This window comes from Urocampus carinirostris, chromosome 10, assembly GCF_059441175.1.
Source record: "Urocampus carinirostris isolate Australia breed hairy pipefish chromosome 10, RoL_Ucar_1.0, whole genome shotgun sequence".
Classification (NCBI taxonomy): Eukaryota; Metazoa; Chordata; class Actinopteri; order Syngnathiformes; family Syngnathidae; genus Urocampus; species Urocampus carinirostris.
This window is the reverse complement of record NC_142358.1, coordinates 1,757,650-1,862,298: the sequence shown is the minus strand read 5'-3', so window position 1 is coordinate 1,862,298 and position 104,649 is coordinate 1,757,650. Positions and strand designations below refer to the sequence as shown.

Below are 104,649 nucleotides of genomic sequence, written 5' to 3'. Positions count from 1 at the left end.
TGTGGAGGTTGTCAGCAGTATCAAGTTCCTAGGGGTGCACATTACAAACAAACTCACCTGGTCCGTGAACACTGCATCACTGGTTAAGAGGGCACAGCAGCGCCTGTACTTCCTGCGGAGGATGAGGAGAGCCCACCTGCCCCCACCCTCCCTCATCACTTTCTACAGGGGCACCATAGAGAGTATCCTGACCAGCTGTATCTCTGTGTGGTGTGGAGGCTGCAGCGCTACCGACTGGGGTAGTGTGAGGAGGGTAACGAGGACAGCAGAGAAAATAATCGGGACTACACTTCCCTCCATTCAGGACATTGGCCAGAAGCGCTGCCTATCCCATGCTAAGAACATTATCGGGGACCCCTCTCACCCCCATCATGGACTGTTCACTCTGCTAGCCTCTGGGAAGAGGTACTGCAGTGTGCGGTGCAGGACCACCAGGTTCCGCAGTAGTCTAGTCCCCCTGGCCATTAGACTGTTAAATGGTCAATCTAACATATAGTTAACCTAAATCTTAACGGCTGCTAATCTGACTTTTTGCACTACTGGCAGTTCTTTATAGCTTGCCACTCCTTGCACATTTGCTCTCTGCACTATTGTACTTACAGCGTTACTGTTACAGTGTTAATGTTACTGTTTACCTGACTTGTTAACCTGAATGCCCATTTTGCACATCTGGTTAGCTACTCCTCTTGCACTATCGGCACTATGGTATGGTAAAATACTATACGTAGCCATAATACAATACAACTTTTACTTATATCTGTACATTCGAGGAAACTGTGCGGGTCAGATGTATCGACATTTCGTTCTGTATACACGTGTACTAGAATGACAATAAAGTAGATCTGAATCTGAATCTGAATTTGATGTGGATGAATTAGAATAATCCTCTCCCTATCTCAACTCTATCGCGCGATGCCGAAAAAGCTTTTGATAAGGTGGAATGGGCATTTCTGTTTGTTACAATGACAACATTTGGATTCGGCAATACATTTTTTAAATGGATGAAAATCTTGTACTCATGCCCCAAGTCTGCAATTTTAACCAATAGCATAATGTCCAATTTTTAAATATAACCAGGTTAACGAGACATGCATACAGTCTGCGTCCCCTACTTTTAACTGTTTCTTTTAGAATTTCTTGTCACACTGATTATAAATAAACCCACAATCAAGGGGTCATGGGAGGAGACAGAGAAAATAAACTGTTTCTGTATACAGATGAAATCCTGGTACTGAGCCAGGAACTAGCAAGTTCTGTACCAGCTCTGCTTGAAGTTATTACCACCTTCTCTAAACACTCTGGTTACTGCATCTTTTGGCACAAACCTGAAGTTTTGCGGATGTCACCAATATGTTTACAGGACAAACTAGCACGATTTATTTTCTAATGGCTATCAAAAGGTATGGTGTATTTAGGCATATCATCAATGATCGCAGCAAAGCTTTAGGGCTAGGACCTTAGCTTGGCCTTTTGGCTGAGAGTAAGTGTCCCGGCTCCTAGGCTTTGTAGCGTATTATGAACTGACCGATAACGGATAATGGATAATGAATAACGAAGATAGATCAATAACCCTTAAAAAACCCAAAACCCCCCCCATCAGAACGACTTTGCCAGGGACTGGCTCACTCTCGCCGCCATCAAGGACGCCATCTGGACCTCCAGAAACCTGCTGGTATGGAGGTGCAGGCAGATCCCCCCCGTGGCTGTGCTCCAAATGGCTGCAGATACCATACAATCTGCGAGCGGCGGGCCTAGGACGCAGCCATAAAGAAGACTCGTCTGCACCCACCCGGAGGGGGGAGCCGGAGCTACACTGTGGGAGTCCCGGCAGCAACGGCCTGGGTTGTGGAACCCAGAAGGGAGAGGACCCACGCAGAAGGGAAAGGACCCACACAGAGGACTGGAAGAATGCTGCTTGGGAGGGTGGGATGGCAGAGCTATGCCCTTGCACAATAGTATTGCCTTTTACACGCTGGTTAACTACTGTTAAAAGAAAATAACTCTGAAATTGTTTAATTGATGTTGAAAATGTCAGGAAAAAATGTTAAAACGTCATATCGTCACGTCATATTGTCAAATATAAAAAAATTGTGATTATGCTTGATGGCTGTGTTTTGCTGCTGTTGGTGTCGGTGGATTTGTTCAGACCGAGGACAATCGACTTTGGCCTGGACGGATCTATTGACACTGTGAATATGTTTGATTTTCGAGAAGGTTTGTTCAAACCTCACTTTGTGTTTGCTGTTAAAAACGTAATATTGGAATATAATATTGTGAATGTGCTTAATTGCTGTTGAGATTGTCATGATTGTTTTCTGTTTTTAGTGTCAATAAATTTGTTCAAACCAAAAATATCATCCTGCCCTCCCAAACAGACTACGAGACCTGTCATGGATGGTGGCTCATGAGGTTCTCCCAGTCAGAGCCGTAATCCACCACCGAGGAATGTCAGCGACTTCGACATGCCCTCGACCTGGCTGTGGCGCCCAGGAGTCGGTGAGGCACCTTTTTTGTGAGTGCAGCGCTGCCGAGGACTTGTGGACAATGGCTGACCAACTAGGAAAATTCCCGGACTTGCCAGCAGGGGAGGTCCCTGATGCACAGTACGTGCTTTACGGGTTGAGTCACTCGAGCGGGTCTCGGATTGACTTTGCCAGGGATTGGCTCACTCTCGCCGCCATCAAGGACGCCATCTGGACCTCTAGAAACCTGCTGGTATGGAGGTGAAGGCAGATCCCCCCAGTGGCTGTGCTCCAAATGGCTGTAGATACCATAGAATCTGTGAGCGGCGGGCCTAGGACGCAACCATAAAGAAGAATCGTCTGCACCCACCCGGAGTGGGGAACCGGGGCTACACTGTGGGGGTCCCGGCAGCAACGACCTGGGTTGTGGAAAGTAGAAGTAAGAAGGGAGAGGACCCGCAAAGAGGACTGGAGGATGCTGCTTGGGAGGGTGGGATGACAGAGCTATGCCCTTGCACAATAGTTTTGCCCTTTACACTTTGGTTAACTACTATTAAAAGATAATAACTCTGAAATTGTTTAATTGATGTTGAAAATGTCAGAAAAAAAGTGTTAAAATGTCATATCGTCATGTCATATTGTCAGATATAACGAAATTGTGAATATGCTTAATTGTGTCAGGATTACCAGAACAGAACAGGAGACCCCAGAGCGTTCGTACAATTCTTTATTTGGGGAAGCGTAAGGGTTAGCGGGAAACACGATGACCGTCGAACGTCAGCAGCAACGTCGTGAAGACAACTTCGGAAGACGTAGCCAATCGTAGCGTGGGACGGAAGCAGGTCGAGTTTACCAGGATTGGAGAGAAGATCGTAGCGTGGACGGAAGCAGGTCGAGTTTACCGGGACTGAAGAGAAGATCGTAGCGTGGGACGGAAGCAGGTCGGATCGGAGGCAGGCAGGCAGAATCAGGTAAACAAGAATGCACAGGTAATCGGGAGAGTCTTACGGGGTACAGAATAAATCCTCAGACAACCTGGTCTCGGCGTAGCATGCTTAAAAAGGGAACATAAACCAATGAGGAAGCACACTCTGCGCGTCAGATGATTAACCCAGGTGACTCCACTTGGGTAATCATGACATAATTGCTGCTAAAATTATCGAGAAAAATTGTTCAAACCTCACATTGTTTATTTGCTGTTAATAGTGTCAATAAAATTGTTCAAACCAAATAATTATTTTCAGATATTAAGGAAACTGTTGCTTATTATGTGAAATGATTTGGACATATTAAAAAAAATCTCTAAAACAGGAGTAAACAGAATTGGGGAAAAGTTAACTTAATCCAAAATGTTGGTGGCACCATGAATGAATGACATAACGTGAATGATACCTATAGCCTCCCCCCAAAATACTTATTTATTATGATAATATGATAAAACATTATTTGTATCAGTATAAGAAGAAACCAATAATTATTCTAGATAGGGTGTATCTATTGCAGAGGAGTTGTGGATTGTAGCTGCCTAACCTCAATTATTAAAGTATTTCATTCGAAATGTGTAAACCTGCAGAACATTGGATTTGAAATTATGCTGAACCCGATTGGATTCCTATCAAGCAGCAAATTATTTCCCCTTTCAAGCCAATGGAATATGTTTCACAAACTTCTGAAAATAAGGGAAAAGGAACAATCAATCCTATATTCCATCATCTACACCGCTTATCCTCAATAGGGTCGCGGCGGAGTTAGATCCCAGCTATCTTCGGGCATTGGGCAGGGGACACCTTGAATTAGTTGCCCGCAAGTCGCAGGGCACAGAGACAGACAATTCACTCGCTCATTTACACCAAGGGACAATTTCGACTGGCCTATTAACCTGACATGCATGTTTTTGGATTGTGGGAGAAAAACGGAGTGCCCGAAGGAAACCCACACAAGCGCAGGGAGAACATGCAAACTCCTCACAGGAAAGTTAGATTTCATGACCTCAGAACTGTGCCGCACACACTCTAACCACTGCGCTGCCGTGCTGCCGCAATCCTATCTTAAAACACAAAATGGTCTGGCAGGAATTACATAAAACATGCAAAACTTGCCAGTTCTTTGAAAAATATGCACCAATTTGGTGTAACCCCAAAGTAAAAAATTGGAGGAAACTATTTACTGGCATGATTGGTTAACAACATGTATCAGGACGTCAAGTGACTTATTTTAAGATAGAGACATAAATTGTTATAATAGAATTAAAGAAAAAAAATAACCTAGAAGGTCAAAGTAATTTTGGGAAATATTTGCAAATAAGACACCCCCTGAAGAAAAAACAATTGATTTTTATTTCAATTTACCTAAAAGCATTCCAGATGGTATTAGATGTGCCCCTGAGAAATCAAGAATGCATGTGATAACCTCAAGCAGGCTTGGAAAAAAGGACCTATCTTGCCACTTTGATCACATAAATACATGGGGAGGGTTCTCTTCAGGTCAGAGGACTATGTAAGAGAAGCTAGAATTAAATGTATCCAATAAAAAATAATCAATATATATCGGTTTACACCATCAAAACGTTTCAAAATTGGACTTCTCAAAAATGATTTTTTTGTTGGAAATGTAGCAATGTGAAAGGCACACTGATTTATGCTCTGTAGGAGTGTTTTAAAATAGCACCCGTATGAGAAATTATTATTTGAATACATGGAAAAGTGGTTGAAATGCATTCTCCCACGATCACCTAGATTGTGTCTACTTTGAGAAAGAACCTGTCGTGCTCCACTTGGACTCCTCTTCTTTAAAAATTCTGAAGACTGGATTTATGATCGGTGGCATGGCAGCTGAGTGGTTAGCGCACAGTTCTGAGGTCATGGGTTCAAATCCAGCTACCAGCTTTCCTGTGTGGAGTTCGATTGTTCTCCCCGTGCATGTGTGAGTTTCCTCCGTGCACTCCGGTTTCCTCGCAAACTCCAAAAACATGCATGTCAGGTTAATTGGCTGGTCCAGATTGTCCCTCGGTGTGAATGAGCAAGTCAGTTGGCAACCAGTTCAGGGTGCCCCTTTCACACTGCCGTACGTTGGCTGGGATGGGCTCCAGCACCCCCGCGACCCTACTGAGGATAAGCCGTGCAGATAATGGATGGTGAGATTCATGACCTGCACCCGGATAACTTGGAGACACTGGAAGTGCCCCAATAGCCCAGCCATAAACATTTGGAAAACGTTGATGATGGACGCAGTTGCTTGTTAAAAACATGCTAGGGAGAGTAAACGGTTGCATGGGAATAATGAGCGACGTGATGACTTTGGAAACTTTATATACAAAACCATGATCTGTAACGCCACATGTGAACTGTTCTTTTGCCTGTCGGTCTTTTTGTCATGGTTGCCATTGTGCCCACTTGGCCGCGCCCGTGAGTGTCATGGTTGCCATGGTGCACACGTGGCCGCGCCCGTGTATGTCACAGTTGCTGTGATGCCCAATTGGTCCTGCCCGTGTGTGTCACGGTTGCCATGGTGCCCAATTGGTCCCGCCCGTGTTGCGCCAGCTGCGGCTCGTTTAGAGATTGACTTTCTGTGTATATAATGCTCAGCACTCTCTTGCTTCAGTGTCAGCCCGCCAACGAACTTGTGCCCCACAATAAATGGGTTCTGTCCTGTTTTCCTGTGATATCTGCAGCCCGGTATTGTTCCCGTTTATTTTTGTATTGTTTAATTTCAGGTCCCAGTATTCTCGTCGGCCTCTGGCGTCCTGTCTTTCCACGCCAGACCGGCTTCCTAACGTGCATGACTCCCCATTTCCCATAAAATAAAAAACTTGTTTGAAACGTCACACGATTGTGTCATGTATCTGTTCTGGTTTGACACTTTTGGTATGTTTTGGGTAGGATTTCTATTTTATTTTCGTATGGAAAGCTTTTAAAAACTCAATAAGAAATGTGAATTGTCAAAAAATAGAGAGAAAAATAAAGAGAGAAAAATAAAAGGGAGATAGAGAAAAACAAAAAGAGTAAGAGAGTGAGAGAGACAAAGAGAGAGACACGGAGGGGAACAGAGTATTGAGAAATTAAGTAATAGAATACGGGAGAAAGAGACAAAAAGGATAAAAAAGTAGAAGTGAAAGACAAAGAGAGAAGGAGACAAAGAAAAGAAGAAAGAGAAAGACAGACAAAGAAAAATGGAGAAAGAATGAAAAAAAAAAATAAAGAATGAGAGAAAAAGAGAGACGGGTTAATACAAGCGAGAGATCGAAAAATAGTGAGAGATGAAACCCAGAAAGAAAGAAAAAGAGGGAGTGAGAAAAAACAAAAAAGGAGAACAGAGAGAGAAAAAGACAAAAAGAAAGAGAGAAAAGAGAACAAGTAAAAAAGAGAGAAAATGGAAAAAGACTGAAAGAAAGAGAGAGAGAAAGAGCAAGAAAGAGAAAGAGAGAGAAAAAACAAAGAAAAGGAGATACAAACTGAAGACAGCAAAAGACAGAGAAAGAGAAAGAATGAGAAAGAGTGAAAAAGAGAGACAGAAAGAAATCCAGCTTCAGTGTCTTTGTGAGTGGCGCCTGGCTGACATTGGTGGCATCAAGAGACATCACATTTAAAACTGCATTTCGTTTTTCTTGTGCGCTCATCTCCGCTCTGTCTTGATGTCACATGTTTGACACCCCCATTCTACGGCATATATTTTGTTATGAAAGACATTTTTTTGTTGTAAGGGCCGAAATAATTTCCATAACTTGCGCGTGTAATGTGGGCTCGTCTCCGCAGAGGAACGTGGCTGGGTTTGGAACATCTGGCGTGGGGGAAGAAGACAATCGTGTCTGGATTTGTTTTACGCTCATTGGCGCTGACATCACAACGCTGAGGAATTTCACACATTTTGGGTGGCTCATTTAATCGGCCAACGTCGATCACAGATGTCGGTAGTATATGTAGCATGTGTTGCATTCTTTATAAGGCTTATCTTAAGGTTTTTACTGTGTTGCACCTCATGACAAATTTGGTGGGGTAATTTTGGTCCAATATGGCTTTTTCAACATTTTATTAGCTTAGTTCTGCTTGCTGCACCTCTTATCCTCAGTAGGGTCGCGGGGGTGCTAGAGCCCATCCCAGCAATCATCGGGCAATGGGCAGGGGACACCCTGAACTGGTTGCCAGCCAATCGCAGGGCACACAGGGACAGACAACTCGCTCACTCATTCACACCTAGGGACAATTTGGACCGGCCAATCCACCTGAAATGCATGTCTTTGGAATGTGGGAGGAAACCGGAGTGCCCGGAGGAAACCCACGCAAGCAGGGGGAGAACATACAAACTCCGCACAGTAAGTCCGGTAGCTGGATTTGAACCCACACAGGAGGTTCCCAAGACCTTAGAACTGTGCCGCACACGTGCTAACCACTGCGCTGCTGTAACCAGCTCGGTAGCCTAGATGGTAGGGCGCCCGCTCCAAGACTGGGAGGTCGCTGCTTCAAGCCTCGGCCGAGTCATACCTAAGACTTACAACATTGGTACTCATTGCCTCCCTGCTTTAAGGATTGGAATTGGGGGGTTTGGTCACCTAATGACTCCCAACTGCGTTGGGTTGAGCGAGGGGGCTGGGAATCCCCACCTCTAAATCAATCTCCCAAAAAGAGTCAGAAATGACTCTAGCCACCTCCCACTAGGGGGATATGGCTGTGGTATATATATATATATATATATATATATATATATATATATATATATATATATATATATATATATATATATATATATATATATATATATATATATAGTTCTGCTTGCAGACCCTTTTAAAAAATACTGGGGGCTTTTAATGTGCTTCTAGTGCTCAATGTTTTTCTTTGAATTATTCTCTTGGTTCTATTGTTCATTAAAGTACATGAATTTATTTTGATAATTTCAATCTATCTTTAAATTAAATGGAATTAATTGTTGATTGGATTAAGTTTAATTATTTGATGATCCGATTGAATAGTTGTTTAAACTACCGTAAATTACGGACTATAAGCCGCTACTTTTTTCCCAAACGTTCAACCCTGCGGCTTATTCAGTGATGCGGCCAATTTATGTAATTTTTCTAACGGCCGCCAGTGGCGCTCGAGTACAAAAGGTAAGATTTAGACCGGTGGAATATATGCGCCGAGGAAGACTGCAACTTCTTGGCTTGTGCATAAATTAAATTAGCATAAACATACCCTCATCATGCAAGTGGATGAGAGTTCCAGCGACAGTGACAGCGCGAGTGAGGCTGCGGGAGTGTGGGATGACGTCTATATGACAAAGTTTCTTTCCGACACTGAGGAAGACGACTTTGATGGCTTCAGTTCTAAGGAGGAAGATGAGGACGGTTTACCGTGATTTTTACAAGTACGGTTTGTTGTTTTTAACAGACCTGTTTACTGTGTTGCGAGCGTGTTGCTAGCGTGTTGCTACCATTAACTGCCCTGTCACAGGCACCGTTTGGGATGAAAGTTATATTATTATTATTAAAGCTTTGAAAACTCTCTCGGTGTACCGTCTTTCTTTGTAAAAATGTGTAACCATGTATAATATGTATTTGCAACTGTATACTTTTGTAATGTATTTATTTTAGACACTTATTCTGATATGTTTTGCACAGGCGAAAAAAAAAGAAGGGGCGGAACAAACGGGGGGTGACGGGAAGTGGGGTAAAGGTGAGACCTGTTTGTGGACACGGCGGACAGTAGTGGATATATATTTTTCCCACCCTTACCTTTGGAAATATACACTTTTTTTCCTTGGATTACTTTCAACGGTACCCGGACTCTGCAGGTCTGCATCAAACTTTAATTACCGGTATAATTTTCCGTTCATTTTGCCGGCTGTGATTTTTGGACTGTGTACTTTAATGAAGGACATTAAAATTCAATGTGAATAGAGGAGGCAAGACCAACTGGGACGATGTGACATGGAAAGTTAAGCAAAGGCTTGGTTTTTGGAGACTAAGAAAACTGACAATCGTTGGGAAGGTCCTAATCATCAAAGCGATCATCCTCCCATTGCTTTTATCAATCAGTTTAGTTTTTATCCCCAGAAAAAACATGCATTAGCAACTGGACCGAGCCAACCAATAACGCGCTACAGTGGGCATTTGCACGTCACATTGGGTATTTGTATATTGTATTCTTTTTGCTTTATTATTGTATTGTTCTCAGCTCAGGCATGCTGCTCGAAATGTGAATTTCCCTGCGGGGATGAATAAAGTATCTATCTATCTATCTATCTATCTATCTATCTATCTATCTATCTATCTATCTATCTATCTATCTATCTATCTATCTATCTATCTATCTATCTATCTATCTATCTATCTATCTATCTATCTATCTATCTATCTATCTATCTATCTATCTATCTATCTATCTATCTATCTATCTATCTATCTATCTATCTATCTATCTATCTATCTATCTTTCACTTTATCTGGGGCTCAAAGTGGTAAAGGATAAAAAGAGATACAATGAAAAAGAAAAAGGAAAAAGGAGAGAAAGGGGTGCCTGATCTCCAGCTCTTCCTGGGGAGCAAATATGTCTCCCTCCACTTCCAAAACACTATGGGCCCACCCAACAACCCGAAAGTCAAGCGATGACCCGGTTCTGGATGGGCTCGTACTTGCGGAAGCTAAAGCTTGTACCAAACAATCATTTGATACCAGTGTCCTTCAACTTGCCACCAACACATCTCTTTATTCGGGACTTTTTAAAGAAATTTGATTTAGAAACACAAGAATGTCACACTTTACAAAACCACAGGGCCCTTATTGCTATTGTGCAGGAGCGAGCAACAGTGAGTCCTGTGCGGGGGCTTACGTTTGGCGAGCCTACAACGGTTTGGAGCAACGTGAATCATCCTGCCCTCTCAAACAGACTACGGGACCTGTCATAGATGGTGGCTCATGAGGTTCTCTCAGTCAGAGCCGTAATGCACCACCAAGGAATGTCAGCGATATCGACATGCCTTTGACCTGGCTGTGGTGCCCAGGAGTCAGTGAGGCACCTTTTTTGTGAGTGCAGCGCTGCCGAGGACCTGTGGGCAATGGTCGGCCACCTGGGAAAATTCCCGGATTTGCCAGCAGGGGAAGTCCCTGATGCAAGGTACGTGCTTTACGGCGTGAGCCGGTCAAAAAGGTCACAGAACGACTTTGTCAAGGACTGGCTCACTCTCGCCGCCATCAAAGACGCCATCTGGACCTCCAAAAACCTGCTGGTAGGAAGGTGCAGGCAGATCCCCCCCGGGGCTGTGCTCCGAATGGCTGCAGATACCATACAATCTGCGAACGGCAAGCCTAGGACGCAGCCATAAAGAAGAATTGTCTGCACCCACCCGGAGGAGGGAACCGGAGCTCCACTGTAGGGTTCCCGGCAGCAACGGCCTGGTTATTCGGGTGGTTGTGGAAGGTAGAAGTAAGAAGGGAGAGGACCCATCTTAGCATCCCGGGCAGAGGACGGGAGGATGCTGCTTGGGAGGGTGGGATGGAATCCCACTTGAGAAGACAGAGCTATGCCCTTGCACAATAGTATTGCCCTTTACACATTTGTTAACTGCTGTTAAAAGTGTCGATAAAAATTGTTCAAACCTCATATTATTAGAATATGATATAATGAAATTGTGAATGTAGTTAATTGCTGTTAAAATTGTCGATAAGAACTCATTTGTTGGGATATGATAGAATGAAATTGTGTGTTTAATTTCTGTTAAAATACGATATATATATCTCATCTCATCTCATCAGCTGCACCGCTTATCCTCAGTAGGGATGCGGGGGTGCTGGAGCCCATCCCAGCAATCACTGGGCAGTGGGCAGGGGACACCTTGAACTGGTTGCCAGCCAATCGCAGGGCACACAGGGACAGACAACTCACTCGCTCATTCACACCTAGGGACAATTTGGACCGGCCAATTCACCTGAAATGCATGTCTTTGGAATGTGGGAGGAAACCGGAGTGCCCGGAAGAAACCCACGCAAGCACGGGGAGAACATACAAACTCCGCACAGTTAGGTCGGGAGCTGGATTTGAACCCACGCAGGAGGTTCCCACAACCTCAGAACTGTGCCGCACACGCGCTAACCACTGCGCTGCCGTGCTGCCACGATATATATATATATACTACAAAAATATGCACAGCGCACTTCTTCTACGCGAAAAATGGAGTCGGTGGCTGCTTCTCTTAGTTGCGAGACCTTGCAATTCAATATTGATCCATATATAAGGCGCACCGGAATATAAAGCGCATAGTCAGCTTTTTTTTTTAGAAAATCAGATTTTATGTGCGCCTTATAGTGCGGAAAATACGGTACTTAACGCTACATGCTAAACGTAGCTTAGTCAATATGGTATTGATCTCCCTACTTCTAATGCGCTTGAAAAAAAAAGTGAAGGAAACCTGTGGCAGGTTTGTGCAAGTGCCAACAATTACTTGAGGATTTTCCTCTGGCAAAGTATGGGCACCTATACTTGGGATCATTGAGAGTTTTTGATGTATACCAGAGAATATGTCCTCATTAAAGTTATTTTTTGTTATTGTTTCTTCCACAATGGAGGTCAGCTAAACAGAGCCTACCACAATAAAGCCAGACACAATGGAAGTCATCTAAACAAAGAAATCCATGTATGAAGGCTTGAGTGAATATTTATATATTGCTTCTTCTTTTTTGAAACCCACGAGCAGGCAGTGGTTAGCGCGTGTGCGGCACAGTTCTAAGGTCTTGGGAACCTCCTGTGTGGGTTCAAATCCAGCTACCGGACTTCCTGTGCGGAGTTTGTATGTTCTCCCCGTGCTTGCATGGGTTTCCTCTGGGCACTCCGGTTTTCTCCCACATTCCAAAGACATGCATTTCAGGTGGATTGGCCGGTCCAAATTGTCCCTAAGTGTGAATGAGTGAGCGAGTTGTCTGTCCCTGTGTGCCCTGCGATTGACTGGCAACCAGTTCAGGGTGTCCCCTGTCCACTACCCGATGATTGCTGGGATGGGCTCCAGCACCCCCGCGACCCTACTGAGGAAAAGCGGTGCAGCTAATGAGATGAGATGAGATATTCATCCTCATCCTCAGTAGGGTCGCGGGGTGCTGGAGCCCTTCCCAGCTATCTTCGGGCATTGAACACCCTGAACTGGTTTCCAGCTAGTCGCAGGGCACACAGAGACAGACAACTCACTTGCTCATTCACAACTAGGGACAATTTGGACCTGACATGGGAGAAAACCGGTGTGCCCGGAGGAAACCCACGCAAGCACGGGGAGAAGTTACAAACTCCACACAGGAGATTCAATCTCATGACCTCAGAACTTTTCAGCAGACGTGCTAACCACTCAGCCGCTGTGCTGCCCATACATTTTATATATAGAGAGAGAGAAAGAGAGAGAGATATCCTTAAGTGCTGAAATGTAAAATTAAAAATAGACTACTAGAACCTACTAGAACCTATGAAAAAAGTAGTCAAAAGTATATAAAAATATATAATAAGTATTCAAAAGTACCAGAAAAATAACATGGGGGGAAATAAAAGTATGAAAAATGATTAAAAAGTAGAAAAACTACTTCAAAGGATGAAAAATCCGGAAACACTACTGTCAAGGTTTTATAACGTAACTACCAGTCTGTTCTTCTCTATTCAACCGAATCAAATACTGCTCAGAAAATTACAAATGTTTAACGTACAAAAACAACTCCTTTTTAAAGTAAGAGAAATACTTATTTTCCCTGGTAACTGTACTATAGAGTAAATCGTTAATAACTGCCCAATAATGTTCTTAAATGCTTAGCAATGACACCAAAGAATCGAATTGACATTTAAACTATTTGATTTTTGTGCGTGCAGCCCCATGGCGCAGAGTTTCAGGGTTCAAGTCCAGCTAAAGGCCCGGTCACACAGCCTTTTGCGTCTGTATCGCGGGTAAAATTTTGCGATTTTTTTTTTTTTGCCTGTGTTTGCCCGCGGTTGAAAATGTGCAAAATTGGCCGGCGACTGTTCCGCGTCCTTATCGCTGGTAACCGCGGCTGCATCGCTGTGCCGCCCGCGGTTACCCGTGGTTTTAAGTTTTTAAGTTTTTAGCAGCGCAAAACTTTTTCACCCGGCCAACCGCATGTGAATTTCTTACCGCTTGTAAAGCACGGCTGTATCTTGTCTGTATCGCAATCTCAAAAGCGTCCAACAGCGTCTGTTTCACGGGCAGAAATTTCTGCCCGTGATTCAGCCTTGATACGCCCGTGAAAGGCTGTGTGACCCGACCTTAACCAGGGATGTGATTTGACCAAAGTGAAATTATCTGAAAATTAGCCGGGGGTCTGGGGGCCGCGGGCACCCAGCTAGGTCCAGGGCAGTGCCCTGGTGGGGGAACAAGTGGGGCGAAGCCCCCCGGAGCTCATGGGTTTTCCGTGTTTTTAAGTACTTTCAATGCACTCAGATGACAAAGAAATAGACAAAACAACAGCATAATTTTTCAATGTATATTGAACTATCCCATATAAAATTACAGTTTAAGTCAAATCAGTCACAATAAAAAACATTGGACTGCCTTTGCTTTTAAAAACTATCACTGAGAATATCATCATATCTAACTAATGTAATTACTAAGTTAACACATAAATCATGTTGAAGAGTTCAAATTTCATGAACAAATAATTGTATCATGACCAAATGAAAAGTAACTCATATTAGAACATACCACAAATGTCTTTGCTATAGCAGAAGATGTTATCTGTCGGAGTCATGTGCATACACAATGAACTACTAAATCACTGGCCATGCAGAAACATGAAATTCATTCAAAGTTCTGAAATTTATATTTTCTGTCACATTCTAGATTAATTATGACATCACTTAATATCACAAATATTGTTTTCTATTTTCTACTCATTAAAACATTCAACATATTTACAGGAATATACAAGTGTTCAATAATTATAGGCCCTACAGTAAAGTGTTGGTGTAATGTACACATAAAAATCTATTATTGTAATTGTTAAATATTTATGGCAATTTTTATGACGTTATGATATTTTCAAAAAAAGGGGGAAAACTGTCAAATAAATTTGAAAAGTTCACCACCTACCTCAAAATTCATGACTCTATCAGCAACTGGTACAGGTTGTTGGGGTGGATCACTTCTCTATTACCGCTTCCGATTGTGATGTCAATAAGGGATGGAGGCCGTAAAGTTTTGGAGTTTTCGTTTGGGCACCGAAACTTCCAGCGATGGAATAATTTGTTGTTCTTGACTGGAGTTCTTTCACGTGTTTTTTGCTCTTTGCGTGACTTTCAAGAGCTTTGAAACCTCTCCCACCATAGTCAATGGTATCATGGCACCAAATGCAAAGCGCTTTCCCGACACGATCGATCTTCCGAATAAAGTCACTGAACAAATTCGTCAGTCTTCTTTCCAACATTTGTAGATAATTCCTTGTCTAACCAGTCCCGTCGAAACTTGTGTTTTACGATCACGGACATCTTTCTTTAAACACCCGGCAAAAACGTGTGAGAAATGAACAATGGCATACTCCTACGCCTTTATAACAAGCGCGTTTATTGGTAAACACGGAGACTTCAACCAATCGCATTTCAGTTACGGAAAACACTAAAATGGAATGCTGTAGAGACGAAATCGGATTTTTTACCACTTTAAAAATCGGAAATTTTAAAATTTTATTTTTGGAGATAAAAAAAGCGGAATTCCGCGAATTAGCGGAAAAATCACATCCCTGCTTAACGCACCATCCCTGTGCAGTCCAAATTGTTCCTAGATGTGAATGAGTGAGTGAATGGTTGTCTGTCTCTGTGTGACCTGCGAATGGCTGGCAACCAATTCGGGTGTCCCCTGCCCTCTACCCGAAGATAACTAGGATGGGCTCCAGTGCCCCCACGACCCGACTGAGGATAAGAGGGGCGGATAATGGATGGATGGATGGAAGGATGATTTGTGCGCCAATAGCTGTCGAGAACGTTTTGGTCCCTCATAAAAATGATTCAAGTACCAAATTGCAGAATGAATTCCTACCTTGTGCAATTTATTTACAGCCAACCGTTTTGAACTTAAAGTTTAAATTTCATATTTGAATAGTAGAGTCAGAAATTAAAAATACAATTGCGTAGAGGAATCATGTACTACCTTCGAATATTATTTCAACATGTACGTGAGTGGGTGTGGTTATTAACGTGACGTCATACATCCTTGAGGTAACGTCAAATTAAAAACCAAACGTCAAAAGTTGTTTAGTAAAATTATCCTTTTATTATGATAGCAAATCTGAATCAACTGGAATGTTTTCCTCTTGTTTTTTTACACAATGTAAGAATTAACAGACCCCCTGCATATGTTCATGTTTCATAAACATTTAATTACTTAGTTTTATTTTTCATTTTTATAATTCACCACACTTACTATCTATCACTTAAGCTTATGTCAAACTTAATTTTTAAAATTAATAACAAAAAATGAACTAAAAGAAGCATGAGACACTACATTCAAAGATGTCGTGACAAAGTGACAGGGGATTTCGATGACGTCACAGGCGTATTATTCGGCAATTATACTATTTTTTTTGTCATAGCTCGTTTGATTGGTCATTATTTTACATTGAAACACCAAGTGATGCTGGCGTGTAGTTCCATAAAAAAATAAACTAGGAGAAAGTTCAAGTCTCAAATGAAGTCATGATAGTAACAATTTAAATGACATTACATGTCATTCATTTGTTTATTGTTTTATATTAGAATTTTATCTGGATTTGGAAAAATAAATTGTGTGGGGGGTGGAAATAGATTTAAAAGGTGTAGATACAAATGACAAATAAGTTGGAGACCATTCAAGTACCAACAGAAAAAACATTTATTCAATTAAAAACAATGGGAAATTGACAAAATACATTTTCTTGGCACAAGGTTTCAAGTATTCATTGAAATCACAATGACAGTGCGACATATATTCACAGTATGATGAGGCAGAGCGCTGTTTTTCGCTTCTCATTTCTTAGTTGTAATGGCGTCACCCCATAGTGACATCATTGGTGCAGAATATGTCAGACAGAAGCACGCTTTTTTAAACTACAAAAGCTTAAAATAAATACAACATTAATTGAGGCCAACATTTACAACAAGTTTTACACAGTTTTTTTTTCTAGTTGCATATGATTAAAAACAGTCGTGTGTTTCAGCCACAGAGAAGTTGGGCTATTCAAAAGTCCTACCCAGACCTAAAACAATGCTGTTAATTTCTGAAACGATCAACTCAAATGTGTGTATTTTTCTTTCTCAAGAAAAAGTTTAAAATTGTTTTGTATCTTGTATGTATCTTTCATCATTATTGCTATACTATGCGTCTTATAATTATTTTTGTGCCATTGGAGATTAAGAACTTTTTTCAATGTATTTTTAGCTGTTAATGGTTGGTATGCTTTTAAATATGAATAAAAAATTATTATTAAACAAATTGACTGACTACTGAGTTGTTTCATGTTTGAGCACTAGGTGGCACTATTGCCTAGCCCACTGCAATTTAAAAGCTGCAAACTTAAAAAATGATTAATAACAGTCATGTATTACAAGTGCTGAGAGTTTTTTGTAGTTGCTTGTGCGAATAACACTAAAAAAAAAATTGGGAATGAGTTGCAAAACTCACAAATAATAAATATTCATACAATTTATTTCCTAGTTTAATACTGTAGTTTCAAGTTTGATGATTTTTAGCATCAGTGCTTCAATAAAGCTTGTTGAAGTTAATCATGATAATGGAATGTATTCTATATTAGAAAAAATAAAATCAATAAAAGTGAAGTGGTTTGATTGGACAAAAAATAATTGACACTATTTTTTTCTGTAAATAATTTTAACTTAGTGAGCAACTGAAAAAAGGGAAACTATTAAAGTGACAGTGTGTAAAAGTTCACCTCTAGAGAGAGTTGTAGCTTGGAATGGAGCTGAATTGTGTGCATTGAAAAAAGCGCACTATGGATGCCCCTAGGAAGATTAACGATTCTACTTTCAAAAACAAGACCGAAGAAAGCTGGATACACCTGGACTGGTTGAAGAGAGCCAATAACTGGAGTTGGCTCTAGTAGCTATTAAGAAACTACTAAAAATGCCAGTAAAAGATTGCAAGAGCAAGCTTGATTTACACACAGCACCAACGATGGCAACTAGCAGCAAGCCAAAGCTTGCACCCAAGTGACTAACATGAGTCGCCAGAGAAAAACAGTGGAAAATGCGCCTGATGTCTGAATTGCAGAATTTAGCATCATTCTCCTGCTTGACCAGCTATGACACATGAAACAGGAGCAGCTAACAAGAACAGCGATTAGTGGTGAAACATAGCCTGCGGTCAAGTGGCTAGAAAAGGAAAAAGTGGCAAATGATTGAACGACGGAACTCAGCGACATTTGCTCGCACAACAGCTGTAGAAAGCAAGTGACACTGAAGGCCAAAGCAGAAGCAGCTAACCATAATAATAGTGGCTAGCTACGAGCCACTGTCTGCATCCAAGTTGTTAACATGATTGGTTAAAGGAGGAAACAGTGAGACCAGGAAAAGTGAAAAGTGAAAAATGCCTGAATGACAGAACTCTGTGACTATTGCTTGCATGTAAAAGACAAAGCAGGAGCAGCTCAACAGTGGCTAGTGATGAGCCATAGCCTGAGCCTAATGGCTAACATGCTAGGCTAGAAGAGGAAAGAAATAAAAAGTGAAAGATGCCTGAATGATAAGATTCGGGTTCAAATGTGCGGTAGTTGACGGTTAAGTGCTAAATGCACCAGCGGGACAAGCTATTTTGGCAAAATTGTCATTCGGGCTTCCGTAGTTTCAAGATGACTGCCAAACAAGTCAGCTTCCCCAAGTTGTGTAATATATTTACGCACTTCTAAACTTAACATCATGTGATAACGCACATTTTCTTGATTATTTTTTTAATCAATAGTGTGTATTTGAAAGTATATATATATATATATATATATATATATATACATACATAAATCATATAAATATTTGTACACAAGGGATTACTATATACCACACAATGAGGCTTTAATGCATTTTCCTCGCTCCAAAATGTTTCTTTTCTCCATATTTGTTAGTTTATCTGAAAATATTGCAAAGTTTTTTGAAAAAATTGGTTTTGATAAGTATTATTGCTAGAATGCCTAGTGTTTTGGTTTGTGCCACAAAAATGAGAATTTCCAATGAATTGCTTAAAATGGCGACTGATTTTTTTTTGTCACCAAAAATCATGTAAAAAGTGTGTAAAATTTCATCCCTAGAAAAATCAAACAAAACAGTGAGACTAAAAACTGAGATTCAGTGCTGAAACTGAATTCAACTGGGGGAAATATTATTTCAGTGTAAAAACTATTCTTGTTCCGTTGGCAGACAATTATGATTTTTTTTTTCAAACCATTTTGTGCTTCTTATTTTACTTTCCAAATTAAAAATTCATGGTAGCCCCGCTCAATTTACCATGTGCTCTGCTGGTGCCTGACCACAGCAATATGCAAGCGGGATACTGAATGGCAGCCGCTCAAGAGCAGCTCATGTTAGGTAAAAACCAAAGCAATATGCAATTAGGGATAATGGATTGTGGCTGCACAAGTGCACTTCATTTTAGGTGCAAATAATGGCAAAACAGAGCGCCCAAAAGTCCCTGATTGCAGCAATATTTGACCAGGGATAATGGATCATGGACTGTTTTTTAACCTACATTGCGCTGAGGCTGCAAAGTTCAGCGCGTGAAACAGCTAGAGATTACAGTATGTTTTTATTGTAAAAATGTAGACAAAAAATATTTTAAAAACCTGCCAAAATTATTTGCCAACAGAACAAGAGCATTTGACCTAAAATTTGAAGTATTTCCTCCATTTTTGATTGGTGAATAAAAAAAAAATCATAAGTGTGTCACTTATCGCCGGGCAAAACTCTCTCAGCCACAAGGCACCAATTAGCGTGGTCAAAAAAGATGTGTCGAACCCGAAGTTGCGCAACGTGATTTTCAATGAGTTGAACCAGCTCGCCCTCTCTGAACACATGATAATACCTCATGCAGGCCCCGCCCATCGCCGGCCCAGTTGACACCTCCCTCTGGAATGGGACAAGGTCGGGCAGCGCCACAGCGGCACACTCGGCCACCACGGCGGCGCCGGTTTGCTCCACCGCCGACACCTTGGAAGGAATCAAAATAGGCCAGAGGGTGAGAAGGGTGTGGAAGAAATATGTGCTGCTACACCAGGGGCGTCAACTTTAGAAAAAACATTCTCACGGGGGCTGGACTCATAGATATGAGAGTGAGGAATAAAAAAAAGAGAGAGAAAAACACAGAGAAAAACAGAAAAACACAGAGAAAAACAGAGAGAGAGAGAGAGAGAGAGAGAGAGAGTAAGTTAGAAAGAGTAGTAAGAGAGAAAGAGAGGGGGAAAGTAAAGTAAGGGAGAGAGGGGAGAAGGGATAAAGATTGGAGAAAGAAAGAAAAGAAAAAAGAAAGACAGAGAGACAGAAAGAGAGAAAAGAAAGGTGAGAGACACACTGAGAGAAAGAAAGAGAGAGAAAGTTGGAAGAGGAAAGAGAAAGAAAGAGGGAAATAACAGAGGAGTGGAGAAAGAGAAAGTAAGAGAGAAAGAAAAAGAGAAGGGGGAAAGGGAGAAAGACATTTTAGAGAGATAGAAAGAAAAACATAGAAAGACAGAGAGAAAGAGAAAGGGAAACAGAAAGTGAGAAAGAAAGACACACTGAAAGTTAGAAAGTGAGAAAAGAGAGAAATAAAGAAATAGGTTGCTTGTGAGTGGCGCCTGATTTTGGTGACATTGAGTGGACATTTTCAAAACTGCAGCTCATTCTTCTCTTGTGCTTCTCTCAGCATCGTCTTGCAGGCCACATCAAATGATGTGGCAGGGCGCATTTGGCCAGCGGGCCAAGAGTTGGACACGTGTGCACTACACAGTAAAACTAGAGCTGCAATGATTAGTCGACTTTAATAGAAATTGTCAACTACGAATTCAATGGTCGCACGTTTTTCCAAAAGAGTTGGGCATCTCTAAATGAATATAATCTCTCCTGAGAGTGACTCATGCGCAATAGCATCTCTGTCTCAAGCAGTAACATCAACATACAAAGATGGCAGCGGCAAGTTTGTGTACCAAATCCAGTTTCTGAGTTTTGACCTTGGATACGGCCAATAAAAAGACTATTTGCTATGTAGGCAAAGCAGACCTTGCATATCTCGGCGCTAGTTCGGTGACACACTAATATTCAAAGATGACGCCGGACAGTTGAACAAAACACTCTTCCAAAAATAGTACAACAGAAATGTTATGAAAGAAATACTACAACAGATATTGTACGAAATAAACAACAAAAATACCAACACAAAAATATTTCTAAGGTAATACTACAGGAATACTACTAATATACTGCAAAAACATTTAAGAAATTGTACATAAATAATACAAAAATAATACTATGGAATTACTACAAAAACACTACAAATATTCGGCAAAACAACAACAAAAATATTGCTGCGAAAATACTACAAAAATACGACTGCAGATATACCGCTACTATCTATCTATCTATCTACCCTGGTCATATCCCTCAAAGAGGGGTGACCGATAGCAAGACAAACACGTACACAAAAACAAGCAAAATACACAAAAAATTTGACCATGGCCAACCCAAATACGGAAACACCAAAACAAGTTAAGCACCACGGCACCCAAGTTGGTCATGCTTTCGTCCCTCCAGATGAAACGGGACACAAGAAATACCGCTACAGTAATAATATAATACAAAAATACTAAAACAGATGTATTATAAAATATTACTATGGAAATATATCAAAAGCCCTTCTGCGGAAAGAATACAAATATACTGTAAAATAAAACTACCTTAATACTACAGGAATACTGCATCAATACTACAAATATATGATACAACTAGAGAAATACTACAAATATACTCCAAAAATACTACAGAAATAATACAAAATATGACTATGTAAATAAAACAAAAATACTATAGCAGAAATACTACAAAAATAAAACTAAAGTTACACTACAGAAATATTATAAAAATCCAAAGATTGTAACACTACATATATACGACAAAAATACAAGCTTGGGAGTACTGCAAAAATTCACATCAGATCTACACAATACAAGTAGGTCACCCGACATGACTTCTAAACGCAGAATTTGAAAAGAAAGTGAGAGATTTTCATACCTCCTTAAAGACATCCTCTTCGGATCCAATTGTGGTCGGCGCTGAGAAAAAACTGGAGAACTGTCGAATGAGGGCCCGCCCTCGCCCCAGCGGGCGCGAATTAGAAAAAGACAGAGAAACTGCCAGGCTTCTGAAATCCAAGACAGAGTCCAGGGAACGGGAGAAGAACCAGAGTTTCTCATGGGCGGGCCGAGACGGGGCTGTGGAGGACGTGCTCCGGGCCTTCCTGTGCTCGTGGCCTTGTTCGGCACCTGGCGGTTCGGCGTCGGGCGAGGAGAGTTTCGGGTTCCACGGCACAAAGACGTCTTGCTTTTGGAATTTTCTGCGTTTTTGCTCCATGGCCCAGACGGAAATCATCACACAGCCGCCGACCCGAAGTGTTCGTGCCATCTCGCGTATTGCTCGGATACGACGTTCTTTGGTTGACAGGTGATGGATGACTGCAAGAAAAAACACATTTCTTATACCACAATGGACAGCTTAAAAAATGCACACCAGTTGTCCACTAGAATGCATCCAGACAACAAAGGTTCAGCAAAATTACTCATCTAAGTAGATTTAATAAGATTCACATCCCCTAAGCAAAATATTGGTGATTTGTCTTTGTGTGATGATTCCATGGTTTATGTCTTCATCGCCACAAGTTAAATTTTAAGACTCTTCTATTCTGAGTATTTTATTATGGCCTGTTTGATTAAATCTGGCTGATTTTGGCATCTAAATGAGAACTTAGTTTTTAAAAAAGAGAGTTTTAAGTGCCTTGCCTTGAGAGAAAGTCATGATGCAGATTTGAATGACACGCTTCTGGCGGTCACTGACATCACTGAGAACCATGATCCAGGCTTTTTTCACTTTTTCACACTGTTTCCTTTTCTAGCCACTCATGTTAGGGCCCGGTCACACAGCTGTATGCGGCTGAATCACGGCCACAAATTTGTGCCTGTGAGGCGGACGCTATTGGACGCTTTGAGACTGCCATACAGACGAGATACAGCAGTGCTTAACACGCGGTCGGAAATTCACGCGCGGGTGGCAGCGCGAAAGGGCATATCGAGGCTGAATCACGGCCAGAAATTTCTGGCCGTGAAGCAGACGCTGTAGGGCGCTGTTGGACGCTTTGAGACCGCCATATAGACGAGATACAGCAGTGCTTTACTCGCGGTCGGAAATTCACACGCGGTTGGCCGCGCGAAACAGTTTTGAGCTGCTCAAAACTTTGAGCACGTGTTAATCGCGGGCGGCACACGAGGTAATGACGCGGAAATGACGCGGAACGACTTGCTCTGGCAGCGGCCAGGGCGTGGTTATACATGGGTAGGACGGGAAATTTCAGCGGGTAATCGTGGGTGGAGCATGGTAATAGCATGTTCTGCGTCTGTATCGCGGTGTTATTACGTGAAATTAGCGTGTGACGGTCAAACGCCTTTCTCCGCGTATATACAGCGCGATTTGCCGAGCACACGTCAGTTGTGCTCGAGACGTCAAGGGGTGAACATGGATCCCCGTCACCGTAGTGACCTCGTCTAAATCCATTTTTATTTCTTAACATTTATTTTCATTTCATAACAAGATAATAAAATCAAAATGAAAAACTATAACAATAATAACATATTGGCTTCTTCGGTGCCATAGCTTGAAATTTTGATCTTCACGGGACTGTGTCTTGAGCGGTTATGATTTCTACAGCCCGGTGTTATGCCGAGAAATGCATCCCTGCCGAGATTTGCATCCCCTCGCTACTACAACAACTCTTACCTCGTTTTATCTCACTTTTATATCATTTTTAGGGAATGTAATGGCGAACATATAACCAAAACCACTTCGTCTTGCATTTGTTGGGAATGTAAAACAACTTAAACCATTCCGTCTTTGTGTTTGTTTTGAACGTAATCGAACGGTAATGCACACCGTATATAAAATCCTCCCCCCCTCGCGTGAACGCGCATTCTGCTGCGCTTCCAACAAAAGCGATCGTATTCTATATAAAACGCTTATTAAAACAATAAAGCGAGCTAATTATAACAATTGGGAGATCCTAGTCTATATAACGCGTTTATTTAAACAATTAAGTGCGATCGTATTCTACAAAATGCGTTTGTTAACGCGGATGAAAAAGTCACCAACGTCAATGCACGCTTCCAACAAAAGCGATCGCAGCAGAATGCGCGTTCACGCGAGGGGGGGTGGGGGGTTGCGGGTGGGCGATTTTGCGTAGGAGTCGGATTTGGGCACAACACCGGCTCGGGAGCTTTTATACCCGTGGTCCACACGAAAAAATGACGCGGAAATGACGCGATGAGGAAGCGGAACAGTCGCCGGCGTCTGTTTTGCGGGCATACCACCGATGAAAATCGGGTTGGCCAATTTTGCGCATTTTCCATCGCGGGCAACCACGGGCAAAAAAAACCGCAAAATTTTACCCGCGATACAGACGCAAACGGCTGTGTGACCGGGCCCTTAGCCACACGTCTGGAGGATATGGCTCGCTGCTAGCTGCTATTGTAAGCTGCTCCTACTTTTTTTCTTCTGTGTCACTTTGCTTCCACAGCTGCTCAAGCAAGTGAACATGGCTGAGTCCCATGATCCTGGCATATTCCAACGTTTCTCTGGCCACTCATGTTATTCACTTGTCTGAAGGAAATGGCTCTTCGTTAGCCACTATCATTAGCTGCTCTTGCTATAGCTTGTCATGCATGCGAACGTCGCTGAGGACCATGATCATGGCATATTACACTTTTTCCCCCACTTTTTCTTTCTTTAGCCACTCATTTTAACCACATGTCTAGAGGATATCGCTCAATGTGGCTGCTATTTTAAGCTACTTCTGCTTTTTTTCTGTGTCACTCTGCTTCCACAGCTGCTCGAGCAGGTAAACTTTGCAGAGTCCCATGATTCTGGCATCTTCCACTGTTTCCTTCTCTGGCTACTTATGCTAGCCACTTGTCTGGAGGGAATGGCTCTTTGTTCGCCACTATTGTTAGCTGCTCATGTTTCATCTTTCAGTGTAGGGCTGCATGATTAATCAAAATCCAATCGCTATTGCAATGTGACTTTTTTAAGGATTCCAAGTTACAGTTAGTTTTTGGTCAACAAGAATTGTGACAGTTCTGGTTTTGACAGCGCTGGCCAATCAGAGGCAAGTTTTATTGGCACTAGCCAATAATCAAGTCAGATCAAGTCATGTTATTTGTATAGCCCATGTAAAGGTTGGTAAAAGCGGTAGTGGAAGCAGCGAAAAGGAAAGAAAATGATGAATGGTGTCGAAAAATAGGAGAGAACTTTGAGGAAAGGAGAAAAGTGTTCTGGAGAGAAGTTAAAAGAGTAAGAAAGAGGGAGTATGGAAAGGAAGAGAAAGTGAAAGATAGGGACGGTAGATTGCTGGTGCAGTCAAGACGAGATGGGCAGAGTATTTTGAGTAGTTGCTGAATGTGGGAGATGTGAGAGAAGTGCGAGTCGAGGTGATCGGTTGTATGGGGAGAATGCCCGTGTTGGGTGATTGAAATGTGAAGCCTGTGGAAACATGGGAGGTGGAAGAGTCAGTGAAAGAAATTAAAGGGGGAAGGCGCCTGGGTTGGATGGTTGTACTGCTGAATGCTTGAAAAAAGGTGGCACGGCTTTGATTAACTGGTTGGTATGCTTGTAGAATGTATGCCTTTTAAGCGGTGTGGTTCCTGTTAATTGGTGTAATGCACGTGTGGTGCGATTGTATAAGGGTAAAGGTGATAAGTATGAATGTAGCAATTCGAGAGGTATCAGTTATTTGTCTGTGCCAGGTAAGCTGTATGGAAGAGTGATTAAGAGAGTGAGAGGAAGAACAAATGAGGTGGTGATGGAGGAGCAGAGTGGTTTCAAGAAAGAAAGAGGATGCGTGGATCAGGTGTTTGCAGTATGACAGATGTGTGAAAATGTTTTTGCAAAAGGTAAGGATGTTTATTTGGCTTTCATGGATTTGGAAAAGGCGTATGACAGAGTTGATAGAGAGTTGTTGTGGCAGGTGATGGTAATGTATGGAGTGGGTGGAAAGTTGTTGGGAGCATTGAAGAGTTTTTATGTGAACAGCAGAGCATGTGTAAGAGTGGGGAGTGAGACAAGTGAGTCGTTCCCTGTGTTTACTGGTGTGAGACAGGGGTGTGTGATGTCGCCATAGCGGTTTAATGTGTACATGGATGGTGTGGTGAGAGAGGTGAATGCAATAGTTTTGGCAGAGGTGTGGAGATGACGGACAACAGTGGAACAGTGTGGCAGTGAAGTCAGTTATTGTGTGCAGATGACACAACGCTTGTGGCTGATTCTAAGGAAACATTGAGACGGTTGGTAATGGAGTTTGAAAGAGTGTGTGATAGGTGTAAGTTATGTGTAAATGTTGGGAAGAGTAAGGTGATGAAGTGTTCACGTGATGGAATGGGCATGGCGTTAGAAATAAGGTTGAATGGACAGGTGCTGGAAGAAGTTGAAAGCTTTAGGTACTTGTTTTGTGATGTGGCTGCCGGTGGTGGAATGGAGTGCGAGGTGAATCATGGAAGTAAGGATTTGGGTGCTTTGAGGAGAGTGATGAGTAACAATAGTTGTATGGTGCAGAGACTTGGAGCCTCAGAAATGAAACTGTGAGAGACAGAACTGGAGTAGTAGTGGAACTGAGCAAGCGTGTGGATAAGAGAGTACCGTATTTTCCGCACTATAAGGCGCACATACAATCTGATTTTTTTTTTTTAAAAAGCTGACTATGCGCCTTCTAATCCGGTCCGCCTTATATATGGATCAATGTTGAATTACAAGGTCTCGCAACTTACGGTAAGCAGCCACCGACTCCATTTTTCACGTAGAAGAAGAAGTGCGCTGTGCATACTGGGAAATATTAAACACCGATTCTCTTTTATTTGTGCGTTTGTATAAAGACCCTGAAATGGCTCCTATTAAGATACACGCTTACAACGCACAGTTTAAACTCAAGGCGATCAGTCACGCAGTAGAACACGGGAATAGAGCAGCAGCGAGAGAGTTCAACATTAATGAATCGATGGCCAAGTAAGGAAGACTAAACAAAGTTTCCGTGGCAATAAAGCGACATGTCCACAGTTAGAGGACACACTTCAACAGTGGGTTGTTGAACAAAGAGCAGCAAGTAGAAGTGTCAGTACAATAACTATTCGAATGAAGGCAACAGCGCTGGCACGGGAACTTAACATTAAATAATTCAGAGGTGGTCCTACTTGGTGTGTGTTTACGTTTTACATTTTAGTTATTATGTTATTGCTTTATCGCTATTGTTTTGCACTTGTTGTTTTTGCACATTACGAGTGTCACTACATCGCGATTGCACTAACGTTTAATTTACCATAACAGTATCAAACGTTTTAAATGGAGGAAAAATAAAATGTTATGCCTTGCGGTTGTTCAACGATGTTAAAGATGTGTCACAAAAATGCTTTACCTCAGAGAAAATAATAAAACGGCTGTTTATTCATTTTGGGAGTGAATGGAGTTGTGGAAAGCTTGTTTGTTATCTATTAATAAAGTTTGACTGACCTATCTGACTGTTTTAGTGACATTCCCTTTAGCGCGGCACCATCTAATGGTTGCATAACGTAACTACATCCTCGACTGTAGCCAAGTCAAGTTAAGTCATATTTATTTATGACGCCCTTAATCACAAAAATGTCTCGAAGGACTGCACAGGATTACAATTACAAAATTGCACAATTACCTGATCTTAAACCAGCATGCACTTATAGCATGTCACCAAAACAAACGCGGCACCTCGTACCTTAAGCGGCTCATTACATTGACAAGAAATTAATCAATTATATTGACTCAGAGAAGAGGCAAAAGAAAAAAATGCTTATCATCAGTGAGTGCTCTTTGGCTTGTTATCGAGTCTGCGAATCGACTGAGGTGGCATTGAAGGAGAAAACTAAAAGGCCAACCACACTTAGTCGACCACTGCCGTACATGACTAGTGACCAAATCCAGAACCATTACCCATGAAATCGGTACCCAGAGCTTCAATTCCTATAAAACGGCTACATTCTTGACTTTTGTATTTTACCATTGCAAAGAGGACCTTGCTGAAATCACAGTTACCCGACACTAGCCTGCCGTTCTCTGTATCGCTTTCTTGCTAAAAGGTGAATCCCTCCTTGACTTGGATTTTCATATAATGACAAGACCATATATTGTATATATACACTTTGGTGGATTTGAATTTGTTATTTTGTTACAGCTGTATACTCTCAGGCAGTAATAACGTCACCTTAAGGTACGTTTGCACGTCAGTAGGTTCAAGTTCTCCCAGAAAAACAAAGCTTGCACAGAAAATCTTTCGTTAAAATCAAAAATTACATTGAGATTACAATACAGGTCTGAATAAATTGCAATCATTTTTCTTCCTGATTCTGCAGCCCAGCAGCTGCTTGTTAGCTGCTTCCACCAGCTCTGACCAATTCCAGCTGTCGCTTTGGGTGTATCAAGCTGGCTCGACCTTTTTGTTGTCGCCTACTTAGTAAATTATTACACAATGACATTTTAAGAAAAATATGTTATGCTAGTATTCAATGATACTACTTTAAACATATTATTTATTGCAGGAGGGAAGGGCATTTTATTTACTAAATTTATCAGTTAGTATCAATAGTGATGATTACTTGATATTTAAAAATCGCAATACAGACGCTCCTATACTTACGAACATTCGAGTTCCGAAAAACGGTATATACAAACATTTTTTTCGGGATGTTGAAAAATATCCGGACATTGCTATAAGTTAGATTTTGTATTGTGCACCTTTTGCGAGTACAGGACAGAACTGTAGTGCTTCATTCCGCTGCTCCGGGTGCGACACTGTGAGAGCTCACCCAAGATTCACTCCAAAGGAGAAATCCAGCTTCCTCTTCCTACCTCGTATGTAAACATACTCTACTGTATCTCGACCGCGCTAAGAACTTTGACATTTTATTGTTAAATATCACATGCATCCATTCGATATGGTTGGTGTAAAGAGTAAAGGAGAGGCGAGCCATTTCATTTTAAATTAAAGTGGAATAAGAAAGGGGCAACACGGCGGCACAGTGGTTAGCGCGTGTGCGACACAGTTCTGAGGTCATGAGATCGAACCTCCTGTGTGGAGTTTGCATGTTCTCCCCGTGCTTACGTGGGTTTCCTCCGGGCACTCCGGTTTCCTCCCATATTCCAAAAACATGCATTTCAGGTTAATAAGATGGTCAAAATTGTCCAGTGGTGTGAATGAGGGCAAATTGTCCCTGTGTGCCCTGCGATTGGCTGGCAACCATTTCAGGGTGTCCTCTTCCCACTGCCCAGATAGCAGAGATGGGCTCCAGCACCCCCGCGACCCTACTGAGGATAAGCGGTGCAAATAATGGATAGAATAAGAAAGCTTGATGCGGTTGAGAAAAAGGTTTTATCGTTTTTTTTTTTGGCATCTTTTTACCATGGAGGAGGAAGTCGCCTAACTCTTTAATCCCATCTTCCAAAAGTAAGTTAAACTTAAATTTATTTTTATCGAACATATTACTTGATTAAATGTTTATTTTTTTTGTATAAAACAAAGCAGGTTACTTATACAAGCCTTAAAGATACTTATACAAACCTTAAGCATACATTGCATGCGAAATATAGCACTGAACCAACTTACAAACAATTACAACGATCGTCCAGAACGTATCTCTTCCGTAAGTAGGGGAGTGGCTGTACCCAACATCTGTCCTCACCTGCGATGGAGAGCACGGCATCAAAGCATCCGTCTCGGTAAGGCAAGTAAAGGACGTCGCAAAGCTGTGCTTCATGACCACAATTTTTGGCAAAATCCACCAGGGGGCGACACACATCGCAGCCCAGCTTGAATGCGCCATCGTTGATGTCAAGGTATTTGCCATTGCCGCAGCCTGCAGGAAAAAAAATAATATTGTCAAAATATTGATGCATAATAAGGTTTGTTTTTTTCGCAGATTGTGATTAAAAAAAGACACTTGTGCTGATAATAACCATGCACAAAATGTATGTCTGCAACAGTCCAGTAAAAAACTAATATTAATTAAAGCTAAATATCAAATATACATTTTAAAAAGAAACTATTAAAATAAAAGAATATTATGAATGTACTAAACATATATCAAAAAAATATACGTTTCAATGAATGTAATTTAAAAAAAAAACGTTAAAAATTCAAATAAATTGAAAGAAAATACGATACATGAACAGGATCAAAATAGATAACATAAAAAATACAGTATTATACATTTTAAAATACTTTTTAAAAATCAAAAATATAATAAAATAACAAATACATTATAAAAATATCAAATATAATATTGAGTGAATACAAAACATCAACAGGGGAAAAAAAAGATAAATACAAAATAATGATTAAAAAAATAATATATACAAATAACGGTTACTTTTTTACACTGAATTGCGAAATAAATACTAAATATCAGATAGATCATAAAAATAAAAGAAAATAAAAGATTAAGAGAATAAAATACAAAAACAAAATACAAGAAACAAAAAAAAAAAACCAAAGAATTCTGATAAAATTCTCTAAGATGAATTAAGAATAAAAATAATGTGAGTCGTCCCTACCCACCTATGTCGGCAATAATGCTCCCGGGCGGCTGTTCCAACAAGAACTGCCTGACCTTGGGCCAAGCCTTGTAGCGACTGTCATTGAAATAAGGCGCGATGCGTTCGTAGATTCCGTGCACGTGATCGCGCTCTAGCTGGCTGGCCGCCTTCTCCATCCTCTACACCAGTCACGTCTATGGACAAAACAGGAAGATCAAATTAACCCTTTTCGGTTCCTATAAAATTCGTCTTAAATCCCAATCCCATATGTACCCTAATTAAATCAGATGCTGTTCTTCAACTGTCTGGGAAATATAAACGGTCTCTTTTGAAAGGTAACTGATGGATTTAAACTGTAAATATTTTATTTTACTGTTGCAGACTGTGTGCCATTCTTGCTCAAGGCATGGTCACACAGCCTTTCACGGGCGTATCGAGGCTGAATCACGGCCAGAAATTTCTGCCCGTGAAGCAGACGCCGTTGGATGCTTTGAGATCGCGAGACAGACGAGATACAGCAGTGATTTACACGCGGTAAGAAATTCACATGCGGATGGCCGCACAAAAAAGTTTTGCGCTGCTCTAAACTTTAGACCACGGGTAACTGCGGGCAGCACACGTGGTACACACGAGGTAAAGACGCGGTACGAACGTGCTAGAACGTGCTACAGCCGCGGCCAAGACGTGGTTACACGCGGGTAGGACGCGAAATTTTAGCGGGTAATCGCGGGTGGAGCACGGTCATAGCACGTTTGTTCTCCGCCTGTATCGCGGTGTTATCACGTGCGTTAGCGTGTGTACGGCGTGTAAGCATGGTCAAACGCGATGCAGCCGCGGTTACCCGCGATAAGGACACAGAACAGTCGCCGGCGCCTGTTTCGCGGACATACCACAGGTAAACAGCGGGTTTAGCCAATTTTGCAAATTTTCCACCAATTCGCAAAGTCTTGCAACTAACTTGCCGCCGCCGACTAGATATCCCCCCGAACGCCAAGTAGTCCGCGGTGTATACTGGGATTTATTTACCGGCGTTTCATTGGCTATCCAATGTGTCAATCATCATTTGAATCGATCACTATTGGCTGAAATTATTCGGAGCCTCGGATTGGCTAGAGCGCCAAAAAAAAAACCCTACAATTGGCCGAAAAAGATGTATCAATCATCCGTTGAATCGATCGCTATTGGCTGAAGTTATTCAGAGCCTCGGATTGGCTAGAGGGCCAAAACAAACCCTGCAATTGGCCGAATTTAGAAATGGCGTAGCAAGCTTGTTTTTGCAATCAAATGCCATATAGCACGCACGTTGAAAAAGGGTGGCGGTGTCGCCCTCATTTCTGAAAAAATGCTCAAATTTACTCCTCGTACCTCTAATAATCACAAGTCGTTCGAGGCTCTTGTTATGAGGTCCTCTCCATTGTCAATCGATGTGATAACTATCTATCGCGCACCAGGACCATACACAACTTTCTTAGACGAATTTGCTGAACTTTTGTCTGAACTAGTAACCTATGCAGACAAAATTATAATCATGGGGGACTTTAACATTCATATGAACTCCCCACTCAGTTCACTCACTGTTGCGTTTCAGTCTATAATTGATGCTTTTGGTTTTAATCAACTAGGTGATTTGCCAACCCATAAAGATGGAAACACGCTCGACTTGGTTCTGACTCGAGGAGTTTCAACCTCAAACATGACGGTGCTATCGTGTACTACAGTTATCTGGGATCATTATTTAGTTACATTTGAGGTGCTAGCTAAATGTAGTACCAAAAAAACTGAAGGATTCACTGCACGCAATATAAGCACAGGCACAGTTTCTGAGCTCTCCAATATTCTTCCAGGAGCAGTTGCGTCCATTCCTTCCTACATAGGCTCCATCGAACCACTCCTAAATGAATTCAACGATACCCACGCCAATGCCCTGGATTCAGTAGCGCCCATCCGGCATAAATCACGACCTAAAAGACGCACACCTTGGTTTAATGATGAAACAAAATCCCTTAAACGAGAATGCAGGAAATCTGAAAGAAAATGGCGCGCTATCAAGCTTGAAGTTTTCCATCAAATCTAGTGTGATAGTTTGTTGAAGTATAAAGCGGCCCTGGCCTCTTCAAAATCAGCTTACCTTTTGAAGGTGATTGCGTCACAAAAGAACAATCCCAAGGTCCTTTTCGACACTGTAGCATCGCTCACAAGGCAACAGACTATCCCAGATAGCTCCACTCATTCTGCCCATGACATAATGGTCTTCTTTCCTAAGAAAGATCCAAAGCATACAGGAAGAAATTGCCAAAGACAGTATTAATTCAACACATACTAAAGCACTCAAATCTATAGATGCACAACATGGTGGCTGTCCAGGGATTTTGTCCCGTTTTAGTGAACTGTCACTCGATAATCCTAAATAGATGGTGAATACGGCCAAACCGACGACTTGCCAGTTCGACCCGCTTCCAGGTTCACTTATTAAAGGTCTCTTTGGCGTTCTTGCACCTTCAGTTCTAAATATTTTAAACATATCACTCTCCTCAGGTGTAGTTCCAGCTACTTTTAAGTCCGCCGTCATTAAACCCACACTGAAACGACCAAACCTTGATCCAGAAAACTTATGTAATTATAGACCTGTGTCAAACCTACCGTTTCTTTCTAAAATACTTGAAAAAGTAGTGGCACAGCAGCTGAATGATTTCATGTCCGAGAACAATCTCTTTGAATCAATGCAATCAGGATTCAGGGCTAACCACTCTACTGAGACAGCTCGGATCCTTTTTATCATTTACAGGCAAAACAAAGCCTGCAATTGGCCGAAAAAGATGTGTCAATCATTAGTTGAATCAATCACTATTGGCTAAAGTTATTCGGAGGTAAAGGGGGCGGATCCTTTTTATCATTTACAGGCTCGCATAGGCTAAAGGGGCAAAACAAAGCCTGCAATTGGCCGAAAAAGATGTGTCAATCATCAGTTGAATCAATCACTATTGGCTAAAGTTATTCGGAAGTAAAGGGGGCGGATCCTTTTTATCACTTACAGGCTCGCATAGGCTAAAGGGGCAAAACAAAGCCTGCAATTGGCCAAAAAAGATGAATGTGAATCGCATGTTAAGTTGAACTACGGCATAGAGGAAACAGTATTTTACTATTCTGTACTGCATTTGTAAATATTTTACTCTCCTGGATTTACTACACTCACGAATATAAGAGGATCATGGTTGCACATTATTATTGAACACAACGACTTTGGTGAGCTACTCCGGCTATATATTTTCCCAGTATCTTGTATCAGACTGAACTCGATGTTTCTGTGATGAGCGGTGCAGATAATTGATGGACTGGAGTGTCTATTTTTAAATTAAACTCAATTCCAAGTGTTTGTCGTCATATGCACAGTAATGTTGCGAGCGAAAAAGAAAATAGAAACTAAGGAATGGTTGGCATTTCTTGAATCCAAGACTTTAACCTTCTGAATGATATTAGGAACTTTGAGTGACATCTTACGGACACCGCATCCGCACGTGTCTACGACAAGTATTTGCTTCTTTGCAAGCTTTCGGAATGTTAAAGGGGTAATAAGTTTGACTGAACCATCTGACTGTTTTGTCGACGTTCTCATTGTAGCGCCTTATAATCCAGTGCGCCTTATGTATGTCAAATATAAGACCAAAAACTATTTTTTCGGGGTGCGCCCTATAACACGGTGCGCCTTATAGTGCGGAAAATACGGTACTTCACGAATGCAGCAGCCTGGCCCGGCCCGGCCATCTTGGTTGGCCACCCAGGCCGAACTGCCAACATCCTGTCAGTAGGCGTGGTTTATTGATGTCACACATAAGCAGGAAACAGAGTCACACATGAGTGTCATATTACATTACAATGAAAATTAGACTGAAAACGTATTACAAATAATAGAAATAGACTGATCTTTGTAACGTGACTGTGTGTGTGTGTGTGAGATGATTACTTGTATATTAGGAATATAAAAACAGGTTAATTCCATAGCATGGAAGTCTGAGAAATAAACAACTAAAATTAGCTAACTTTACATGCTGTAACTAGATTGTTAAACGGTCAGCATATGTTGAATCCTATCCTATAAATCCCTGAGTCTTTCCAATGACATGTGGCATGAAATATTTCAGAGACGTGACTTTGCTTTATTTGTTTAATGTGACAGTGTGAAAATGTACTATTTTGTCACTGCAGCAAAATCTGATTTTTTTTTTTTTTTGCGCAACAGCTACCTGTTTCCGATCTGTTAAAGTCCGTCTAAACAGCATATATCGGATTTGTTCACACCAGTCCAGGGTTCGGACACGTTTATTGTGGCCAAATTCAAGCACTTTTCAAGCACTTTCAAGGACTATTTTTCAAACAGTTTTAGGGATTTTAAGAACCCTGTAAATCTGATACAAATCTGATCTTTTGGAATGAGACTGCTGTGTGAACATTCAAGATACATTCATGCGTACTGCATGTCATCCATAGCCCACAGACATCCCTTCTCTGCGTTCCACCATGCGGGACAAATCAACAACAATGGTGGACGAAATCACAGAGATCATTCAATAGAGGGAAAGCCAAGTTTGGGATTTGATTATGCTGCTCCAGTAGCACAATACATATAGAATTGCTCTGCTGTGAAGATCCATGTCTCTCGTGTCCTCATCTGCACATGCGGGACAATCGAGGGGTTCACACATGAGGTTACATACAATTCACATTTAGTTGGAATTGCTAACCCAAACCATTTCACAAAAACACTGAATTTAACTCCAAAAAATCTGAATTGAGTATTAAGCCCAGCAGCGTAAACCTATCCTTTGAATGGAGCTGAAATATATGCATTAGAAGACACACTATGAAACCTGGAGGTAGGGCTGTAGCAAGTATGACATATACTGTATGTCTAATACTGAATATCTTGCATATTCGCAAATACCGTATTTTTCAAATTCGAGATTACCGTCTTTTTTTTTCTCCACCCCCCTTTGCGACCACCAGTGTTGGAAATGACGGTGATATAAACAACACCGTTACACAAGAGTTTTTTTTTTAAAGTAACGAGATAATCCAGCAAATTATTTTTTTTTGCCGTTATCGCTATTGATGGTCAAAAGCAGGGCTTTACTTTGTCTGGTAGTAATCAGCATGTTGTCTCACGATAAGAGTGTGCAGTCTCCTTGTACGTAAGAAGATAAGCAGGGACATCCTCGGGCAGCCTTTTGGATATTTATTCACCAACAACTTTTTTTAGGAAAAAAAATTATATCAAAATCATTAATTATATAGAATTCCAATACTCTTTGAATTGAAATTATCGGGTCGTGATATAAATCGAATCAGCACCAGAGTGGTCTGATACAATCGAATCGTGACCAAAGCAAATCTTCCCACCCCTATCGTTAACTGTTGATTTTTGTTGCACTTCAAATGCAGGATGAATCTGTTGATGGTGAGGTGCAATAAATATTATATGGTTCCAACACAACTACTTGTCCGTTCTTGTCTATTTGACTGACTCTAATACTGCTTATAAATTTTCTATTTGTTTGACATTTAACAACTTCTTTTAAAGTAACAAAAATAGTTACTTTCTCTGTAAAAATTCAAACTGTAGAGGGCGCCGGGATTATAAGCCACATCCAGTAAATTTTTAAAGGAAAAAACATTTTACAGATACATAAGCCGCACATGACTATAAACCAAACGTGTCAACATCGAAAAATGAATTATATTCAGAGAAAGAGAGTTTTAACAAGATACTGTACCTTAACCCCTTAACGTTCCGCCAGCCCGCGAGTGGGCCGCCGGACTTTTGATAAACAAATATGTGTTTGTACAATCTGAAAAGTCACTGAAATACGTCATGCCACAGATCATTGGAAAGCTTAAACTCTTGGAAATCAAGGTATGATGACCATTTAAAGTATACTCATCACAGTAACATCCTTCTGTAAAAAGCGCTGCTGTGACTTTATAACAGTTTCCAATTTGCTTTACCTTTTCACAGTGTGCGTTTCCAGTTAGCTTTCTGTGGTCAGCTTATTTCATCTGGCAGTTTCTTTTGATATTATATTAATTTAAAGCAGCCACAGGCAATTAGGTAGACGTAGTTGTTTCAGATTTCTGTGAAAAAAATACTCTAATTTACACTTGTAATGGAAGGGCCGCCCTTCACAGTCAACTCTCCTTTTTTTATTTACAATCACCATGTCTGAAATGGGGTCGGCTAATATCTTTACAGAAAGCCAAGGGCAAGGTGGCAATCATTGATTTTTATACTGAGGTCTATAATACTGGCAAGCAATGTTCCCTCTAATTTTCCACGGGTCTGAGCGTTCACACAAAGTCGGTGAGCAACGCTTGAAACAACAGTGAGCAACCATAATCCCTAGTTTGGCAAGATAATTAATTATCAAACATGTCCAAAACTTGACATCAAGTTACATTTTGCTGAGTTTCCGGCTATGCAAAATTATTTTTCTCTTTTGAATGAATTGACTCATGTACTATTGCAAAGGTTGTACGGCCTACAAACGTCGTTTGTTCTTACAATTCTTTCACAATATATCCTGTTTTTTTTTTCCTGATATATTTTGTTGCATCATATTAACATTTCTGGTTCCTTTTCGTGAGCCGAGCCGAAGAAGGCGGTTCTCGACAAACTCTACTGACTTTACTTTTTTTGCCATGAATACTGGCCAGCAAGCACCCAAAAACTAGCATGCTGGTCTGCTGGCTACACCCGGACTAAATGAGGGGAGCAAATAGCTGAAGTTGGTCAGAACTGGTGAAAGTGACTTTGTCAGCTAGTGGGAAAATCTACTAAACACAAAGCAGAAACACCCAACTATAGTAATCGTGACAAGCCATAGTCAGTGGCCAAGTGGCGGACATTAGTGACTAGAGAAGGAAAAAGTGGAAGAAGTGGAAGATGCCTAAATTAGGTTCTCAGCAATGTTCACTAGCTGTGGGAGGAGAGTTGTAGGACATTTGCTAGCATGAGCAGCTGTGGAAGGCAAGTGACCCCGGAAGAGAAAGCAAGCTTTGCTTAAACGCAGCATCTAACAAAAAGAACAGCTGCTTGTGGAGAGCCATAGCCCGCAGAGGAGTTTCTAACAGAATTGACTAGAAAAGGAAACAAAGGGATAAAAGCAACAGGTGCCTGAATTGCAGCAATTTTCGCTCTAGCAGCTGTTGAAAGACAATGGCATGGAAGGATGAAGAAGGGTCAGCCAAGAACAACAATAGCGGCTAGTGGCAAAGAATATCTCGCAGCCTAGTGACTAAAATGAGAGGCTAGAGAAGGAAACAGTGGACAGCGAGGAGGGGATGCAGGTGGAAGATGCCTAAATAGGGGTTTTTACTCTCAGCAATGTTCCCTAGGTTTGGGAGGCGGGTGGCACTGGTGGAAAAAGCAGGAGCAGCTAATAACAACAAGTTAACCAGCTAACAAGAGTGGCTGAAAATGTAACGGTGGAAAAGGATTCCTAAATTACATAACTCATCGATGTTTTCTTGCACAAGCAGCTGTGGAAGGAGAGTGACACTGGAGGACAAAGCAGCGAACAATAACAACATTAGCTTGCAAAAAAGCATACCCGCCAGACAAGTGGTAAAAGTAAGTGGCTAGAGAAGGAAAACTGCGGCAAAAAAGTTAAAAATGTCTGATTGATAGAACTTTGCTTGCATGACTAGTTGTGGAAGGTGTGTGACACAGAAGGAGCAGGTAAAGCGGGAGCAGGTAACCAAAACAAACCAAACAGCTAACTCTCTTTCTTTCTTGTTTATCTCTCCTTCTTTGTCTCTCTTCCCCCTTTAAAACTCTTGTCTCTCATTTTCTCTATCCCTCTCTTTCCTACTCTCTCCCCACCTCTTTCACTCTCTTTTCCCCCTTTTTGCGTTTTACTCAGTCTGTTTTTCTATCTGTCCTTCTCTTTCTCTCTCTTCTACTCTCCTCTCTCTGTTCTTCTTAGGGCCGGCGACCTTGAGAGCAACCCTGGCCCCCAGTCCAAATGCCAGTGGTGCTTTCGAACCATTCGCTGCGACCACACCCCAATCACCTGTACTACCTGCCCACGGGGCTTCCATAAATCATGCACCGGCCTGTCCGAACGTACTGAGGACTTTAGAGGCTTCGTCTGCATGGTTTGCTTGGGTCACACCCAGTCAGGCCTGGCGGCACAGGACAGTCGCCGCCCCCTCTCCTTCGGAGAACTACGGAGCCTCCCACGAGCGAGTTTGGCGCTACTATGGATTACCTTAGGCGCCTTGAGTGACTCAACAACAACAACAACAACAGCTCGTGGCAACCCACAGCCTACAGCTAAGTGACTAACGTGAGTGGCTAGATAGAGAAACACTGAGAATTAAAGTATGAGATGCCTGAATCACAGAACTTGACGAGCATTGCATTTGGTGCTCAACTGTGTGCATTGAGAGGCCATTAAGTGCTAAAAACACCAACAAGCTACCTTCATAACACATATCCTTGCTTATCATTTAAATCAATTACTTTTACACCACTAAGTGTTGCTATATTATACACACTGGGCCTTTAACTCTAAAGCAGTTTGTTTGCAGAGCAGCTGGCGTCATTTGCATCATCTCATCCAGGCAGAAGGAAAACATTTTATGTAAGAGTCCCCCCTACCCCCACCCCTTCTAAGTGAGGTGCTCCTTATGTAATCGGAATCAGGGATGGTGGATGAGAGGGGAAATAAAAGTGTCATTATTTGCCACATTTAAATAAGAGTAATTTGGCCCTCACTTTGGCCAAATGATCTCTCTGACCGCAGACAAACCGGTTTACCCGTCAAAATAAACCCTGCAGCAATGTCTTGACAGTTATTCTCATTACAGAGTCTCATGATATGGGTAAACAAACATTGTAGCAAATTTCATGTCTTGGTTTTCAAAGTGAAGAAGTGCTTGAAGTCTCCCTTTACCAAAACGGCTGATGATCATGGCTTTAGGGTCACAGATGAGCTGACGGTTAAAGCCAATGAATCTCTGTGATCACTACTAGGTCTTGAGAATTTTAGCCAAAATGCATTGTACCAAATTTTGCGGCTCGGTTTTCAAAAGGAGGGGTCCTATAGGTCTCCATCCTCTAACACAGCTAAGAATTATGGCTATAAGGACACAGATGAGCTGACCCCAATGGGCCTTTTGTGCTCACTACTAATTCTCTATTGTGTGCTAAAATAAACTGACAAATTCTGTACCTCTGTTTTCAAAGCAAAGGGGTCATAGAAGTCTCCCTCGTCCGACACGGCAGAGAAGTATAGCAGTGAGGATGTAGATGAGCTGAGATTCTAACCCCAAAGAGCCACTGCCCCCATTTCTCTCACTACTGACTATCTGAGTCAACTGAGCCAAAATACATTGCACGGAAATTTGTGGCTCGGTTTACAAAATGAAACTCTGCACTCACTATTTAGTCTTGTGATCTGAGCCAAAATAAACTGTACAGAATTCTGTGCCTGTATTCAGAGTGAGCTGGTCCTGCAGGTCTCCTTCCTCTGACAGAGCTGAAGAGCATCGCTGTGAGGTTGCACCTGATGAACTCCTTTGCTCAATGCTGAGTCTTGTGACGTGAACTAACTGGATTCTGTGCATGTACTCAAAGCGAGGGTGTCCTCCAGGTCTCCCTCCTCAGACCCAGCTGAAGAGCATGGCTGTCATCTTACAGATGAGCTGATGGTTAAACCGCTGAGTATATGTGCTCACAAGTGAGTCTCGTGATTTAAGTAAACATACATTGTACCAAATGTCAGTGCTTAGTTTTAAAAGTAAGGATGTGTTTGAAGTTTTCCTCCTCTGACACAGCAGAAAAGAATAGCTGTGAGGTCGCACCTGATGAAACTTATTGCTTATTACGGAATCTTGTGATGAGAGCCAAAATACAATGTACCAAATTTTGTGACTGTTTTCAAAGTGAAGGGGCTTCGAGGCTCCCAAACCTGACACGACTGATTCCGATGAGCAGACATTTGAACCCAATGAGCCTTTCCACTCACTGCTGAGTCTCATGATTGTATTCAAAATTCACTGTAGCAGGTTTCATGGCTGTTATTAAAGTGATGGATCCTCTGACACAATTAATGAACAAGGCTGTGATGTTGAGGATGACAAGACGATCGGACGGTTGAACCAAACTAACCACTTTGTTTACTACTAAGTCTAATGATACAAGCAATAATAAATTGTATCAAGTTTAATGGCTGTGTTGTGTGTCATAAAATCAAGAGGGTCCTTTGAGGTCTCTTTCCTTTACCCCGGCTGAAGAGCATGGCTGAGAGATTGCAGATGAGCTGAAAGTCGAAGTCACCTCTAAACTCACCACTGGGTCTCATTGATGTGGGCAAAATAAACATTGCACTAAATGTTATGGTTCTGTTTTCAAAGCGAGGAGTCATCGAAGAATCCGTCCTCCGACATGACTAAGGAGCATGGTGGTGAGGTTGCAGATGAGATGACGAACATACTCAGCTGTGCCGGAGGAGGGAGACACAGGGAAGAAATGCAACTCTCGGGGAATTCTATTCCCCGAAACCGAGGTTTTAACTGATAAGGAAGTTTGAATTTGTCATGAAGTAAGGTTTTTAAATCTCACCATGAATGCGCCAGTTGAGAAGGGTCGCCGCCGAATCGAACTCCGGCTTGCAGAGCGGCCACGCACCTGCCCACGGCAATTAGTTTTCGTTTGTTTTCGGATGGGGATGGACGGAAAACTGCCAGCAGAGAGCAGGCCGCCGTCAACGAGCCGCCGTCAACGAGCCGCCGTCAACGAGCCGCCGTCAACGAGCCGCCGTCAACGAGCCGCCGTCAACGAGCCGCCGTCAACGAGCCGCCGTCAACGAGCCGCCGTCAACGAGCCGCCGTCAACGAGCCGCCGTCAACGAGCCGCCGTCAACGAGCCGCCGTCAACGAGCCGCCGTCAACGAGCCGCCGGACGGCCGCGGACCCATCCGCAGCTACGACTCCGCTTGACCCGGCCACCGCTCAGGGGAAGGAGAACAAAGACACTTCCGGTTTAGTGGAAACAGTAAGACTAACAAAAACTAAACCAAAAATACATTTTTTTCAAACAAGTAACGTCTCTTCGTCGGTGGCAATTCATCAGATTATACTGAAATTTTATGTGTACTATTAAAGCTAAGCGAATATTCTTCCTAAATTAACACCATGCATACAATTTGTGTTTTTTTTTATCAAGTAAAGTAATGTTTATTTGTGTAGCCGTTGATCACAAGAAGTCTCAAAGGGCTGTACAGACTAATGACTACTATAGCAGCATCTCCTAATCTTAATCTTACACGAGGGCAAGGACAAACTAAAAAAAAAACAGCATGAGAATGAAGAAAAATTTTGAAGGGGCCGCACATACAGTGTAAGGTTTTAATAGATAGCTTTGTGGAAAATCTGATTTGGCCCAACCACACTCAGATAATAGCTCTCCCGGCCCCCAAATAAATTGAGTTTGAGACCTCATGTCTTTAGGGCCACCTATTGTTCACTTTGTTGTAATAAATTATTCACATTGTATTTTTATTTAAGTGTCTCATTGCTGATGTATAAACCTAACAAAATTCTGTTTGTTTATATAATCCCAATACTGCGCTTTTATTTTTGAAAATTTTCAATAAGGATCTGCTTCACTCGCAAACATGGTAGATCTAACCGTTTGGACTGCTCGTACAAACGCTTCCGGGTTGGCTGCAACAAAAAAAGGATACACACAAAAAAAACCGAAATAAATTTTTAAGGAGTCGATTTCCCCTTAGTGATTGGTTATTAACATATCATTTTACATTCAGTATACATGGAGGTGAAGGGACATTTTTTTCTGAATTAGTACGACGCGTCATGTCCCTCATGTGCACCAATTACTTTAAAACAAAACATTCTCTTTGCCCCTTTTTGACCTAAATAGTTGTCACCTTGCCAAAAATGCACATAACAAAATTTTACTTATTCATATATTTCCAAAGCTACCCTTTTTGGGAAAGGCTGAGGCTCAAAATGGAAACTTGTAAATCACGATCTGGAATGAAGAATTTTTCTTAGCACGCATGCGCAACCGATCAGCCATCTGAGACTATTTAATTACCGTGACCAAATACTTTTCTGTCATTTACTTCTTTAAACATTTCATATTAGTATTCGAATGTATCAGTTTTACTATTCTCCAAAGGGTTCATGTATTCTGTGCAAAAAAAATAATCATCTGAGTTTAATGAAATCTACCATATTTTCCAGACCATAAGGCGCACCTTTTTTAAGGTGCATACAATTTAAACAACAGGGTTGCATCAAAAACAAACATCAGAAAATTAAAAAAACATTTTAATAGGACATAAATATTAGGGAATATAATTTCACAACTAAATGTACCTGTTTGGTTCATAAATGGTTATCATATGTAGAAGTCAAGTCAAATCATGTTTATTTGTATAGCCCTTAATCAAAAAGAGTCTCAAAGGGCTGCACAGACCAAAGATTATTGCAAACCACAGACTATTATGACACCATCACCTGTTCTTAAACTTACATGAGGGCAAATAATACATAGATACAAAGATATTGTCAACATATAGGTTATTCATATGCTATAGAATAGAATTGTGTTTTAGGCATAGATTTAAACATTTCCACTGAAGTTGCAGATCGAATCTCAGGGGGAAGAGCATTCCACAGCACTGGGGCCCGAATGGAGAACGCTCTTGAACCTGCGGATCTCTTCTTGGCTTTTGGGATCACTAGTAAACCGGCATTTTCAGAGCGAAGGCTCCTGACCAGAACATTGGGGGAAATTAAATCTGAAATATATAAGGGAGCAAGTACATGCATGATTTTGTATACTACCAACAGAACTTTAAAATCACATCTTAAGGTAACAGGGTGCCAATGCAGGTTAGCTAAAATCGGGGTAATGTGATCAAACTTTCTTGTCTTAGTTAAAAGCCTCGCTGCAGCATTTTGTACCAGCTGAAGGCTCTCTATTTTGGACTTAGGGAGACCGGAGAGTAGTGTATTACAGTAGTCGTGACGGGAGGTAACAAACGCATGAATTATAATCTCTGAATCCGACTGAGACAGCATAGGGCTAATTTTTAGCAATGTTGCGAAGATGGAAAAAAGCTGTTCTAGTAATATTCTTAACATGTGTTTGAAAGGACAGATCGGGGTAAAATATGACACCTACATTTTTGACTGAGTCACTCTGGGCGATATTACATTTGTCAATGTTCAGAGCTGTTTTTGAGAACAAGTCACGGCATTTAGATGGACCAATAACTAGCATTTCGGTCTTTTCAGAGTTAAGGGGCAAGAAGTTGAGTGACATCCATTCTTTTATCTCAATGAGGCAGGCCTCCAAATTTCCAAATTTAGTGTGGCAGATTCCTCCATCGGAAGATATAGTTGAGTGTCATCTGCGCAAACTGATATTCTACTTAGGAATAATATCACCTAATGGAAGCATGTGAATGCTGAAAAGGGGGCCAAGTACTGAAACCTCCGGAACACCACAGGTAACACTAATGGGCTCAGCTGTCATTTCACCATATTTAACACAGCGCGTCCTATCTGAGAGGTAGGATCTGAACCATAAGAGGACAGTTGCTGAGAGACCAATCCATTTTTCCAACCGTTCTAGTTGGATATTATGGTCCACAGTGTCAAAGGCAGCACTTAAGGTCCAGTAGCAGCAAAAGTGATGAGGCGTCGCAGTCCATTGCCAGTAGATCGTTGATTACCTTAATCAGCGCTGTCTCAGTAGAGTGGTTAGCCCTGAATCCTGATTGCATACATTAAAAAAGAATGTTCTCAGATATTCATTGTGTTGTTATGCATATATCTACGGTATTTGCAGTCTATAGGGCACACCCTATTATATTGAGCACTTTCTAATAACCGGCAAATCCTTGTTTTTCTAAAGGTGCGCCATATAGCATGTAAAATACAGTAAATCTTCTCATTTCACTGTTGCATAGGGGTAAGTATGCAGAAATAAATAAAATATAATGCATTTTTGACTGAGTCACTCTGGGAGATATTAAATTTGTCAATGTTCAGAGCGTTTTTTGAGAACAAGTCACGGCATTTAGATGGACCAATAAGTAGCATTTCGGTCTTTTCAGAGTTAAGGCGCAAGAAGTTGAGTGACATCCATTCTTTTATCTCAGTGGGGGAGGCATCCAAATTTCCAGTTTCGTGTGGCAGATTCCTCTATCGGAAGATATAGTTGAGTGTCATCTGCATAGCAATAAAAACTGATATTATACTTGTGAATAATATCACTTAATTGAAGCATGTAAATGCTGAAAAGAAGGGGGCCAAGTACTGAACCCTGCGGAACACCACAGGTAACACTAAAGGGTTCAGATGTCCTTTCACCATATTTAACACAGTGCGTCCTGTCTGAGAGGTAGGATTTGAACCATAAGAGGACGGTTCCTGAGAGACCAATGCATTTTTCCAACCGTTCTAGTCAGATATTATGGTCCACTGTGTCAAAGGCAGCACTAAGGTCCAGCAGCACCAAGAGTGATGAAGCGCCGGATGCAGGATGCTGTTCATCTGTTTCAGCTCAGCATTTAATACAGTAATCCCCCAGCAGCTCATCCACAAACTTGATCGGCTATGACTTAACACCCCAAGACTGCACCCCAACATCCAGCTCAAACGTCTTCATTAAGTTTACGGATGATACGACTGTGGTGGGTACAGTAAATCTTCTCATTTCACTGTTGCATAGGGGTGAGTAACTCTGAAAAAGTATGCAGAAATAAATAAAATATAATGCAGTGTGAACACAAAAACAAAGTGCGTGAAAGCCCGTGAAAAAGTGACTTTTTTACATTAACAAATTTACAAAATCTATACAAAATTAGGATAACAAATTGAAGTCTGCGCCATCATTTCTCGGTTCGTTTTGTCGCCTCTGATGAACGTGTTGAGGCCCCTCAGAACTCAACACCAAGTCCACAGAGATCGGGTAAGAAAAGCGATCCAGCATTTGTGCTATCTTTTCCTGCGGAACGCCGTGCTTGTTTCTCCTGTTACAAGAAAAACGCATTATTAGTATGTATTTGTCACAGCCTGCACCCAAGTGTCTAACATGCAGGATTCTTACAAGTACTTGATATCTTTGAAAATGCTTTTTAATTTCTTGTTTTCAATGTCAGGAAAATGCTTGAATTTTGTGTGAGCAGCTTGGAAAAGCTAGAAATACTTGCCATTACCATGTTTCTTGGCAGTCTGACGATCTCGGCCACTCTAGGCCACACAATACAGTATATGAAAAAAAAAGGGTGTGTAAATGACGCAGACACGCCTGCTGTGGTGGCTTGTCATTATAACGTTGTCATGTGAAGCGTCACCATCCCCTACTGGTCTCACCCAAGAGGAAAGCTCTATTTAGAAAAAAACGGCTCTTTTGGCCAGGCTCCCGAATGGCTCCTCAGATTTTTTTTCTTTTTAAAAAAAATTAGATACTACCAATAATAAAAACACATTGTGCACCAAATTATTTAGTAATTTGTAATTTCATGTGTTTTGCAGGGAATTCCTGTGACAAACACATGAATATATAAATTAAAATATTCAGAGAGCTACAAAAAAATTGTAAAATACAAAACAATCTTATCTTTTTCCACACTGATCAGATTTAAAGTCGAACAAAAATCCCAAATCCCTGAAAATGCAAAACAATAAAATATAAATCAAAAATATTAACTCATTGCTATTTATAGAAAACATGCAAAAAACATGGAACCTCTAAAAAACACGCAAATAATATAAATTGAAATAATTAAAACAAGAAGCAAAAGATCAGCAGTCTCTAAGATTGAACAATTGAATCAATATAATTAAAATGACTCTATATTTGGCTCATTTTTATTTTTTTATACATATAGTACTGTCTTGTTGTGTCTTCCAAATTTAATAAATTATTACCCAACAACTATAGAGCCCTTTCCATGTTTGCAAACAAGTGTGACGTGGCGAAGCTGCACGTGCATTTTTGAAGCAAAATGGCAGAATTTGTTAATGGCAGCCCATTGACACAAAAAAAAATCATAGAGCATAGATTGGAACTGCTCTAAATGCACAAAGTATCTGCTAGCAACAAAATAGACTTTATTTTGGTCATCAAAGTCACAAAATAAAACTCTTTTAATCGGCGCTTGATTTCTTTCTTTGAAGGTACAGGAAAACTAGGCCTTGAAAGTGCTGGAAATTGGCCATGAAAAAGCAGTACAAACCCTGAACATGAGTGGCTTAAGTACGAAACGGTTGAAAGAGAAGGATGCCTAATTCACGGAACTCAGTGACGTTCAGCTATGAAAGGAGAGCGACACTGAAGGACAAAGCGAGAGCAGCTAAACATGACAATAGCAGGTAGTGGCAAGCCACAGCCTGCATCAGTGTATCTAACATGAGTGGCTAGAGAAGGAAACAGAGTACAAAATAAAGTACAAGATATCCTGAATTACCAAACTCTGTGACGTTCAGCGTTGGAGGGATAGTGACACTGAAGGACATGGCCAGAGGAGCTAAAAATAACCATGGCAGCGAGCCACGTGCAATAGTCTGCAGCCAAGTGGGTAACAAGAATGGCTAGATATGGAAATTGTGGGGAAAAAGTGCAAAATGCCTGAATCACTGAACTCAGATGGTTAGCTGTAGAAGGTGAGTAACAGAGAAGGATGAAGCCGGAGCAGCTAACAATAACAATAGCGGCTAGCAAAGAGCCCTAGCCTGCCGTAAAGTGTCAAACATGAGTAGCTCGAGAAGGAACCAGACGAAAAAAAGTCGAAGATGCCAGATTTGTGGAAGTTGGTAAACATTACATTACAAAGATGTGTGTGATAAGTGGCTGTTGCAGACTAAAAGCACCACTTGGACAATCTAGCTTGACATAAGCCAAACAAGCTTCTGCAGTAGTAAGATGGCTCCCAAACATGTCAACTTTGTCGAGTTGTGTAATATCATTACAAATTTCTAAACCTAAAATAATGTTCATGAGATAGTACATCTGTTTTGCTTGTTATTTGTTATTTAAAGTGTTCCATTTCAATTAATACAAATTTTTACACCAATAAAATTTGCTATATGACACACATGGGGACACTTAAGCATATTAAAAATAAAAAGTTACTTTTCCAGCTCGCAGGGATCATATTTCCAGCTGGTGTTTGGTTCACAGAAGTCTACACGGTATCCTTTCTCTAAGGCCTAATTTCCAAAAAAAAAACAACAACAACAACAAAAACAACAACACGGGTGTTACGGTCAGTATCCAAAATTCGAACTGCATTTAAACTCACCATTTGAACATACGGCTTCATTTCCCAGGCCTGCAGGTTGGTATTGTCAATGATGACAGGAGAACAACCATCATGCAGCGCATGGTGAGCTGAAATAAACAACATCAGTGTGGTTTGGACTTAAAAAAACTTTAGTGTTGATTCCCGATGACCAACAACACCATCTCCATTGCTCTCCACTCAGCCCTCACCCACCAAAGACCCCCATGTCATTTATTTCTTTAAACATTTAATATTAGTATTAGAATGTAAAAGTTTTACTATTCTCCAAAGGGTTCAGGTATTCTGTGCAGAAAACAAATAATCATCTGAGTTTAATGAAATATGAAATCTACCATATGGCTCTTGGATCAATAGTAGACCAGCATTTTCAGAGCGAAGGCTCCTGACCGGAACATAGGGGGAATTAAATCTGAAATATATGAGGGAGCAAGTCCATGCACGATTTTGTATACTACCAACAGAACCTTCAAATCACATCTTAAGCTAACAGGGAGCCAATGCAGGGTTGCTAAAATCGGAGAAATGTGATCAAACTTTCTTGTCTTAGTTAAAAGCCTCACTGCAGCACTTTGTACCAGCTGTGGGCTCTTGATTTTGGACTTCGGGAGACCGGAGAGTAGTGCAGTACAGTAATCGAGACGGGAGGTAACAAACGCATGAATTATAATCTCTGAATCCGACTGAGACAGCATAGGGCAAATTTTAGCAATGTTGCGAAGATGGAAAAAAGCTGTTCTCGTAATATTCTTAACGTGTGTTTGAAAGGACGGATCGGGGTCAAATATGACACCTACATTTTTGACTGAGTCACTCTGGAAGATATTACATTTTCCAATGTTCAGAGCAGTTTTTGAGAACAAGTCACAGCATTTAGATGGACCAATAACTAGCATTTCGGTCTTTTCAGAGTTAAGGGGCAAGAAGTTGAGTGACATCCATACTTTTATCTCAGTGAGGCAGGCATCCAAATTTCCAAATTTAGTGTGGGAGATTCCTCCATCGGAAGATATATTTGAGTGTCATCTGCGTAGCAATGAAAACTGATATTCTACTTGCGAATAATATCACCTAATGGAAACATGTAAATGCTGAAAAGAAGGGGGCCAAGTACTGAACCCTGCGGTACACCACAGGTAACACTAATGGGCTAAGATGTCATTTCACCATATTTAACATAGTGCGTCCTATCTGAGAGGTAGGATCTGAACCATAAGAGGACAGTTCCTGAGAGACCAATCCGTTTTCCAACTGTTCTAGTCAGATATTATGGTCCACAGTGTCAAAGGCAGCATTAAGGTCCAGCAGCAGCAAAAGTGATGAAGCGCCGCAATCCATTGCCAGTAGAGATCATTAGTTACTTTAATCAGTACTGTCTCAGTAGAGTGGTTAGCCATGAATCCTGATTGCATAGATTCAAAAAGATTGTACTCGGATATTCATTGTGTTGTTATGCATATATTTACGGTATTTGCGGTCTATAAGGCACACCCTATTATAGGGAGCACATTCTAATAACCGGCAAATCCTTGTTTTCCCGAGGTGCACCTTATAGCCTGTAAAATACAGTAAATCTTCTCATTTCACTGTGGAATAGCGGTGAGTAACTCTGAAAAAGTATGCATAAATAAATAAAATATAATGCAGTGTGAACACACACACAAAAAAATTATCAGCCCGTGAAAGAGTGACTTTTTTACATGAACAAATTTACAAACTCAAATTTTAGCAATGTTGCGAAGATGGAAAAAAGCTGTTCTAGTAATATTCTTAACGTGTGTTTGAAAGGACAGATCGGGGTCAAATATGACACCTACATTTTTGACTGAGTCATTCTGGGAGATATTACATTTGTCAATGTTCAGAGCTGTTTTTGAGAACAAGTCACGGCATTTAGATGGACCAATAAGTACCATTTCGATCATTTCAGAGTTAAGGCGCAAGAAGTTGAGTGACATCCATTCTTTTATCTCAGTGGGGGAGGCCTCCAAATTTCCAGTTTCGTGTGGCAGATTCCTCTATCGGAAGATATAGTTGAGTGTCATCTGCATAGCAATAAAAACTGATATTATACTTGCGAATAATATCACTTAATTGAAGCATGTAAATGCTGAAAAGAAGGGGGCCAAGTACTGAACCCTGCGGAACACCACAGGTAACACTAAAGGGTTCAGATGTCATTTCACCATATTTAACACAGTGCGTCCTGTCTGAGAGGTAGGATCTGAACCATAAGAGGACGGTTCCTGAGAGACCAATCCATTTTTCCAACCGTTCTAGTCAGATATTATGGTCCACTGTGTCAAAGGCAGCACTAAGGTCCAGCAGCAGCAAGAGTGATGAAGCGCCGGATGCAGGATGCTGTTCATTGACTTCAGCTCAGCATTTAATACAATAATCCCCCAGCAGCTCATCCACAAACTTGATCGGCTATGACTTAACACCCCAAGACTGCACCCCAACATCCAGCTCAAACGTCTTCATTAAGTTTACGGATGATACGACTGTGGTGGGTACAGTAAATCTTTTCATTTCACTGTTGCATAGGGGTGAGTAACTCTGAAAAAGTATGCAGAAATAAATAAAATATAATGTTTACGGACGATACGACTGTGGTGGGTCTCATCAACAATGGCGAAGAGACACTCTATAGGAGTGAAGTAAGCAGGCTGGCTCAGTGGTGTAGAGACAACAATCGCTACATAAATGTGGAGAAGACCAAGAAGATTGTTGTTGACTTCAGCACACCGAGCATGCCCCACTCATGATCAATGGTTCTGCGCAGAGGAGGGTGAGTAGTATTAAGTTCTTTGGTAAGCATATCAGCGATGACCTGTCCTGGAGCCATAACATCACATCCCTGGCCAAAAAAAAGTCTATCAACGCCTGAAGATTTCTAAACTGAGGAGAGCAAGTACCTCAACCCCCATTATGCTTTCATTCTACAGAAGCACCATCAAGAGCATCCTGACCAACTGCATCCCCGTGTGGAATAATGCCTCCACCTTGTCATGCTGAATGACCCGGGATTGTGGAGAACAGCGGAAAAGGTCATTGGTGGCCTCCTGTCACCCCTCCTGGACATTTACAATGCCCACCTCACCCGCAAAGCAGCCAAGATTGCAGGTGATCCCACCCACCTATCTCACAGCTTATTCTGCTTCCATCAGGAAAACCACTGCAAAGTCTCAGCATCAGAACCAACATGCTTAAGGACAGCTTTTCCCATCAGGCTATCAGGACTATGAACTCTCTCTTTGCCCTTCCCCCTACCACCTCTATGCCTTCTGACAAATGAATGGAAAACGGTTCTAGTTAGATTATATTTTTAGCTGTACTTTGCACATTTTCTTTATTCAAAACCAAAATATTTTTATATTTCTTGATTTTTATTTTAAAAAGACAAAAAAGTTGCTGCTAGTTGTTCTTAAAACTTGGTGGTATTTGTTCTTGCTGCTATTGATTACTTGTTCTTTGTATTGTGTCTTATCTATTTCATGTATGCACGCGAAGAAGAGGAAGCAATTTCTTCTGTCCTGTATGTTGTACATAGAACATATTTAACAATAAATTTGAGTTGAAGTTGAATCCCAGTATCTCACCTCTTCTATGGTTCCACTTGTGGGCATCAGCGAGCAGACTGGGCTCGTATTGGTATCCGTCTTCTTGGGCGAAGTAGTCGTCCGTGCTTAGGATCAGGCCATTGTGGCCTGACAGCAGCTCTCTGGTAAAAAAGCAGCGGACACATTTGCAACTGACTTAAAGGTATCCATCCTCCTAGACAGCTGATGCTGATGATTAGATCATCAGCAAGGTCTGTGGATCTGATAAGTTTAAAGTAGAGATTGACGATTATCAGGCAGGCTAATTATCAGCACCAATATTTGGGAATTTGACGGATAGCGTTATCGGCATTTTTATTTATTAGACGGGCTGATTATTTAGGCTCAGATGCAGCCAAGCCTTTCCCTCTACCGCTCCTACTCCTCCACATCTTCAATTTGTGACCTGTCAAAATAGCCATTGCTTTTTTTGCACTTTTTGTTTTAAGTTAATGTTGGTTGTATTAACATTTTTATTTATTCATTGTAAAAAAAGTTTTTAAAGTTTTTATGTCCATTGATACGAGTTTCTGCTAAGCTTAATTTCATTTTTTGCACTGTTAGTTTTTGTTTTAAGTGAAAGATTAATCAAGTTGGCGATAGTCAAATTCTAATTTATCGATATCGTATTAGCCCTGGGAAACTCAAATTGGCCAATAACTAGCTTATAGTTAAAATAAGACCCTTAAAATAAGGAGAAAAGACATCCATATATTTTGAACTAGCAAGAAGAGGAGAGGACCCTGACCTCAGATAAGAAATTCAAACCTGTTCTGAAAGCCCTCCCCTGACCCTTACTTTTTATTAAATCTCCTAGGTTATTAAAGCAGATCCGCCCTAAAGGGTGTTAGAATCAAAGAACTGCAACACTATTGGCTGATTTTGACAAATATGTAAACACTGCATAATAGTGAAAGTAACAAATACAGTGAGGTATAACAACCAAAATAACAAAGTGGTATAGTATGCAAAATCATTTGTGCAATATTAAAAACAGAATAATTTATCATGATTATTTTTATCGTGTACTTTTCAGTATGTTTAATACAATAGTCTCTGCGTTATGGTGTTCTGCCTTATGATATTTTCACATTACGGTGAATTTTTATTTTACCCCCTCTTTCCAGCATGTTTCCCGCTATACAACATCACTTACAACATATTTGGCGTGGCCATGAAATTTGTTAATGACGAGATATGCCTCTAAGGTGGCTATCTGCTCTTGGTGGATGTCTTTATAAATTTCTAGTCTGCTACTTGTTTACATCAGAGCATCACAAAAATGCAGATATGCTATTGGCTGAACTTCTCAAACAACGGTCCACCGTTCTCACTCTCTTCATTCAGTTCAGAATCCCGTGTAACAAACTTTAATTTGTCAAGCTATGGATCCGAAGACTTGCGTTGATGCTAAAAGGAGGAGCGAAATTATGCTAACCATAGAAACTAAGCTTTATGTGATCAAGAAATATGAAAGAAATCGCTTCCTTTGCTAAATTGTTAGGCCGTAACCAATCAACGCTTGAGATCATGTTTTGAAAAATGGAAGCAATTAAGGCAAGGAAATCACCAATTTGTGATTGAACAATGAGCTGCAGATAAAATAAATCCACTTGATGTTGACAAACAGCTGGCGCTATTTTACTTTGTCTCTCTTTTCTCTTTCTCGCTTTCTTTTTTACCTCTCCCGTTTTTTCTTACTGTCACTCTTTTTCTCTCTGTTTCTCTCTTCTCCATCCCTCTTTTTACTCTCATTCTTGATTTACATCACTGTCTCTCTTTTTATGTCTCTCTCTATCTCTTCCTCTCTCTCTTTCTCTGAATGCTCTCTATTTATTATCTCTTTCTCTATTTTTTTTTACTCTTTCTTTCTGTCTTTCTTTATAGCACTGTCTCTTCTCTGTATCTCTTTTTTCTCCTTGTACTTCTCTCTTTTCTCTCTTTGTCCCTTTTTTTTCTCCAATTCCCTTTCTTTTTCTTTATATCGCTGTCTCTCTTCCTATGTCTCCCCCTCTATTTCTCTCCGGTCTCTCCTTATTCTCTCGCAGTGTCTGAAATAACGTCTGCCCGGAGGCCAGGGCGTGCATCTTTTACGTCGGGCGTACAACTTACAAAACGTCTCCGCACGGGTGGCCGACAACTTTTTCAAGAAAATAAAAAACTTTAGTTTTTTTGTTGTTGTTTTTTAAATAAATTAAACGTTTAACTTTATTCCGATTTCAAAATCTTCGTTCGGTTTGGAAATTTCGGTTCGTTTGGCAATTTGCATACTCTGCAGCCAATGAGAAGCCTGCATCGAATAATTTCGTGCTTCCGGACTTGAATTTCCCTTCGGGGATGAACAAAGTATCTATCTATCTATCTATCTTTTCCAAGCGTTATAAGGTCATGCATTTGCATATCATTTTCCAAAGAAGATGCACAGAAAAGATCGAAAAAAAAACAAGTGGTTAGGAATCAAGTCAAAACCTTAGCCCCAGAAGAAAGATTCGAAAGAAGCTAACAAAATTCATGATGCTACAAAACATAAATGTACATTGAAAACATCGTGGAAAGAGGAGTTCACGTGGCTTGTAGCAGACGACATAACGCAAACATTGGATAAATGAAAAGAAGTAAATACAGCTACTGATAGCAGATGGAAAACAGTGATGTCATATGCATGCAATGAATGTTATAAGTACATTTTTAATTTATGATAACTTAATTTTGTTGTTCTGTTATGATTATCAATCCTTCATACTTTGCAACAATGTTTTTTTTTTTTTGCGATGAGTCATCTTATGTGTTTCAAGTTGTGAAAAATGGGGCAGTCAACTTCATGGCGGGGCTGACATCTCAAAGTTGTCTGCCCTGGTGTCCGGTAAATTTTTGTCATGAGTTTCAGATACTGTCTCTCACTTTCTCTTTCTGTCTCCCTTTACTTCATCTCTCGCTCTTTCTATATCTTTCTCTATCTCTTTAATCTACGAGTCTGGCCCCAGTAAGAGTTTTTTTTCTACTATGTGGCCCCCAAGCCCAAATTAGTTCAACACCCCTGATCTAAAGGCACAACAATCCTTGCAAGTTGAAGTTTTTTAATAGATTGATTTTTAATGCGCTGTCTCTTCCCCCTTACCTGCATCCACTTGCTACTCCACTCCACCAGCTCAATTCACAACACACCGAGGTAACTAAAATGTCATTTTCCATTTACATGTTAATGTAATTAAATTTATTTTTTATTCACTTAATGACAAGCTCCTCCTTGATCAGCTACCTTATCGTGGTGGAGGAGGTTGTGTGTCCCAATGATCCTAGGAGCTATGTTGTCGGGGGCTTTAAGCCCCTGGTAGGGTCACCCATGGCAAACAGGTCCTAGGTGAGTGGCCAGACATAACACAGATCAGAAGACCCCTTATGATGAGACAAAACTTTGGTCCTCGATTTCCCTCGCCCGGACGCGGGTTACCGGGGCCCCTTTCTGTAGCCAGGCCTGGAGGTGGGGTCCGCTGGCGAGCGCCTGGTGGCTGGACCCTTACTCACGGGGGCCGGCCGGGCACAGCCCGAAGGGACGACGTGGGACCCTCTTCCCATGGGCTCACCACCTGTAGGAGGGGCCAAAGGGGTCGGGTGCGCAGAGAGATGGGTAGCAGCCAAGGGAGGGGTCCTTGGCGCGACGATCCCCGGCTACAGAAACTGGCTTTTGGGACATGGAACGTTACCTCTCTGGCAGGGAAGGAGCCCGAGTTGATGCGTGAGGTTGAGAAATTCCGACTAGATATAGTCGGACTCACCTCTACGCACGGCTTGGGCTCTGGTACCAGTCCTCTCGAGAGGGGTTGGACTCTATTCCACTCTGGAGTGGCCCGTGGTGAGAGGCGCAGAGCCGGTGTGGGCAAATTAATTGCTCCACGGCTCGGCGCCTGTACGTTGGGGTTCACCCCGGGAGACGAGAGGGTAGCCTCCCTCCGCCTTCGGGTCGGGGGACGGGTCCTGACTGTTGTTTGTGCTTATGCACCAAATAGCAGTTCGGAGTACCCACCCTTCTTGGAGTCCTTAAAGGGTGTGCTTGAGAGCGCGCCCCTTGGGGACTCCCTCGTACAGCTGGGAGACTTCAACGCTCACGTAGTCAATGACAGTGAGACCAGGAGGGGCGTGATTGGGAAGACCGGCCCCCCTGACCTGAACCCAAGTGGTGTTTCGTTATTGGACTTCTGTGCTCGTCATGGTTTGTCCATAGTGAACACCATGTTCAGACATAAGGGTGTCCATATGTGCACTTGGCACCAGGACACCCTAGGCCGTAGTCCGATGATCGACTTTGTCATCGTTTCGTCGGACCTGCAGCCGCATGTTCTGGACACTCGGATGAAGAGAGGGGCGGAGCTGTCAACTGATCACCACCTGGTGGTGAGTTGGCTTCGATGGTGGGGGAAGATGCCGGCCCGACCCGGCAGACCCAAGCGTGTTGTGAGGGTCTGTTGGGAACGGCTGGCAGAATCTCCTGTCAGAAGAAGTTTCAATTCACACCTCCGGCAGAACTTCTCCCATGTCCCGAGGGAGGCGGGGGACATTGAGTCCGAGTGGACTATGTTCCGCGCCTCCCCATTGTCGAGGCGGCTGATCGGAGCTGTGGCTGTAAGGTAGTCGGTGCCTGCCGCGGCGGCAACCCTCAGACTCGAAGAAGGAGTCTTATCGGGCCTTCCTGGCCTGTGGGACTCTGGAAGCAGCTGGCAGGTATCGGCTGGCCAAGCGGAATGCGGCTTCGGCGGTTGCCGAGGCAAAAACTCGGGCATGGGAGGAGTTTGGCGAGGCCATGGAAGCCGACTTCCAAACGGCTTCGAGGAAATTCTGGTCCACCATCCGGCGTCTTGGGGGGGAAGCGGTGTGCCATCAACACTGTGTATAGTGCCGATGGGGCGCTGCTGACCTCGACCCGGGACGTTGTGAATCAGTGGGCGGAGTACTTCGAAGACCTCCTCAATCCAACCGGCACATCTTCCTCTGGGGAAGCAGAGCCTGAGGACTCTGGGTTGGGCTCTCGTATCACTGGGGTTGAAGTCACCGAGGTTGTCAAAAAACTCCTCGGTGGCAGGGCCCCGGGGGTCGATGAGATCCGCCCGGACTTCATTAAGGCTCTGGATGTAGTGGGCGTGTCATGGTTGACGGGCCTCTGCAACATCGCGTGGACATCGGGGACAGTGCCTCTGGACTACTGTAGCAGACTGGGGTGGTGGTTCCCGTCTTTAAGAAGGGGGACCGGAGACTGTGTTCCAACTACAGGGGAAATCACACTTCTCAGCCTCCCTGGTAAGGTCTATTCAGGGGTACTGGAGAGGAGGGTCCGCCAGGAAGTCGAATCTCGGATTCAGGAGGAACAGTGTGGTTTTCGTCCTGGCCGTGGAACACTGGACCAGCTCTATACACTCTTCAGGGTCTTTGAGGGTGCATGGGAGTTTGCCTGTCCGGTCTACATGTGTTTTGTGGACTTGGAGAAGGCATTCGACCGTGTTCCTCGGGAGGCCCTGTGGGGGGTGCTTCGGGAGTATGGGGTACCGCACAGTCTTATCCGGGCTGTGCGGTCCCTGAATGCCCGGTGCCAGAGTCTGGTCCGCATCGCCGGCAGTAAATCGGATTCGTTCCCGGTAAGGGTTGGGCTCCGCCAGGGCTGCCCTTTGTCACCGATTCTGTTCATAACTTTTATGGACAGAATTTCTAGGCGCAGCCTTGGCGGGGATGGAGTCCGGTTTGGGGGCCTCAGCATTGCGTCACTGCTTTTTGCAGATGGCGTAGTGCTGTTGGCTTCCTCAGGCCGTGATCTTCAGCTCTCGCTGGAGCGATTCACAGCCGAGTGTGAAGCGGCCGGGATGTGGATCAGCACCTCCAAGTCCGAGGCCATGGTTCTCAGTCGGAAAAGGGTGGTATGCTCCCTCCGGGTCGGGGAGGAGGTCTTGCCCCAAGTGGAGGAGTTCAAGTATCTTGGGGTCTTGTTCACGAGTGAGGGTAGGATGGAACGGGAGATCGAATGACGGGTCGGTGCAGCGTCTGCCGTCATTCGGACCCTGTACCGGTCCGTCGTGGTGAAGAGGGAGCTGAGCCGAAAGGCAAAGCTCTCGATCTACCGGTCGATCTACGTTCCTACCCTCACCTATGGTCATGAACTTTGGGTCATGACCGAAAGAACTCGATCCTGGATACAAGTGGCCGAAATGAGTTTCCTCCGCAGGGTGGTTGGGTTCTCCCTTAGAGATAAGGTGAGAAGCTCAGTCATCCAGGAGGGACTCGGTGTAGAGCCACTGCTCCTCCGCGTTGAGAGGAGCCAGTTGAGGTGGCTCGGGCATCTAATAAGGATGCCTCCTGGACGCCTCCCTCGGGAGGTGTTCCGGGCATGTCCCACCGGCAGGAGGCCCCGGGGGCGGCCCAGGACACGTTGGAGAGACTATGTCTCTCGGCTGGCTTGGGAACACCTCGGGGTCCCGTCGGATGAGCTGGAGGAGGTGGCTGGGGATAGGGACGTCTGGGCTTCCCTTTTAACGCTGCTGCCCCCGCGACCCGACTTCGGATAAGCGGAAGACAATGGATGGATGGATGGATAGTTACAAGCTGAACATGCCAGCCTGCTATTGGTTTGTATCACGGGATCATGAAAATGCTGATATTCATTGCCTGAATTCCCTCCGACAATTTCTTCGTTAGTTTAGTTGGGGTGGTATTAGCTCAGGAGGTGGAGCGCTCGACTTGGGATAAAAAGGTCGCAGGTTCGATTCCCGGCTCCTTTGTGTTGAATGTTGAAGTGTCCTTGGACAAGACACTGAATCCCTAATGCCCCTGATAGCAGGTAAATGCCTTGCATGGCTGACGCTGCTATCGGTTAGTTAGTGAGTAAAAGGGAAAAGTGTGAAGCACATTGTAAAGCGCTTTGGGAGGTTTTCATTGACTTGAAAAACGCTATATAAATGCAGACCATTTACATTTTACAATCTTGTGTGCTGCTTAAGGTCTATGCAAGTTGCCGATATAATACTGTATTTTTTTACACTGTATTCAAATCCAACACGCTGAAGGTATGCTAAAGGAAGAAGTACATGATAACAAAAACAACCATATACCTCGCCTTTGTTGTTTTCCCTGATCCTGGCAATCCTCTCATAAGAATGAGCACCAAAGATTGGTCAAATGGTGCATAGTGAGTCTGTTTTTTAGCTTCTGTATCACAGAACCAGCCTGTGTCTGTGTCATAAGCGTCGCCGTTGTGATGATTAACACCAGGAGCGTCCAAGAAGCGACCAAACTTTTCAGAATCTGACTGAAATCCATCTGAATACTGGCCACGACAAGGTGAAGGTAAATGGAATGACTGAGGGAAAAAAGTCTGATAAAATCCTTGGTCCCATCCGTTATTTTGTGGCGGGCAGTGTGCAGGTGAAGGAAAATATTTCGGCTGATTCCGGAAAAATTTGTCTGGCCTGTGGATGGGATGCGGTTTATTTGTGTACCAGTGAGGCCACGATGGATGTTTTTTCAAAGTTCTGTTTATAAGCTTCTCTTTGTGTGGTTCTGCTGAAGCTTTTTGAAGATTTCTTTCAGGAAATACGCTTCTTGAGGATGATTCAGGTTGGACGACGGTGTCTATTTTTTTCTCGGCTTCATCATCAATATCCTTGATTTCTTTGTAAAAGTCCACAAGTGATTTTTCGATGTCCTTCTGTGAAGGTAAAGCGGGGCCGATGAAAGCTGAACTGGTATGTCCAACTTCCTTTATGATGCGCTGGACATTGTTAAGGACAGTTTCACTCTCTGAATTTGTTTGATCTTTGTCCCCTAGAGCATCAGTAGAATTTTCAACATAAGAGGGAGCTCCTTGAGACATCTACGAGATATAGAAAAGGGTAAAAGTCAATTAGTAATCAATTTTCACATTACCCCAGGTTAAAATTGATTTATTTTCGCTTTAAAGCAAGGGTGGGCACATAGGTCACACTGGGTAAAAAAAAATTGGCAATAAAGCCGAAAGAAAAAAAAATATTGATTTTATTATTGGTAATTATTGATAAAAATTCAAATGTGAAACCTCGCCAATACATGAGGGAAAATCATAATGAAAAAGATTATGTAGGATCATCATCTATCTATTGGCATTATATTTTCATTTTTGGCATTTTTTGCACATTCAATTTAGGCATAATTAAAGTCAAAGAATTTTTGAAATAGTATAAACAATATGCACTTGTGAATAAATAAACATGCAGATTTTTACAAGTACATGTTGTAGAATTATCTTTGGGGTTTTTAATTTACCAGTAGTTAAGAGTCAATTAACCAGCAGGTGGCGGTAAAGGTCTAACATAAGAATCCGTTTATATCAGCCTCTTTTATGTCAATATCAAATCTTAAATCAATCTTAAGGCGCAAATCCTCAATACATTACCTTTTATTCTTACTTATCAATTTTGTAGTTCATTGATTTTGTTAAGAATGATGGGTCCGAAGAAAATATAGTCACAAACAGAAAGCAGACGTGGTTTGAATCTAATAACTATGATTTCTATACATTGCAAGAAAAATACTGAAATAAGGAAAATACTGTGACAAGACAAACTCACGTCTATCTTATTAAAGCAACAATGGTGACATGTGGACACGAGAAGGAATTCTGCAGCGATTCTGGTTGATGATGGATAAACCGAGCGTTAACATAATCGTGTAGTGGGTTTTACATAATTCACCCATGGAACCATTGTTCAGTTAGCGAGTTCCTAGGGGGACTCTTAATTCGGCCGGCTCGAGCCAATCTCGTGTTAGTTTTGTTATTGCAAGTTTAAATGTCATTAAAGCAGCTTTCGTTGGCATCTTTGTTTGACACTCCGCCTACGACTCCAGTCTCTGCTCGCTACAATCGAGTCAATTTCATGGCGTGACTGAATAAATATGTGGCCCGGCACTAAAACGTCTGTTTGTGAAATACTTTCTTGCTGTTATATTGGGGGAGGAAACACAACGCAGACCCGGGCGCGTCTTAAACTTTTTTCTCTCTTCAGTCTTCTCTGAAGACTCGTCAGCGAGACGAGAGAGCGATAGACGCGTGGCTCCCTCGCTAGATTCGTGGCAATGTCCTGGAAACGAGCGAGGGGCGCAGGGAGAGAGCCTCATGGCCTGCACGCTTGCCTAAGAGTCCGAGTACAAAAAAAGAGCACTAGCGGGCGTTATTGCATGAAATTTAAATGCCCGGTGACATCATAGACCACTGGAAGCGTGTCACTGCTGGTATTCCTCATGAGGTTTACAAAACAAAGCTTTGTAAACGCCAAATTAGACACACAATGAAGAACCTCTAGCATGAATTAGCAAACAAAGGAATATCAATTATCTTTTGAGTACGAACCAACACTTTGGGGATTTGAATTTCATTATTGCTAATAGGATTTTCGAGAAGGGTTGTTCAAATCCTCACTATGTGTTTGCTGGTAATAACATCATATTCGAACATAATATTATGAATGTGCTTGATTGCTGTTGTGATTGTCATGATTGTTTTTTTTATTATTATTAGTGTCAATAAATTTGTTCAAAGCAAAAAAAATACATTTGTAGTGTGTATCGGTGTAAATTTTTATTTGGAAGCTGTCCATCACGGCAGCTCAGTTTATCAGGCCTCTTAGGTCCAATGCTCCAAAAGGAAACACAATTAAGTAAAAAGAAAATAACAGGTCTTGTGGGACAATTTGTGAGTTTTTGGAGGTTTGTTCTTTTTGACAGAGTCTGTGGCTAGAAAAGGGAATAAGGAGTGAGTATTTGGAGCAAGGGATTCCCCTACAATGTTATGTTTCTCTTTTTTGTCTACCGTAAATTCCGGACTATAGAGCGCACCTGATTATAAGCCGCACCCACCACATTCTAAGAGGAAAACCGATTTTGTACATACACAAGCCGCACGTATATAAGCCGCATCAAATCAAAGCCGGCAAAATGAACGGAAAATGATACCGGTACTTAAGGTTTGATGCAGACCTGCAGAGTCCAGGTCCCTTTGAAAGTAATCCAAGGAAAAAAGTGTACATTTCCAAAGGCAAGGGGGGGGGGAAAATATATCAGATGAACACATTTACTCACGCAACTAGTTTTTCTCTAACTTTTTATCCCCTCTTCTTTCCTTGTCTGTCCCTCACCTTTAGCAGTCCCCACTTAAACTCGGAACCCCGCGTTTGTTCCGCCCCTCATTTTTCATTCACCCGTGAAAAACATATCAGAATAGGTGTCTAAAATAAATACATTACAAAAATATACAGTTGCAAATACATATTATACATGGGTTACACATATTTACAAAGAAAGACGGTACACCGAGGGAGTTTTCAAAGCTTTAATAATAATAATATAGCTTTGACAGGGCAGTTAAAGGTAGCAACACTCGAGCGCCGCTAGCGGCCGTTAGAAAAATTACACAAATTGGCCGCATCACTGAATAAACCGCAGGGTTGAAAGTTAGGGAAAAAAGTAGCGGCTTATAGCCCTGATTTTACGGTATATAAAAACCATTTAATCAATGTTTTTGAAAGACTCAAAAGGCAATATGGCTAGCTTGGATTTTTTTTCATGAATTTTGATATATATCTTGCAAAATAAAATCATTGTATGATTGAAAATAGCAAGTAAAGACAAATGGAGCCAGCTATTTGACTGTTGGGGAAACCCGGGACACAAGTGGCACCAAATAAACACATTTTCATAAATAGTATTTTTTTTACATGTTATACATATAATAAATTAAAAAATAAATTATCTCATCATTTTTTTCACTAGGTTGAAAAACTTAATGGGCAGCATGAGGCCTACAGGATGTAGTTTTCCCCACTCCTATTATGATGATGATTATTATTATTATTATTATTTCAAGGGTCATGTGACTTTTAAAGTGTCCGCCATATTGGATTACAAACATACCCCTTTTGTTTGAATTATTTTAATTCCCTGCTTTCCAGCCTCCCGCATAAGAATATTTATTGCAAGCTTTTTGTGAACAGGTTTTGTCGGTATAGCCAATACTTGACAATGTCTAGTTATAAAATTGCTGGTAAAGCACCAGTATCCAAAGTAAATTTTTCTTTTTTCCCAAAATACGGGTGTATGTTTAATTCACACCAACTTTTTCGCGTACCTAGTCTTGGAAACTACATCTAATTTTATAAACCTTTCATTTTCGATCGGAAGCCTTTATTATGGTAAATATTGATGACTTTTTTTTCCTTCATATTTTGACTATTAGTTCAAAAATGTCACGCTTAAACACTTTTAGAATTTGCACATTGTAAAGATTTACGAGAGAATATTGGCGTACATCGGTTTTCAAATTAGGGAAATTGTTTTTGTGTATGATTGAATTCCACATGAGTAATTAAATGTAATAAATAATTACACAAAAAATGCGCTTTACAAAATTATTTTTCATTTTAAACTTTTTGAGGTTTTACGGTAGAAAATAAGCATGACTATATCACGTAAAACAAATGAAACAATTAAAAAAAAATAAAAAAAAATTGTACATTGTTTATTTTATATCTTCTTATTTCATGTCATCAATTACCACATAGAAAATCTATGTAATGTAGCGGGCAGAGACGGGAGTCGTAGGCGGAGTGTCAAACAAAGGTGCCACGAAAGCTACTTTAATGACATTTAAACGTGCAATAACAAAACAAACACGAGAGTAGCTCTAGCCGGTAAAATTAAGAGTCCCCCTAGGAACTCGCTAACTGAACAATGGTTCCATGGGTGAAATATGTAAAACCCACTACACAAGCCCCCCAGAATTCACCCATTGTCTAAGTCTCTGTGCCTGGTTGGGATGCTGACCCGGCCACTGCGGGTACAAGGAGCTGGAACAGCAGGGGGGTTAGAGCTTGTGGACTCAGTTGGAGAGCCCACAGGTGCTGGGGGCGGAGGGTCAGAGTGGGTAGCCGCGGGGCCAGAGGGTCGTGACGCAGGAGGACGGCCACGCCGTGGGGCTTGGGCCAGTTCCAATGGCTTGGACATATCCATGTGGGCAGGCTTAACCCAGTCAACGGAGACAGTCTCTGGCCTACCACCAATGTCCACGACCATGGTCTTGTCACCATGCTGCAGAACCTTAAACGGTCCATCATGAGGAGGGCGCAGGGGTCCGCGGTGGGCATCGTGGCAAATGAAAACAAAACTAGCTGTGCGCAGGTTGGAGGGAACCCGTGAAACTGGCCTGCCGTGTCGCGATGTGGGGATAGGCACAAACGCTCCTGCAGTGCCCTGCGAGATGGACTACTCCCTGGATGCGGCCCAGGGTGTCCTTGGGTCTGGGATGAAATCACCTGGCACCCGCAGCACTTGACCGTAAACCAACTCAGCTGAAGAGCACTGAAGGTCCTCTTTGGGAGCGGTCCTCAGTCCCAGCATCACCCAGGGTAGCTTATTGACCCAGTCCCCATCGGTCAGGCCGGCGCGCAGGGCCGCTTTCATTGAGCGGTGGAACCGCTCCCACAACCAGTTAGCCTGGGGGTGGTAGGCAGTGGTGCGGTGAAGTTTGACTCCCAGGACCTCAGCAACCGTGTTCCACACCTCGGAGGTGAACTGTGCGCCCCTGTCAGATGAGAGGTCTGCAAGGGGTCCAAAACGGGCGACCCATGTGCTGATGAACGCCTGGGCTACATCGACAGCTGAGGTGGAAGTCAGCGGAACCGCTTCAGGCCAATGGGTCGTCCCGTCCAGCATCGTCAGGAGGTAAGTGAAACCGTGTGAAGGGGGCAGTGGGCCCACCAGGTCATTGATTACGTGGTCAAACTTCGGGGATGGCAAATGGTTCCAATGGGGCCTTGATGTGACAGTGCAATTTGGCGCATTGACATGCCACGCATGAGTCGACCCAGTCCCGGACGTCCTTTTTCATCCCTTTCCACACAAACTTCTGGGCCACCAGCTTAATGGATGCTTTCTTGCCAGGATGAAACAGGCCGTGTATTGCCCCAAAAACAGCCCGACGCCAGCCAGCAGGGACAAGCGACCAAGGCCAACCCATGGAGAGGTCACAACACAGCTTGGCCCCTGAGTCTCCAACCACAACCTCCTCCAGCCGCAAACCAGTGTTTGAGCTCTTGAGCGTTTGGACGCAGTTATCAGAAGCCTGGTCCACACTCGTACTGGAATAATCAAGCCTCAATTGCACAGCACTGATGGTTGCTCTGGACAGGCAATCAGCAACCATGTTGGATTTCCCAGCAATGTGCCTGATGTCAGTCGTGTATTCCGATATGAATGACAACTGGCGCTGCTGGCGGGCGGACCACGGTTCGGACGTCTTGGACATGGAGAACGTAAGAGGCTTATGATCAACAAAGACGATGAACTCACGGCCCTCCAAGATGAAACGGAAGTGGCGAATTGCCAACCAGATGGCAAGTAGTTCTCTGTCGAATGCACTGTATTTACGTTCTCTGGGGACCAGCTGGCGACTAAAAAAGGCGAGTGGCTGCCAAGCATTGTCAACCCACTGCTCGAACACGGCACCCACTGCAAGGTCTGATGCGTCTGTAGTGAGTGCGACTGGGGCTTTGGGGGCTGGGTGAGCCATCATGGCTGCCTGGCACAGTGCGTTTTTTGTGTCCTCGAATGCCTTGGTCCTCTCAGCTGTCCATTCAACAGCTTGATTGGGTGACCTACCCTTGAGGGCCTCGTAGAGTGGGCGCATGACATCAGCGGCTCGGCGAATAAACCTATAGTAGAATGTCACCATGCCAAGAAACTCCCTGAGGCCCCGTGGTGTTGGGGGCTGAGGAAAGGTGGAGACGGCCTCTACCTTAGACGGTAGGGGGGAAGCCCCATCCTTGGTGATGAGATGCCCAAGGAAGTGGATGGAGGGTACGCCAAAATCACATTTCGCGGGATTTATAATCAGGCCATGCTGACTGAGCTTGGTGAAGAGGTCCCTGAGGTGATCCAAGTGTTCCTCTTCTGAGGAGCTGGCAACAAGGACGAACATAAAAGGCATGTCCTTGAGCACTGAATCCATCAGCCTTTGGAAGGACTGAGCGGCATTTTTCAGTCTGAACGGCATCCTGAGAAATTCAAACAACCCAAATGGAGTTATCACAGCCGTCTTCGGTATATCTGAGGAATGCACTGGCAGTTGATGTTATCCCTGCACTAGGTCCACCTTGGAAAAGAGAAATTTTCCTGCCAGGTGTGCAGAAAAATCTTGAATGTGCGAGACTGGGTAACGGTCGGGCGTGGTAGCCTCATTAAGGAGGCGATGGTCCATGGTTCGTGGTGAGGCCCAGGGGCTGTCTGATTGGCGAATGATGCAGAGACGTTCCATGTTGGCAAATTCGGCCAGTCTGTTTGGATTGAGTCGTCGGGCCCTGGCATAAACCGGAGGCCCCTTGGTTTCAATGTGGTGCTCAACCCCATGTCTGGTCGTGGAGGGAGAGAAAGTGGGCTTCGCCAGACTGGGGAACTCGGCGAGGAGCCGGTGGTAAATATCACCATCCAAGAGAGAGCTGGACAGATCCTCAAAAATCCCTTCGTCGCGGACACACGCGAGAGAGGAGAAATTCAATGCGTCAACGAGGCGGTCATTTTTCACATCAACGAGTAGTCCATTGGCACACAGAAAATCTGCACCAAGAAGAGGAAAAGCAATAACCGCAGTGACAAAGTCCCATGTAAACTGCTGACCCCCAAAACACACGTCCACAGTCCGTGTCCCGTATGTGCGGATGGGGGTGTCATTGGCAGAGGTTAATGGAGGTCCATGCTACAGAGTGCAGGCCTTGAAGTTTGCAGTCGCGTTGGAGGTGCAAGGGGGACAGCACTTCTTGGCTTTGGGCCCAAAACGTGCATGGTAGTAACACAGACCTGACACATTCTGATCGTCAGTGGCCGCGTGTGCCTTGCTGGCTGGGGGCATCGCACTTGATGGTGTGTAGGTGCGTGTAGGGACCAGCACCTCGTGTGTGTATCTATTTGTGGCCAGGAAAAACCGGTACGCTTCCTCTGCCAGTGCACGCGGATCTGTAATGGTTGTATTCGCAAGCGCCGTCCGGACATGCGGCGGCATGTGACGCAGAAAAAGTACAGTGAAAAGAAAATTTGGCTCTTCAGTGCCAAGAAAGTTTAACATCATTTCCATGTGATCCGATGGCTTACTGTCTCCTAAGCCCTGAATAGCAAAGAGGCGTCGAGCACGCGCAGAACGCGACAGTTCCAAGATTCTGAGGAGATATGCCTTCAGTCCCTTATATTTATCCAGTTCAGGAGGGGATGTGATGAAGCTCACCGCTCTGGCTGCAGTTGAGCTCCCCAGAGCAGACACCACGTGGTAATAGCGAGAGTCATCATCAGTGATTCCGCGCAGGGCGAATTGAGCCTCTGCTTGTGCGAACCATGTTGCCGCCGATGACTCCCAGAACCCGGGGAGCTTGAGAACGGGCGCGTATGCCATGTCGGTATGCTCAGTATTATGCACGGCCTCGGAAACTTCCACGAGACTAATGTCAAGGTCACCAATGTAGCGGGCAGAGACGGGAGTCGTAGGCGGAGTGTCAAACAAAGGTGCCAACGAAAGCTGCTTTAATGTCATTTAAACTTGCAATAACAAAACAAACACGAGAGTAGCTCGAGCCGGCCGAATTAAGAGTCCCCCCTAGGAACTCGCTAACTGAACAATGGTTCCATGGGTGAATTATGTAAAACCCACTACAGTAATAATCACTTAACAGCTATAAAATACGGGCAAGCGATTACTCTGTCTTTGACATATGAAATCAAAGAGGTGCAAAAAGTAGACGATATAAGATAAATGTTTGCGTGGCATCTATTTATTTTCAAATTGATAAAAACAATCTTGTATTAATTCTCGAGGCTAAGCGTACAAGCTAACTGCATAGAAAGCACCATAATTGGATATTAAACCCGTAGTCACGTCAATCAACTTTCCTCGACATCATTGTTTGAATGTTACAATTTAATATTCAACCATAAAACACACTTACCTTCAAATATGTGAGTACATTTAATAAAAAATAAAGGTGATATACGGCTAGTTGCTACATTGCTAAGGCAACGTTGTTTACGAAAGTGACGTAACTGAGGATATTCTAAACGCTACGTTCAAAGATATGGGAATTTTTCATCACAATATTAATTACCGCATTACACCTCACGCTAGTACAAAATTTATGTTTCAACAAACTATTTCAAAACCCTACTTTGCTCATTAAGTGTACTGTAGTTTAAATCCCTAACCAATTTGACTTCCTTTCTTCCCCAACGTGTGTCGTTTTTGATGCCGCGTTCAAGTACTATATACAGGATTTTTTTCCCCGTTTTAACGTCCTTGACAACACTGTACTACAATAAGATTACTACAATTTAAATACAGTTGAAAATGTTACTATGAATTGAATTATGTTAATTGTCAATGATAGCAACATAGTGAAACATTGTATGGAACGAGATAAGACATGGCATTCCTGAGTAAACATAGAATAAAAACTTGCGGGGGGGGGGGGGGGTAATACGGGCAAAATCCAATCATCCATTTTCTGTGCAGTTTACCCTCACTAAGGTCGGGCAGGTGCCATCTTTGAGCAGTGGGCAGGAGGCACCCTGAAATGCTTGCCAGTCAGTCGCAGGGCACGCAGACACAGAACCATTCAGATGCTCATTCACATCTGGGTACAATTTGAACCTAACCTAACCGTGCTTTTAAGATGTGGGAGGAAGCAAGAATGCAGGCATGGGAAAACATGGAAAGTCCGCACGTGGAGGCTGCGGTAGCTGGAATCAGACCCTGGACGTCTGCAATGAAAAATAGTGCAACATAACATCATAACAATAGTGCAATAATGATCATTAAGTGTAGTTTTAAACCCCAACAATGGTTTGAAACCATTGTAAGCCAAATAGAACACCTTTTTTGATAAGGTACGTTCTAGTTTTAGACACACTACTTTAAAACACTTACTCCAGTTTGAAACCATTTTTATCCCTAGACCAAGTTAAAAGCTTAACTTGGTTGTGTCTCCTCTTTACTTATTGCTAATGTGCAATTTCTGTGATATCTGATGCTCATTACGCTTATTAGTTATTCCGGACAAAATACAATTTCTCGGTTAACCAAGTAAAGCTCAAATTCTGCCTAACACTACTTAAGACATGTTTAACAAAGTTAATTGTTAATTGTTTTTCAAGCAAGAATGAAAAAAAAAACATTCCTGCATTTTTTCCTTTTACATATCGGATGCAGTTAAAAATATATAGTCATCATTATCAACTTCCAGGAGCAGGATTTTATTGGTTATCAGTTATTATTTATCATTTTCTAAATAGAGCATGCAGTTAGAATCGGTATGGGTCTCCAAGAGCAGGATTCATCAGTTAAAGGTAATCGTAAGAAAGAAAAACAGTTATAGTGCATTTTAATATTTATTGTTGCATCTTTCAAACTCCAGCCCCAAGAGTTGTCACACTGATATAGTGTTACTACATCAACTCTGCTGTTCTCTTTCTTTCCGTCTAACGGCAAGTCTCTCTCTGCACAATAAAAACAACAACGTTATGCACGTCACATTCAAGTCAAAATTTGTCCTCTAACTTCAGTGTATCTCTTTCTTGAATGTACTCTTATCATATGTCGAAAAAAAGGCAACATTGGCAATCTTTGCCTTCAAACCCATGGTGGGGGGTCTTCAGTCAGAATTGCCTGCCTTCTGAGCAGGAAATGACCACCACTTCCCAGCTTTTAAAGTCCCAAACCGCCGTCAGGTGGAAGGCCATGTTGGAGAAGACGATCATGTACTCGAACAGGGCGAAAAGCGTGTAACCTGCAAAAGGTGAATAAAAATCATTAGTCCTTAAAATGAACAGTTTATACCAAGGTTTGGAATCCTGTAGCTTGTGAGCCAGATATGACTCTTCATGAGTACATGCAACATATAAATTTGCTCTATAGTGTTACTATTCTGATAAACACCAAATTATGTTTAGTGCATGCATAGCTGAAGCAACACTTACTGTAATACAATTTGTTCCGTCCAGTAAATAAAGGGCACTCTCTCAACTACAGCGAACAGTCCAGGTGTCATGCCGACAGACACTTTTTTGGCTATAATATATATATATATATATATATATATATATATCCACTGTTGCTTCACTTTGTGATAATAACCCACAAAACAAACTGTAAACACCCCAAAACACCAACCAAGCATTCAGAATAATTTGATCAGGTAAGCGGTAGGGGTTGCCAGATCTCTAAACACATAGCACACTCCCCTCTCTTTTACATGCGTCGAATGTAAGTATATCAGGGAACTTATCGTTTGCAGTTTTGTTGTTACATTGTACAAAAAAACTCACACCCCATTTGAGCTTGATTTATCCCCAAATAATCTGTGGGAGAGAGAAAAATATAAAGTGGTTTATTTGTTGATATGGGACACAGGCTCTGGCATTATCATTATTATTTCGAAAATGTTATCAACTCATCGAATGTCATACAGAGAAAAAAAATTGCACTGAAAAATAAGCCTTTTTGTGGAGACCGGGTTTGGCCATTCTGTTCAATATATATGTTATGAGTCTCTCAGAAAAGAAAAAAAAAGATTTTGCTATTATGAATTTTGGGGTCAAAAAAGGTTTCCCGACCCCCTGTGTATACAGAAATAATTCATCACTATTCTGCAAAATTACATTTTTAAAGTAGCACCATTAAATAGCAGCATAACACTTTTTCCTGAAAGTGACAGTGAGTAATGATTAACCACCGGAGGTCCTTGTAGCTTATGTGTGAGCATTGGAAGAAGACACATAGCAGAAGCCCAAAAGATACCACTTAGAGAAATTCTCAAGCCTATTTGCAGATTTTCTGAATTTCAGCGAGCATCAGGTAAAAATAAACAATTGTTGTTAATTCCTGCCAGAGACTACAAAAGACTAGGTGACCTGAAAACAACCAAAATGGCAGAAAAGAGCCAATAGTTGGAGTTGGTCGAAGCAGCTAGCTTTAGCGGCAAGCAGTAGAAGCTACTAAAAGGTCAGTAGCAGATTGCAAGAGCGAGCTTAATCTACAACAGAGTGGCTCACAATAACAATAGTGACTTGTGGCAAGCCATAGCCTAACATGAGTGCCTAGAGAAAGAGGGAGTAGAGAAAAAAAAAAGGTGGAAAATGCCTGATCGTTGAACTCTGCAACATTCTCTTGCATGACAGCTCTGGAAGTCAAGTAAAACTGCAAGACAGACCAAAATGGGATGCAACAAAATGAAAATTTGGAGCCGAATCAGATCATGTGTAATCTTTAGCCAAAACAGCACTGTTGAAATATATTTAACATAAAAAAAGAATACACATTTATTAGGACAAAATTGCTAGAAAGGCATAATATAATATCACTGTTAATTATTCGGGTGGCATGGAGGATGAGTGGTTAGCGCATCCGCGGCACAGTTCTGAGGTCATGGAATCCAATCCTCCTGTGCAGAGTTTGCATGTTCTCCCCGTGCTTGCGAGGGTTTCCCCCGAGCTCTCCGGTTTCCTCCCACATTCCAAAAACATGCATGTCAGGTTGATTGGCCAAATTGTCCCTAGCTGTGAATGAGCGAGTGAGTTGTCTGTCCCTGTGTGCCCTGCTACTGGCTGCCAACCAGTTGAGGGTGTCCCCTGGCCACTGCCCAAAGATAACTGGGATGGGCCCCAGCATCCCCGCGACCCTACCGAGGATAAGTGGTGCGGATAATGGATAGATGAGTGTTTAACATTCTGTGTGCAGTAAAAAAAAAAAATCGTAAGATGCTTCAATCAGGGGACTTGGTGACAGTTGCTTGCATGATCGGCACTGTAAGGCAAGTGACACCGAGGGATGAAGCAGGCGCAGCTAACAATAATAAAAGTGGCTAGCAGCAAGCCATAGCTTGCAGACAAGTGGCTAAAGTAGAGTATTAGAGAAGGAAACGGTAATATAAACTCAAATGTGTCTGAATCAGGGGCAGCACGGCGGCGCAGTGGTTAGCGCGTGTGCGGCACAGTTCTGAGGTCGTGGGAACCTCCTGTGAGGGTTCAAATCCAGCTACCGGCCTTACTGTGCGGAGTTTGTATGTTCTCCCCGTGCTTGCGTGGGTTTCCTCCGGGCACTCCGGGCACATTCCAAAGACATGCATTTCAGGTGAATTGGCCAGTCCAAATTGTCCCTAGGTGTGACTGAGCGAGTGAGTTCTCTGTCCCCGTGTGCCCTGCGATTGGCTGGAAACCAGTTCAGGGTGTCCCCCTGCCCGGAGATGGCTCCAGCCCCCCCACGACCCTAATAAGGATAAGCGGTACAGCTAATGAGATGAGAGAGGATGAGGTGTCTGAATCACATCACGAGATTTAGCGGAGTCCGCTTGCATGATCATCTGTGATACTGCACTAGGCAGAAACGAGCCATAACCTGCAGCCACGTGGCTAACATGAGTAGCTAGATGAGGAAACAAGGAAAAAAAGGGGAAGAAATATGTTATAATATCATACTTACTCCCCACCTCACAGTACAAATTATGTTTGACGTAGAAGAATCCAGCAAAAGCACAGAAGCACAAGTTGAGGAGTAACAAACGCACTTTCCAGTGATGGGATATCGCATCCTGGAAAAAACACACACACACAAAAAAAAATCAAACTCTTTTTAAACAAATTAGCAACAATTTTCATTGTAATGTTATGGTTTTGCGATGGACTCACATGCAGGAAAAATGGCGAGGTGTTTGAAAAAAGATGGCATTTATAGCTACATCATCAACAAAGTATCAAACAAATAAATTATAACAACAATAAAATTATCTGAACAAAAAACAAACCTCAGAAAGCAGGATGGTCTGAGACAAGGTGATGTTGGAAAATGAAAAGGTTTAGACTAATCAGGGACAACTGTGGGGCTGACACACCTGTCCCAATTACAAACCAATTAGGTTCCCTCTGGTGGACAGAAGCGCACCAGACCCTAAGAGTAACTGTTAATCGGGACACTCAAAGCTATCATTTCATCAATTTTGCCCATAAAAAATATTATTAAAATTTCTGTTGATGTTTTAACAAGATGTTTTGCAGTGTGGAGGTGCAACTTTACTGGAAAAGGTAAATTACAAAATATTTTTAGAATATCTCATCTCATCTCATTAGCCGTACCGCTTATCCTTGTTAGGGTCGCGGGGGGGCTGGAGCCCATCCCAGCCATCTCCGGGCAGTGGGCAGGGGACACCCTGAACTGGTTGCCAGCCAATCGCAGGGCACACAGGGACAGACAACTCATTCGCTCATTCACACCTAGGGACAATTTAGACCGGCCAATTCACCTGAAATGCATGTTTTTGGAATGTGGGAGGAAACCGGAGTGCCCGGAGGAAACCCACGCAAGCACGGGGAGAACATACAAACTCCGCACAGGAAGTCTGGAGCTGGATTTGAACCCACGACAGGTTCCCATGACATGAACTGTGCCGCACAAGCGCTAACCACTGCGCCGCCGTGCTGCCCTTTTTAGAATATGAGTATGTATATTATACTTATATATTGTTAAATTTATCTACATTAAGTCTATATTGCAATATTTTTATGGTTTGAAATAAACAACGGGATTTTGGTTGTTATTTTGTCTGGGTGGCATTTTTGCAAGAGTAAATGCTGAGTGATGAAGGTTTTACCTCAGGATTGAAGGAACATTTCCTGATGGCCTTCCACAGATGACAAGTCACTGTCATGTACAAGAAGGAGCTGAGAAGGAAGAGGACAAAGCCTTTTTGGTGGATGACTGCAATGTAGAAAAAGGAAAAAAACACCTTAAAAAAAAGCCAAGTCGACCCACAAGATATGTTGACCCCACCATACAACGTTTTCACTTTACAGTGTGGAATAAGATGTTTTATTAGTTGCTGCGGCATTTTCTCCACAAAACCACACCAAAAATGAATTATTTTGTGTGCCTGAGAACTTACTAAATTCAAACTTTGCGACGTTCTTGTGTCTGATGAGCCTAGAAGATTCTTGTCTGCTATTTGTCGATGACATATAGGATGCCTGGCCGCTATTGGTTTCCGTCACAGCATTAGGAAAATACAGATATGCTATGCTAACTAACTACCACGATGCCTTTATCTTCATCCAATTCAGAATCTTGTGTCCATTCTAAGGACTTTGAGTAGGTGATACATAATTTTTTTGTATTGTGTCTATTCACTTATGTCCCAAGACTTACAGTGAAGCCAAAAGGAGCAGCAAGAGAGATAATAACAATGGAAAAGGAGCTTGAAATCTGTTGCATGACTGTCACCAATCGTGACTGGGACTATTGTAAAAAATAAGGCCACAATCAAAGAAAGAAATACAAAATATATGACAATCCTTACTAGTGGACATTTTAAAATCAGTTTATAATTGTCTCCACTGTCCTCTCCCGTCCTTTGCATCTACCTTCTACTTCACTCCACCAGCTCAGGTCACATCACAACAAAGGCAAAACAAATGTAATTTTTTTAACGTAAAAATTAAGTTTTGATGTTATTAAATCCTATTCATGTACCATATTTGCTGGAATCAGAGGTGCACCTGACTATGAGGCGCACTTTCTCCTCCAAAATATTAATTTGCGAAATGTTTTCATACAAGCATAATAGCCCAACATTGCCAGGCATTCTACTTGAGCAAGGTTGTTCAGGCCATGGTTTGTTGAAAAAGCGGCAGGGAGCCGCTAGCGAGTAGGAAAGAGCAGTATGAGCGCATGCAGCTCAAGGGCAGCTTGAACACAAAAAGCAGATGTTTATTGATGTTGTATGTTTTTAGAATCTAGCTAAAGACACTAGACCTAAAATACTAACATGTAAATTTTCGGATAAGTCGGTTAAGCCAAACACCCACCCACGCTCGCAAAACAGGATTTTAATAATAGTCAAGATACAGGATGCTCCGTACTGAAAGCATACTAAATAAAAAATATTCTAAGAACTAAAATTAATCAACCAACAAATAAACTATTCATAGAACATAGACTAACATGAAATCTTGCTTAACCACTAAAATGAATTGATACAATCGTAAGTGGTTAGCGTATGTGGTAGCATCGCATTGTAATGACACATTTTTAATTGTATATCCCGTACTTTCTGGCATATAAGACACACTGGATTTTAAGGCGCACTTATTAATGCCTGGCAAATTTGGGGCTTTTAGGTGCACCTTATAGTCCGAAAAATATGGTATTTTACACATAAATACTATATACTGTAAACATTAGTGTGCAACGTCGCACTTCGGTACTATTTTGTTTTAACGCTTTACCTGGGGTACCAGGGCTTCGAAACGATTGAGAATAGGTTTTTATCCTTCACCATACACTAATTTCTCTTAGTGATCCTCACCTCAGAATGTATTCGTGTATCCCGAGGCTTTACTGTACTGTCATAATAATCGCTTCAATTTATTGATCCATAGATCAGAGTTTTCTACCGGTGTGCATAGTGTGCATGAGACTTTATCTAGTGTGCCGCAGAGTAGTGACCTATTTTATCTTTGCAAAAAAGGATACCATCGTTCAGTATACTTTAGGGCTGCAACGAACGATTATTTTAATAATCAATGAATCAGTGGATTCTTTTTTTGATTTATCGATGAATCAGATTTTTTTTCAGAAAAAACTTTCAATTCCTTCCTGTATTCAAAGACTGAAATTTGGATGATATAAAAAAATAAAGAAAGGGTAGTGCAACAATAAAGAAAAATACATAAACAGGTCTGCCGGATGATTGCTGGGATGGGCTCCAGCACCCCCGCGACCCTACTGAGGATAAGCGGTGCTGCTAATGAGATGAGATGAGGTATGCTCTACACCTGCAAGTGTGTAAGATACTCTCCGGGAGCCCCATCGCCGGAAAGGGAGGAAACCTCAAAGCAACCGGGTTGGGCCGGGTTGGGAGCTAGCGGCGGTGCTGAGCTGTCACCCCCTGGCTCTACACCCACTACTAGTCTGTCTGAGGAGACAATTCCCATACTGAAGGGGTGGCGGTTGGCCGAGGTCTGGTCCCCCAGGTTCGGGAGGTGTCACCAGTCTGTGAGCGTATTATGCCACTGAGATTTGCCCACTCCATGGGGAAGGTCTCTCTCGTCGCAGTGTACGCGCTGACTCGGATGAGTGATGACTCCGTGAAAGAAGCGTTCTACACCAAACTCCGATTGGTGGTGTATGCAGTTCCTAGAGGCGATTCCCTTACTGTCCTGGGAGACTTCAATGCAACCACTAGCACTTCCAGTACCAAATACGAGTCATGTGTTGGTCGTCTTGGTTCAGCAAAGCGCGACCAGAGCTCCTCAATGCTGCTTGACTTTGCGTTGAGCCATGAGTTGAGGATTGCTGGGTTGTGGTTCCAAAGACTGGATTTTAGACGATGGTCTTGGTAATTCCGATGACGACGTCACAAAGAAAGATATCGATTACCGTAAATTCCGGACTATAAACCGCTACTTCTGTCCCAAATGTTCAGCCCTGCGGCTTATTCAGTGAAGCGGCTTATTTATGGAATTTTTCTGACGGCCACCAGCGGCGCTGGAGTATAAAAGGTATAATTAAGACCAGCAGAATATGTGCGCCAAGTAAGACTGTAACCTTTAAGTCGAAGCATATACTCTCTGTAAAGTCAAGATATGTTCCGATAATGAGGAATATGCTCTTCATGGCTGTAGTTATGAGGAGGAAGTTGAAGACGATCTGCCGCGAATTCCTCAATTACGCGATACTTTATCTTCACAGGCATGTTTGATACGTAGCGAGCGTGATCCTACTAGCATGTTGGTACCTTTCAAAGGCACGGTTTGGGATGAAAGTTATATTATTATTATTAAAGCTTTGAAAACTCTCTCGGTGTACTGTCTTTCTTCGTAAATATGTGTAACCATGTATAATATGTATTTGCAACTGTATATTTTTGTAATGTATTTATTTTAGAGATGTATTCTGTTATGTGTTCTACAGACCAATCAAAACGAAGGGGCGGAGCACACGCGGGCTGTGATGGGAAATGTGGTAAAGCTGAGTTACCAGTAGATCTGTCTGTTGTCGCACCGGACAATAGTGGATATATAGTTTTCCCACCCTTAACTTTGGAAATATACATTTTGTTTCTACAACTGTGACCACAGGCTGCTGATTACATTGCTGAGACTGCGATATAGGACCCCTAGGCAGGCGCTGGTTCGTCGTCCCTGGTCGGACGTCTCCCATCTGCGCATTCCTGTCATTGCTCATGCGTATGCCAACACGCTTTTGGAAACAGGAACAGGTGTGGAACTTCCTGCGTTCTGGATGCTGCTGATGAATGCATGCCTAGCCTCACAAAGAAATCTCAAGATTGCATCTCCGAGGAAACTGTTGAAATCATCGGAGTGTCACAGAGCTAGAGTCGATGGCAGGACCAAGCTGTGCAGGGAGCTGAGGCGGAGGGCCTTTCGGGGTACGTGCAGTAGACCTAGAATTTATGGCCCGAGCCCGAACCCGAACCCGAACCCGAGGCAATTTCGGGCCGGGTCGGGCCTGAAATGTCAGTCATACGGTCGGGTCGGGTCGGGTTCGGTCCTGCTTTTTTTTTTTTTTTTTTTTTTTAATTAATTAATAATTATAAATATATGTTCATTAAAAATATATACTTAAACTATGTATGGATACTAGACCAAGGAATACTTGTTATAAAATAAATAATTTGGATAAAACGGAGAAGGAGCTGTAATTGCTATTTAACGGAGCCAGAGCATGCTCTGTGCACGTGACGTGAATGCTGTCCTTGTAGTGGGTTGTACATAATTCACCCACGGAACCATTGTTTAGTTAGCGAGTTCCTAGGGGGACTCTTAATTCGGCCGGTTCTAGCGACTCCCGTGTTTGTTTTGTAATTGCAAGTTTACATGTCATTAAAGCAGCTCCCGTTGGCACCTTTGTTTGGCACTCCGCCTACGAATCCCGTCTCTGCTCGCTACATCCTCTTAATAATCTTCCCCTCCGCAAATTCGCATGATTTTGGCCTGGTATCCCCGATATGGAGTCGGACCAACAAGAAGTGAAAGATGAACTAAAGAGAGGAGAACTGACAAGGAAAACACACTCTGGTAAGAGTGAACTGTGGAGCACTTTCAAATTGATCGTCAAAAATGATACAGACACTTGCGTTGGCTTCGCTGTGTGTCAATTTGACACTCAGCGAAGCCAACGCTAGAATCTTAAGGACGTACTGCTGCTGTGGATTATGGCCCAATGATCAAGTCGTCAAAATGACGGACGCTCTTAAATGTTTACGGCGCCTCTAAAAAAAAACCGTCAATGACAGATTGTCGCTTAATGTAACATCTGCAGTGCAGACACAGAAATATAAAAGATGTAAATGTTTATACAGTTTTATTTAACTTAGGCCTAGATGTTGTAACAAAAGGCAGAGTTTAATTTGTTATCATAAATCACCCCTCCTTATAAATAAAATATGTAATTTCGGGCTCCCCTCGGGCCGGGCCAGCAAATCCAGTTAATTAGTCGGGCTCGGTCCGGGTCGGGTTTAATACCCCTCGGGCCTGCGTCGGGCTCGGGTGCTTTTTTTTGGCCCGATCTTACCTCTAACGTGCAGTGACCACAAGAGGAGGGTTAGTGACCTCTGTGGGCGGGTCGAGAGCGACCTTCAAACTGGCAACTCGCGATTAGCCTACAAAGCTATAAGGGCCCTCTGTTCTCCAGGGACGCTTGCGCGGTGCCCTGTGTTCCTCTCAGCGAGCGGCAAAGTCCTGTCTGATCAGGTTCAGGTTGGGGCCCGCGGGGCCAAGTATTTTGAGGGCCTTATGCGGTCGATCCGCCTAGCCGAGACCTCTTTGCGCAGGACGACGATGCGCTCATCCCCATCTAGATTACAGTCCACCTTCCCTGGAAGAAACCAGAAAAGGGGTTGAACAACTAGAGGACAGAAAGAAGGCAGGGGTCTGTGGAATCCACGCAGAGATGCTCAAAGCTGGCGGTGACGCCGTCCTCAAGCTGTTGCATGCACTTATTTCTTCCGTGTTGAACTCGGTGGTCAACACTACCGACAGGAGAAAGGGCATCATTGTTTCCATCTGGAAGGGAAAGGGTGATACCCGTGGGTACAACAACTATCGTGGTTTACACTCCTCTCGGTCCCGGGAGAGGTCTTTGCCAGGATCCGATTGGACAGGATTTGCGGCAAGCTTCTTGCGCAACAGCGGCCTGAACAGTCGGGTTTCATTCCAAAACGGTTGACAGTAGACCAAATCCTGGCGCTTCGTGTCCTCACCGAGCGGTTCCGTAAATTTGTTGTGAGTCTCGTGCATCGACTTCAAACAGGTGTCGAGGGGGACTGCGGAGTGTCGTTTGGTGAGGAACGGATGACAGATCTGCACTTTGCTAATGACGCAGTGATCTCCGCGGAAACCCAGGCGGCCTTGGTCGGGGCACTCTTGACGCCGAGTGAGAAATCATGGCCGCTAAGATTGCTTGTCTCCTGGATGAAGATGTCTAGGTCTTTGGCGACTTGTTGAAAGCTGCTGTCAATTCTTTGTCTGTGGTGGATGAGAGCATGGATCGTGATTGCTCCCTAGCAGAGTGCATTCAATCTTTCAATCTTCGAGACTGCTGATCTTTTGGTTTTTTTTTTAACTTATTTTAGTTTATTGATTTTGTGTGTGTTTTTACAGAATATGTGTGTCTAAATTGGTTAAAACAGAATTGTAAATAGTTATTTTTTTGCATTTTTTTAAATAATTTACCTGTCCTTTTGGATGTGACAGTAGGGGACTCAATCATGAGGATTGGAGCCACAATCTGTGTGATTTTTACGCACTTGTTCCCTTTTTTTTAACGTGTGGTCTGTAAAGTCAGACTGCCAGGAAACACAGCAATGGAAAAGATTGAATCATTTTCAAGCACTTTCCTGACCTTGAAAACACAGCATTTAAATTCAAGGATTTCAAGCACTTCTTGGAACCATGAAAGTTGAGAAACGCTGCTCTAGATGATATAAAACGTAAAAGATAAGACCAAGGTCACTCACAGTTGGTCTCGCTGGAGGAGACATAGGTGAGCAGCAGCAGGCCGAAGTTCTCGAGGACGGAGAGGGTCAGGCCAAGGTGAGCTAGCCTTCTTTCAGTGAGACGGGCTGCAAAGCGCAATTTGTAGAATTTGAAGTACGTGAAGGCCACCAAAAAGCGAGGGGCCGAGTGCAAGCCCACGCAGAAACGCCAAATGTGCTGTTCCGGACTCAGACTGATGGAGGCGCTGATGGAAGGCAAGTAATTGGGGACCTGAACAGTGAAAGTCACAAGTGGTCACAATGTGTATTTGTAACGGGACCCAGGTGGACGGGCTAACTCCAGCTGGTGTTACAAATTTGTTTTATTTATTTTTGTTTTTTGTTGTTTTACCTCATCTGCAAAATACATAATAAATGTCAGTCTCACATGACACAGTTTAATTGTTGGCATTAAGGTTCCTTTATTGAGCAAGTCTCACTAAATCATGTGAGAGCCCGTGAGACTTGGCGTCTGCAGTTGTATGCATGAATCATCTTGGCCAATGAACTTTTCCAGTCTGCTTTTTCTGTAGCTGTGAGGGTTCAGAGCATTGACAGTAGTGTCCTGTTAAAACGCTCTTCCTGTCCGTTGCCTTGTGGATGATACCAGGTCGTATGCGAGCTTCTCACACCACTGCAGCTGGTCTATCAGTCGATTCTGGAACTCACCACCCATGTCATAATGAATACGTTCAGAAAACCCCCAATGCAGAACAAAATCATCAAACATCTTGTCAACCATCGTCTTTGTACTTTTGTTCTTAGTGGCATAGGCCTGTGCGAAGCAGGTGTAATCATCCATTACTACTAGGATATACTGGTAGCCTAGTTTTCATGTCTCTCAGTGGAGGAACTCAACAGACACTATTTCGATAGGGCGTGTTGATACAATGGGCATGAGAGGGGCCCTGGTTGTTTTGTGGGGTTGTTTAGTCTTCAGACACTCACAGACCTTGGTGACAAAGTGGTCTATGTCACTCTGCATACGGGCCCAATAAAAACGGTCTCTGATCAAGCTTTGTTTTCTGTCAATACCAGGATGTCCCATCTCACAGTGGAGTTCTTGAAATACAGCGGAGTGATATTCTTTTGGCAGGACAAGCTGACATTTGTCACCGGCTTTTCTGTAGAAGACACCTTTCTCATCAATATACACCTTATGCCATTGTCTCAATAAAGCTCTTTTGTCAGCTGACTCAGTTTTGAGTAGCTTGACAGGAGGCTGCTGCTGACCATTTTTCTTTAAATGGAGGACTTGATTGATGACAGGGTCTCTCAGCTGACTTTCTTTGATTTGCTCTGGTGTTATAGGTTTGCTCAGGGTAGGTGAGTCTCTCACTGCTGTTACAGCCTCTACAGACATTGGCAAAGCCCAAATGGAAGGTGTATCCTTTTGTATAGTCACTCCCTGCACAGATACACTGATAACCTCCTGGTGAACCTCCTCTGTACACTGCTCCATGAGCTTGTTTATGTCTACAGGCATACGCGATATCAACGTTATGTTTGCCAGGGCGGTACTTTATTGAGAAGTTAAAATCTCACAACTCAGCGAGCCACCTATGACCTGTAGCGTTAAGCTTAGCTGTTGAGAGGACATAGGTCAGGGGGTTGTTATCTATATCGACTGTGAAATGAGGAGTAAAGGAATATGGAAGTTTGAATTTGGGTTTGTCTGTTGGACTCTCTGTGTTTTGTGCAAAAGTTTTCTGGAGTAGATTACGTGGGGCAGCTCTCAGGCAGTGGGAGGTGACCAGCTGTCTGGGGGCCGAGGCGGAGGAGGTTGACGCGCCATTCTTCCGGGACGGGAGACCAATGGGAGTGGGCTGCGCCTCGACCAGGTGGAGTCGACGCGCCATTCTTTCGGGAACGGGAGACCAATGGAATCCAACAAAGTGGCGAGGAGATTTTTTGCTGAGCAACTCGGAAGAAGGAGAGCAATTTATGGTGACCCCCGATGTGACTGCAAGAGAGGTAAAAGAAGTCCGGGACTTCGAGAAAAACCACAATAGTCTGGGCCCCACAGTGAAAACGAGGTAAGCAGAATCCTTTTCAAAATTCTGCACATTGGCGACACTAAATCAAAAGAGGAAAGAGGAGCGGAACGGCGTAAAGAGTAATAGTGTGGACGTCAGAAGGGTTTCAAATCTGGGATTTACCTACTAAAATAGTTTGGAACTATTCGTGATTACGATTCGGTTTAAAATCTGGAATTTACCTATCTGTGTCGAAGCGGTGTGTGACGTAAAATTGTTCTGCGTAAAAAGTTGGACGTCAGTAGGGTTTAAAATCTGAGATTTACCTACTAAAATACAGTAGTTTGGAACTATTCGTGGTTACGATTCGGTTTAAAATCTGGGATTTACGTATCTGTGTGAAAGCGGTGTGAGTGTGAAGTAAAATTGTTCTGCGTAAAAAGTTGTCAGGACATGCACGAGTGGATTGGAGAATGACGGACGTATGGTCTGAGATTAAAGGTCATTATGCAAAGTTAGAAACGCAGCTAATTCGCAGGATCAAGAGTAAGAAAATTAAGAAGGAAAAGGAAAGTAAAATGTTGGCAGATGTCCGAGGGATGAAGGAGGATCAGAGTCAAGGCGGATGGCGACAACGTAACAAACTAAAGGAAGAAGTGAAACAATTGGAAAAAAAAATAGACGAGGCCTTCACCAGTTGCCGGTCATAGCGACGGCATTGGCAGTGATTACAAAGGAGGACAGTGATAAGAATGCGGAGGAAGAACAGTGATAAGAGTGCGGAGGAAGAAAAGGAAGTAGTTGAAAAGACAGAATGTTTGAGAGGCACTTATCCACAGTTGCCGGATTCGCGACAGTATGTCCTTGGGCCGCCGCCATATCCGGCTGCGCCACTCATGGCTCCGGTAATTACGCTGGGTGGAAGAATGGTTTTAGATGTAGAAGGAGAGGATTCACACATGACACCCGCGACCACACTGTTGATCGAACAGGCTGTGAATAATGAGAGAAAAATTGAGGGGGGAGCAGCAAGGTAGTGTAGAGTCGCCCGTGCTGACGCTAGGTGCAAATGAGGGCCCGGCAAGCACAGGAAGTAAGCGGATACCAAAATTAAGGAGAAGAGGAATGATATTAAATTGTTATTAAAATGTTAATATGAGGGAAAAAAAATAATTTGCACGCTCAATCATTCACTGAATGAGATGTGCTTCCTTTGTTAAAAAATAAATAAAATAAAATTAAAATAAACACACAAGAGTGTTAATGGAATGTGAGGCAATGAGGCAATTTATTACTGATAAGTAGGTGTCATTCTACATTGAATCCATGAGAAAAGATAGTTGAATAGAATGAGGGGAAATTAAAATTAAAACGTTTTTCACGTTAAGTTCAATTAGACATTTTTTATTTTATTTTTTTTAAGATTTTTGATGCTTAGGCAGTGTGATAGTTTAAAAATTTGAATTTGAGCATGTTAAATGTTGATATATATAGTTTGGGTAAACTAAGAAAACAATTTGTCTATGGAGAGAGCATTTTCAAAAGACAACGAGGAGCAGATTAATTGATCTTGAGGAAGATCATGGAAAATTTAAGAATGTAATTGCTAAGATAATGTCTGCATGGTCATTTAACCTAGAGCAAACATCCCAGTTTGTAAACATGACTGATTTAACAGGATTCTGATTTGCACAGAAAAGGAAATACATGCTTTGGAAGTCAAATGGACTGTTGAAAAGAACTGAAAATGGACAATATACTCGTCGCTGTGAGGGGGACACAGCTGAGAAAAAAAAAAACTAACAAAGACATTCACGCATCCATTGTCTGCGCCGCTTGTCAACAGCAGGGTCGTGGGGACACTGGAGCACATCCAGGCTGTCCTCGAACAGTGAGCAGGGGACACTCTGACCTGATTGCAGCCAGTTTCAAGAGAAAAAGAAAAAAAAACGACAACGATCAAGGTCAGTGTTGCACTGATACGGATAAGACACATGGACACATTCAACCAGTGGATTTACAAGTGAACGTCACAATGGACTGAGCCAGACGTCCAAGGCCGTCAACAAGACAGGAAAACAAACAACACATGTCTGCTTTAAATCATATTAGGGTCTTGTTTAATTGACAAAGTGTTTACAAATCTGAGGAAGATTCATAAATTTGGATTGTAAATGATTTTATTTTTAACACATGAATCCTGCTAAAATTGTATTTTGAATATGTTCTCCAGGAAACGTTGATATTTCTCTCCAGATGCAGGGGCATCAGGGTGATTTTTAAGGAAAATAGGTAACAGGAAAATACCTTTGATTTTATATCGGTTGACAAAAGCACTGTGCATTTACATGGGTAAAAATTGTGCAATGAAAACCTAGCAAGAAGAAATTCAGAATGCTGATATGCTAAACAGAAGATGTGAATAAACGTCTACATCGATATTTTTAATGAAAACATGCATGCAACAAGATTAGACACAATACTTTAGAGTAAACATGATATTAGGATTTAAAGTAGAATAAAAAATAAATAAAGAAGCAAAGAAGAAAATGTTTACAAAAGTGATGCTTAAAGATTGGCCTAAAATGATAATGCATTGTTAAAAAATAAAATAAATACATTTTTTTTTAAAAAGAGTGAATCATATGTTTTATTTGGCGAGGGGATAATTCAGAATGTGGTTCAATTCAGTGACGGGAACCGTGCAAATCAGCCAAATTTGAGATTTAGAAACCAAAATAGATTAACAATTCTGAAGAGGGAATTGATTAGAAAATATGTATTTGATAAAATGTTGTGATAACCTAGTTGTATACATTTTTTTTTTGTTTTTTTTTGGGATCGCCCACTGTCAGGATAGAATGCAGGGGACGTGCAGCGGAGGGTCTCCGCAGTTGTGCAGTTGGCCACCAGCGTGGCGCTGTGGAGTTCTCATCCGTCCTGCACGGCCCTCGATGCTCAACCCACGTTGACATTTTTTATGTATTTTTCATGTATTTTCAAATTTCGACATTTCCATCGTGACTCAGGAGGTAGAGCGCTTGTCTTGGGATCAAAGGACCGCAGGTTCAAGTCCCGGCTACTCCGTGTTGTTTGTCGAGGTGTCCATGGGCAAGACACTGAATCCCTAATGCCCCCAATAAGGTCGGCGCCTCCCATGGCGGCATGGCCGCTATTGGTGTGAGAGTGTGGCGTATGTCTTATTCGTTATTTCTATCCTGTGTGTACCTATCCTATCAGCTTTTTTTTCATGTGTTTGTGTTTGTCCTACTCGTGGGGAAAAAAAGGCAAGGTAATTGCTCACAAAACCCTAATGGAGCGCTTGTATGAAGCAATCAAGGGCCCTCACAAATTGGCAATTGTGAAGGTCCCGGGACAGAAAGCCAACACCATGGTGGCGAAAGGTAATGAGAGGGCAGACGCCCTTGCGAAGGAAGTGGCCGGGTACATTCCACAGGGGGAGATGATGTTAGCATCCTCCGTTGTGGTTTGGGATGGCGAACCTCCGGATCTCCAAGTGGCCCCCGAGGTGGCACTGGATGAGATCATGGAGGCACAAGGTAAGTCGTCACCCGAACAAAAATCAGTGTGGATCTCGTCAAAAGAAGTCAGGCGATTGGATGGTCTCTGGGTGGGCCCCAGGGGCGAGCCGGTCCTCACGGAAGGGCAACTCATGACCTCAGTGTTGTCTGAGGCTCATACAGTGGCGCATGTGGGGCCTCAGGCAATGCTTCCAAAACTCCGTCAATGGTGGCATCCAAAGTTACAAGAGGTGGTCTGGCAGTTCGTGGCAGCCTGTGACCTATGCCAAACTTTTAATGCCAGGCCGACATTGAAACCTAAACCAGGGGAATTCTCTCCTGTGGCCTGGCCTGGAGCTGAAATTGTCATTGACCTTACGGACATGATTGACATAGTAAATGGTAAGTGTTTCCTTCTGGTCATTGTGGATTTATATTCACGTTGGCCAGAGGCTTATACGTGTGCCAAGGAAGACACCACATCAGTGATTAAAGCTCTAGCAAATCATTATATCCCGACACATGGCTTTCCTGCATTGATTAGATCAGACAATGGTACTCATTTCAACAACAAAGCAACGGCCAAGGTTGAGGCCCTTTTGGGGCTGAAACATCGCTTTGGGTGTGTTTATCACCCCCAGAGCCAAGGCAAAGTGGAAAGATTCAATAGGACTTTGAAAGAGAAATTGGCGAAAATCGTAGCTCAAACCAAAATGAGTCCTTTGAGACATTTTTGTGATTAAGGGCTATATAAATAAATTTGACTTGACTTGACATGACGTGGTTGCAAGCCTTGCCCTTGGCACTCCTAGTTGTCCACCAAACTGTCCATAAAATGACGGGCTTTGAATTATTGACTGGTCGCCTCATGCCTGGCCCTGCCTCCACTTTGGTGCCACCATCCAAACTGCCGACGCCGGATTTGTCACACGCAGCTTACTGGACGTATCTTCACTCACTTGTATCCAGTGTGTCTACCCAGGTGGCTGACAAGGCAATTCGTCTACCTCCGGGTGCTTTCCCGGAAGTGGACTGAACCGCGCTGGAAGGGACTGTTCAGGGTTCTGTCTAGAACCTCACATGCCATACAGCTGGACTCTAAAGGACATAAGTGGTATCATTACTCACAGTTGCGGCTGGCACCTGATTTTGTGCCTACTAATGGTGAGCCTACGGGTTGACCGCCCGGACAGGCTGGTCAAGAGAGGGAAGGTTAGTAAGAAGCGGATTAAAAAAACGTCAAATGGGATGAAATTTACTAATGATTTTATAATGGAATGAAATGTACAAATAATTTTATAATGGAATGAAATTTACTAATGATTTTATAATGGAATGAAATTTATTAATGATTTTATACAAGAATGAAATTTTGTATTGATTTTTAATTTTTCTGCAGATTTTTTTAATCGTTTGCTGATTTTCGGTGAATGGCGGGAACTGGGGTGTTCGAGTGATGACCTCAGTTGTCTGAGGTCGTGAGAGGAAATAAAGGAATATGGCAGTTTGAATTTGGGTTTGTCTGTTGGACTCTTTGTGTTTTGTGCAAAAGTTTTCTGGAGTAGATTATGTGGGGCAGCTCTCAGGCAGTGGGAGGTGACCAGCTGTCTGGGGGCCGAGGCGGAGGAGGTTGACGCGCCATTCTTCCGGGACGGGAGACCAATGGGAGTGGGCTGTGCCTCGACAAGGGGGAGTCGACGCGCCATTCTTCCGGGAACGGGAGACCAATGGAACCCAACAAAGTGGCGGAGGAGATTTTTTGTTGAGCAACTCGGAAGAAGGAGAGGAGTTGGCTTTTGGAAGGAGAAGCTTGCAGAGCTGTATTGATTTGTTGTTAGAAATAAATCCACTTGTGACTGAAAATGCCGGCTTCTGGAAAACCTTCTATGCAGAAAAGAGCGCGCAAACTGTTTGGATGAGTGGTGATTGGGAAAGGTCACAAATTGAAGTCAGATGATTAATTGAAGTTTGTGTTGATTTAACAAGAAATTCCAACATGAGCATTATACAAATGGTCCCTGAAACGCTCACAAATCACCCACTTCAGTGCTAAGAACTCTAGCTTTCCTGAGTGCAATGATTAATGTAATAATTCTTTTACGTTTCGGTTAGTGTTCTGGAGCCGTATCCAAAAACAACCATTTTTCCGTTCTGCCTCTGATAAAGCACTGAACCCAGTCCCCTCCTGGCAGGCATCACAATGAAAAGTGAATGGCTGGGTGAAGTCAGTGTAGCCAAGAATGGGGGGCTTGATCAGCTTATCTATGAGGAGGTTCAGTGTCTCTTGGTGGGTAGGTGTCCAGTGTATGGGGGTGTTAGGTAGGAGGTTACCTTTCGTTCTTTTGGTCCCATGCTTTCCGCTCACCTTTCTGCTTACCTCCATATTTCTGGTATCTCTGTCACACAGATCTAATGTGGTTGACATGGTCTTCGAAGCTAGAACTGTGAACGAGATTATCATCAAGGTATGGTTGACAGATATCGCTCAGACCCACAAGGCACACTTCCATGTTACGCTGAATCTCAGCAGGGGGTGAACTCAAACCAAAGGGGATTCTGGTCCACTGATAAAGGGAACTCCCCAGGGAGTTCTGAAGGCAGTGAGGTGTTGACTTTTCTCACTCAGGAAACCCTGGTGTAAGGCCTTCCCCTGATCCAACAGTGAGAACCAAGAGCTGCCTGTGAGCGAGTCTAGCATATCTTGGATTCGAGAGTATTGCATGACAATCAGGGATCGATTTTCTGTTCAGCTGCCTATAATCACAGCAGAGTCTCAATGTCCCATCTTCCTTCCTCACACACACCACTGGTGATGCATATGGAGATCTTGACTGGACAATCCAACCATGGTTCAGCAAGTACATATTCTTTGACCTCATTATGTAGTGGATTGAGGACTGATATGTATGTCCCTCTTACTAGAGTAGGGTCCGGAAGACCAATGTGAAGCTTCAGGGAAGGGATACATCCTATGTCATCATGGGCAAACGCATGACACTCCTCTTTCAGTAATCGCTCCACAGTGTTCGTCTGGTCATCAGTTAGGTGGAAATGATCAACTGGGGGATACCACTAACTTGGTTTTGGCGTTTTTGGTTGGTGTATAGTGGGGTCCTTTTGCTGTTTAACTGCCTAATTGGTGTCACTCTGTTCACAGTTCTCTATCCCTCCATCCCATTTTGGTGACACCACTCTTTACTGTTCCATTCTTACTGGATAGGCAGTCTTGACTATCTAGACGTGACCCAGGACTGTGCGTTTATTTACGGTAAGGGTCTGCTTACTGACATTTGCAATGGGGATTGGCACATACATTGACCTGTCAGTGGATATAGTGACTAACCCCTCTTTAATACTGACCACCTCAGGTAGGGCGGGTTCTTCACCAGGCACAAGTAGAAGTTTTTGACCTCGAAATTGTGCTCCACTTCTAGCTCTCACATATACAACACTGACCTGTCCAGCTGCAAGTTGGATCCTCTTCTTCTCCGTATACACAATTCCCACTTCTTTCTTAATTTCTTGGGACTGAACAAGTCTGAGCGTTGACTTTGCACATTTAAAAGTTACCGAAAATGCCTTTCTCACTTGGAGGATAGTTGCTGACCTTACTCCGACATCACCTCCCCATTTAGGACAGTTTCTATTACATTAAAGCCAAATTTAGGCCGTTCTGCAACATTTGAGTCACTTGACACTAGAGCGGGTACTAACAGTGGTTCTTTTATGTGGTCAACATCTTTGCCTAGCCTGAACTCTACGTCCACCCAACCCCGGAAGGGTATTTCTGTTTGGTTTGCTGCCAGTCCAATTAATCTGTCTGACCCCAACAGTTGATCAATAGGTCCCACCACGCGATGGGATAAATTCACTTTCCTCCGGTTCTCATTAATAAGACTAGACTGAGCACCAGTATCCCATAATGCATGCACATGGACCCCATCTCTTACCGATGAGGTTTAGGAGTTAAGCCTGGCGTTTGGGTGAGAGATAGTTAGTGGGGCTCTGGAACGGAGACGTTATTTGGTTGAGAGCTGTCTGCTCAGTGGGATTCAGTGGGGGTTCATGTTCATGGGCTACCAAGTGTCGACACCCTCTGGAGAAGTGGCCATCTTGGCCATCAAATTTAGGGCAGAAATAAAAGGTAATGCAAAATTCAATTTGATCTACATCATCCTATCCTGTGAGCTGTTGTTGTGTATATCCTGTTTCATATACATACACAATATATCACATTGTCATGTTACTCTGAAAGGCAATGTAGAACGTCCCGTGGAAGAGCTGGCCACCATCACAGCTACCACACCATCCACACCACCGGGCGGCACGTCGTCGGCATCTTCCACTCCGGAACCAAACCCCAAATCACCCAGAAAAAAAGGACGCACGATACACTCCTTGACTTTTTGAAAGAGGAGTCTATCAGAGTGCAGAAAAGGACCGTAGAAACCGAGGCCAAAACTGAGCGGTTCCTGATCCTTTTTGGGAAGCCCGTGGACAAATTGCCAGAACAGTGACATCTCTGCAATGTTTACTTTGTTTTATAAAAAGAAAATATTTTATCTTATTAAGAACTCCATGAAGTTCCAGTTTGTGTTTTCCAGTTTCATGGAAGTATTGGTATATTTTTGTTAAATTTTGTGATATATTATTTATTTAATCTTATGTATTTTGGCTCAATGTGAGTTCGTTTTTCTGAAAGTAAATTATTATTTAACCCAGAGTGATTTCTAGTTGTTTTCTGTCCAACAATCACACAGTTCACACACAGAATGTCACATCATTATGAAATATACCACCAAGGTGTTACTCTAAATAAAGATGTTTAATGAATAGTAGTTGTACTTAAAGAAACAATACACGAAATACATATGACGCACAAGTCAAGTATGAATATTAACTTGTGTAGAACTTAGGACAAATAGTGACTGCTACAGTAATAACTAAACTAACTTGCGAAGGGTAAATAAGACAACATTATTGTTTGCAGTATTTTGTGACATTTTTCCAAAAGAACATTACTTGCAACTTGTTTTAAAACAACGGCCAAATGAGTCTTAATACTCCTAAATAACTGAGGGGCGAGACAAATTTTAATTTGATCAAACATCAGACAGTACTAAAAAATTAGCGTTTGTCTGGAGAGCGGGTTTGGCGTTTCTGTTGAAATTTGCCTTGAGATATATTTTTCTCCCTTTCTTTCACCCTTTACTTATTTAGTCTTTTTCCAGAATGTCATTCTTTTGTTTTTTTACCTTCTTTTTCTTTCTTTCCTTGAATCTTTCTTTCTCTTTTTCCCTACCTTGCAATGCGTGCTGGTAGAGTCTTCAAAATGAAAAACAGACGAGGTGAGGACGCAAGTGATGAGGCCGAGCAAGGGGAGGCAAACGATGGTCAGAGCGCACGCCGTGAATGAAACACTGATCACTAGCGGTCTCTCCTGGCCGCAACAGACTCCCATCATCCTACTCTTCGCTTTTGCCAACTATAAAAATAAATTAAAAGACGTCATATATTCGTCGTCACATTTTCTTACAAAAACACTGTTAATATCAACCCTTTAGCCAGAGACCCAAGGCATTAGCAAATTAATAAGCAGGTGATTTATCAACACACACACACATTATATATATATATATATATATATATATATATATATATATATATATATATATATATATAGGTGGCGGTTTTGCTCTTTTATCTGAGAGTTTGCTGAAATTCACTCCCGGTACCTCTACTGTTTTTAAACCTTTTGAAGCATTTGTTATGAGGTCCTCAATGTCAACATTAATTGATGTAGTTTTTGTGTTTCACTCACCTGGACCATATTCAAATATTTTGGATTAATTCTCGGAACTGTTAACAGACTTAGTAATTTATGCGGACAATGTTGTAATTATTGGTGATTTAAATGTTCACATAAACTCCCCATCTAATTCACTTGCGGTTGCTTTTAAGTCACTGATTGATACATTTGGTTTGAATCAAATAGTTGATGTGCCCACTCATAAAGATGGGAAGACTCTATATCAGGGGTGGCCAAACCGGTTAAGGTTGCAGGAAACTTCAACGAAAATGGCGCACTGCAAAGCTGGAGGTCTTCCGACTGGCCTGGTGTGACAGCTTGCTGAAATATAAAGTAGCTGTTGCCTCAGCTAAAGCATCGATTATTGTTGTACATAAAAATAATCCGAAATTTTTGCTCGACACAATGGCGAAACTTACTAGACAGCAACTTAACCCAAATAGTTCTACTTATTCTCCTAATGACTTTATGGTATTTTTTAATCAGGATTCAACTCATCCGGAATGAAATTTTAAATGAACGTGCTCTGCAGCTCCGACCTACCTTAAAGATGCGGAGGTTTTGGGTCAAGACCGTGTCGGCGGCTCTTCAGAAACATTGCCTTCAGTTTTAAATATTATTAATACATCGCTATCCTTGGGTATTGTTCCGGCAGTCTTCAAGTCTGCTGTCACTAAACCCACGCTTAAGCGACCTAAACATGACCCGGAAAGCCAGGTAATTTATAAGCCAGTGTTAAATTTGCCATTTTTTGCAAAATTAATTGAAAAGGTCGTTGCACAGCAGCTAAATGACTTTATGTCGTAAAATGATCTCTTTGAAACTGTCCAGTCAGCATTAAAAGCAAATCACTCTCCTGAGACAGCCCTGATCAAAGTAACCAATGATCTCCTTTTAGCAATAGATTCCGGTACCTCGTCAATGTTACTGCTGCTGGATCTCAGTGCTGGTTTTGATACTGTGGACCGCAACAAATCACTTGTTTTTCTGGAATGGTTTGTTATCTCAGGAACTGTACTCTCGTGGTTTAGGTCCTACCTCTCATGCAAGACGCAATGTGTTAACTAAGGCAATCCGACCTCTAACCACTCTGTGCCCTGTGGCATTCCACAGGGCTCTGTACTTGGCCTCCTTCTTTTTAGTATTTATATGCTTCCGCTTGGTGATATTATCTGCAAGTATAATATTAGTTTCCATTGCTATGTAGAGGACACTCAACAGTATCTGCCACTGGAGACAACTGGACCGTTAAGTTGTAGAAATCTGGAGGCTTTCCTTACTGAGATTCAAAGATGGACGTCACTCAATTATTTGCGCCCTAACCCAGAAAAAACTGAAAGGTTGATTGTTGGTGCAGCTCATTGTCGTGAATTGTTTTCAAGCACTGCACTGAACGTAGACAAATGTAATATCACCCTTAGTGACTCAGTCAAAACCTAGGTGTTATATTTGATCCTCGTCTGTCGTTTCAGTCACACGTGAAAAATATTAATAGAATAGCCTTCTTCCACCTCTGTAATATTGCAAAGATTCTTTTGATGCTGTCCCAATCAGATGCAGAGGTTCTAATTCATGCGTTTATTACTTCTTGGCTTGATAGCTGTAATTTATTGCTTTCTGCTCTCCTGATGTCTAGCATCCAAAGTTTGCAGTTGGCTCAGAAAAAGAAAAAGACAAAGAAAATTGAGCATATTACTTCTGTGTTGGACAACTTGCACTGGCTTCTAGTCCACTTAAGATGTGACTTTAAGATTCTGTTACTAACATACAAATGTTTGCATGGACTTGCCCCCTCTTATCTCTCAGATTTGGTTTCCCCCTATGTTCCTGCCAGAGCCTCCGCTCTGAAAATGCTGGTCTACTTGTGACTCCGAGAGCCAAGAAGAAGACTGCAGGCTCGAAAGCGTTCTCCATCCGGGCCCAAGTGCTGTGGAATGCTCTGCCTCTGGAGATAAAATCTGCAACCTCAGTGGAACATTTTAAATTTAGACTTAGGACACTTCTATTGAATAGTTTATGATTGATGCCCACCTCATATTTTTCTTTTCCTGTCTTTTTCCGACTTTGCCTGGTGATATGAGGGAGAAGGTCTGTTTTGAGATGAGTCAGTGGACCAGCATCTGGACCTGAAGCATGTCAACGCCTGCATCGACCAGCCGTCAGAGATGGAAAGCTGTGTCATTGCTGTTTTGGACTATGTTACAAGCTTGAGGCGTTGTTGCTGTCATGTACTTTCCGGACAAATATAACATGTTACGTATTGTTCTCTTTTATTGATGTTTACTATTTTTGTGTAATGTTACCCAATGCTAAATCTATTCCATTCTGGTCATCCTGGAAGGGGGTTTACCACTTATGAGGCCCCTTCTCAAGGTTTCTTTTTCCTCACGCTGAGGTTTTGAGTTTTTCCTTGCCCGCATGTTGGTTTAAGATCAGGCGATGGCGTTATTGTAATCCTGTGCAATCCTTTGTGACATTTTTTGTAATCAAGGGCTCTACAAATAAATGTGACTTGACTGAAAATATTTTAAAAAGTGTAATAACTTTAATAAAAATGGTCTTGGCGCGCTCACCGAAGTGGTAATACAACTCTCAGCATCAGAACATAATTGTGAGCACTCTTATTTGCAATGATTTAATGTATCTAGTGGCTAATAAATCACATGATACAACTAATCAATTGTCTAATTAGTTGCCAACGCTTTTAATAATCAAATTTAACACGTTTTATCAATTATTTGTTGCAGCCCACATCGATTCAAATAATAAGCAGGGGGGGGGGGTAAATGCGACAATTGTGCTCAATTTAAGTATAAAATATCAACTTGAACATTTACACTTTGAATTTAAAAAAAGGGTGATAGTGAGGTTAAACAATCACTCTTCAAATTAACCAATTAAGGATGATTAAGATAATAAGCCTGATGGTAGTATAAAGTTTAAAAAAACACATCATAAAAGGGTAAACTTTATAAATCTCTGACCAAAGCACCATCAGACTATTTTTTAAGTTACAATCCTGAAATTATTGTCATGAGCCAGAAGTCCATCCCCACCTACTAGAAAACTAAAATGATCCTGCACTGGAGTTATTTTCAGAACAGGTCCACGGGCACCTTAACTGTCCTTAGGGGCCATCCCAGTGCCCATGGTCACTACTTTTTAGAGATGAATCACGATAATAATACCTGATCTTAAATCACTGGGGGAAAACTATTTTGTTCCGAAATTTTCACTTGTACAATGCACATTGCATTATTTGTGGCTTTCATATTGTATCCTTCATTTTTTGCAGTATGGGTGTGGTTTTGCAGGATATTTATCAAGGCTATCTAGCCTCCTTTTGTAAAGAAACATCAACTGCTCAATCGTCTACAACATCATTTTATCATTTTAATAAAAAAATAAAGACATAAACATACACTTACTGGTGATGGGGACGTTGTCCTTTGTCCCGCAGTGCAGGATCTGAATACTGAATCACCGACCGCAGGCTGGCGAACGAACATTCGTGCATTGATTAGTGATGTCTGCAACTCTGGAGTATATTTCCTTCAACGCTTGGAGGCAACGGTTTTCTCAGTGCTATTACGTTTGCAGTTTTTTATTTATATTTCTATATATTATTCTCCATCAAATTATCAATATATGATAACTTTTGTGCGTTCTATTTGGTCCACTTAAAACAATATAAAACGATCGGATGTTTGATGACGTAGACGTTGTGATAGCCCACCTACCATGAGGATCGATTGCACTAAAAATATCGTGCTTTCGTTGTATTATCCATCCATCCATTATCGACACCGCTTATCCTCAATAGGGTCGCGGCGGAGTTAGATCCCAGCTATCTTCGGGCATTGGGCAGGGGACACCCTGAATTGGTTGCCAGCCAGTTGCAGGGCACACAGAGACAGACAACTCACTCGTGCATTCTCACCTAGGGACAATTTGGACCAGCCTCTTAACCTGACATGCATGTTTTTGGAATGTGGGAGGAAACCGGAGTGCTCGGAGGAAACTCACACAGGCACGAGAAACATGCAAACTCCACACAGGGATGCTGCGGTAGCTGAACGACCAAGCCGCCGTACTGACCTGCTTCGTGTTATCATTTTTCTATTGCTTTTTTATTTTTTCCTCTAAATATGTTGTTATCCATCAAATTATTAATTGTTAATTATTAATACTCAACCTTCCATTTGGTCCATAAAAAAAAAACATTAAACGTAAATTATGCAGGCGCTATATTGCCATGCCCACGAGGAAGGATCCCAATACAAAATAGTGTGCTTGCTTTTATCATTATTTTTAACAAAAAATTACAATTATTTTATTTTAGGCGAGGAAATGTAATTAGTTTTTAAAAGGGTATACATTTTATTGATAATGCTGTATGATAATATCATGGTAAAGTCAATGAATATCAATAGTCTAAATCAGGGGTCAGTACCCTATGACTCGCGAGCCATTTATGGCTGTTCATGAGTAAATATATGGCTCGCAAACCATTTATTTTCATGAGTACATATACGTACGATTTGATTTCCCCCTATGTTCCTGCACGGAGTCTGCGCTCGGAAAATTCCGGTCTACTTGTGACTCCGAGAGCCAAGAAGTCTGCGGGCTCGAGAGCGTTCTCCATCCTGGCCCCGGTGTTATGGAACGCCCTGCCTCTGGAGATAAGATCTGCAACCTCAACGGAAGTTTTTAAATCGAGGCTTAAGACACTCTTCTATTCCAAAGCATATGATTGATGCCCACCTTGTATTCTGTTTTGTCCTGTCTTTTTCCGAGGCCTGCCTGGCTGATACGAAGGAGAAGGATGATTTGGGATGGGTCAGCGGACCGGCGTCTGACCTGCAGCATGTCAACCCCTGCATTTACCAGCTGGCAGAGACGAGAGGCAGCGTCGTGGCCGTCATAGACTTTCTGGACTGGTTTGCAGGCTGGGGGCGTCGTTGATGTCATGCACTTTCCGGACATTTTCAACATCTTACATTATGTTTACTAGTATGTGTACAGTAATGCTAATTGTAATTCACCCTGGTCAATCCTGGAAGGGGGATTACCACATGTGAGGTCCTTTCTCAAGGTTTCTCTTTTGTCCTCACACTGAGGTTTTTGAGTTTTCCTTGCCCGCATGCTGGTTTAAGATCAGGTAATTGTGTAATTTTGTAACTGTAATCCTGTGCAGTCCTTTGAGACATTTTTGTGATTAAGGGCTATATAAATAAATTTGACTTGACTTGACTGACATATATGCTTACGACGGCCTTGGTCTAGCTCCTCCTGTTAGGACATGCCCTCCTACCTTGTGCCTGGCCAAATTTAGACTGCCTTTGGGAGATGAGTCGTGTACCTGCTCTGGGTTCCGGTCTCCTGGGAGGGGCGGAACCCTGTGGTGGAGTTGTGACGGCAACCTTTGATGCGGAAATGCAGCCAACGCCCCTCACCCCAACCTCACATTCCAGCAGTATCAGTCAGATAACATATCTATGTGATTGACTAAAAACGCAGTAATGACGCTCCCCTACTCACGACTATTCGACTTCGAAAACGGTAGATCCGAACATCTTTTTCGGGATGTCGAAAAATATCCGGACATTGCTGTAAGTTAGATTTTGTATTGTGTGAACCTTTTACCGAGTAAAGGACATTACTGTAGTGCTTCTTTCCGCCCCTAACGGCATGTGGCGCTGTGAGAGGTCACACAGCATGCACCCGGAAAAAAAACATTTGCTTCCTCTTCCTAGTATGTGTATAAACATTCTATACTGTCTATACTATGTCTATATGATCTCCAGCGCGCTAAGAACTTTGACGGTTTTATTGTTTAATAAAAAAAAGTGTAAAGAAGAGGCGAGCCGTTTCTTTTGAAAATGAAAGTGAAATAAGAAAAGCTTGATGCCGTAGAGAAAATGGTTGCATCGCTTTATTTTTGGCCACTTTCTAACACGGAGGAGGACCGACTGAAACATTTATGGCTCATTTCTTTTCATTGATAACAAATATATTCCTGAAACCATGGCTCAAATTTGTAGTTACTTAAACTATTTTATTTTGGATTTTTTTAGTGACATAAAATGTTGAGGATTAAAAAATGTGGACCTATGTCAACGTTTTGGCTTTGTTGTTACCATTTTTAACTATTATAATACAGACACACAAATAATAAAATCAAATCCTGTCCTGGTTTTCTTTTCAAAAGTGGTCGACCCTTAGTGTTGTTGCTGTACTTTTTAAAATACACAATTTGGGAATAGTAACGTCCAATTTAGATCTAAAAGTGGCTACAAATGTCCTTTTTGGGTACAAAGTTATATTTACCCAAAATGATTGAATTTTAAAAACACAGACGATTTAGCTACGTGGCTAGCTAAATACTAGCTTGCCACCCCTGTCTGTCTGTCTGTCTGTCTGCCTGCCTGCCTGTCTGTCTGTCTGTTTTTTTTTCTTTTTTCTTTTTTTTCTTTGATTCTTGGTTAGCTAAATAGTACTTATATATCTATCTTTCTTGCTACTTTGTGGTACTTGGTCGATTTATATATAAATAAAACTAGTCTTGTTGTTCAAGAGTATTCAAATAAAAACAACTGCCATCTGGACTTTTGTCAAACCTCAGAGTCCTTACCGGTGCCGAAGCACGTCCAGTTAATAACCTAAAATCAGGTCTCAATATATATATATATATATATATATATATATATATATATATATATATATATATATAAATATATGTGGATATATGTATTAACACTTCTCAATGCTGGTCACTTGATATTGATATTCGTCCTTGGTCAATTCAAATCCAATCTTATCTATGGTGTTTAAAACAAGTTTTTGGAATGTTTACGTTTCTTTCCCAATAAAAGGACCATAACAAGTTGTCTCCCCGTGGTGTCATTAAATACACTTTGCTAACAAGTAGCGTTATTATTAGTCAGTAAGCTGAACCATTGGGGATTAATTTCTACGCCAGGTACCTAATAACAATAACAATATTTATGTCGGCCCCCTACGGAACTCATTAATTTTTAACTGTTTTGTGTTGGCAGATGATGCAATTTTTAAAGGGACAGTGTGTTATATTTTGGGCCTGTCTCTGCTTTTTCTAATGAAATGAGAAAAACATGATGAAAATATGGTTTAATGTTTTATTTACTTCAAAACATTAAATCGTACCCTATTTTCAGAGAACATACAGATAACAGGACAGTTTATACCTAAAATAGGCAAAATTATTTTGTCAAGAAGTTGTCTTTTTTGTATTTTTTTTTTAGGAAATAATCCCTAAAGCCCTGGTGCCAAACATGCGGCCCATGGGCTAGATCAGGCCCACCAAGGGTTGAAATTCCGCCTGCGAGACAACACTGAGAGAAGAGCAGAAGAAAAATGAGCTGCAGTTTTAAATATGTCCACTTGGAAGCGCCAAAGCCAGGTGCCACCCCCAAATCAACTGGAGCTTCATTTTTTTACCCATCCCCTTCCCCCCTTTGTCGCGTTTTTTTTCTCTCACTCTTTCTCGTCCTCTTTTATTTCCCTTTTTCACTTTGTTTGTCAGTCTCTCTCCCCCTCTTTTGCTCTTTCTCTGCCTCTCTTTGTCTGTCTTTCTTTTTCTATATTTGTTTCTCTTTCTTCTTGCTATTTCTCTTTTTTCTCTCTTTCTTTATCCCTCTCTTTGTCTGTTTCTTTCAAACTTTCTCCCTCTCTCTTTTTCTCCCTCTTACTTTTTCTCTCCTTTTTGTTTCTTACTCCCCTTTTCTCCCTCTGCTTCACTCTTTCTAACCTAAAATGAGAAAGGTTATATATTAAAATGAGCAAAATGTTGTAATTTTGGGGTGGACGCTAACATAAGAATCAGAAAGTAAGACAAGGTGCTCAAGAAAAGATGGTATTTAATCACAAAATAATCAACAAAGTAACAAATGCTCAATGAACAACTAAAATATCCAAACTACACAAACAAAAATCAAATGAGAAACAAGGATAAAACTGGAAAAGGTGATTGCTATGGATAGAGAAAAATTGATGAAAGAAATGGATGACCCGACCACAGGCTCTGTCCAAAATGTCTTTATGAAAGCCTGGGGTGATAAGGGACAGGTGTGCAGTGATTGGACACACCTGTCCCAATTCCAAACTGGTCAAGCAACCTCTGGTCGAAGAGAGCGCACCAGACCCCACCACAAAAATGTTCAAAACATTACATTACAGTGTGGCAATAATTCCAAAGGCGGGCCCTGATGTCCTTAATGTATATAAAAGAGCCCTCTAGTTGCTGCAAACCCTGTCATTCTTTTTCATCACCATGCTCAACTCGTCTCTGTGCGCCTTGTCTTATGTAAGGCTGGGCACTTTTGTCCTACCGCCTGGTGCTAAGTACCCGGTGTTCCTCGCTGGCATCCTCCTCTATTTATTCTGCGTGACCTGCAATGCTACCTTGATAGCCGTCATTATCCTGTGCCGCAATCTCCACAAACCCGTCTACTTCATCCTCCTCAGTTTACCTCTCAACGACTTGCTTGGCATCAGTGCCATGCTCCCCAAAGTCCTTTGGGGGATCCTGAGCGAAAACTTGGTGGTTCCTTACCGGCTATGCGTTCTTCAGGCGTTTTTACTACATTTATACGGCGGTGGTATACTTTTCATCCTTGCAGCTATGTCTTTTGACCGCTATGTCGCTATCTGCATGCCGCTACGCTACGGTTCGCTAATGACACCGAGGGTGGTCATCATGGTGGTGTCTTCAGTGTGGGCATTGGACCTTCTCCTCATCACGTTCCTCTTCTCTTTGCAAGTCGGGTTGCCAAGATGCCGATGGGGTATCGCCAACGTTTTCTGCGACAACCCATCATTGCTTAAACTGATGTGCGGCGATACCAGCATCAACAACATAGTGGGGCTGCTCAACACGGCCATTATGCAAGTGGTGAGCATTTCCGTGCAAGCTTTCTCTTACGTGAAGATTTTGGTGACTTGTGTGGTGACTCGGCGAAGCGATGCCAAGAGAAAGGCGGTCAACACTTGCTTGGCTCAGTTGGTTATCCTCATCATCTTCGAGATTGTGGGAACTTTCACCATTTTGTCGCACAGATTTCAGAATGTTTCTGGAAATTTGCAGAAGGTTATGGGCGTGTTGATTTTCCTCATTTCGCCGCTACTAAATCCGTTGGTCTACGGGCTCTACACTAGTGAGATACGGAACACTTTGTTAGGGGTTTTTAAGAATAGAGCCTTTGTCTGAAACTTTCACACCAGAAAAAAAAATACTTTGTACCCAGTTATTAGAAAATCTTGCTCAGAAAGTGTAGGGGATACCTGGTACAGTCTCTCAAACAGTGACATACACAGTGTTACAACAGTACCCAGGTATAAATATTGGAAAAGAAATGTGAAAATATTTCACAAAAGACTTTTTGAAGGCACGCCTTATAATCCGAAGAATAGTGTATATATTTTCTTGTTTTAGAAGATTTTATTAGCTTTTTCCTTTTTAATACCCTCAAAACAAGCAAAACTGTCTCATCCAGCATATGGTAGATTATTTTGCTCATTTAGAAATATGTTTTCTGCCTAAGTTAGAAAAAAAATAGAAAAAAGGTTTTGTTTGTTTTAAGTACCGTATTTTCCAGACTAAAACCTAAAAAAAAAAATTGCAGAAGTTTAAAAGTGGGCCTTATACTCTGATGATCCTTATAGACATAAAAATACAGAAATAAAATTGAAAATAAAATGCATACAGTAATCTTTGATGAATGAATGAATAAAACCATATTTCATAATGTTTATTTCTAAGAATTAACATGTTTTTTCCTGACTTTTTGTTCTGGCATGAAAAGTTGTGGTATAAAATTAAAATGTTGGAAATGATTTGTGTCTTCATTCGTCAAGATATGAAAAATATTAGGTATTAGGTGCGGCTAAACATAAGATGCGTTTTCTTTTCTGTGCCAATTTTGTTTTGTTCAGTTGTTTTTCTAAATTACCAGTATCAAGCCAAGAAAAAGAGAATATTCTTTAAATAAATTTGAACAGTCAGACTCCTGTGACATTTAACCACACAACAGAAGCATAAAATGTCAAGTGGTGTAGAAAGAAACATGTTTAACACACTGTGTAAAGGAAGAAACTTATAGAGACACACCAGTAGTTACATAACACCCCTACAAAAATTGTTTTCTCCCCATTTCATATGTTTTTGATCATTTCAAATTGTGTACGAAGTATTTGTGACACCTAAGAAATATTTATGGCCAAAGTTTGGATGGGCACCGCCAAGGTGTACTTGCCCAAGACACACCACAGGTAGGTAGGATCCGTGAACCGAATATGCGTACCTACAATGGCGTCTCGGTTCTAGCTGCAGCTTTTGAAGGGATCCTCTCTGGCCAATCAGTGGAGGGCAGAGGTCAGCAGTGATTTTGGTCAGGTTATAGCTCCGGGACAGTGTTTTGGAACTTCGACAGAGGTTGTGCAAAAAACTGTGGTAATAGGTACCAAGAACCAGGTATTCTTTGGAAAACCAATAAAGGCGAGGTGAGGCGAGCTGGAACCACGCTGTGGAAAAGCTCTATATGAGTTACGTACACGATGCATTCACCATTACCGTCTCTACAGTGCCCCCAACCCCACCCTCCTCTCTCCAGCTCACATGCCTGTTTACATTCGTTTACTCAATTTTATGTTGGTATTGACTTCAGAAAACAGTGTCTAAAACACACAGAAGAAACTTGCATTGTTTTTACACTGTAATTCTGGCCAAAGGGAACTGCAAGGGAATTATTTTGCGTCACTCAAAGTGGATGTGAAAGAAGGGACTCGGCTCCTTACCACTAGACAGCTGTTCAATTTTTGTGCCTTTTTTCTCTTCTGACTAGTCACTATGCATTTTGGGGGATTCTGTGTTGTTGACCTTGAATTTGTTGAGCAAAAAAGGAGACTAAATTGTTTTGTATTTTTTTTTGTAGATTCATAAATATGTTAAATATGTTTCCTCTGTTTTTAGGGTTAATGTGTTTATAGAAAAATGTAAAGTTTATTCTGGGCAGCACGGCAGCGCAGTGGTTAGCGCTTGTGCGGCACAGTGCATGTCATGGGAACCTGTCGTGGGTTCAAATCCAGCTCCAGACTTCCTGTGCGGAGTTTGTATAATCTCCCCGTGCTTGCGTGGGTTTCCTCCGGGCACTCCGGTTTCCTCCCACATTCCAAAAACATGCATTTCAGGTGAATTGGCCGGTCTAAATTGTCCCTAGGTGTGAATGAGCGAGCGAGTGAGTTGTCTGTCCCCGTGTGCCCTGCGATTGGCTGGCAACCAGTTCAGGGTGTCCCCTGCCCACTGCCTGGAGATGGCTGGGATGGGCTCCAGCCCCCCGCGACCCTAATGAGGATAAGCGGTACGGCTAATGAGATGAGATGAAAGTTTATTCTCTTTTCTTATTTTATATACCTTTTTTGTTTTGTTCTATTTTTCTTTATTTCTTTTTTCTATTTTTGTCTTGTTTTCTTTATTTTTCCCACTTCAGTTATTTTGTGCACAATCTTACATAAACGTTAGTAATGTAGAGATCAAAGCAACAAAAACAACCCAAAGAGCTGTTTGGGACCCCAAAAAGACGTCTCCTTTTGGTGAACCGAGCTGAAAAAGCCGTTTCCCATCTCTGCAAGTAAACTCCGGTCACTATGGTGTTTTGTATGTGCTCCAAAAATGTCAAATTATTTGACATACAACTTATTTTTTAAGTAACGGAAATAATTACTTTCCGTGGTAACTAATCAATTTTACTATAGAGTACTTCAGTGACTAACTCAGTTACTTTTTGGAAAAGGTAGTGAGTCACTATAACCAAATATTTTTTAAAGTAATATGCCCAACAGTGGTTAATAATTGCACATATAAGTCTCACCGGAGTATGGGTCGCACCAACGGCCAAATTATGAAAAAGAACGCAACTGATTCTGGAAAATACAATATATTGATTCTGCAGAAGCATTGAAAAAAAAGAGTTTAAGGACACCTCTGAAATCCTTCAAAGCAGGTGTCGGGAACCTTTTTGACCGAAAGAGCCATAACAAAAAAAATATTTTTGACTTTGATACATTTTATGACAAAATTCAGCAAAACTGACAAACCCGTTCTCCAGACAAAAGCTAATTTTTCAGCGGAGTTTAATTTACTGTGTGACATAAGAGGATTTGATCAAATTTATGAAATAAGAATATTACCAGAGCCTGTGTCCCATATCCACAAATGTAACACTTTAAATGTGTCTCCCTCCTGCAGTTATTTAAGATTGTTAAGGCTCATTTTGAACTTCATTTTTTTATGGTTTCAAAACAAGGTGCAAGCAGATTTATTTTGTAAAAATGTCACAAAATACTGCAAACGTGGAAACTTCATTGCAGACGGCGCTGTGTGAATGGCTCTGCCCATCCCCACTGCTCACCCAATCAAATTGCTGTGTGTTTGGCTGGCGCATTTGGGTGTTTACAGTTTGTTATGTAAGTTTTTTTCTATAAAGTGTACAACACTGAAAATACATTGATTAGTGAGCTTCTATAAAAAGGATTCCATGCGATGTATAGCCAGATGTGACAATTTGACCATAAACTGTAGTTGGGACTTTGTCATTTTAATACTCGACCAAACCACTCATTCTACTGGCTATGCATGCATCAAATTTTATTCTGCACTTTTCATATTTGGAACGCTACAGAAGTCATTTAAAAGTATGGAATTTTATCTCCGAGCCAGATGTACTCATGAAAAGAGCTATAATTGGCTCGCGTGCCATAGATTCCCGAACCCTGCTCCGGAGAATAAAAACTCTTTTTCGGTCTTCAAGCTCCCCCAAGAATTTTCATTGCTGTCGTCATTCACCTTTCGGCGTCTACAAAAGAAGCCTCAGAACAGAGCGTTTCGCTTTATGGCACACATGACCTCTTGTGCGCCATTTTTAGATTTCAAATATTTTTTTTAAGTTTTCAAACTCAAATGTTAATTTGAGACCACTACTATCAACACATTTCGATTCAATATTTTGGTAAGTGTATTACATAAATGTCTTACTAGTCTATTTTTAGGGAATTTCACTTTTTGGGGACATTTCCTTGTTTTTAATGTACATAATTATTAGTGCAGTGATGTTAAAACAATTTAAATAATTTATAATTTGAGTATAAGGTTAAAACAAATCAAAACAGACAATTGTCATTCTTTCTGTAAAATGAGTATGCAGAAAGTTGAACATTAAAATTGTACATAAAAAAATGAGTACGTAATGCATTGTTTACTTGAGAACAAGAAGAAAAATGAACAATCAAACTAAAAAAATGACCCCATTGAGATTGCTTACTAAAAATGTTTATATATGTATCTATAATATATATATATATATATATATACACAAAATATAATCTAAAGATGAGTCAAAAGGATTGACAGATTTTAAATGAACAAAGTAATCAACCATGTGCTAGATAATTTTAAAATAAAAAAAATATTTTTATAATTTGCTAGAAAATATCTCTTAAACTCTAGTGTGCCGTGAAAGATCGTCAGGTGTGCAGTGAGAAATTATCCAATGTCACTTTTAAATTTTACATTTTATAAAACATTTATGAATCCTTTTATGCAAATATTATGTCATTGTCAAGTGTCTGTGCTGTAAAAACTGCGGGTATTACAAATCGCATTATAATTAAACATACTGTTCAGTGTCATTGTATAACATTTTCGGTTAGTGGTGTGTCGCAAAATGTTTCCAATGTAAAAAACATGCCCTGGGTCAAAAAAGGTTCAAAAACACTGTTCTAGATAAATGAAAATAATAGTATCTAAAATATTTTGTCCAATTAATATAATTAGGCTCATGGTTGCTTTTGAATAAATTGGAAAAATATCTATAATATTATTTATCTTAAATTTTCTTATCTATCTCTATATTGTTTAAAAATAATGTCTTCCTAAATTGGAAAAAAATTTCTCATACTGCTTGAGGTGGGAAATATGTATTTAATAGAGCAATATCATCTTCCATATGCTAGATGGATAATCTTAAGATATACTTCAAA

The 104,649-nt window shown here is 42.0% G+C and overlaps 4 protein-coding genes across 20 annotated transcripts; 1 reads left to right on the top strand and 3 right to left on the bottom strand.

Moving 5' to 3' along the window:
* Positions 1–16,274: 16,274 nt before the first annotated feature.
* trmt9b (tRNA methyltransferase 9B) lies at positions 16,275–41,265 on the bottom strand. Of its 2 annotated transcripts, none has more exons than XM_088345580.1 (6): positions 40,863–41,265; positions 32,373–32,502; positions 30,267–30,438; positions 29,392–29,565; positions 21,668–22,107; positions 16,275–19,615 (listed from the first exon to the last, which is right to left on the bottom strand). In XM_088345580.1, exons 3-6 carry the CDS (start codon positions 30,418–30,420, stop codon positions 19,352–19,354), a joined length of 1,032 nt encoding a protein of 343 aa, XP_088201706.1. In that variant the 5' UTR covers positions 30,421–30,438; positions 32,373–32,502; positions 40,863–41,265; the 3' UTR covers positions 16,275–19,351. The 2 variants fall into 2 exon arrangements, with proteins under 2 accessions (XP_088201706.1, XP_088201707.1); XM_088345581.1 differs by lacking the exon at positions 40,863–41,265 and adding an exon at positions 40,590–40,729.
* A 1,312-nt stretch (positions 41,266–42,577) lies between these two features.
* On the bottom strand, positions 42,578–68,454 carry n4bp2l2 (NEDD4 binding protein 2-like 2). Of its 6 annotated transcripts, none has more exons than XM_088345794.1 (6): positions 67,746–68,454; positions 58,277–59,037; positions 51,186–51,307; positions 47,584–47,672; positions 47,415–47,491; positions 42,578–45,309 (listed from the first exon to the last, which is right to left on the bottom strand). In XM_088345794.1, the coding sequence occupies exons 2-6, from the start codon at positions 59,035–59,037 to the stop codon at positions 45,141–45,143; spliced, it is 1,218 nt and encodes a 405-aa protein (XP_088201920.1). In that variant the 5' UTR covers positions 67,746–68,454; the 3' UTR covers positions 42,578–45,140. The 6 variants fall into 6 exon arrangements, with proteins under 6 accessions (XP_088201920.1, XP_088201919.1, XP_088201923.1 ...); XM_088345793.1 differs by lacking the exon at positions 67,746–68,454 and adding an exon at positions 67,181–67,691; XM_088345797.1 differs by lacking the exon at positions 67,746–68,454 and adding an exon at positions 60,173–60,370.
* A 148-nt stretch (positions 68,455–68,602) lies between these two features.
* On the bottom strand, positions 68,603–94,614 carry LOC148357458 (acyltransferase PGAP2-like). 11 transcript variants are annotated; one of them, XM_088345802.1, is made up of 9 exons: positions 94,317–94,524; positions 94,005–94,070; positions 92,608–92,719; positions 92,366–92,541; positions 90,070–90,252; positions 79,253–79,502; positions 72,869–72,975; positions 71,704–71,812; positions 68,603–69,013 (listed from the first exon to the last, which is right to left on the bottom strand). In XM_088345802.1, the coding sequence occupies exons 5-9, from the start codon at positions 90,229–90,231 to the stop codon at positions 68,883–68,885; spliced, it is 759 nt and encodes a 252-aa protein (XP_088201928.1). In that variant the 5' UTR covers positions 90,232–90,252; positions 92,366–92,541; positions 92,608–92,719; positions 94,005–94,070; positions 94,317–94,524; the 3' UTR covers positions 68,603–68,882. The 11 variants fall into 11 exon arrangements, 9 of the variants coding, with proteins under 9 accessions (XP_088201928.1, XP_088201929.1, XP_088201933.1 ...); XM_088345803.1 differs by having other exon boundaries at positions 92,366–92,534; XM_088345807.1 differs by lacking the exon at positions 92,366–92,541.
* Positions 94,615–98,887: 4,273 nt separating this feature from the next.
* Positions 98,888–99,823, top strand: LOC148357457 (olfactory receptor 4E1-like). Its single transcript, XM_088346079.1, has one exon. The coding sequence runs from the start codon at positions 98,888–98,890 to the stop codon at positions 99,821–99,823; it is 936 nt and encodes a 311-aa protein (XP_088202205.1).
* Positions 99,824–104,649: the final 4,826 nt, after the last annotated feature.

Coding starts and splice junctions, on each gene's coding strand:
- trmt9b (XM_088345580.1), bottom strand. CDS start 30,420: ATGGAGAAGGCGGCCAGCCAGCTAGAGCGCGATCACGTGCACGGAATC. Junction 29,566..30,266: donor GAGCATTATTGCCGACATAG/GTGGGTAGGGAC, acceptor TTTTTCCTGCAG/GCTGCGGCAATGGCAAATAC. Junction 19,616..21,667: donor AAGAGGATGTCTTTAAGGAG/GTATGAAAATCT, acceptor ATTCCTTCCAAG/GTGTCGGCGGTGGAGCAAAC.
- n4bp2l2 (XM_088345794.1), bottom strand. CDS start 59,037: ATGTCTCAAGGAGCTCCCTCTTATGTTGAAAATTCTACTGATGCTCTA. Junction 47,492..47,583: donor TGAAGCCGTATGTTCAAATG/GTGAGTTTAAAT, acceptor TTTGGAAATTAG/GCCTTAGAGAAAGGATACCG. Junction 45,310..47,414: donor GATCCCTGCGAGCTGGAAAA/GTAACTTTTTAT, acceptor TTCTTGTAACAG/GAGAAACAAGCACGGCGTTC.
- LOC148357458 (XM_088345800.1), bottom strand. Junction 72,976..79,252: donor CTCCTCCAGCGAGACCAACT/GTGAGTGACCTT, acceptor TCTACATTGCAG/TCATCCACCAAAAAGGCTTT. Junction 69,014..71,703: donor TTTGTACTGTGAGGTGGGGA/GTAAGTATGATA, acceptor CACCTTTTGCAG/GTTACACGCTTTTCGCCCTG.
- LOC148357457 (XM_088346079.1), top strand. CDS start 98,888: ATGCTCAACTCGTCTCTGTGCGCCTTGTCTTATGTAAGGCTGGGCACT.